This window comes from Pongo pygmaeus, chromosome 4 (assembly GCF_028885625.2).
Source record: "Pongo pygmaeus isolate AG05252 chromosome 4, NHGRI_mPonPyg2-v2.0_pri, whole genome shotgun sequence".
Lineage (NCBI taxonomy): Eukaryota > Metazoa > Chordata > Mammalia > Primates > Hominidae > Pongo > Pongo pygmaeus.
This window is the reverse complement of record NC_072377.2, coordinates 139,846,167-139,990,345: the sequence shown is the minus strand read 5'-3', so window position 1 is coordinate 139,990,345 and position 144,179 is coordinate 139,846,167. Positions and strand designations below refer to the sequence as shown.

Below are 144,179 nucleotides of genomic sequence, written 5' to 3'. Positions count from 1 at the left end.
GGGCTAACTTTCTGGCTCATGGATGGCAACTTCTCACTGCGGTTTCACAGGCTGGAAGGACTAGCCAGCTGCCTGTGGTCTCCTTTATAAGGGCACTAATCTAATCACCTTCTAAGGGCTCGACCTCCTATCAACAATACCATCACTTTGAGGGTTAAGATTTCAACATATGAACTTTGGGGGGGACACAAACATTCAAACCACAGCACTTACCTTGCACCATATATTATCTCAAAATGCATTAAAGACCTAAAACCATAAAACTCTTAGAAGAAAACACAGAGGGAAAGCTTCATGATATTATATTTAGTAATAATTTCCTGGCTAAAAATGACACCAAAAGCACAGGCAAAAAAAGTTAAAAATAGATAAATAGAACTTTATCCAAATTAAAAACTTTTGTGTGTCAAAGGACACAATCAACATAGTGAAAAGGTAAGTGATGGAATAGGAGAAAATATTCATAATTCACATATCTGATAAAGGGTTAATATTCAAAATATCTAAAGAACTCCTCCAACTCAAAAACAATAACAAAATAGCCTAATTAGAAAATAGGTAAAGGACTTGAATAGATATTTCTCCAAAGAAGATATGCAATTGCCAGCAAGCATATGAAAAGATGTTCAATATCACTAATCATTAGGGAAATGCAAATCTAAACCACAATCAGATATCACCTTATACCCATTAGTATACCGTCCAAAAAATAAAAACAGAAAATAGCAAGTGTTGATGAGGGTATCAAGAAGTCGGAACCCTTGTGCATTGTTGGTGGGGCTATAAAATGCTGCAGCCACTAAGGAAAACAATTTTTTTTCAAGACAGTGTTTCACTTTGTCACCCAGGCTGGAGTGCAGTGGCATGATCTCGGCTAACTGCAGTCTCAACTCCTGGGCTCAAGTGATCCTCCTGCCTTAGCCCCTTCCAAGTAGCTGGGACTGCAGGCACATGCTACCATGCCCGGCAAATTTTTATATATTTTTTTTTTTGTAGAGGGGGTTTCACCATGTTGCCCAGGCTAGTCTCAAACTCCTGAGCTTAAGCGATCTGCCCATCTTGGCCTCCCAAAGTCCTCAAAAAAATTAATGATAGAATTACCATATGATCCAGTAATTCCACTTGTGGATATATACCCAAAAGAACTGAAAGCAGGGACTCAAACTCAAACAGATATTTGTATACCCATGTGCATAACATTATTCATGATAACCAAAAAGTGGAAGCAACCCAAGTGTCCATTAATGGATGAAAGGATAAGCAAAACGTGGTCCATACCTACAATGGAATATTATTCAGCCTTGAAAAGAAATGAAATTCTGATACATGCTACAATACGGGTGACTCTTAACGATGTTCTGCTCAGTGAAATAAACCAGTCACAAAAGGAAAAATACTGTATGATTCCAATTATATTTTACATATATAAAGTCTGTTACATATTTTCTCCTATTCCATAGGTGGGTGTCTTTTCACTCTGTTGATTGTGTCCTTGGAGGCAAAAGTTTTTAATTTTGATAGAGTCCTAGTCATCTGTTTTTAACTTTTGTTGCCTGAGGTATCTAGAGGAGTCAAACTCATAGAAAGCAGAATGGTAGTCACCGGAAGTAGGGGGAGTGGGAAGTTGTTTAATGGGTATGAAAAACTTCTGGAGATTGTACAACAATGCAAATGTACTTAATACCACTAAACTGCACACTTAAACATTGTTAAAACGGTAAATTTTATATTATGTATATTTTACCGTAATTGAAACAAAAAGGTACTATATGCAGAGAGACAGTGGTTTCTTCTCCTCCTGCTTTCAGATCTATACCCAGTACTTACAGGCACTGGAACCACCTAACTCTCCACACAAAGGGTTTGCTTGCATGATATGTTAGAAATCTGCCTTTGAAGACACACACTAATTCCAGAATATGCCTTATTCCTAAATTTTAGTAAAATGCATTTATGCCACGCTTCACCTTACTTAATTAAAAATGAAAAGCCCATGTTCAATGTGTGTTATGTTGTATTGAGACCATCTTTCCTGGCCGGCTGCATCCTTTAAATAAACCCAAGCTGCTTCTTCAATCCAAGTTTTTGACTGAAAAAGAAAAAAGCTCTTTGCAAATCCTTTTTGACCAAGGGAAAGTGAACCCCTTTCAAAGTGTTTAATGGAGATGTTGGCTATAGTGCAAGGGAGGTTGTGCAGGCACAATTATCCTCATTCTATAGTTGAGAAAACGAGACCCGGAGAGGTAAAGCCACTTGCCACCAAGTATGTTCCATGGAGGAGGCGGAGCTGGGCTCCCTATGAGGGCTCCCTTCCTGCCCTCTGGCCCCTCTGCTGATCTGGATGCTGTGGGTGAAGGTGGAGGAAACCGCCCACAGGGCAGGGTGGTGGGATTCCTCCCCCTCTCCCAAGTCCCTGCTCCTCAGGCAGCCTGAGGGTCTCCTCTTTAGCTCAGTAGACAAAAGGAGGTATGAGCTCATTGCTGGGCTAAAGGGCACCAGTTTCCTGTGGCCTGACTTCCCCAATCCAAGGTAAAAGCCAAGCATTCCTGTGAGAATTCTCAGGCATCCCCTCCCCAGGCCTACCCCAGGCATTAGTCACGGCTCCAGTCATTATTGGATTTGGCATTTATTAATAGTGAAATTGACATGGATTAGCAATTTGGCCCTCTTCCCTGAGGGCCTGGTTGGAGCAGGGTGCGGCGTTCTGTCCCGATGGTCACAGTGACAACAGCTCCATCCACATGCTGAGAGCCTCCCATGCACCAGGTCAGCCGGGGCTGAGCCTTGCGGTTCATTTCCCCACTGGGTCCCTCTCTCTGGGGAGGATGTGACAGGTAGTGGCTGTGCATCCTCGCTCTGCAGGCACGCAATCTGCATCCTTGGGCGGGTCGCTTCACCTCTCTGAGCCTTCTGTCCCGGCGCCCGTGACTGCGATGGCTGCTTCCTCTGCCTCTGCTCTGACTCCTACTTTTAGCTCCATGCTCATTATGAGTGGGAGGGGGATTGGGTGTGGATTCACCTGGGGTCCATTCAGGGCATTTTGAGTCAGAGAAAGGAGGACCCCCCTCCCTCCTCCAGCGCCGCCTCCTGCCATGGCTTCCCCAACCTTTCAAACTATCCTCCCTCTTGGGCCCCAAGAGAGGATCAGTGGGTTTAGGGATACTGCCACCTGGTGGCCACAGGCCATCGGGACTCAGCGGGCAGCCACGTTAGCTTGCTAGGGCTGGAACCAGGTGTCACTGAGTGAGCACACATTTTGAGAAGGCCAGGCAGCTGGACTCCAGAGACACCCTACCTTTGAGGCCTGAAAGCTTCATGGTTAAGCCCAAGAGTCTCAGAGACTGTGTTCAAATCCTGGCTCCGAAACTTCCCAGAAGGATGACCCTGAGCAAATCAACTACCTGCTCTGAGCCCCAGCTTCCTCATTTGTGAGATGGAGAGCCTTCCTGGACGTCAAGGATACAGGTCCCAGCAATTACTTGGAGACTTCCTTTTACTTTATTATAATCTAAAATGGAATTTATAGGAAACTCATGCACATTAGGAATTCAACTCTAAAGCCATGCTTATTTTAAGCAAAAACTGGAGCTGTCTGAAAACTTAGGTTTTGTGTATGCTGTTGTTAAGTCTCCTCTGACAGCCCGTGTCCCCAGGGTGCATTTTTGCTCTACCGTCAAGGGTTCTACTAAGAGCAGTTCTCACTTATCAATTCTCACCGCGTGCTTGGTACTTTCCACATATCTCATTGAGTCCTCACAACAACAGCAATTTGTCCCCACTTTACAGAGCAGAAAACTGAGGTGCAGAAAGGCTGCATAACTTGCTTGAGTTGTTACACGTCAGAGCCAAGCCTCAGACCTGAGTCCATCTGGCTGCAGAAGCCTCACTGGTCTAATGTTGGAGAAAGCCCTGGAGGTGGGAGTTTCAGGGGATATCTGGGGAGGCAATTGTTCTGTCCCTGAGCCCTCCCTGAGCACATGATGGGGGACATTTGCTGACTGATGTAATATGCCCCAGGATCCCAACACCAGATGCCCAACACGCAACCAGAGGCTGTCTTAGCTAAGGGGGCCAGGCTGAGTGAAACCGGCAGTTCCCCAGCTCTCACCCTTCGGGGTCTCACTCTCCCTTCGTGAGACTTCCAGCTCCTATCTGCCTCCGGAAAGCCAACAACCAGCACTGTGTATGCATACTCCTTCCCACAAACCTGGGGCATTCCTCCTGGCTTCTGAAAGATGCAGACTGGGCAGGACTTCTCCTTGCCAGGGAATTCCCTGGTTGTTTCAGTTCTCTTTCTTGTTGGAAACTGCTGTGACCCAAGTTATTAAGGACACAGGCACCGTGAACACATGTCCTCTGCCCAGTCACCCTCCCACGCCAGGGCTGTGAGCATGGACATAGCCCTCCCCTCATGACTCAACGATTGCAACAGAAGGCAGTGGGAGGAAAACAGGCCCAGGGAAGAGATAGGACTTGCCTGAGGTCACATATCTAGAGACGACAAAGCTCCCTACCAGGCTTCTGCCCACTACCTTACTCTGCTGGTGGGCAGAAATAACTGGGGATCACTGAGGTGTTGCCCAGACTGGAGCCCCAAAGATGAGGCCCTTGCCCAGGGTTTAGGGACACTCAGCAGGCCAGGTGGTCTTTGGACCAGGGAGACTGATGAGAGGAAAGGCCCTGGAGCATGGCCAGCCACCTTCGCACATAGGCTGTAGGCTCAGCCCCATCTATGTGCCTTTGCAGCCCTTGAAATGCCTTGGAGTAGCCATTTGGGTTTTTGGTCATTCATCTGTCTATCACTGCACTGAGTAGCGGTGTGGTGCTGGCAAGAGGCCTGGGATCAAGTCTAGCTGCCTAGCCTACACGTGGCTTCTCTCCCACCTTGGAGCGGCCTTTCGGGTTTTTGGTCATTCTAGCTACCTTGCCTGCACTTGGCTTCTCTCCTGCACAGAGCAAGCAGCAGGTCTGGCATGCTCTTAGAACTACTTCTTTAGGTTACTACTGCCTTCCATAGGTTTCTAGAGAAGGAGTCATAGCAAGTCCCCAAAAATGGTCAGGAGAGGATTTTCTCAGTGATCTGAGCTTTGCTCCCCACCCTTCCCCAATACCAGGAAGAGCCAGGGTACAGGAGATGGGGGAAGGATACAAGAAAAGGCAATTGGAGAGATGCAAAGACCATGATGGGGACTTCACTGAGCTTCAGTCACCTGTCTTGCTTGGTCTGCTACCAAAGATCTTGTGGTTCTGGGGGCTAGCCCTGCCCCTCACTGCCCTCCCCCAAGATCCCCCACCTCTCTGCTTGACTTGCTATTGAGGGACCAGGAGCCACACTTGTTTCCAGACCCATATGACTGGCCCCAAGTATGACCCAGAGGGAGTATGTGGCACAGCTATCAAGCTATCTGGACCATGGAGGTGTACTGTGGCTAGGCCTGGGGACTGGGAGTCAGCTCACCTAAGTCCTCACCCAGCTTTGCTACAGATTTACTGTGTAACCTTGGCTGGTCACTTCCCTTCACTGAGCTTCCAGGTCAGTTATTTGAGCATCTGGCCCTGAGGATCTCAGGGTGGTCAGAAAAGGCCCAGGAGTAACCAGTGAGGCCTCCAGAGTAGCAGCCCATCCCCTGGAGAAGAGCAGACTCAGAGACCCTTAGAGGAAACAGCCTCCAAGGCCACCATGCTGAAGGGTCCCAAGTGCCTCAGCCTAGAAGAAGGCAGGAGGTAAGCTACTGGAATGGGTCAGTATCTGTCCAGGAAGAGCCAGTGCTGGAGCCCTTCTTGTCCCCTTCAATTTTACCCAACGCAGGTGCAGGCCTGGTCTGGGGCTGTCCTCATCCTCCCTACTTGGATGTCCTCCCTATTCCACTGTGCCTTTCCAAGGCTTCTCAGCCTTCATTGTCATTGATAATGTATTACTCCACTTCCCATCTATTAGCTTGTCACTAAAACATTATTATTCTTTTACTGATTATCCTAGAGATTATATCATGCACCTTTGACTTATTAATGTCTACCTTAAATTGTAGTTTTATTGTGTCCTGGACAATGCAAGGACCTTGGAAAACTATAATTACATTTTTACCCCTCCCACTTTTGATGTTATTGTTGTCATGTACTTTAATTATACATATATTCTAAATACATTTTAAAATGTCATCATCCTATTAGCAAACTAACACTGGAACAGAAAACCAAATACTACATGTTCTCACTTATAAGTGGGAGCTAAATGATGAGAACTCACGAACACGAAGAAGGAAACGACAGACACTGGGGTCTTCTTGAGGGTAGAGGGTGGGAGGAAGGAGAGGAGCAGAAAAGATTACTATTGGGTACTAGGCTTAATACCTGGGTGATGAAATAATCTGTAAAACAAACCCCCATGACGTAAGTTTACATATGTAACAAACCTTCACATGTACCCCTGAAACTAAAATAAGTTTCAAAAATAAAATGCCATTATTATTGTTTTTCATATGGTTAATATTCACTTTGATTGATAAGAATATATCCATTTCCATTGCTCTTCATTTTCTTCTGCATTTCTATGCTTTCATTTGGGAATACTTTTCTTCTGCCTGAAGAACACTAGAATTTACTTTAGAGTAGGTGTACTGTTGACAAATTCTTCAGTTTTTGTGTGAAAATGACTTTATGTCATCTTTATTTTTGAAGGATTCTTTATCTGGGCATGGAATTCTAGGTTGGCAGTTACTTTAGAGCAAAATGTCTTCAACAAACTAGGAATAAATGAAAACATCCTCAATTTGAAAAAGAACATTTGCAAAAATCCTGCAGTTAACATCATACTTACTGATAAGAAACCAGAAATTTTCCCACTAAGATCAGGAGCAAGACAAGGACGTTTCCTCTCATTATTCTTTTTCAACATCGTTTAACCAAAAAGTTTTAACCAATGAAATAAGATTAAAAAGGAAAAAAAGGTATACATATTGGGAAGGAAGAAAAAAACTGTCTTTATTTGCAGATGATGTAATTGTCCATGTAGAAAATCCAAAGGAATTGACAAAAAAGCTCCTGGAACTAGTAAGTGATTAAAGGACGATTGCAGGATACAAGATTAATACACAAAATCAATTACTTTCCTATATGCCAGCAATGAACAGGTGGAATTTGACATAAAAAACACAATGCCATTTCCATTAATATTCAAAAAAGAAATATTTCTGTATAAATCTAACAAAACATGTACAAGATCTATATGAGGAAACCCATGAAACTATGATGAAAGAAATCAAGGAACTGAATAAATAGAGAGATATCCCATGTTCATGAATAGGAAGATTCAATATTATCAGGATGTCAGTTCTTCCCTCCTTTATTGATAGATTTGATGCAGTCTCATCAAAATCCCAGCGAGTTATTTTGTGGCTATTAACAAACCGATTCTAACATTTATATGGAGAGACAACTCAAAAGAGCCAAGACAAAATTGAAAGAGAAGAACAGAATTGAAGGACTGGCAGTACCCAACTTCGACTTACTACAAAGCTGCAGCAATCAATACAGTAAGGTATTGGTGAAAAAATAGACAAATAGATCAATGATACAAAGTAGAGAGCCCAGAAATAAACCCACATGAGTACAGTCAACCAATCTTTGACAAAGGAGTAAAGAGAAAACACTGAAGGAAAAAAAAAAAATGGTCATTTCAGAAAATGGTGCTGAGACAACTGAACATCTATAAGCAAAAAAAAAAAAAAAAACTAGACACAAACCTTACACATGTCATAAAAATTAAAATGTACGTATAGAACTATAAAACTCCTAGGAGATAATGCAGGTAACTTGAACACACTGGTGGACTATGAAATGCTGGGCTATGTGAAGGGTTAGCACCTTCACATTTAGCCACTTCCAGGGCAGCCAGAGCCCGCAGTGCTGGACAAGCGACCATCTTCACCCCTTCCAAACTACATGCAAATAGGCAGAGCTCGGGCGATGGGGAGTGGGCATGAGAGACCACCTTCTCACTGTTCTGCAGGAGAGACCATGTTCTATGAGTGGCCATTTACTGCCCTCTCCATCCTCCCCATCCCCAGGCCCTGCCCTCTCCTGAGACCCTCAGGGAAGTGCCATGTTGCCTACAGTTTCCTTGGCCAACCTCTATCCAGCCAGAACGCTCTCCTCATTCTCCCACACTCAGGGGGCTCTCCTGTCCCGTAGCCCTCTGTCCCAAAAGGCTCTTTTTTTCTAACATGGCTGGACCGCTTTGACCCCATCCTACTGGCAGGTGGAGAGGAACTTTGCAGATACCCTGGGTGCAGGTCCTAAGGTCCCTGGGGGTGGGGTAGGAGAGGCTGGCAGAACTGAAACCCAGGAAGGCACGCCATCTATCTCAGAAGGGGCCCCACGCTGGAGTTTCTCAAACTCTCAGCAGCGGAATTGCACTTCTGCAATGAAAAATTGCACTTCTATTTTCTTTCCTAAAGGGAAAAAGGAAGAATGCAACAAAACTGAAGTGTGTTCTGTCATGTTCCTGAACCGCAGCCATAAGAGCCCTCCCCAGCCCTACCCAAACCAGCCTACTCCCTCTCAAGAGCTCACAGCTGCAGGACTAGAGCCAGATGTGCCCTGGAAATAAGGTAAGTAGAAGCCAGAGGGGCTTGAACCCATGGAGAGAAGGGAGGGCCTGGTGGGGCTGGGAGGAAGGCTCCCCCGAGACACACACTCTGGAGTGTCTTCCTCCTGCCCCATCCTACAGGCTGGATTTGTAGGGCTGGGTTTCTGTTTTCCCGGAACACCTGGGATCCAAAAGACACAGGACAGCCTGTCATAGACGGGCTCCTCTTTGGTGGGAGATTTCTGTTAGCTCTGGATGGAGCAGAGAGTAAGGCCACACAGCAACAGTGAATCTTTCTTCCTGAGGGATTCTTTCAGGGTCTCTGTGCCATGATATTAGTTTCTGGGAGTGAACTCTTGAGTTTCCAGCCAGGCCTGACAGCATGGGTTGCCCAGCCCACCTGTCCTGGGCTCAGCCTATAACCCATAACTCAAGAAAAGGCTTTTTGGCTGGGCGTGGTGGCTCATGCCTATAATCCCAGCACTTTGGAAGGCCGAGGCAGGCGGATCACCTGAGGTCAGGAGTTCGAGACCAGCCTGGCCAACGTGGTGAAACCCCGTCTCTACTGAAAATACAAAAATTAGCTGGGCATGGTGGTGGGCACCTGTAATCCCAGCTGCTGGGGAGGCTGAGGCAGGAGAATCCCTTGAACCTGGAAGACGGAGGCTACCATGAGCCAAGATCACGCCACTACACTCCGGCCTGGGTGACAGTACGAGACTCCATCTCAAAAAAAAAAGAAAAAGAAAAAAAAGAAAGGTTTTCTGCAGACTATGACCAGATGGGGTGTGGGCAGAGGCATACGTGTGTCTGTGCCTTAGGGGAAAGGGGGTGCCCTGAGGCCTCTGATAGTGAAAGGGTGCCCTCACTATGAGACTGAAAGGTCCCAGGCATTAACCTACTGCGTCTAAAAGGCAGGAGGGGCAGCAGGTTCAAGACCTGGAGGGACATTGAGTTCAAGCCACCTGCAATAGGCTCGCGGTCCCACGGCCTTTGAGACATGATCCCATTTGTGGTCTCTCTGGGTGATTTCACCGTGTGTGTGTGGGCTTCTCATTTAGCCACTTGGCAAATGTGCCCCTGGATATTTATGGTGGCCAGGCCCTATTTGTATGGGGCAGTGGGACATGGGGCAGCAAGAACCACAGCCCAGACCATACCCAGCCCTTGGGAGGCCTCAGGGGCAGGAAGAGAGGAGCTCAGGGAAGACAGGACAAGGGCCCACAGAACTTGGGCATGAAATGCAAAGATGGAATGAATGGAGAGTAAAGTTGGCCAGGTGTCCTGGGGGATTCTCCCTGTTGTGGGAGTCAGAAGGCAGCGAAAGGTCACCTTCCCCAGAGAAGGGAGCTTCACAGGAGAGGTAACACTTGAACAGGGCCTTGAACCGTGGGCAATATTTGGACACAGAGTTTGGGATGGAAGATGCATTCTTAGGAAAGAAATAATGTGAGCAAAAGCCTGGTACCCAGAGAATGTATAATTAGTTATTCAAATCCACTCAACCCTTGGTTCCTGAAGATGATGGCAGGTCCTGGGCCACAGGGCGCTGGTGGACATAGCAGAGTTTGTGTTCCTCAAACCCATGCAGGAATAAAGCCGGCCATTGTGAGTGGCCTTCCAGCAAGTGCCCATAGTAACCACTCGGAATATGCTAGCTGTTTACTCTTCACCAGGGTTTCTAGGCAGACTTTCTGGTGGCCAGGACTAGGCTAAGCATCCCCCTTCTGTGTCCTTCCACACATCCTGGTGCTAGAAACACCTCTCTCCTCCACCAGTGGGTGCTCCCAAGAGTCAGGGCTCAGTTCGTTGTTGAATCTGCTTCTCCCCAGCAGCTGGTTCCCTGCTCGGCTCAAAGGAGGACTCAGCAAGGGTTTGTTGTGTGACTGTCAGATACAAGGAAGATGTAGCCAGTCTGTCTACCCTTTCCTTTCCAAGAAGCAGGGCCAAATTGTCTCCAAATAACCAAAAGATTACCAAATCCCCACCCTGCAAGCCAGCATGCCTTATCCCTTGCATAGACAAGGACAGATATACCTATACTACAGAAATCCAAAAGTCAGAGAGAGTGGGTGGCATGTTCTATTCAGAGTATGGGAGAGACTAAGCTCATGACCTTCCACACCAATTCCAGCCTTGGCTCCATCCTGGCTTGGGCGGAGTGATTGTACGAACAGGCACAGGGCCCCTGAGGTGGGCAAGTGTGTCTGGGCTCAGGGAGCCACAGAGGTCTCTGACTGAAGCTGAGCCTGTGTGTCCGTGTTCCATCTTCCCAGGCCTTCTTCCATGGAGAAGCCCCTCACCGTCCTGCGAGTGAGCCTGTACCATCCCACTCTGGGCCCATCTGCCTTTGCCAATGTCCCACCACGGCTGCAGCATGATACCAGCCCTCTGCTGCTCGGACGGGGGCAGGACGCCCACCTCCAGATGCAGCTCCCTCGCCTCTCCCGCCATCACCTGTCCCTGGAGCCCTACCTGGAGAAAGGCAGTGCCCTGCTGGCCTTCTGCCTCAAGGCCCTGAGCCGCAAGGGCTGCGTGTGGGTCAATGGGCTGACGCTGAGGTACCTGGAGCAGGTCCCCCTGAGCACCGTCAACAGGGTCTCCTTCTCAGGCATCCAGATGCTGGTTCGTGTAGAAGAAGGCACATCCTTGGAGGCTTTTGTCTGCTATTTCCATGTCAGCCCTTCACCCCTGATTTACAGATCTGAGGCTGAGGAAACTGACGAATGGGAAGGCATCTCCCAGGAGCAGCCTCCCCCCGGTTCAGAGCAGCAGACTCCAGGTTGCCTGGGGTTTCTCCACGGCCCTTCCCAGACTTGGGACAGCCCTCTCCAGCCAAGACCTGGAGGAGGAACAGAAATACAGCTCCAGAGGGAACCCCCGGACAGTGCACTCTGCTAGCCCTGCCACTAGAGCAAGCCTTTGCTAAATGAAACAGGATTTGAAATATTTGAGCTGAATCATGCAAGGTTGACCAGCAAAACCCGCTGGCTGCCTTGCTCATAATGAACCAATTCTGCAAACACTGAACAAACAGCCCGGAGTGGAGAAGCACACTCTGTGGCCAGAGCTATGCAAAGTAATGGGAACATCATATACTTTTAGAGGCCCTGAGGGGTTCTGGGGAGCCTCTTTCAGCATTTCCACACATTTCTCCCTCTTGTCTGACTAGGAGTTACTTTATGTGGTTCATTTTGTGTGCTGCTTAGGAGCAGGAGTTTGAGGTTGCACCAGGAATGCGTGGACACATGTAACAATTACATTTGTGGTAGCTTGGGGTTACCTTCAGCTTTCAAATACCCACAGGTACGCGGGGCTTAGGAAAGCCTGAGTTTAATAAACTGCAAGTATTTCATTAAGCTGGCACACCCAATAGGATTCCCTGATCCCCAGATGGGCCACATGCACGCCACGCTGTCATGCAGACGTGGGGGTGGGAAATATAGACGAGGTGTAAGAGGAAATTGGAAAGGTGGGACTCACATTTCTGGAAAGGATGCAGGCAGGACTCAGGGTTTCCTGAGGATGGGAGCTGGCAGCTGGGAGCTGGGCCTGTCTGGAAATTCATTGTCCCCATTATCATCCTCATCCTCACACTCCGCATTCTCTGTCACTTCTGGATCAAGGCCTTGGCTGACTTGAGGGCAAGGTCTTCAGGGAATGAGGGGATGGGGTGGGGGGTTGTGTAAGAACTCAGCCCAGCAGTTATTTCGCTCAGGGTGAGTCACACACCAATGGGGTTGGGGGTGTTCCTTCCAAATAAGGGACTCGTTAGGAGCCAGGTGCACCAAGGGTGGGAGGATTTTCTCGGTGAACAAGGGGAGCAGCCACTTGCCACACCACGCTGAGAAGGGGAGAGTGTGATTTAGAAACAACGTTCACTAGTATGATGCAGGGAGGGATATACATGGTCACCATGATCCCAGACCCCACTCTCCAGGGAATCTGAGGCACCGAGGGCACGGCCCTGTTCCCCTGGCTGACTCGAATCCCTGGGTCTGTAGCTGTCAACAATTTCTGTTTTCTGCCCAAAAGGATGATCATTTTGCACCCAGGGCAAGCTACAAGGAAGTTCAACTTCACTCACAGGCCCTGAGCATCTTCTCCATGAGGAAAACAGAGGTGGGCAAGACCCAGGCTTGCCCTGGTGTGGGAAGCTTCCTCTCCAATAAGGAAGAAGCAAAAACACTCAGATCACAGCCACAAGGCAGGGAGAGCAGGGCTGCTAGGAAGGGGCTGTCTGATGCTGTGAACGACCCCTTGGGACCCCCAAAACAGTTCCTCATTCATTCAGCAAACCTTCACCAAGCACCCACCTTGTGCCAGATCTGTGTAAAGCCACGGAACTGAACCAGAAGTGAATAAGGCAAACTCCCTCAGGGAGTTTATGTTGCGCTCAGGAAAGTCAAGCATTCAGGAGTGCATTACTTATTTGATCACTACTGTGATTAGTGCTGTAGTTATTGTATTTTTCTCTCTCCTCCAGCTGGGCTCACATTCTCTTCTTAAGTGGCCTTGCCTGTTGAGTGCCTACCATGTGCTTAGCACTCTGCTAGGTGCTGTGTGTATTAACTGCACTTTACAGATGAGGAAACTGAGACTTGGAAAGGTTACATATCTTGCCCAACATCACACCATCAGTAGCTCTGTGATGTGGGCAAGTGACTTAGTCTGCTCTTGCCTCTATTCCTCCCTCTGGAAAATGGGTAAGATAATAGTACTACCTGCTAGAGTTATGACGGTCTTAGAAGGTGGCACCTATAAAGCACTCAGTCAGTGCCCGGCACACACTTAATAAGGGTTAGCTGCTATCATGAGACCTGAGAGAGGATGGCTCACCATCCACACGGAGCTAAGGAAGACTCACATCCCAGTAAGCTGGCTCCAGAACCCAAGGGCTTACCTGTGCTCTGTGGTTCCCTAACAAGGGATTTAGTTGTAGCCATGGACCTGGTAGGCAACAGGGAGGGGATTTTAATCTGTTCCTTGCATCAGAAGGTCCAATAGGCAGGGTTGGTATAATGGGAGATGCCCTGGTAGGGCTGGCAAGGAGAAGAAGCCACATATATTTTGGTCTGATGAAAAGCAGCAGTGATCTGTCACCGACCAAAATGGTTCCCCAACTATGCATCACGGAGCAGCAACCCACATACAGAACTCAAGAAGCCACGACCTGGAGACTGTACCTGGACACCAAAGACTGGAGAGAGGAGCTGGTGGGGAAACCCGAGTCCCCAGGGTGCCACTCCCCAGCTCCACCAGAGAACTTTGGGAATGAGCTGCTGCCCCTGAGTGCCCCTCTCCAGGGCCTCAGTCAGGATCTCTCCCCTCCAGGGAGGAACAAACCCTTGCCAGCTGGGGTCCTGCGAGAGGGGGCAGTTCAATTCCTCCACAGGGAACTCTGCAACTCCAATCTTTGGAGTGAAGCATCTGCGAGGCCCTCAGGGACTCAGGATGAACTGCATAGCAGCTGAAGGAAGACAGGCCAGACCAGGCGGGAGGGAGCCAGGAAACATCTGGTTTGTAGTTTCAGACTCTACCCGTTCACAGTTCACACAGTCTCCCCGGGAAACTCACACCTTGCCCTGTACCAAGTTTTTAAGGCAGTTAAGCTCTGCCCATCCGAGACTTCATTTTTCTTGAGAAGAAAATCACTGAAATCATCAGATCCATGGCACCCACCCTCACTTTCTCCTAACAGCTGGAACTGTCAGGCTGGCTTCAGGGCCTGGTCTTCGCACTTGATATCACTATCCCTCACCTGCTCAGACAGCCGGAGCAGGCAGGTGAGTTCCTCCCAACAACCTCCACTGCATTCTCTCAGCTCCCACCGCAGGGCAGCCCACGTGCCTGAGTGAACATGTGTGCATGTGCACACACACAAGTATGCACAGACGTACACTAAACACGAACATACAGTGCACATGAACACTGCTCCAAGCTAGGGCCCTCTGGTCAGACTGCTGCCTGGGTTAGAATTCTTGTCCCCCCACCCCCCGCCACTTACTATAGTTCTGTGATCCTGGACAAGTGACTGAATCTCCCTGTGCCACCGTTTCTTCTTGTAGAAAATGGGAAAGATCACAGTACTTACCTCCTTAGAGTCATTGTGAAGGTCAGTTTGAGGCATCACACATTTAAGTCACCCAGACATGAGGGTCAACAGGGTTAGCTATCACTGTCCAGTTTGGTGGGAGGAACTGAATGCATGTAGGCACATGGACCCAGTCTACACTCAGGCACAAAAGGAGCTACATTGGTTACATTCAGGCATACCCCAGAGCACTACAATTCTCTGAGACATTGTCTGGAAATCTAGAAATCATCTCCTTGCCCTTTAAGGTATTTTAACCCTCACATTCCTCTGCTTTTCCAAGAATGTGAATCTTCCCAAGCTGTCCGTGAGAGACACGGGCTCCCCTCGAGGGAGACTTGCAAATGCTCCATAAACAGCCACAGTGTGGGGCTCTGCCATGAGGAAGTCACAGCAGACACGCTAGACAGCATAGTCCTGGCTGCAGCCTGGAGGAAGGGAGGCCAGTGGTGGAGCACTCACTCCGTGCCTGTCTGCCCGGTGAGACCTCAAGTTCCTTGCAGACAAAGGCCACGGGTTGTTGGCTCTTGTGTTCCCGGTGGCCTTCGCAGAGCTGAACAGAGGACAGATGCACAGACAGTGGGGGCTCTGGTGGTCAAGGCAGCAGTCCCCTTGGATGCTAAACTCTGAGCCAGGCCCCTCAGGCCCGGCACAGGCAGGGCGAGGCCCATAGTGGTGGGAAGCCAGCTGGCCAGCTGGGGTGAGAAGGCCGCAAAGCCAAGGGCAGACAGGAAGTGGAGGTGAATGTCTCTGCCTCTATAGGCCTCAGCAGGGACAGCACAGACCCTCTGGCTGGGGCAACGCAGACCCTCTGGCTGGGGCAGCACACACCCTCTAGCTGGGGCAGCGCAGACCCTCTAGCTGGGGCAGAACAAGGCTGGTGCTTCCTTCTAGTCCTTGAGCCTCTGTAGCTCAAACTCAAGCAGAACCCTGGGGTTTTGGGATTCTGTGTGGTGACTGCTGAGGAAGGTTTATGGATTTGACAGGGTGCATGTCACAGAGAGACAGTTCTCAGTCAGCACTTCCTGTCCCCTGCAGAGGCTCACAGGGGACAGCCCCTGCCAAGGAGACCCTGGAGGGGCTCTGAGGATAGCAATCAGAGGTTGGGCTGGCTGGACTGAGCCTGAGCCTGTTGCCCACCAAGTCTCCGTAGGCTCTAGTCTGACCCCTCTCTCCACCCCTGGGCTATGCAGGCCCCCAACGGGTCCACTAGCAACACTCGCCTCACTGTGCCAAAACTCCATCCACACAGGAAAGGACTGAGAAAGCGATGCTTAACCCAAAGGAGTGAGTTTCATAGGATGGGTGGCTTTAACAGTTTCACAGCAGGACACTGAGGGAATATTTCCCTATCCCTTCGAATGGACAGTCACTACAGAAACGTGTAGAGCAAGACTTTGTCAAGGGGCTGTTTCCAGGTCTCCCGGGGTCTAAATAGCAGAGCTGGGATGGGAACTGAGAACCGATTCTTTCCACAACCGCCCACTGAGCAGCAAGGCTGCAGCCAGCAAAGAGGTGTGCGGAGGCAAGCAAGCTCTATGTGGTGGGAACAGCACATCGCCACCTCCACCACCCCTGCAGTGGGCTGCCAGCTGGACCACCTGCCTTCCACTGTATCTACTGTGTGAACTTCTCCAGCTCTACTCTGTTTTCTCTTCCTCAGCATGCACCCCGTGACACATAGTGGTGGCTGATGTCGCCACACTACCATGAGGTCAACAGGTCCTCCCTCCAGCTTCCCTCATGGTGGCAGCCTCACCTGCATTGCAGCCATTCGCCAGACACCGCACCAGACCCTCAAAGCCCATCCAAGACTGTGGGAGGAGTAAACAACCCAGCCCAGTTAAGAGGAGATGCCGAATTTAATGAACCCTATTTGAATTGCAGGGCTGTGATTCCTCTTACCTTTAACGTGAACTCACAGGCGGATTAAAGTGAAATAGAACCTACCATTTGAGTTACATTCTCAGCTGATTGGAAACATGCATTGCCTCCCCATGACCGGGCCGTGAGAAGGGAAGTTATTATCTTTCTTTAGAGTTTGTAAACTCTTTATGGCTGAGGCAGCTTTAATCCTGCTGGGGAAAAAAAAAGGATCTGGGAATCAATTGCTCCTATTTACCTTTGTTTTCCAATCACATGCTCCAGCGGGAATAAAACATCCTAAGTGAGGGGATGTGGGGAGCCAGGTGATCCCTGACAGAAGAGTTTGATTATTTTCTTCTCTAGGCATGTGAATTGAAGGAGCTTTAGAGTTCCATTTGGCAAGGGGGCTCGTTTCACAAAAATGTGTACCCCAGCAAGGATATCAGCACTCCTGGGCCATTACTGGTTCCTCTGCCTTTTCTTTCCAGAGGAAATGCCCTCCATTCCCCAACCGTACGCACTTCTTTAAGGGGTGCTTGCAGCAAAGGGCCCAGCTCCAGGCATTTGGCCAGGAAGGAGTCCAAGTACAGGCAGATTTGAATCCAAATCAAATCAGTCCAGGAATGAGGAGAAAACCTGTGGAGACTGGGGCTGTGGAGGAGGCTCTAGGCTCTCTTTCCCCCTCTCCTGTTTCTCTGACCCTCCCTGTGTGTTACCTGACAACACAGTTCACATGCAGCAGGTCCCAAGCAAGGCCGGCAGGAGGGCCCAGGCTCCGAGCCAAGCACTCTAACTGCTGGAAGGGGGCCTGGCTGGGATGTCTGCCTTGCTTTCCTTTAAAGATGTGGAGGCAGGGGGTAGAGGTGGGAGTTTTCAGAATAAGGCAGAGGCATAGGCCTTCGGAGCGAGAGCACAGCCAGGCAGCCAGACACGAGGTTTCCATAATTGCTTCTCTGAGGGATCAGGGGCTGTCATGATGTCATTTGCTCAGAGGGCTTGCTACAGATGGGCTGGGAACATGGACCCTATTAAGTCACCTTGTTTAGGGGGAGGCCTATCATTCGGGATCCAGTCAGAAATACAAAAGCCAGTCTAAGTATGCAAAAAATGTAATTCAGGGAATTGGGTATGGAATCACTGAGAAGCCAAATAGGTAATGCAATTCAGAGATTAACAGAGATTGCTCCCACTGCTGGCTCCAGGCTGGAGGGCAACTGAGAGGGGGTGTTACTGGAGTCACAGTGGGGAATGTCCAGCCCAGGGCTAGAATACCATGGAGGCCCCCTATGGTAGCTGGGACCTAGAGGGAGACGAGCCACAGAGGAGAGGCAGCTGCTGCCAGCAGCTGATGAGGTGACTCCACTTGACAGGCTGACAGAGGAAGGAATATGTTGGCTTCTCCCCTTCTTCGGCCCCCCCAAACCCCATTGGCTGAAGCCAGCTAGAGGTGATCTGACTGGCAAGCCTGAGAAATGCAGCCTACAGGGGTCAACTTTCCCGCAGTACAGAGCAGGGGATGAAAGAGAGAGCCACGGACCTGAGGACAAACAGCCAAATGGCCAGCACAGAGACCGTGGCCATGTCAATGCCCCTCAGCCTCGCCTGGGGCCCTGGGGTGGCCACCAAGTCGGGACAGCAGGAAGGAGAGGCCACACTGCAGAGGACTCCACCCTGCAGGGACCCCTGAGGGGCAAACAAAGATCCCCACCATCATTGTCACCCCAACCTATGTGACCTTCAGCATCTGCAAGGAGGGAGGAAGGAGGGCAAGTACCACAGAGTGAAGCACAGAGAAGACCCAGGCACAGCCTGGCTGGGCCCACACAAAACTCACCCAGATGCCCTGCTTTGAACACCAGCTCCCGAGACAGGCAGAGGGCAGGGCAGAGACACCTGTCCTCAGGAAACCAACAGGCCCAAATCCCACTGCCTTCCACTTACAGAATCTGGAAACTTCCTTCCTCCCCCAAGCCACTTTTTCCTCACCTGTACAACGGGGATACTATGAGTACCTACCTCACCTCTGTGAAGATGAAAAACACAACATGAGTGTGCCAGGTGCAGGGCTGGGCCCATTTCACATGCCAGTTGGCTGGAACCTCCCACTGGCAGGCGGAGTCCGGCATGTGGCAGAAGCCGTCTTAGACGCGTCTGTGGATGAGCAGCCACCTACACACAGTGGGTCCTCAGTCAGGGCTCTCTTGATAGGAGAGAAAGTTGAGAGGAAGAATTTGGGTGGGATGAAAGCAGACCACTAGGGTCAAAGCTCCAAGAAGAACCTCAGTCAAACCACAATACAGCTCCTGACAAAAAGGGGAAAATATATTTTACATAAATAAGTGCTCTGAGTGAGAAGAGGAAGGGTCAGTGGTCTTGCTCAGTGAATGGAACCACGGTATCCAGGGGACCCTGAGCCCAGAAGCCCATGGCAAATTCCAGCAGGGCCATGCAGGGCCCCACACCCCATCCCTCTGCTACCTGCCAACAGGGTTTCCTGTTTCCAGATGGGCCTCGTCTCCTTGGTGCGACACGACCACCCAGCCCTTCACCACTCAGAAATACACGCACAAGGTCCAGAGCTCCCAAACTTGGAGAGCTGACCCGGGAGTATTAGAAGCAGGCAGGCTGAAAGCTTGATGTTAGAGGCTTCCAGATCCAGCACTGGGCCTCATTACTGGGGAACACATGGTCGTCCCCTGTGGACACTCTCGGAGGCCAAGGCAGGAAGCTAATCCTCGGGAGTCTCTGTCTTTCAGTTTTACGTTCCTCTTCCCATGGGCCTACAGGGTCTGTGGTTGCAGTGCCGAATTCAAGTCAAAACATCAGAAAGCCTCATGCGGTCTGACTTCTCCTTCCCCTCTCCATTCCCCAACACACACACACACATGCACGCATACACACACATACACACCCCCCTGCATACACATATCCATCCATCCATACACACATGTGTACACACAAACACACACATGCATACACACACACCTGCATGCACACACACACGTATACGCACATGCATACATACACGCGCGCACACACACACACACACACACACACACATACACACACACACGTATACGCACATGCATACATACACGCGCACACACACACACACACACACACACATACACACACACCCTACTCTGGGCTCTGTCAAGCACCCCGGGTAAAGTGTTGGTTAGAAAACCACATGATAATTATGAGCTGTGAGTTTTGCTCCACAGTTAAAGAAAGGGAAAATACTTCCACTTGAGATTCTCAGCCCGCTTTACACACCAGAGTGAATATTTTGGCTCAGCTCAGGGGAAAACAGAAGCAGAGAAGCGACCGCACTAGAGGAATGGTAGGGGAGTATGCTGGGAAGGTCAGAGTGTTCTGGATAAAGGGATGCATGCCATAAGAGCTGGCCACAAGTTCCTGAGAAAGCTGGAACAGCTAAGTCTGACGAAGAAAGCACTGGATTGAAAGGAAGACATTCAGCATGGCCGAGCGATTCTGAGAAAGTCACCAGGAGCTCTGCACCCTTCATTTTGCCAATCTCTACAGTCAGAATTATGCTGGCAAATGTTTAGTAGCTCTCTGAGTGGCGGAGGAGCTCTGATTGTAGTGTTAGCTGATGTCCATGATGTAAATTGTCTTACCACAGTCAGTTTCAAGGTATCAAAATGACATCACTGAATGTGGAATTGGAAAGAGACGCACAGTAAGCCCACCATCATGTGGCATTCCCACCACACAGATACAATCAGTGTAAATAGCCCCAAGGCCATAGATATAGTAAGGTATAGTAAAATAATTAGGAAGCAGTGAGTTTTTATTTATTTATTCACTTTGTATTTAATATCATTTCACCATAAGTTCATATAATTGTTAATAACTTAGTTACATTAAAAATTCAACAGTTTAGTGAGTGATTAAATATAATTTAATCATTTAACAATCAGCTTTTATGAAACAGTGTGAGACAGCTCCAGCGCACCACTGCATGGAAAAAGTTCCAGACCCTCATGCTCAAGTGCTGGCTGGAAAAACAAGTTAATGCCTTGGAAATAAACATGGTACCTAAGCAGAAGCCCTGGAAAGGCCGGAGTTACCATTCTAAGAAACATGTATAATATTTTGCTATTTAAAAGTGAATTCATTTATATTTATCATACTGGATATTTAAAATAACCTTGAGGATGTTAAACCATTCCATGGTATAGATGAGGAAACAGGATCAGAGAGGGAAAGGGAGCCCAAGCCCACTCAGCTGGCATTTGATTTACTCTAAACCCCTCTCTTGTCTCCACCCCTCCCTTCGTGGCCTTGGTGAGGGGCAGCCCACACCAGCACACAAGCTCTGACTGCACACCACTGTCAAAGCTCACCTTACAGGCGTCACCAGACACGGTTCACAACTGGAGTGCCTGTGCCAGGCCTGGACTCGGCCCTCTGGCTTTAAGGGAATATTAAGTAAGAGGTCACACTCACTTCTTTCCTAGGACTTCTGTCACAGAGCTCAGAGGCAGTGACATTCAGAGGCTGCCTTCCTTCCAAGATTGGAGGAAAACACAGCTCTCTGAGCCCCACCCCTTTCTCTGCCCTCCGGGACGCAGGATGTTGGTGTCTCTGCTAAACTGATCAGAAGGCAGCAGAGGGGCTTTAAACTCAATTCTCTGAGCTGTAGCCAAACCCCAAGGCCTCCTGGACACCGAGAGCTGGACAGTGCCTGGCTGGCCACCCAGGCTGTGTGCGGCCCCAGCAGCCCCTTGGAGAGCCCCAGACAGGCCACCACCCCGCCCCCCAACATGGAGCAGCCAGCACTGGATTCCAGGACCTCTGCTTGGGGCTCAGATCCCAGACCCCCAAACTCACATGTGGCTGGAAACCAGCCCCCACAAAGTCCTCCCGTGCAAAGTGAGCCCTTCTCCCACCTCCTACCTTCCCCCAGCTTGGCTACTTCCCCTCTAGCTTCTGGGTAGGAGACACTCTATTGCCCAGGCCACACCCCCTCAATCCTTTGTCATTTCAAATTTTCTGGCATGTAGGTTTGGTATACTTGGCTCTTTTAAACATCACGCTTTATGGCCCTTTGCAGTGTAATTTTGTTCCTGTCCTGCCATTCAATTTGAATTAAATATCAAACAGATGTGAGTCATTTTTTTTGCTCTTTTTAAAGAAAAAGTTTAATATTAGAGAGCATGCCCTCCTATAAGATCAGGAAAGCCATTTGGAGAAATAAGCCCCTTCAAATTAAAAAAGAATCACATTGATTAACGTTAAGATGCTTTCAAGTGATACATTTCGAAGTGCTAAGGGAAGGTGTTTCCAGCAAGCTATAAAGCAGCCCGTAGAAAGAAGGGGAAGATATACGGCCCAAGGCTGATGGGGAAATTGGAGCTCTGAGAAGGGGCAACCCCACCTGGGAGGAAGCTCTGAGCTTGGAGATGAGGTTCACAGATGATGTTGGGGGAGGCCATCTTCCCTGAAGGCCTTAAGCGGGCCCCTGTGCTCTGCAGCCTGTGTGGTCAGGCCGGGAAGGGAAGCAGGAAGGAGCTCCGTTTTGCTCAGAGAGCTGGCCTGGCCTGAGTGCCCATTCCTCTTCCTCACATGTGTGTGCTAGCTTGGCCTGTCTCCCTCAGCCAGCTGTCCCCGGTGATTTTGTACGTCTGGACATGCTGATTGGCTTAATCCACTCATTCCTGCTGCAGTCTCTCGGGTAGTGCAGCCTTTGGCTTTTTGTGGGTCTTGGACGCCTCAGAAAATGATAGCTATGGCTTCTCTTTGCACATAAGAACACACGCAACTTGCATCCAACCTCAGGAGCCCATGGTTTCCTGGTGTAGATGCTCCCTCTTCCCCCAGCCCAAGAGAGCCAGAGCGTAGAGCATTCCATTACCAGGACACTCAGTGCACAGGGCCAAGGCCTTCCTCTCACAGAGAACGGGAACCTATGTTTACTGAGCACCACATGCCTAGCACTGTGTAGGGGCTTTTGCATGAGCCAGAGTTGCTGGTCGGTCTCCAAACTGCTCTCCCTTCTTGGCAACATGCATACCTGGAACTCAGTGTTATTGGACCTGCTGCCGTTCATGGCTACAAACCAGGGCTGCTCCAGTGCCACCTCAGGCTAAAGTATTTCCATGTGGTCCTTTGACTCACTGCACCTAAAGGCAGCTCTCCAACGACAGCCGGCTCACTACAAATGGCATTTCCACGTGGCAGGGCAAGGAGCCAGAAGGCATCTGATTCCAGCTGGTCTTGAACATCCTGGACCCTGGGACAAGGCTCTGCATACCCAAGGTTTGCCTCTGGGATGACGTGCAAGTGCCCAGAGACCATGGGGAGCATCAGACCCCACTGATGAGAAACAGAACCAACACTTCCTAGAATTCCTCAGACAAAAGAGAAGTTGAGTGGAGGGATTTAGAGCAAAGAAAAGCCTAGACTTTGGACTCAGACAGCCAAAGTCTGGATCCCAGCTCTACCACTTACTGGCTCTGTGACCTTAGGCAAGAGCTCAACCTCTCCCAGCCTCAGTTTCTTCTTTCTGTGAAACAGGAGTATCACAGGTCTTATAGGGTGTCTGGGAGGATAAAATGGGGTGCCTGTGAAGGACTCTGCACCATGCTTGACAGACATTAAGGCCTCAATGTTTGGAAATTATCTTTTTGCCCCCTTCCCTCCAAGGTGACAAGCCTCCTATCTGATGGCACTTGCTGGGGGACTGGGGTACTGGGAAGTGAGTCAGAGCATGCTCGGTCCGTTAAGGAACCATACCGATGGCCACAAGGGGAGCTGCAAATGCAAAAGGAGTGTGCGTTACTGTCTCATAATTCCTGTTTCAGGGGAGGGAAGAGGGGGGAGGGGAGAGGGGAAGAAAGCAGCAGAAATATCTGCAAGTGGTTTTAGAAGAGGAATTGAAATTCACAAGCCACTACTGCCATTCCAACAGTTATTTTCATCCACGGCAATTTGGTCAGAATGTACCGAGATTCATCCTGAGAGCCTTGGGTGTGGGGGCTGTGGTGGGTGCAGCACAGAAATGGTGAGGCCCGGCTTCTGCCCTCCAGGGACCCAGGACCACATCCAGATTCCAGAAGGACTCTGAGCTCAACCTGACAAAGCCTGGTCTGGCCAGAAGGGGTTTCTGAGTGGGGCAGGGATGAAGTCGTATCTTGAAGGATGGGCCATCTGCTGAGAGAGAAGGACAGCCCCTGGCTATGCCTTGCTGCCCACTGGGCAGGGGCCCAGGGACAAGGTAGCCTGCTCTCTTGAGTTCTCCATTTAGCCCCCTCCACCTCCCAGCTCACATAGCCCCACACGACAGGCATTTATTTGTGTTTCACTAAGAACAAGAGGTCCTTTCTAAAGGGGCTGCTCGCTGCCCAGCCTGGGAACTCGTAACAGCAATGAAAACACATTTCTCTTACTCTGCAGCTAACAGGGTCAGCAGAGTGTCACTCAGAGTCCTGAGGATGTGGGTGAGGCTCCACTCCCAGCCCCTTCTCAGGAGCCCAGGTCTCTCTCCAGGTGACAGGGGCAGGGGGAGACATAAGGCCCTAGGCTGTTAAAAGGGGCTGACTATGATGGTGGCTTAGCCCCATAGCCTCCAAGATCCCCAGGATGCCCAGTCTGAGTCCAGAACATCGTGTGGTGGCCACACGCATTCTGATGACTCTGTTTCCATGTTCCCTACGGGGCAAAAGCTCAGCCACAGGCTTTTCTCCAGCCTTTGGGACCACATACGTTCTGTCCTGGACTGATGACATGGCGTCTCCTCCTAGTAGGAACTTGATAACTTAGATACATTCATATCTGTCTCTGCTCTTATTTAATTTTCATGTTTTAATATGCATTTAACTATGTGAATAACTGAAATATATTTAAATAAACGTTTACTTACATGTCCCTCCAATCTTCCTCAGGGTACACACTTTCTCACAGTTGTAATCAGGCTACACAGCCTCATTTTCCTCAATTATTTCTTGGAATTTCATATGGCTCCATCCTTGTCATATTGAGCTTATTGGTTACACATTATTGTGTCACAATACACCTTAGTCTATAACTAACCAATGAGCATTTTAACTGGTTAAAATGTTTTTGCAATGGTTAATGTAATACTTCAAAGTATTCATAAAATACTTTTTCTTTGGAACAATTCCCTTGAGAATGTTCCCAGGGGCTGCATGCTCTGTGGATCCTCTATGTGCCTGATGTTTTGCAAACTATCTCATTAATCCATGTGCTGATCCAGCAGAGTTTGTTCCTATGATGCCCATTTTATAGATGGGAAAACCGAGGTGGGTAGGGTGGGAGTGGACATTTGCCCAGAGCCAGCCAGCATGTCTCCATGAGCCATTTCTTGGAATGCCCCTCCCTCCAGGTACACTCTAAGTGTAACGGGAGCCCCGAGTGCCTTTACCCAGGGCAGTGAATGACAATGGTGGGATGCTTCTGTGGCAGTGAAAAGCTGGTATGGAATGAAGAAAGCTGCTCCTTCAGCCTCTGAAACCACTGCTACAGATGGCCATCTTGAGCCAAGCCCGGGGCTGCCCTCCCCGACCCCTCCAGAGACCCTTTAAGTAAAGGAGGAGGTGGTTTTTGGATCTCTAAGCCCCTCTGAAGATGTGAAAATGGGGGCAGGTCAGCCACATGAAGCGCCAGCTACAATGTGTAAACACACCTCGGGGCGATGCTAATCTCCAGGTCAGGCCCTGGTGCCACCAGCCACCCACTGCAGACACAGAGGCTGGGGTGGCTCTGGCCAAGGGCGCTGTGTGATCTCGTGTCCATGGCAGAATGTCACTGGGTTCCCAGGGCCAGGCAGCGGACCACTGGTTGGCACCTCTGTCTGCCCTGCAACGGTGTGAGTGCCCTGTCCAGCCTTCCCTAGATGCAAAGCTGCCACAGTTGCCAAGCCAGAGAGGGGCCCGGGGGCTCATGCAGGCATCTCAGCCCCTGGTTGTGCCCCTGGGTGAGGTGCACGGGGCTAATCAGAAACACCTGTGTACATGGAATTTCCTGCCCCAGTTCAGCCTTCATTTCCTCTGCCAGTAAAAACCCAAGACGTGCAAAGGTGAAAGAAACCAGCCAGTCAATCACCCAGACGACGGCCACCAGGGCCGCAGAGACAGGACTTTCTAAATTAAATTTTAATTCCCACCCGATGGCCCGGCTGAGACAGCCATGATTCAAACCGTGCAACTGGCTGCCTTGGCCAGGCAGACCTTCACCCAGGTCCTTGCAGGAATTAACCCCAACCCCTGGCCAGCGGACGGTGCTGTCTGCCTTGGCCATCGGGTTGTAGAATGAGACCCCAAGAATGAAAGGGACCCCCTTTCCCTTCAACTTCATTGTGCAGCTGCAAGGGTTGCCCAGCTGATTAGCTGCTCACTACTTCAGACTGTTTGAATTATTAGGTGCTGGAGAGATCAGAGCCTGCCAGTGACTCGGGGACATTTAGCGAGACAACATCAAAGCCAGGGGCTGCCCAGGTCCAAAGTGTAGGATAACGGTCAGAGCCCGAGGGTCTGGGCTCTGTCCTGGCCCAGCAGGTTTAGGTGAGGAGAGAGTCATAAAAATGCCTCCGTTTTTCCAGAACATTTTTCCAGAGATTCCTGCAGTCTCAGGGAGGAGGGGCTTGGAGTGAGAAGAAGAGAAGTATTGAGCTGCCGACTTTATGGTCAAACAAACTGCAGCATCTTCTGGGAGAATGACTTACCTGACCACACAGCTGGCTGGGAGCAGCTTGCCAGGCTGAGCCCATCACCGGAGACTGAGTCATGACCCCCATCTCTCAACCTCAGCCAGACATGGGAGGGGCAGGGAGGTGGCCTTTAGAGGCAAATATCCAGGGCTAAGAACTTGGGCTTGGGGGTCATGGAGTCCTGGACGCAAAGCTCAGCTTGTGTCCTTCTGCAGGCTAACTTTCCCCAGTCTCAGCCTCGTGGTCCACAAAATGGAAAATAACTGTAGCCCCCCCTAGCCCTAACCCTCATAGGGTTGCTGCAGGGAGAACAAGGGCAGGGGGTGCTTTACGCTGAGGAATGTGATGAGCCAGGGGCCAGATGGGGTGACCTTTGAGAGAGAGCTTCTGCTTCTCTGCCCGTAGCCTATCAGCGACAGTCACCACGGGAGCAGGAAGAGATGGCCCTCCCTTCAGGAGGATCTGAACCCCTGCTGGACACCACTTCCTGTCAGCTTTGTGTCCGGCACCACCATGGTGAGACACATATGTCCCCCTCTCCATCCTATCTGATTGGCCTCATTGTCAAGGGGCCCAAACACATATCACTAGCGATGGTGGGCAAGCTGGCAGGGTCAGGAGGACTGGCACAAATCCTCCTTAGTTTTGGAGAAGCAACTGCACAAAAGAATGTTTGGGATCTTCAGGGCAGCAGATGGGGCTGGAGGCCATGGGCCAACTTCCCAGCAGAAGGACTGTGTAGCGCTCCCCAGGAAGCAAAAAGTGTCCCGGGGTTTCAAATCTGTCTTCTTTTAAAAATAGCTTTATGATTTTTAAATGATCCATACTCGTGCTCTACTGCAACTACATACAGTAATAACATTGCTCAACAATGTTGAGCAAAGCGAGCCAGACACAAATGAGTTCACACTGTGTGATTCCATTTATATGAAGCTTAAAAATAGGCAAACAGAATCTCTGGTGTTTAAATCAGGAAATGGGTCAGCTCTGGGGGGTGGTGACTGGAAGTTGACACTGGAGGTAAGAGCGCCTGTGATGTTGTTCCCTGATCTTGGTGCTGGCTACATGGGTATGACCACATAGTGAAATCCCCTGAGCCACACACTTATGACTTGTGCACTTTTCTGTATGTCTGTTATATCCAATAATAAATTTCCTTAAAATAAATGGTAAGGCTCATAGCAACATTGTATGTACAAATAAATAAATATGAAACATTGGGCCAGGCACAGTGGCTCATGCCTGTAATCTCAGAGCTTTGGGAGGCTGACACAGGACGCTTGCTTGAGGCCAGAAGTTCAAGATCCGCCTGGTTTTAAAAATTGCAAAAAAAAAAAAAAAAAATGCATAAAATAAATAGAAAACATTGATCCTTATTGAAAAAATGTTTTTTACAATAGAAAATTGGAAACATGTCATTTATCCTACCATCCAGCTTAATTCTTGTAATGTTTTATTATATTTCCTTCCCACCTCTTTCCATGTACTGTGTATGTATATTTGGTACTTTTAGTATTATTCTTATATGTAAAATTATAGGTCTAACTTTTTTCTTTGTGTTATATTGTGAAGATTTTTGTACACATCTTTAATGACTTCTAAAAACTATCCTGATGAGTATACTATGCCACCACATGAACACATCATGCTTCAACTTGGTGGTTCTCAACCGGAGTGGATTTTGCCTCTCCCCAGAGGACATTTCACAATGTCTGGCTTGGGGAGAGGATACTACCAGCATCCAGCAGGTAGAGGCCAGGGAAGGGCTGTGTCTTGTTCACTTCCATTTCCCAAGGGGCTGGTCCAGACCTGGCACCTGGTCGGGGTTCAGTAAAAATCAGTGGGATGAAAGTGACCCTCCCTCTTTCCTCCATTGCTTGTGAAGATGACCTGTACTTACATTTGAGTTTCTAAGCCAGGTTCTTTTCTGTCTTTTTCCCTGGATGGGACATATTAGAATAGTTTTTGAAAATGTGTCTAAGGGACTCAGGGTGAAAGTGCAAACCAATCTCAAAGAATACCTGAGTTGCCAGGCAACAAGAAGACACCGGCACACATTCTCAAAGATGAGCCCAGAAGATATTTCGTAATTGCCCAAGACAGTCTCATTATTTCAGTCTAGTAATTATTACTAGACATTATTATAGTCTAGTAATTTGCTTACTTACATGCAAGGAAAGACTTATTCAAAGTATACAATATATTGTGCCGATTACTAGGAGTAGAATACTGGAAGAGAGATCATATACCACTGATGGAAGAAGTACAAACCTGACCCTGGCACTGGGAATATTAGGGAGAGAGACCCATCTGTCTCTCATCATTAAGGCACGACCATCTTCAACAAAAAGCCAGAACCCAGAGTCACCTCCTGCCTCTGGCCTTTGCTGGACCCAGCAGAGGAGGCTGGCTGGAGAAATGCAGGGCAGAGAAGGAACCAGGACAGGGCTCTAAGGCCGCCCTAGAGATGGGTAGATGGCACCGCAGGGCCCCAGATCTCAGGGCCACAGGGTTGATTTTAGAGTCACTGCTAGTCCTTTGACCCCAAGACTGCCATAATCAGACTCAGCCTGGATAAACTAATGTGCCCATCCAGACTCTCGCACTCACTGGGGCTCAGTGAGCCCCTGGACCCTGCATGGAGTGGCACACCTTCCTCCTCGCAATGTGGAAAGTGCTCTGCTTTCAGAACAAGCTCTGAAAAGTAGCATGAACTGTTTTGTTTTCTCGTTTTGTGCAAGAAAGCCAGTTGGCATACCCTATTTGTATTTCTAAAGTGGCCATGGATTACCTACATCAGAGGCACTTCGGATGCTTGTTAACAAGGTACATACTGGGGCCCCACACTGGACTTCCTGACTCAACCAATCTGGGAGCAAGTGCCAGGAATCAGAATCTCGATAAGCTCTTCAGGCAATTCTTTTTAAAAAAAATTGTGGAGATATATACACACACACACACACAATATACACATGTACATATATACATACACACATATATACATAAACATATATATAAAACATAAAACATGTCATTTTAACCATTTTAAATATTCAAGTCAGTGTAATTACAATTCACATTGTTGCACAAACATCTTCACTGTTTTCAACATTTTGTGTGTGTGTGTGTCTGTGTGACAAAGTTTCACTCTGTTGCTCAGGCTGGAGCGGAGTGGCGCGATCTAGGCTCACTGCCACCTCTGCCTCCCAGGTTCAAGTGATTCTCCTGCCTCAGCCTCCCGAGTAGCTAGGATTACAGGTGCCCACCACCATGCCTGGCTAATTTTTGTATTTTTAGTAGAGACAGAGTTTCACCATGTTGGCCAGGCTGGTCTCGAACTCCTTACCTCAGGTGATCTGCCTGCCTCAGCCTGCCAAAGTGTTGGGATTACAAGTATGAGCCACCACGCTGGGCCGGTTTCCAGCATTATCACCCCAAACAGAAACCCTATCCCCATTAAGTAATACCTTAATGTTTTCCCCTTCCCCCAGCCCTTGTAACCTCTAATCTACCTTCTGTCTCCGTGAATTTACTTAGCCTACATATTCATCTAAGTGGAATCATATCATATGTGTCCTTTTGTCTCTGGCTTAGTTCACTCAGCATAATGTTTTCAAAGTTCATCCATGTTGTATCATGTATCAGAACTTCATTCTTTTTTATGGCTGAATAATATTTCATTGTATATATGCACGCTACATTTTGTTTATCCATTTATCCATCTATGGACACTTGGGATGTTTCCACCCTTTGGTTATTATGGATAATGCTGCTATGAGCATTAGTGTTCAAATATCTACTTGAGTCCCTGCCTTCCTTTTTGTGTTTGTGTGTATACCTAGAAGTGAAATTGCGAGGTCATATAGTAACTGTATGTTTCACTTTTTGAGGAACTGCCATACTGTTTTCTACAGTAGCTGAACCATTTTCTATTTCTACCCACAATGCATGAGGGTTCCAGTTCTTCACATCCTCACCAATGCCCATTATTTTCCTTTTTTTTTTTTCTGCCTAATGTGCATAGCTTTGGGATGTGGGAGGAAACCCGAGTGCCCAGAGAAAACCCACACAGGTATGTGGATAATGTGCCAACTGCACACAGACAGTGGCCCCAGGCTGGAATTGATTGTTTTTTTTTCTCATCAATCTTATAACGAAGCAACATTGGATGAATGGACATTATGGGAGGACCCACTGTATAGCCATCTCAGTAGGTGCGAAGTGGAATCTCACTGTGGTTTTCTTCAGATCATTCTCACACACGCCAAAGTTGGAGAACTCTGTCGTCAATAAAACAGAACACTCAGCAGAGAGACAGGGACCCAGGGTAAAGAGAAGGGGATTTTTGCCACTTTTCAAAGAGTTCATTTTTTTAAAAAACAAACGCTGGTTGCTAATGCTAAGTTCAGTGGCCCATCAAGAGCATTCCATAGTCCTGAAGTGAATTTGAAGAGTTTGGGGGCTGCAAAGACTGGATTTAGAGTTGCAAGGCTGCAGGCAGGCTTGTGTGAGCAGGGCAGCGGGCCAGCGCGGGTGACAATGGTGCTGTGGAAGCCCATGGGCAGGGCTGCACTCTCATTAAGCTTTCGCTGGTGAAAGGGATTGAGTCTGAGCATCTCTCCAGGGTCTAATAATTTTATGAGTCGGCTTTGTGGGATAACTTTGCTTTTTTGGAAGCACTGTAATAAGAATGCACAATAGGAAAAGTGCCAACTGGGTTTTTAATAAAGTCATCTGAGGCAGGGGTGGAAGAACAACTTTGCTGCCTTCCCACCAACACAATTTGTGCAACAGGACTCAGAGGGGAAGATACCAGGCTTCGGGCCCATCTTGACAGACACTAAATAGAGGGATTTTCTTGTATTCCAGGACCCTGGTCCAGGCTGAGTAATAAATCTCTCTGGAAGCGGGGTATGCCTCCTCATAACCCTGTATCAGCTGCCCATTAGTCATGGGGGTTCTGAGGGTCTGGGAAGCGTTGCGTGATACCCAGAGCTGACCCCTGAGCCCCTATAGAGGCTGCTCTCTTCCAAATCCCAAATCCTGCCAGAAGAAACACTCATTGCTTTAGGTGTAATTGTGCTTATTTGGCTACACTGGGACAATTAGCAAAGCAGAGTTCTGTGGGTAAGAGCACTCTCAATGGGACTTGTAAGAGCCACAGCCAAGAGATCAAATAACCCCCTTGCTCTCTGTGCAGCAGGCCTGGACTCCATCAGAAGGACACGCCCAGCCAGCCATGATGTAACTTTGCTGCGGACAGCCAGCGGGGCAGTGAAGCAAGCAATAAAGACACCTAATCTCTTAAGGCAACATGAATTGTTGGCGAGAACACAAGGGGAAAGCAACGTTAGCTGAGGATCATTTTCTTCTTGTTGTAGATGCCTGCTGACTGCTTGGAAAAACCAAAGTGGGAAAAAATCCTGCTAACTCTGGTGGGCAGCAAGATGCAATTTACAGGACTGGTTCTGTACCCAGTTAGTCTTCTTGTAATGATTAGTGACTTCCATTGACTGAGCGCTTCTTCTGCAACAGGTATTTTACATTTAATAGCTTGCCTAATCCTCATGATCCTGAAAAATTAGCAGTATTATCACCCTGTGTCGGTCAAGTTCAGTGTAAGAAACAGAAGCCACTCTAAGTATTTCAAGCAAAAGGGGATATTCTTAGAGGGAATCAAATGTTTATAAGATTGTGGTTAGGGCTGGAAGCACGTGCAGGGGGGTGACAATGAGCAGTTGGATATGTGGACACATCACACAGCTGAGCTATCAGGAACCTGCTGTAGCTGCCACCAAAGCTACTGTCACGACTACTTCTCCCACCCTTGAAGCTGGTGACCATCTTCCTTGGCTGCCTCCAAACTCACCACAACCAAGTTTACCAGCAACCTCAGAGGGAGGAAGAAGGTGTCCCTCAGTTCTGCCTTATAGACCTCTCACAAGAACCATGACTAGTGGAATTTATTTCCAGCCAGAGCCCTAGCTGCAAGGGAGTCTGGAAAGCTTTCCAGGCTGCCCAAGGAAGGAGAGTAGAAGTGAGAATTAGAAGGCCTTGCAGCCCCATTTTTCATTTGAGTCCAGAGAGATTAAGTCATTGCTCAGGATCATCCAGGTGGTAGTGGAGCCATTACTTGAGCCCAAGTTTGTAGGACTCTGAAGCCTGATCTTCTCATTACTTTCCAGAGAATTTAGGAGAAAGAGCATTCTACATGTTCTAAGCATTCCTTTTAATTATAATTATATTGGATGGTCATTATTTGATCTGATTAAATTCCCAGTGGATTACTCTGAATTTTAGAGATAATGACTTGACTAGGGCAATTGTGACAAATGAATTGTTCCAGTCTGAGGGGAGAGGGGGTAAAGAGGCTGAGAGAAAATAAATGGGTCTAGTCTGGATTTAGCTGCAGAGCAAACCTGTTTTCCCCTAGATCCCCATTCCAGGCTCCAGGTTCTGGAGCCCCAGCCATGGGCAGCCTGGGGAGCTTTACAGCGTCATTGTTGAAGGACAAGCATGGGAGAGCAACACTCACAGTTTAGTCTTACTGGCATTTAGGTGTCATGGATTAGGGCATTTCATCCACACAACAACTATGAAGGAGGCAACTATCTCCGTTGAATTTCATATATAAGGAGATTGCGTCTCAGAGAGGTAGAATGACTTGTCCACTGTCACACAGACCATCTGTGGTAAAGCCAGAGTTGGAACCTGAGTCTGTTTCAGTCCATATTCTGAAATTCTTAGCCCTTGGTCATGTCTATACCTCCCTGACCTTACAAGTTCTGGCAGCCTCTCAGAGCACACAAAAACCTGGACTAGTCCAAAAAGGCTGACCACCAGTTGGGTGGAAACTGTTTGTGGCAGAGCCATGGGCACTGACTCCCCTGACTCCAGTCTGGAGAACTCAATGGAGTGGGCTCCAGCAGGCCCGGGAACCACCTGAGGCTAGGCCATCTCTCTCTACCAGTGATTGCTTCCAGATCCATCATGCAGTTCCCCACTGCACCTCGTCCTGTGAGACCTGGGGCAAGTCCTGAAACCACATTGCTCCAGCTTGAGAAACCTTAATGGCTTGTTAGTCCAACCTTCCCATTGCACAGATGGAGAAGCAGAGACTCTAAGAAGGTACCCTGCCAAAGATAATTCCCATGGCGGGGATCGGGAAGGGCATAACCCAGACCTCTTCATCCTCTCTTCAACTTTGGTGCTAACATTTTTAAAAAGAGGCATTATAGCCCAAAATAATGGGGCAGCAACTGAGCACCCCTTGAATTCCTCTGATCACCGAGAACTCCTCCACCTGCGCTTCCTTGCTGGCAGCTTTGGAGACAGTGGTAATGTTCCATTTCTCGACCTGGATGAGAGTTACTTGGCTATACTGACCGGTGAAAGTTCATTGGGCTGGACACTTATTTTTTTTTTGTATTTTTCTGTATTATTTCATGCTTCAATTTAAAAAAAATCTTACTTAAAAATAATGTTGGCTGTACCTTCCCCAGGACCAGAAAAATATTCCCATATTTTAATTGAAAGGTATCTTCCTCTAATCTCAAGAGGCTGAAAAACTGTATCCAGTGCTGCTGTCAACTCCAGAATTAAGTAGACTTGGAGATGAAAAGGCCAAGAAGGTTCAAGGGCTCTGACAGAAGCTGAGACATTCCTTTTACTTTACTTCACGAGGCAGAAATGCACCCACACAAATGATACCTGTGGCAGAGACTTGATAGTTGTTTACAAACTACATCTTCCTCCTAGACAACCAGCTAGACTACAATTCCCAGCCTCCCCTTCAGGTAGGCACAGCCATAAGGCTGAATTCTGGCCAATAGAATGCCCAAAGTGGGCAGACGTGATGGATGCAAATTCCAAGTCTGGCCCATAAACACTCCCTTGTACAACCCCTGATTGCCTTTTTCAATCTACTGAGTAAATAGAAAATTCTCTGAAGCCTTAAGGAGAGTGGAGCCATTAGCTAGGAGGAGCTTGCGTCCCTGTGACATCACATGGGGGAGAGCAACATAGGAGAGTTACCTGACCAGGAAGACCTATGATGGGTCACTGCATGAGCAAGACATAAACTTTATTATGCAAAGCATCGAAATGCATAACTTATTTGTGGCAGCAGTTGGCCTACTCTGAATAATACGAGAGCCATTCTAAAATTAGGCAAATAATCTTCTCAACCTAAAGTCAGCCCCAAAGTATTTTTCAAAATCTGAGAAGCTACAGTGGCCTCTTGCCTGTTACCTATTGACTCATAAATCAGAAACAGTTTTAGCAAGGGCAATTCACCTGTTTCCCAGGTCATTAGGGCAGCAGATCAATGGAGAAAGATTCATTCTTATAAAATGTGAGATTTGGTGTCCTTTTTTTTTTTTTTTTTTTTCTTTTTTTTTTTTTTTTTTAATTTATGAAGTATTTATTGATCATTCTTGGGTGTTTCTCGGAGAGGGGGATATGGGAGGGTCATAGGATAATAGTGGAGAGAAGGTCAGGAGATAAACACATGAATAAAGGTCTCTGGTTTTCCTAGGCAGAGGACCCTGCGGCCTTCTGCAGTGTTTGTGCCCCTGGGTACTTGAGATTAGGGAGTGGTGATGACTCTTAAAGAGCATGCTGCCTTCAAGCATCTGTTTAACAAAGCACATCTTGCACCGCCCTTAATCCATTTAACCCTGAGTTGACACAGCATATGTTTCAGAGAGCATGGGGCTGGGGGAAAGGCTATAGATCAACAGCATCCCAAGGCAGAAGAATTTCTCCTAGTCAGAACAAAATGGAGTCTCCTATGCCCACCTCTTTCTACACAGACACAGCAACAATCTGATCTCTCCTTCCTTTCCCCACACTTCCCCCCCTTCTCTTCAACAAAACCGCCATCGTCCTCATGGCCCGCTCCCGATGGTCGCTGTCTCTTCGGAGCTGTTGGGTACACCTCCCAGACAGGGCAGCCGGGCAGAGGCGCTCCTCACCTCCCAGACAGGGCGGCCGGGCAGAGGCGCTCCTCGCTTCCCAGACGGGGCCGCCCAGGCAGAGGCGCTCCTCACTTCCCAGACGGGGCCGCCCAGGCAGAGGCGCTCCTCACTTCCCAGACGGGGCCGCCCAGGCAGAGGCGCTCCTCACTTCCTCCCATACCGGGTGGCAGCCGGGCAGAGGCGCTCCTCACTTCCCAGACGGGGTGGCCGGGCAGAGACGCTCCTCACTTCCTCCCAGACGGGGTGGCGGCCAGGCAGAGGGGCTCCTCACCTCCCAGACAGGGCGGCCGGGCAGAGGCGCTCCTCACTTCCCAGACTGGGCGGCCGGGCAGACGCGCTCCTCACTTCCCAGACTGGGCGGCCGGGCAGAGGCGCTCCTCACCTCCTAGACGGGGTGGCCAGGCAGAGGCGCTCCTCACTTCCCAGACGGTGTGGCGGCTGGGCAGAGGCGCTCCTCCCTTCCCAGATGGGGCAGCCAGGCAAAGGCGCTCCTCACTTCCTCCCAGACGGGGTGGCGGCCAGGCAGAGGCGCTCCTCACTTCCCAGAGGGGGCGGCCGGGCAGAGGTGCTCCTCACTTCCTCTCAGACGGGGTGACGGCCGGGCAGAGGCACTCCTCACCTCCCAGACGGGGCGGCCGGGCAGAGGCGCTCCTCATCTCCCAGACGGGGCAGCCGGGCAGAGGCGCTCCTCATTTCCTCCCAGACGGGGTGGCAGCCGGGCAGAGGCGCTCCACACATCCCAGACGATGGGCGGCCAGGCAGAGGCGCTCCTCACTTCCCAGATAGGGCGGCCGGGCAGAGGGGCTCCTCACATCCCAGACGATGGGCGGCCAGGCAGAGATGCTCCTCACTACCTAGACGGGGTGGCGGCGGGGCAGAGGCTGTAATCTTAGCACTTTAAGAGGCCAAGGCAGGAGGCTGGTAGGTGGAGGTTGCAGCGAGCCGAGATCACACCACTGCACTCCAGCCTGAGCACCATTGAGCATTGAGTTAGCGAGACTCCGTCTGCAATCCCAGCACCTCGGGAGGCCGAGGCAGGCAGATCACTCGAGGCCAGGAGCTGGAGACCAGCCCGGTCAACACGGTGAAACCCCGTCTCCACCAAAAATACAAAAACCATTCAGGCGTGGCGGCGCGCGCCTGCAATCCCAGGCACTCGGCAGGCCGAGGCAGGAGAGTCACAGGAGCCCGAGGCAGGGAGGTTGCAGCGAGCCGAGATCATGGCAGTACAGTCCAGCTTCGATAACAGCGGGAGACCGAAAAAAGAAGGAGAGGGAGACCGAAGAAAGGGGAGGGAGAGGGAGAGGGAGAGGGAGAGGGAGAGGGAGAGGGAGAGGGAGAGGGAGAGGGAGAGGGAGAGGAAGACGGTGTCCTTTTTTAAAAACTATTGTTCTGTCTCCTCCCTTGTTGACAAAGAGCATGTAATAGCAACGTTCTGGACCCCTTTAATACAGGGGCTAACAGTTCTGTACCACCAGAGGGCGATACTATGTAATAGCTGATGCACATAATACCTGAATCCTTATGACAGTGAGAAATGGAGTCAACATTTATAGAAAGGGGCCAGAGGCAGACACTAGAATTGTGGACAGGTTCCTGGACAATAGGATGGGAGACAGCATGGAAAGCTCCTTTCACACCTACCCCCCAGCTTCCACCTCCTTTGCAATTGTCCTCACAACTAACTATGCCCATATTTTTCGAACACATAAAAATTCTCCAGCTGAAAGACCTGCTTGCATAAGGCAAGGAAAAAATGTGCTCAAGCTACCTCCTACCAAAACATCCAAACACGTAGAGCTGTTAGAAAATGAAGACACTGAGAAAAAACAGAAAGAAGAAGACAGGCACACAAGGGGATAGGCCCCATTTTGTTCTCTGTTGGGTCTGGGGCCTGTAAGAGTCTACAAGAAAACAGCAGTTTCTCCAGCATTACCCTGTGGTTTCCTGTTAAAACCAAGGTTTGAGAGTTCTGCTTCCTAGAATGGGGAGCTAGCTTTTTTCCAGGCCAAGCCTTTAGCTGAAAATAACTAGAAAAGGACAAAAATATGTCATTTAATCTGTGTGATGGCATTGAAGAGCAATGACAGACCTGCACAAGCAAGATCTAGGGGAGAAGGAAGCCCAATTTTCTTTTCTTTCTTTCTTTCCTTCTTTCTTTCTTTCTTTTTTTTTTTTTAAGACAGAGTTTCACTCTTGTTGCCCAGGCTGGAGTGCAATGGCGTAATCTCAGCTCACTGCAACCTCCACCGCCCAGGTTCAAGTGACTCTCCTGCCTCAGCCTCCTGAGTAGTTGGGATTACAGGTGCCCACCACCATGCCCTGCTAATTTTTTTATTTTTAGTAGAGATGGGGTTTCACATGTTGGCCAGGCTGGTCTCAAACTCCTGGCCTCGGCCTCCCAAAGTACTGAGATTACAGGTGTGAGCCACCACGCCCAGCCAAGGAAGTCCAATTTTCAGCAGTCTTTCTCCTTGGGATATTTGCCAATTCAAACTTTTTGGTTGAAAAGCTGTTCAGAAAGGTCCAGCTGAGAAGCTGAGAAGAACTTTTGGCCATCTCTCACCAGGGTGCAGGTACAAAAATTAGAGTTCAAGATTTGCCAATCAGGAGAGGCTATGATAAGCAGCTCAGGTTTTCAGCTGGGATCTCGAATATCTACAGCACAGGAATAAGAGAATCTTGGCCCAGGTTTCCTAGAATGCAGAGCCCAAAGAAAAAGCTTGCATGCTTCCTAGGAAATACAATTGCAGGGAAGCTGGAGTGTGGAAGAAAGGTGAGTGAAGCAGAGTAGGATGAACATATATAAGGAAGTGGATCACTGAGCTTTACAACAAGCACAGCTGACTGCTCCATTTCATGGGAAATGCTATGTGTCTCTGAACTGTCCTTCCAAGGGTATGTATGTTGAGAATTTTCCTGCCAGTGCCTTGCATCTCTTGTCCCCTAGAGTAAAAGTTCACTCCATAGAGGATTAACTCCTACATTTCCATATTATACGCCAATCCCTTTAGCAGTCCCAAGACAGACATATCCCACACCCTTTATATCTGGGTGTAAACGCTGCAGGGGAAGCCAGAGACACTTCACAGCAGACTCATGTGTTAGAATAATGCTGACTTGAATGCCTTTTACAGAGTCAGTAACCCTTGTGTTGGCCAGGGCTGAACAGGTGACCAATAGCCCTAAAGACAGGTGAAACTCATAGGATCTGAGAAAGAATGTAAGAGGCATTTGATACAACGAGTGGACCAGAACTAGACCAACTGTAGCCAAATCTAGCTTCCAATATTAAATCATTTCAATCTCTGATTGGATTATGGAGATCTGCCCCTGGAAAGGCAAGACTAAGATAAAGTCCAGTGAGGGACTCCCTCTGGGTGCAAAATGCAACGGGGCTCAAAAAAAACTTAATACTTGTCATAAATAATCTATAATTGCAATGTTTTAAAAATCAAAATTCTCTCCCCCTCCCCCTCCCCCTCCCCCTCTCCCTCTTCTTCGGTCTCCCTCTCCTTCTTTTTTCGGTCTCCCTCTGTTGCTGAAGCTTGACTGTACTGCCATGATCTCGGCTCACTGCAACCTCCCTGCCTCGGGCTCCTGTGATTCTCCTGCCTCGGCCTGCCGAGTGCCTGGGATTGCAGGCGCTCGCCGCCACGCCTGACTGGTTTTTGTGTTTTTGGTGAAGACGGGGTTTCGCCGTGTTGACCGGGCTGGTCTCCAGCTCCTGGCCTGGAGTGATCTGCCCACCTCGGCCTCCCGAGGTGCTGGGATTGCAGACGGAGTCTCGCTCACTCAATGCTCAATGTTGCTCAGGCTAGAGTGCAGTGGCGTGATCTCGGCTCGCTACAACCTCCACCTCCCAGCTGCCTGCCTTGGTCTCCTAAAGTGCTAAGATTACAGCCTCTGCCCCGCCGCCACCCCGTCTAGGAAGTGAGGAACGTCTCTGCCTGGCCACCCATCGTCTGGGATGTGAGGAGCCCCTCTGCCCGGCTGCCCTGTCTGGGAAGTGAGGAGCGCCTCTGCCCAGTCGCCCCGTCTGGGAAGTGAGGAGTGCCTCTGCCCGGTCGCCCCGTCTGGGAAGTGAGGAGCGCCTCTGCCCGGCCGCCCCGTCTGGGAGATGAGGAGCGCCTCTGCCTGGCCGCCACCCCGTCTGGGAGGAAATGAGGAGCGCCTCTGCCCGGCCGCCCCAACTGGGAGGTAAGGACTGTCTCTGCCCGGCCGCCCCATCTGGGAAGTGAGGAGCGCCTCTGCCCGGCTGCCCCATCTGGCAAGTGAGGAGCGCCTCTGCCTGGCCGCCACCCTGTCTGGGAGGAAGTGAGGAGCGCCTCTGCCCGGCCGCCCCAACTGGGAGGTAAGGACTGTCTCTGCCCGGCCGCCCCATCTGGGAAGTGAGGAGCGCCTCTGCCCGGCTGCCCCATCTGGCAAGTGAGGAGCGCCTCTGCCTGGCCGCCACCCTGTCTGGGAGGAAGTGAGGAGCGCCTCTGCCAGGCCGCCCCATCTGGGAAGTGAGGAGCGCCTCTGCCTGGCCGCCCATGATCTGGGAGGTGAGGAGCGCCTCTGCCCGGCCGCCGAGTCTGGGAAGTAAGGAGCGCCTCTGCCTGGCCACCCCGTCTGGGAAGTGAGGAGCGCCTCTGCCCGGCAGCCCTGTCTGGGAGGTGAGGAGCGCCTCTGCCTGGCTGCCACCCCGTCTGGGAGGAAGTGAGGAGCGCCTCTGCCCGGCCGCCCCGTCTGGGAGCCATGATTGTGAGGCCTCCCCAACCATGTGGAGCTGTGAGTTCATTAAATCTCTTTCCTTTGTAAGTTACCCAGTCTTGGGTATGTCTTTAGCGGCATGAGAAGAGACTAATCCAATGACCATTTGGAAGAAGATGGTGATCAGGAGGAAGGGGCTCTTGGATCTAAATAGCAGTGTACAGATCCTGCCTGTCCCCTGTTGTCCCTCTCTTCATTTGTCTGGGCCCTTGCAGGAGACTTTCCCCAAGATTCAGCTCCTGGCTCTCTGCTGTCTGTGTACATCCTCTCCCTCAGTGAGCTAATCCCCTCTCACATTCTCAGCTATTACTGTGTGAATGACTCTTGGGACCCACCTCTGACCTTGATCCTGAACCTCAACTTCTGAACCTGAATAGTCTATATATTAAATATTAAAAGCTTAATCAGTTAGAAATACTAACAATCACTAAAATTGTTATATGTCCTTTCAGTTTTTTCCTATGCATGTTTTATGGGGCTTTTTGAGTTTAAACTAAGTCATGAAAAGCAGAGATCTAGGAGCCAAAATAAAATTTGTCAAAATCCAAAACAAAGCAGATTGTCAAGTAATTTAAAATTTGAAGGATGACTCCATAGGATTATTACTGATGTTCTTAGGTCTACCAGTTCTCCCTCCCATGAACTGCCTCATTCTTTATGACACAAGAAATATCAAGTGGTGCAGGTGGTAAAGATTTGGTGAATTTGGCTGGGCACAGTGGCTCATGCCTATAATCCCAGCACTTTGGGAGGCTGAGGTGGACAGATCACCTGAGGTCAGGAGTTGGAGACCAGCCTGGCCAACATAGGCGAAACACCGTCTCTACTAAAAATATAAAAATTAGCCAGGCGTGGTGGTGCACGCCTGTAATCCCAGCTACTTGGGAAGCTGAGGCACAAGAATTACTTGAACCCAGGAGGTGGAGATTGCAGTGAGCCGAGATTGTGCCACTGCACTCTGGCCTGGGTGACAGAGCAAGACTCCATCTCAAAAACAAAACAAAACAAAAAACAGAAACAAAGATTTGGTGAATTTGTGAATTTCAGCATGTTTGTGCTAAGTAATGGCTAAGTGAGTTCTTTCCCTCTCTCTGTGCAGGAGTGTGCATGTGTGTGAAATTTGTTTTATGTTCATTTGGAGCCACCAGGACAATGGTATTTCTATCTACTATGATATAAATTGATATTATGGGTAATTGATCCTTAAATTCAGCACTTCAGTGAATGCATGGTAATAAAACTGAAATCGTTCCCCCCCAAAAAAAAATCAAAATTAATGCAAAATATTTATGACAAAGAAATATCAAAATGTTTGGAAAATAGTGTTTTGATTGGAAACTGCAAGATTAATGACAAAAGGAACTGTGCAGAAATAAGAAACTTTACTTAGTGAAGCTGTTCCTCACTGGGATATAGGTTAACAATTCTGAACCTGCTGCACATATATGATGGGACTGAACAAATGAGTAAATGAAACGGAGAGAGGTGGTGGAAGCCAGGTTCCCCACTGTTAGAGATAGAGGTTGCAGAGAAGCCAGTGGGGAAGGCTGGAATGAAGCATGTGGTTTTAGATTAGTGCAGACAGCAGTATGAACTCATGAGTAGCTTAAAATAGATACAGATGGAGAGAGACAGAAATAATTGCAGACATGTATGTATATAAATATATATGTGGGTTATTACATATGTACATATACTTCCTAGCTCTGTCTACTGAGAGGGCCTAGGAGCAATGATGTTCTAGCAACAGTGAGGATACCCAGTGCCCTAATCTTGGTTTCTGGTAAAAGCACGCAGGGATCTTTGGAGAAATGGCTGATTCTAAGGCTGGGCCTGAAGCTCATCTTGTAGTATCAGAAAATAAGGAAGTGCTCAAAAAAAACAAAACCATAGGGACATGACTCAAGAGCCAACCCACAAGAGCTCTCAAGAGCTAAATCTGGAACAATTTCAGCAACATGAAATTATAGTATTGGATTATAGCCCCAAGTGTAAAATACATATCCATGAAGCCATACTGATACAAATTATTGAATAAATAAATCAAGGAATTCCAAATAATTTCTGTAGCTACTCCCTGCTCCAGGAGGTGGACTTCACTCTCCTCTCCACTTTCAAATGTAAGGCATGCTCATTGAGTTGCTTCCTAAAAGTAGAGTACAAAGAGGCGGAAAACACTCACTTTATGGAGGAGAAACCTCAGCAGCACTATCTCAGCCCAGGGATAATCAGTGATGAGTCATGTTAATGGCATGTACCCTTGATATGATGTGATAAGACTAGCACTTCACCTCTGGTCTTCTTCCCCCAACCATGAGAAAAACATCAGATAAACCCAAACTGAGGGCATTCTACAAAACACCAGTACTCCTCAAAGCTCCCAATGTCTGAGAATTTGGAGAAACAAAGAAAGTCTGAGATTGTCACAGACCAAAGAAGGCTAAGGAGACACAAAGGCTGAATATGATATGGCAGAAAAAGAGCATTAGGGAAAACTACTGAAATCCAAAGAAAGTATGGAGGTTAGTTAAGAGTTATGCACCAATGCTGTTTTCTTAGTTGTTACAAATGTACCATAATAATGTAAATTTTTAACCATGGGGGAAGTTGGGTCCAATATACATGGAACTCTCTGTACTATCTTTTCAACTTTTCTGTAAGTTTAAAACTATTTAAAATAAAACTTTGATTTAAAAATAAGATAAACAGGTAAGTCCAAATAAATTTTCACTGTTGAAAACATCAATAGTAATGTCTTGGGGGGATTATAAATATATGTTTGATATTATTTATAATTAAATCATATTATAACAAATAACATATTTATTATGATTTAATATTTAAATCATATGATTTATATATTAAATCATATGATTTTATATATTAAATCATAATAAATATGTTGTTATATGATTTATATATTAAATCATAATAAATATGTTATTTGTTATAATATGATTTAATTATAAATTAATTACATTATTTACATATTAAATCTTAATAAATATAAGCATATACAATTATGCATATAATTCAAATATGCAACAATAATAGCACAAAAAGGGAATAAATGGTGCTAGGATGTTCTAAAATCCTTGCATTGTCTGGAAAATTATAAAAATATTCATTTATATTAGATTTTAATAAATCAAAAATGCATACTGTAATCTCTAGGTTCATCACCAGTAGAATGTAACTAATGACTAATAAAGAAGAAAGCTATAATAATATAATATAAAAATAATACAAAAAGGAGTAAGAAAGGAAATTGAGCTTAAAAGACATGAAACAAGTAGAAAATAAAGAGTAAGTTATAATGCTGAAACCCAAATACATTATAAAATTAAGCATAAATGAAGAAAGTGCTCAAAATAAAAGTGTAATTAGATTAGATACAATAGCACTGACAACCAAAACCTGCTTTAAATATACACTTAAATGTAAGTGTACAGAATTACTTAAAAATAACTGGGTAAAAAAACATTTAATTCAAACATTAATTTTTAAAAGGTTGAGGTAGCTAAGGGGACTTTAAAACAAAGCATTACTAGAGATAAAAAGGAGTAATGTATGCTTAAAGAATCAATCTACCACAAATATACAGCAATTCCCAACTTGTATGCACTTCACAGGTTCAAAATATAAAGAGCAAAATTCACAAAACTAAAAGGAAAAGACAAATCTACAAGTAAATGGGCGAAGATTTAAATACATTTCTCTCAGTAATTGATAAAACAAGCAGAAAATAATAAGCAAGGATTTAGAAGATTTGAACAATATGATTAAGAAATTGGTCTAATCAACATATATAGAGTATGACCTCCCAGCAGTGAAAGAATAAATGTACATTCTTTTTAACTGCACGTGAAAATTTGCCAATATTGAACATACATTAAGCCACAAAGCAAATTTCAACAGATTTCAAAAAACTGAAATCACACAGAAGATATTCTCTACCCACAGTGGCATTAAGCTAGAAATAAATAACAAAGTTACTAGAAAATCCTCAAATATTTGGAAATTAAGCAATATACTTCTAAGTAAATCATGGGTCAAAGAAGAAATCACAGTGGAAAGAAGAAACTAACTGAATAACAATAAAAAAAAAATACTAAAACCTGTGGGATACAGTAAACCCAGACTTAGAGAGAAATGTATACCCTAGGATTCATATAAGGGAAAAGAGGAATGAGCATCTATCCCTATGAAGTTAAAATTATAACAGCAAATTAAACTTAAAGAGTTCCACTTTTTAAATTTCGAAGCAGATAGTGGAAAGCCAACGCTCCTGTTAAAATGCCCTAGAAAAATCAGACAACTTATAAAAATTACGTATTCAAAAGTATCAGAATTACAGAGATGATGGATCAGAGGAAGTAAAATTCCACTGAAAGGAGAACCTTTCAGGGTCAAGCTGAAGATATCTATCCTTGGGGTATTCGCAGATCCTGGGCACAGGCCACAGATTGAGAATCTGGGGTGGGACCTGTCACAGGGGTCTCCTAGGTGCAGAGTTTTAGAAAGTCACATGAGACTAGAATCATACAGTTGGAGACTTGAGGGGCTTCAGACACATGGTGGGTTTCCTTTCCAAGACCTTAGCTGAAATCTCAGACTTTACAGGTCAGGAGGCTAAACAATTAATCCAAAATCTTGGAAAGCTGAGAATTTTCTACAGTCTTAATATGCTTGGTAGATAAAAATCTGCCTGGGGAGTGAGCAATGAGGAGCCCTAGGAATGATAATAATTGACACTGACTATCTCCCACTCCCTTTCCTAGCAACTGGGCATACCTGGAGGCCAAGAATCCAGTCTTGGCACCTGGCAGAAGGCTGCTGCCGTAGAACTGAGAAACCAGCCTGAGGTAGTTGGAGAGCCTCAACTCCATTGTTTTCCTTTTCAGAATGACTGCAAAATTCTGAAAGTGCTCAAGGTAGGAGGCTAAAAATTTAAGCCAAAAACCTCTGAAAAGCAGAGTGAAAAGTTCCCATAGTCTTTAGGGATGAGAAAAAAAAAATGACACATCCATGTCTCAATTCTGGAGAGCCACAACCTTGAACAGGGACAAACCAGAAGTAAAGTGTCCCTTGAACAGGGACAAACCAGAACTTAATTTGTGCCATAAGTATAACTGAGTGGTATAATGGGTAAATTGTAGTAAATGTTATTAGTGACCTGATCAGATTCCTTTGGGCCATATCATTGTAGTACACAGTGACCTGACTTACAGCAGTTTGATAGCTTTGTTCTGGATGCTGAAGCCCACTCTACACATGCACACAGAAGAGCCAGAGAATCAATGTCTCCTGGGAGCAGCCTTCAATCAGTGACTAATGAGAGTTAATTAGTAAATATCTCCACACCTTCATCTGTCAGATGGGAAAACTCTTAGCATGTATTCTACATGGATGCTCAGCATTCCCAAGGAAGAGAAAACTCCAGTTACTTACAGTGAGAACTTGCTTGATAATGAATCCTTAGTTGACTGTATTTGCTCTCCCGTCTCACTTCTCCATTCCATTACCAGTGTTTTCTGGGATCATATTTTACATGAACAATTTGTTCTCAAATTCAAAATCAGGGTCCACTTCTAAAGGAACCCAAAGTAAGAAAGCAGAATACAGGATCAATAAACTTGAAGACAGATTAATAGAAAATATCCAAGCTGAATCACAGACAGAAAAAGAATGGGGATGGGGGAGATGGGGGAACCAGGACCAAGTGTAAGCAACCTAAAGAATACAGCCCAAAAGCTTAACTTGTGTAACTGAAATCAACAAAAGAGGAGAGAAAGAATGAGGCAGAAGCACTAACAGAAAAAAATTATGGCTAATTATTTTACAAGCCTTAGGAAAGGCATCAAACCACAGACTCAAGAAACCTAGCAAAACTCAAACAAGATAAATGCAAAGAAAACCACACCTAAGCACATTACCATAAAACCACTGAAAATGAAGACTAAGAGAAATCATGAAAGTAGATATAGAAAATGGACACACCATCTTAAAAAAATCTCAGTAAGATGGAGAGAGAAATTGTTACCAGAAATGAAAACCCAAAACCAATGAAATAATGCTTATTTGAAGTGCTAAAAGAAGCCAGGCATGTTGGCATGTACCTGTAGTTTCAGCTACTTGGGAGGCTGAGGCAGAAGTATGGCTTGCTTGGTCAACATAGCAAGACCCCATCTCAAAAAAAAAAATGAAGTTTTAAAATAAAATAATTGTCAACCAAGAATACTGCATTCAGTGAAAATATTCTTGAAAAATAAATATGAGGAGTTCTGGCTTCTGGTCAGACTAACCCTTTTGCAGATAACAACCTTTTAAACTCAGACAGATTTTAAAACATAATTATTTGAGGGTATTGAAAATTAAATAAACCAGACAGAAATTAGATGTAATCCCACCCTTGAAAAATGAACTGTAACAGATGAATAGTAAATTTAGAAGACTCAAAGAAAAAAAGCAACAGCTGGAATCTTGAAATAAGTAAACAGAGATTCCAGTTGCTGTCCAGCATAAAAGAGAAACAGTTTGAAAAGTTAACTTAAAGGACTCAGAGTTAACTGTTTCCTAGAATAAAAATTATTCAGAGAAACATAACAGAATTCAGAATCTACAAAACACTACTCATGTTGTTCACTATTCAATCAAAAATAGACAGAACTGTGAAGAAACATACAACTATGACCTACACTGAAGAAGAATATCAGTTTATGGAAACTCAGATGTTGCAAATAATAAAGTCTTTAAATAATGATCATAAATAAATGTAAGTATTTAAAGAAGATGATGAACACATTAATGGAGAATCTCAATAGAGAAAAAAATTGTTTTAAGCCAAATGAATATTTTGGATCTGGATAGTACAACAACTAAAATGAAAAAATTCACCGGAAGAGCTTGGCAGCAGATTGGAAATGACAGAAATGAGAGTCATTGAAATTCAAGACACAGCAAGAGAGGTTATCCAATCTAAAGAAAAGAGAGATGAAAGAATGAAGAAAATGAACAGAAATTCAGAGACATTGTGGCCAAATATCAAGTGGTTTGCTGATTTAACACACATATGACATGCAATTGGATTCCCAGAAGGAGAGGACACTTTTATTGCTTGTATTAAAAAAAGGAAAAAGAACTTAAAATAAGAGATCTAAGTCTTTACCTTAGAAAACTCAGAAAAAAGACAAAGCAAATAAAACCCAAAGTATGTAGAAACGAGACAATAAAGATAAGAACAAAAGATCAGTGGAATTGAAAACAATGGGTAGAGAAAATTAACAAAGCCAAAAGTGGTATCTTTGAAAAAAAAATCTACAAAATTGATAAATCTTTAGCAAGACAAATGAAGAAAAAAGAGGAGAAAGCACAATTACCAATACCAGGAATGAAAGAGGTAATATTACTATAGTTCTTACTCAAAGGGGAAAAAAAGAGAATGTTATTCTCTATTTTTTTTAAATAATAATGTTATTCTTATTCGAAGGCAAAAAAAGAATATTATGAATAACTTTATGCAAACAAATTTGATAAGTTAGATGAAATTAAGATATATTTTTAAAAACACCCTGTACTCAAACTTCCATAGAGACAAAAAATAGAACGGTAGTTGTCAAGGGCTTGGGGGGAGAAGCGAGTGGGGAGTTATTGTTTAATGGGTTCAAAGTTTCAATTTGGGAAAATTAAAAAGTTCTGGCAATAAGATGGTGGTGATGGTTGCACAACAATGTAAACGTCTTAGGCCACTAAAATTTTCACTTAAAATTATTAAAATAGTAAATTTAATGTTGTGCTTATTTTTCTACAGCTTAAAAAATGACTTAAGAAACTGACACAAGACAAAATTTAAAATCTTACTACTCTAAATCTGTCAAAGAAATTGAATTTCTTATCAAACCCCTCTATAAACACACACATCTCTCTAGAATGAGATGATTTCACTGGCGAATTCTATCAAACATTTAAGGAAGACTTAATGCAAATCCCACATAAACCCTTTCAGAAAATAGAGAAAAAAGAAACACTTTCCAACTCATAAGACCAGAATAATTTTGATAACAAAACCAAACCAAAATATTATCAAAAAATAAAATACTATTATAAATCAACATCTCTCATAATAATTGATATGGAAAAAAACCCTCAACATGATATTGGTAAATCAAATCCAGCAACATATAAAATGGGTAGTATATCATGGCAAAGTAAGATTTCTTCCAGGAATATAAGGTTGATTTCACATTTAACAATCAGTTAATAAATTCCACCATACTAACAGAATAAAGGAGTAAAATCATATGATGATAGCAATGCAGAAAAAGCATATGACAAATTTCATTGCCATTATAACAATTCTCAGAAAATTTGAAAGAGAAGGGAATTTCCTCCATTTGCTAAAGAACATCTACATAAAACCTACAGCTAACATAATACTAAACATTTTCTGTCTATTATGAAAAGGCAAAACTGGCTTCTATCACCAGTTTTATTCAATGTTATGTTAGAGGACCTAGTCAGTGAATTAAGACAAGCAAAAGAAATAAATTGTATTCACACTAGAAAGAAAGAAGTAAAACTGCTTCTATTCTCAGACAATATTTTTTAACCTAGAAAAATCTAAGAAATGAACACCAACAATAAAATCCCTAAATATGATAAATACATTTAGCAAAGTTTTAGTATAAAAGGTTAACATATAATATTCAATAGTATTTCTACATATTAGAAACAAATAATTACAAAAATGAAAATCAATTGCATTAAAATAGCACCAAAAACTTAAAATGCATAGAAATACACTTAACAAAAGCTGTGCAAAATCTTTACTCTGAAAACTGCAAAACACTGCACCAAGAAATAAAAGACCTAAATAATATGGTAGATGGATATTCCATGTTCTTAGATTGGCCAATTCAATTTTGTTAAGTTACTAAGTCTCCTTAAATTAGTCTATAGATTCAACACAATCTTAGTCATAATAGTGGGCTATTTAAAAAAATAAAAATTAATGGCTGACTTTTAAATGTATATGAAATGCAAAGGACCTAAAATAACCAAAATAATCCAGAAAAGATGAACAAAACTGAAGGACTTGTATTATTTAACTTCAAGATTTAGTAAAAAGTTATAGCAATCAAGAAAGTTTAGTGTTAGTACAAGGATAGACAAAAAGAGCAATAGAACTGAATAGAGAGCCTAGAAGTAGAATGGCATTTATATAGTTAATTTGTTTTCAATAAAGGTGTCACATCAAGCCAATGGGAAAAGAGAAGTCATTCGATCAAATGGCACTGAAGCAACTGTATATCCATCTGAAATAAAATGAAGCTTGACTTCCTAACCTCACACTTTATACACGATTTAATTTAAGATGGATCATAGACCAAAATGTAAAAGCTAAAAGTGTAAATACATATAAAAATCTATCACCTGGGGCTAGGCAAAGATTTCTTGGATAAAACCAGAGAGATATAATCAGAAAGAAATTTATTGATGAAAATCGAATTTATCAAAACTAAAATCTTATGTTTATTAAAAGATACCGGCTATATCATTCAGGACATAGAAATGGGCAAGGACTTCATGACTAAAACACCAAAAGCAATGGCAACAGAAGCCAAAATAGACAAATGGGATCTAATTAAACTAAAGAGCTTCTGCACAGCAAAAGAAACTGCCATCAGAGTGAACAGGCAACATACAGAATGGGAGAAAATTTTTGCAATCTACCCATCTGCCAAAGGGCTAATATCCAGAATCGACAAAGAACTCAAACAAATTTACAAGAAAAAAATCAAACAATCCCATCAAAAAGTAGGCAAAGGATATGAACAGACACTTCTCAAAAGAAGACATTTATGCAGCCAACAGACACATGAAAAAATGCTCATCGTCGCTGGTCATCAGAGAGATGCAAATCAAAACCACAATGAGATATCATCTCACACCAGTTAGAATGGCGATCATTAAAAAGTCAGGAAACAACAGGTGCTGGAGAGGATGTGGAGAAATAGGAATGCTTTTACACTGTTGGTGAGAGTGTAAACTAGTTCAACCATTGTGGAAGACAGTGTGGCAATTCCTCAAGGATCTAGAACTAGAAATACCATTTGACCCAGCGATCCCATTACTGGGTATATACGCAAAGGATTATAAATCATGCTACTATAAAGACACATGCACACATATGTTTATTGTGGCACTATTCACAGTAGCAAAGACTTGGAACCAACCCAAATGTCCATCAATGATAGACTGGATTAAGAAAATGTGGCACATATACACCATGGAATACTATGCAGCCATAAAAAAGGATGAGTTCATGTCCTTTGTAGGGACATGGATGAAGCTGGAAACCATCATTCTGAGCAAACTATCGCCAGGACAGAAAACCAAACACCGGATGTTCTCACTCATAGGTGGGAATTGAGCAATGAGAACACTTGGACACAGGGTGCGGAACATCACACACCAGGGCCTGTTTTGGGGTGGGGGGGATGGGAGAGGGATAGCATTAGGAGAAATACCTAATGTAAATGATGAGTTACATTGTTACATATGTATACATGGCACATGTATACATATGTAACAAACCTGCATATTGTGCATGTGTACCCTAGAACTTAAAGCATAATTAAAAAAAAAAAGAAAAGAAATAGGCAAACCACAGACTGGAAGAAATTATTTGCAAGATACATAACAGAGAAAGCACTTGTATACAGAATGCATAAAAACTCCCACAACTATATAATATAAATGACAAAAAAGTCATAAAAATGAGCAAAAAACCTGACAGATACTTCACAAAAGACAGTATTCAAATAGCTGATAAGCCCATGAAAAAGTGTGCAATATTATAGAGCATCAGGAAAGTGGCAAGGATGTGGAGTGACCCAAACTCTTATGTTGTTAGTAGGAACATTAAATAGTACAACCATTTTGAGAAAACTCTTTGGCAATTTTTCTTTTTTAAATTAATTTTTAATTTTAATTTCTTAACTTAAATAACCTTAAAGGTACAAATGGTTTTTGTATAAACAAAATGGATGTATAAACAAAATATACAAATGGACGAATTGTATAGTGGTGAAGTCTGGGATTTTAGTGCACCTTTCACCTGAGTAGTGTACATTGTACCTAACAAGCAATTTTTCATCTCTCACCCCCACTCCCAACCTCCCTGCTTCTGAGTCTTCAATGTTCATTATTCCATCTGTATGCCTTTAGTAATTTCTTATTAAGTTAAATATGCATTTATACTTTGACCCAGCAATTCCAATTCAGCCATTTATACAAGAGATGTAACAACATATGTCCGCAAACCAACTGGTACAAGAACGTTCATCTCATCTTTATTCACAATAATAAAAAATTTGGAAAAAAAAACCAAAAAACCAATATTCGTCAACAGGAGAATGGATAAACAAATCATGGTATATTTATACAATGTAATACTACTCAAGAATAAAAAGAAATGAATTATTAATATACACAGCAACATGGATTGACCTCCTAAACATTATGCTGGACAAAACCAACTGAGCGCAAAAGAAACATACTGTATAATTCCATATATTTGAAGTTCTAAAACAGGCAAAACCAATCTGAGGTGAAAAACATTAAAACAGTAATTGCCTCTGGGCATGGGGATTAACTGACAAGGTACTCAAGGGAACTTTTTGAGGTAACAAAAATGTTCTGTATCACGACACAGGAGGCATTAAGTGGTGCATCCATTTGTCAAAAGTATACAGCTGAAATGTCTGCACTTTCATGTATGTACATTCTACCTTAAAATAAAAGAACTGCTAAAAGTCATCATCATCAACATCATCAAGTGGAGGAGCTGTTGGAGTATAGAGATGCAAGAATTGCATAATTTGAGAATTGTTGTAGCTAGGAGATGAATACATGTGAGTTAGTTATGTTCTCCTCATTTTGTATAAGCTTAAATTTTTCCATAATAAATTTCTTGTTAACAAAAGTGAAATAAAGAAGTTTCAGACAAACAAAAACTAGGAGAATTATTTGCCTGCAAGCCTTTATTTAAGGAAACACTAATGGTAAATTTTCCAGGAAAAAGAAAAATGATTCACATAAAGGCATGCATACACAAGGGGGAATAAAGAGCACTAAAAGGTATAAATATGTGGATAAACATAAATTTATACAATTGTACAATATAGTCCTAAGTAATGTCTTATGGAATTTAAAATATATGTAGATTTAGGATTCATGAAAACAATGCAAAAGTTGGGAGAATAATGAAGTTAAAATATTTCTGAATACTTATTGTAAATATTCTGAAGTGTTGAAATTACTATTTTTTTGGTAACTGTTAAGGATGCAACTTGTAATATCTAAGGCAACTCCTATAAGAATAGTAACATATTGTAAAACAACAAATTAATCAAAAGAACTGGAATATTAAAAACATTTTATTAATCCAAAAGAAAACAAGAAATGAGAAAAAGGAATATAAAACAGGTGGGTTGGCTGGGTTTGGTGGCTCACGCCTGTAATCCCAGCACTTTGGGAGGCCGAGGCAAGCAGATCACCTAAGGTCAGGAGTTTGAGACCAGCCTGCCCAACGTGGTGAAACCCTGTCTCTACTAAAAATGCAAAATTAGCCGGGTGTGGTGGCACATGCCTGTAATCCCAGCTACTCAGGAGGCTGAGGCAGGAGAATCACTTGAACATGGAAGGTGAAAGTTGCAGTGAGCCGAGATCGTGCCATTGCACTCCAGTCTGGGCAACAAGAGCGAAACTCTGTCTCTAAATAAATAAATAATAAATAAATAAATAACAAATAAAATAAAACAGCTGGGCCAATTAAAAATCAAATGGTAAGATGGCGATATTAATCCAACTGCAAGAGACAAACTTTAAATATGAGGAAACAAAAAGTTTTAAAACAAATGATTGGAAAAATAGACCATACAAACCCTAAAAGAAAGCTGATATAACAATACCGACATCAGACCAAATCAATTTCAAGAAACATTATCAAAACTAAAAAAGGAAAATTTCATAATGATAAGAAGATCAATTCACTAGGAATATGCCACACACATATATTACATATAGCAGTATATAATTAATAATATGATTTCAGTATATATAAAACCAAAACTGACAGAACCCAGTATATAATTAATAATATGATTTCAGTATATATAAAATCAAAACTGACAGAACCCAGTGTAAAATATGGTTTCAATATATATTAAAGCAAAACTGACAGAACCCAAAGAGAAATAGACAAGCCTACAGTCATAATGGAAGACTTTAACACACTATTCTCAAAACCTGATAGAATAACTAGACAAAAAAAGTCAGTAAGGGCATTCAAAGTTTGAAAAACACAATTTAAAAAAGCTAGAGCTAACTGACATATATAAATCATTGCAGCCAACAATGATAGAATTTACATTATTTTCAAGTGCACATAAAATTTGTGACAAAATAGGTCCATGAGTTGAAGCAAAAAGAGGCTCAACAATATTCCAGTGTTTACAAGCATCCATAGTATAATCTCTGAGTACAACTGAATTAAGCTAGACGTAAATAGCAAAATCCACAGGTCTAAAAATCAAACATATACTTCAAAAATAATATAGAGTTTAAAGAAGAAATTACAGCTGAACGAGAAAATATTATGAACTTAATAATAATGAAGATGCTATGTATCAAAACTTACAGAATACAACAAAATCAGATAAAAATTTATAATTCTAACTACATATATTAGAAAGTGAAAAAGATGAATTACCTAAGCTTGTATCTTAATAAGATGTAAAAAGAATAGTGTGTTAAATCCGATGAAAGTAGAAAGAAGGAAAGAGAAGCTGAAATTTAATTAAGTAGAAAAACTTTAATAGAGAAATTAAATAAAGCCAAAAGTAGATTCTTTGAAAAACTGATAAACCCTTAGAAATATCAATTGAGACAAAAGAGAGAAATCCCAGGTTATCAGTACCAGTAACGACAAGGAAGACAGCACTACAAATGCTGTATTAAAAGGATAAGGGAGTATGTGAACAATTTTACTTCAAGCCAGAGAGCCCCCAACAGAAATTGAATAAGCCAACATCTTGATCTTGCATTTCCCAGTCTCCAGAAGTGTGAGAAATAAATTTCTGTTGTTTAAGCCACCTAGTTTATGTTTTGTTATGATGGTCCAGGCAAGCTAAGACAAGTAGAGAGTCTAGAAACAAATCCACTGTCACTTGATCGATGACACTATGGTGCAGTGGGGAAAGTATAATTATTCATTAACTGGTGCTGGAAAAATTAGAAAAAATGATATCTTGTATCATATTTTTGTATTCCAGATGGATTGCAAAGTGTGAAAGATACGTTTTTCTGCTTTCTTCTTAAAATGTTTTTTTAATTGAGCTATAACTTATATACGGTAAAGTACACAAGTCTTAAAAAATTGATGACAGTTTTCGTATACCCAAAAAGATCCTTCATGATCCCTTTCAGTTACCCCCCACAAAAATCACTATTATGACTGTCAAAATAAGTAAGTTTTGCCTGTTTTTTTCATTGAGATCTAGAGGGTCTCTGTGTCTTACCCTTGAAAGACTGTGGGAAATTCATTTCAGCTCTTTGAAAATGTTGAGTTTAATTTTGTATCCTCATGCTCCATACAACTGCAAAATCTGACAAATGTAGTGAAGTCTTTTTAGACTGGGTGGGTTTTTGAGACAGGATCTCTTCCGCTAGCAGGACTTTGTCTCTTGAGCACCAAACTACAGGAAATTGTATTTTGCCTGTTAGAAACACTCTGCCGGACTTCTCAGCCTCCTACACACAAGCCTCAGAACTTACCAAGTGTTCTATGGGAAATGCAAACATGTTTGGGGGCTCTGCAAGCCTCCAATCTGTCATATGAATCCTGTGCAGCCACCAAAAGCGTTGCTGGGTTCTATTCCTCAATACAGTCTCTCCGCGTGAGTTAGATCCAAACTTCAGTCTGAGCCTATTATCGGAAAAGGCCCCTAGGGAAGGAAGCTGCTAGTAATCATCAGTTCACCCCCTTTGCAATTTAAATTCATATTGTACTTGTTGCTTCCAGAGCCCTTTGATGCCTTTTTTTTAAAGTACACAACTTTTTACACAGTAAAAATGTCACAGTAAAATGTTGTCACAGTAAAAATGTTGGGTTGCCATGACCTACTTATCTTACTCAAAGGTTGATGACTGATAGAGGGTAGGCAAAGATTTCTTAAACAGCACACAAAATGTGTTAATCATAAAAAAACTAATAAATTGGATGGACTACATTAAATCTAGAAATTTCTATTTATCAAAAAACAATTAACTGATAAAAGAACCAAAGAATACCTAAATAAATGGGGAGATATACTGTGTCCATGGATCAGAAGACCCAACATAGTAAAGATGTCCATTTCTCCAAAACTGATCTATAGGTTTAATGAAATTTCTATCAAAATCCCAAGGGTTTTTTGTAGATATAGACAAGCTTATTTTAAAAGTTATATAGAAACTCATAGGTTCTAAAATAGCTAAGACAATCTTGACAAAAAAAGAACAAAGCAGAAGTAACCATTCTCCTGGTATTAAGGCCTAATATATAGCTCCAGTAATGAACACATGGACTGATATTGGCAGAGGGACAGACACATGGGCCAATGGAACAGAACAGAGAACTCAGAAATAGACCCACAGCAATATGCCTAACTCATTTTTGACAAAGGTGCAAAACTGATGCAATGGAGGAAGAATAGCTTTTCGGCAAATGGTACTCAAGCAAATAGACATACACAGGAGAAAATAAAATACAAAAGAAAAAATCTTGCTCTAAGCCTCACACTTTATACAGAAAGTAATTTCAAATGGATTCTGAACTTAAATGTAAAACATATGGCCGAGTGCAGTGGCTTATGCCTGTAATCCAAGCACTTTAGGATGCCGAGGCAGGTGTATCACTTGAGGCCAGGAGTTTGAAACCCACCTGGCCAACATGGAGAAACCCCTGTCTCTACAAAAAATACAAAAAAAATTAGCTGGGTGTGGTGACACGCACCTGTAGTCCCAACTACATAGGAGGTTGAGGCACAAGAATCACTTGAACCCGGGAGGCAGAGGTTGCAGTGAGTGGAGATCATGCCACTGCACTCCAGCCTGGGCTACAGATGAAGACCCTGTCTCAAAATAAATAAATAAATAAATAAATAAATAAATAAATAAAAAAGAAAAAGAAAACGGAGAAAAATCTCTGGCTAAGCAAATAATTCTTACTATGACTGAAAGAATAATCCATAAAAGGAAAAACTGATAAATTGGACCTCATCAAAAATAGAGACACTAGAACAATAAAACATTATTTAACAACAAAAAAAGAGTGAATTACTGCTACATAGAACAACATGAATGAAACTCAAAGATAACAGGTTAAGCAAAAGAAGCCAGACACACACGAGTACATATTGCATGACTGCATTTATGGAAAGTTCAAAACAGGCAAAACGAATGTGTGGTGTTAAACGTCAGGATAATGTCTATTTTAGGGGCTGGAAACTGAAAGAGGGTACAGAGGAGGAGATCCTAGGATGCTGATAATATTCTGTCTCTTGATCTAGGTGCTATTTACACAGGTATATTCACCTTGTGAAAAACTCATGGAGCTACACACGCTTAGAATTTGTGCACTTTTCTGCATGTGTATTATACTTCAATAAAAAGTTTTAAAAATTAACCCCTCCAAAGTAGAAAGAAATAGGTAATAAATAAAATAATAGAATTGATGAATTAAGAAACAAGCACAATAAAGATGATCAACAAAGTTGGTTCTTTGAACAGACTCACAAAGTGGATAAACCATGGCAAAACCGATCAAGAAAAAAATAGAAAAGACACAAAAAATGTATTAGAAATTAAAAAAAGAAAGATCTATAACAACAGACCAATGAACGTGAAAAAAGAATTATGTAATATTATTAGTAATTTAATGTCATTAAATTTGAAAATTCAGTTGAAATGAACGAATTCCTAGAAAAACACAATTAACCAAAATTTACACAAGAATAGATCATTTGAATAGTAGATGTGCTTATTGCTACAGGGATGTCTTTCATTCTTGGCCCTTTCAGCAGACAGAGCTAGGAAATGCATGCATGTATATACACATATACATACACATACACATACATATGTATGTATATACATGTGCACATATACACATATATGTTTATATATACTGATTTTAAAAATCATGAGTTCACAGCATTACTTCTGATTCCAGTACATCCCTATGTGGTACTTTCTTGCCTTCCTCCGTTCCGTGGTTGTATGTCTCTTCTTCCACAGGGAGAAATCTGGCTCTCGATAACATCAGCAAATTTACTCATTTGCTAAAGCCTATAATACATCCAAAATTATTTTAGAATGGATTTCCCCATGCCACTACAAAAAACAAACTCAAAAAAAAAAAAATACCTCAGGATGTGTTTGTAATTCCTCCCTGTCCCTCTTCCCTACCATGGACTGAGAGTATCAAATACTGTGGTCATAAATTTCTTGGATTATTTCTTTTTCTCCCTTTTAGTGGGATTATGATATTCATTTGAAACACAATTAGATTCATTGTTTTTTTTTTTTTTTTGAGACGGAGTCTTGCTCTGTCGCCCAGGCTGGAGTGCAGTGGCGCAATCTCGGCTCACTGCAACCTCCGCCTCCCGGGTTCATGCCATTCTCCTGCCTCAGCCTCCCTAGCAGCTGGGACTACAGGCACCCACCACCACGCCCAGCTAATTTTTTGTATTTTTAGTAGACACGGGGTTTCACTGTGTTAGCCAGGATGGTCTCGATCTCCTGACCTCATGATCCACCCACCTCGGCCTCCCAAAGTCCTGGGATTACAGGCGTGAGCCACCACGCCCAGCCAATTCATTGGTTTTAATTTGCTTTATGTTTTAGGAATTTTCTCCCTGCTCCTTTTTATAGGTGTCATTTTAGTTTTTTAATATGTAGAACATTAACACATTTCTAAAAGTCAAAAGTATACAAAAAAGTATACTCAGATAAGTGTCACTTTCTTCCTTATTCTTTCTGCCCCTCACTCCTTATAGGTAACTATTGTCATTGTTTTGTAGTTTATCCTTCCTGTGTTTCTAGTTGTATTTGTAAGCAGATATAGGTATGTTTTCTTAATTTCCCTTTTTTCTTACACAAAATGTAGCATACCTCATTTGCACTTTGCTTTTTTCACTTAACAATATCTTTTGGAATTTACTTCATATCAGTTTACAGAGATCTTCGCCGTTCTTTTTTACAGCATATAGTATTCATTTTATGTATTATATCATAGTTTATTCAACTAATTTCCTATGCTTGTACATTTAAGTAGCTGCCAATATTTTGTAATTACCAATAATGAGGCAATGAATAAACTTGTACATATGTATTTTTGTATCATTGGTGATGTATCTTCAGGATAAGTTCTAAAAGCATAATTACTTGGTTAAGGGTAAATGCAGAGATAACTTTTATTAAATATTGTCAAATTTCCCTCCATAGAGTTGAAGCAGTTCGTATTCCTACCAGTCATGTATTAGAGAGAGAGCCTGTTTCCTACAGCTTTGCCAATATAGTTTCAAGCTTTTGAACTTTTGCCAATCTGCTAAGTAAGAAATGGTTTCTATGTGTGGTTCTGTTTGCACTCCTTTTATGAATTAAGTTGAATATCTTTCCATATTTTAAGTACCATTTTTATATCTCTTCCTATTAGTTGTTCATATCTTCTGGATATCTTTCAATAAGATATTAATTAATTTTCAGAAGTTTTTTTGTTTTTGTTTTTGTTTTTTGAGACAGGGCCTGGCTCTGTTGCCCAGACTGGAGTGCAGTGGCATGATCTCAGCTCACTGCAGCCTCAGCCTCCCTGGCTCAAGCATCCTCCCATCCCAGCCTTCCAAGTAGCTGGGACTACAGGCACATGCCACCACACCCAGTTAATTTTTGTATTTTTTGTAGAGATGGGGTTTCACCATGTTGCCCAGGCTGATCTTGAAATCCTGGGCTCAAGCTATCTGTCCATGCTATCTGCCCTCCCAAAGTGCTGAGATTACAGGCATAAGCCACTCTGTCTGGCCAGAAGATATTAGGGAGTGCTATGAACTAAATTCTGTCTCCCCCAGATTCATATGTTCAAGCTCTAACCTGCAATGTGATGGTAATTGGAGATGGAGCCTTTAGGAGGTAACTAAGTTTAAATGAGATCATAAGGATGGAGCCCTAATCCAACACAATTAGTGTCTTTATAAGAAGTGACATCAAAGAGTGCTCTCTTTCTAGCCCCCCAATAAACCCCCACACACCCATGGAAAAAAACGCTATGTGAGGACAAAGCAGTTGTCCACAAGTCAGGAAGAAAGGAAGAAAGCCCTTTCCAGAAACCAAACACTGGTGGAACATTGATCTTGGACTTTCAAGCCTCCATAACTGTGAGAAAATTAATTCCTATTGTTTAAGCCACTCAATCTATGGTATTTTGTTATGGCAGCCCAAGAAGACTAAGGCAAGGACAATAGTTCTTATCTGTGCTATATTTTGCCAATGTTTTCTTCCAGTTTGTCATTTGACTTTTTAATGGTGTTTTTCTTTCCATCAAAAGTTTTGCTTTTTTTTTTGTTTTTGAGACAGTCTCGCTCTGTCGCCTAGGCTGGAGAGCAGTGGCGCGATCTCGGCTCACTGCAAGCTCCACCTCCTGGGTTCACGCCATTCTCCCGCCTCAGCCTCCCAAGTATCTGGGACTACAGGCGCCCGCCACCACGCCCGGCTAATTTTTTGTATTTTTTAGTAGAGATGGGGTTTCACCATGTTAGCCAGGATGGTCTCGATCTCCTGACCTCATGATCTGCCCACCTCGGCCTCCCAAAGTGCTGGGATTACAGGTGTGAGCCACCGCACCCGGACATTTTGCTTTTTTTTTAAGGAAGGAATATTACAGTACTCTTTCCAGATAATTGTGAATATTGTTCTCTGATTCTATACCAAAACTCAACAAGTGGTCAGCTCTTAAAGGTTAGTAGTTATGTAGAATTTGAAAACATCACTAACTTTTCGTACTCTGTGACATTAAATCCATCGGTTTGTCTTGCACTTTGAATGGATATTTTTACCTATGCATAATTTTGTGACATCTTACATGGGTCATTTGAAAAATATTGGCTAACTAACTTATGCAGATCTTCCAAATGTTGACTGATTTTAAAATACAACATCAAAAAGTCATATTAGTTAATACTATCACCAGTCTCATCAGAAAAGTATTGGGAAGCTGTCAAGTTCATGGTAGCAGATACAAGCTTTTACATTTTAAAAAATTTGTTTCATTAAGGACATTCTTAATTCTTAAGTGGAACTAACACTCTCTTTCTGTGGGGGGGTGTGTGCGTGTGTGTGTGTGTGTGTGTGTGTGTGTGATGAGGTGAAAATTCTATGACTGCTAGTACAGTTTGGGTCCACTGCCTTGACTCATGCTAAGGCTCCAGCAGTTTACCCACCAATGCTTTTGTGTCATCAGTGCAAATGTCAACACAGTGAAAAAGGCAAGTAAGGCTTTCATATTATTATGAAAATAGTTTTGGTCACAGATCACTTGAAAGGGTCTCAGGGACCCCATAGTGGTCTGCAGAGCACACTTCCACTGCTCTACAGGTATCCTAAATCCTTCAACCTGTATTTTCAATTCAGTTCTAACCTCAGGGGAAAAAATATTTAAATTCAGAGATGCCTCCAGGCATGAAAAGAGGTAATACAGCCCTCTTCCTTCCTACAAACACTCTAGGATGGTTTCCCATGGCCCCTTTGTTGTTCCTCATTAAGGGAACTATTCACCAGTACTTATCTTAAAGAAGGGCATTAACTGCCTCAGCTTCCAGAGTAGGTGCAGTTACAGGCCCGCATACCACGCCCAGCTAATTTTTGTATTTTTAGTAGAGATGGGGGTACACCCTGTTAGCCAGGCTGGTCTCAAACTCCTGACCTCAAGGGATTTGCCCACCTTGGCCTGACACAGTGCTGGGGTAATAGGCGTGGGCCACTGCACCTGGCCAATCTTTTAAAATATTCATAATGTCTTTATAATAGAGTTGGAAACAGCCTGAAAGAAGAAAAAATAAGGAGTTGGTTAAATTAACGATGGCCAAGCTTGTGGATGTTGTGAAGCAGTGGTTCTCAAAATGTAGTCTGCAGACCCCCGAAGGTCATTGAGATCCTTCCTGGAGGTACAAAAAGTCACAACTATTTTCATGTTAACATTAAGACATTATTTGACTTTTCCCTGTGTTGATCTTTGCACAAATGGTGCAAGAACAATAGTGGATAAAACTGCTGGTGACTTACCACAAATCAGCAATGGCATCATCCCGTACTCATCATCATTTTATTATTTATTATCAAGCACTCACAGCCAAAAAAATAGAGAGCCAGTTTAACTTAAGTATGTCCTGATGAAACAGTAAAAAGCATTAATTTTATTAAATCTGACTCTTTGGAACACATTTTAAAATATTCCACGTGACAAAATGGGAAGTATGCATACAGCATTTCTACTAGGATGGTCACCTTGAGGAGAAGCACATGTGCAATTGAGCTGTGAGTTAAACTAGCTGCTTTTCTCATGGAACGCTAGTTTTTCTTGAAACAAGGACTGACAGCAGGGCTGTGTTACACTTTCATGGCCCTAGGCACTTTTACCTTCATGAGTCCCTTCTTCTATAAAACAATAGAAAAAAAATATTTTACAACTGTGTTTATGGAAAGACAAATATATTAACATTATACATTAAAATATTTTCTTCAACATAAAAGAACTAACTTCCATTTTCTTCTGATTTTAAAAGAAATTAAGACATTGTCGTGGGCCCATAAAGTCCTGGGGGCCTGAGTACTGTTTCTAATGGAGAAGCTACACCTGACAGACAAACTATGGGTATTCAGAATTGTGTGTATGTAGGGCTGAATACTCCACGAGGCACAGTTTTAATATACAATATTAATGTATTTGTCTTTATACCAGTGCAGTTGTCTTTTTAGTGGAGGAAGGGGCCCATGGAGGCAAAAATGCCTATGGCCCATGAAAGTCATAATGTGGTCCTTTGTTTGTGGTAGACATTTTCTTGAAAATGAACGAAATGAACCTGTCACTTCTAGGAAAATCACTGTGACATTATGTTGTCAGTGATAAACTTGAGCTTTCAAGCAGAAATTACAATTTTGGGAAACTCGTATCTGCCACCATGAGCTTGACAACTTCCCAATACTCGAAAACCTTCAGATGAGATCAGTGGTGCTATTAATAGATGTGATTTTCTAATATTGTACAGTGAAATGTGTTTACATTTGCAAGATCCGTATAAATCAGTGAACTGATATTTCCCAAATGACCAATGTATGATTTTTACCAAATCATGCATAGCTAAAGGACCCAGTCAAGATATAAAATAGGCCAATGGATTTTAATGTATTAACTGAGTTCAAAAGTTTATTGATTTTTTTTTCAGGTTCTACATTGCACTTAACCTTTAAGAAATGACTCCTTCTTGCATTTTGGTGTGGTATGATAAAAGAATATCTGTAATTGTCTGAAAAGGCGATTAAAATCCTCTATTCTTTCCCATATACATATCTACGTAAGGCTGAATTTTCTTCACATACTTCAAACAAAACAACATATAGTGACCAACTGAATGCAGGAGGAGGCATGAAACCAGCTATCTTGTATTACACCAGACGTTCAAGAGCCATACAAAACTGTAAAACAATGCCACTCTTCCCACTAATTATTTTTGTTTGGAAAATATAATTATTTTCCTAAAATACATTATTTATGTAATATAATTTCTTTCCATGTTAACATTTTTAAAATAAATTAATAAATATTTACTTTTTCTCAGTTTTTATTTCTAATAAAGCAAATATTGATAGATGTAACCTATAAAACAAAAGCTCTTCAGGGTTCTCCATAATTTTTAAGAGGGTCAAGGGAAACCCAAACAGTTCCAGTAATGTTATTGTAGAACAACTATCCAGTAAAATGCTCATAAAGAACCATTAAGTTTAAAATGCGGGTGACAATCACTAAATACAGTAGAAACTCTGTATGTTTAATATTAAGTGGATTTAGATAAAAAGGCTGGAATGGGAGCAGCCCGTTCTCTCCTAGCAATGAATGTAGAGTGAGTTTTATTTTTTGAGCATTTTTATTGTTCATGTTTTCAGAATGAGCATAGCTTTATTTTGTCATTGGAAAAAAATAAAAAACCTTTAACAGAAGAAGAAGCAATAGCAGCAGCAGCAGCTGCTGCTACACCTCTCTGAGCCAGATTGGGGAGGAGACAGGTCACTGAAGTGGAAGAACAGGACACACAAAGCGCAGGAGGAGAGAGGGGAGAGAAGGTGGAGGCTTCTGGAGAAAGATGAGGTCAGAGCTGCTGCATTGAACAGCTCCAGAGGACAAAGGTCCTAGTGTGTTCTATGAGAATGGCACGCTGTGGAGGGGCATGGAGAGGGGGCCGCCCCAAGATCAGCTCTTGGAGGAGTGTAGACTTTAATTTCACCTGGTGGTCCCCACAGAACGGAGAGTCCTTGCCCAAAGACACAGAGAAGGATGGAACAACAAGGTGGTGTGTGGGGGAGGGTCTCTGCACCTTTCCTTACATCTTTTCTTTGGGAAATCCTCATACATCCGTAATGCTTTGTTTTGGGACCAGAAGCATCATAAGTATCATCATTTTTCCAGCTTCATCTCCTGTTACTTTCCACTTCACCCATTCTACTCCAAACTCACACTCGCTCTGTGTTGACTATTTTGGACACACTCCTACCCCTAGCCTTTGCACTTGCTATTCCTCATGCTCGGCGCAGTTCTTCCCCAGACATCCACACGGCTTTTTCCCTCAATTTCTTCAGGCTTTAAATGTTACTTTCTCATAGAGGCCTTCTCTTGTATTTGAGCCTCATTCTTATCTCACACTTCCTATTCACCTTCTCCGCCTTATTTTTCTCCACCGCATGGAGACCCTCTGACACATTCTCCCGTTTGTCTTTCTTTCCCCCACGAGACTGCAAACTCCAGGAGGGCAGAGATTTCTGCCTGTTCTCTTGGCTGTTTCATATCCAGCACCCAAATCGATGCATGACACAAAATACGTTCTCAGTACTTAATCGAATTAACGAATGCATGAATGGCAGGTATTGGACATTGTTTTGCAAACTCTTAAAGTAAGGTGTAAAGCATCCCGGTGAGGTGGAGGTTACTGCCGCTGCGATTCCCGCGCAGCCTGAGGACTGGGGGTGGGGGTGGGGGTCTCTAATTACCTCCATAATCCCCAGTAGCGGCACTTTAAACTTCACATCAACCCTGAGGGATGTGTATTATTATCCAAATTTAGTTCACAGCTGGATGGAGAAGTGGCTTCTGGCTCCACACTTTGGAGGGAGGGGAGTAGAGGGCAGGCCCCCATTTAAGTAGCCGGGATGGGGCACCAATGCCTTCAGGTGGTAAACCAATTTAGGAAGACGTGGCGGGCTTTGTGGCGGCCCCTCCTCTTTCGGCCTGTCCGCAGTTTTTAAAAAACGTGTGTGATGATAAGGAATCACTGTCTACATTAGTAATTCCCAACTTGGTTCCGAAAGTGAACTTTTGCTGAAGCGAAGTAGCTAACCGCTTCCATGTGTAAGGCAGGTTCCAGACTTCGGGGTGAGGAGGATTAACTGAAGGACCCCAGGGGAACCGGGTGCGCAGTAATTGATCTTGGGGCAGAGCAGGGCTCTGGGGTGGCCTGTATCTAAAGACAGCGGGGTCTCTGAGGCGGGGCGGGGGGGAGTTGGCATTGACTGGGGAGGGAAGAGCGATCGCTGGTAACAGCCATTGTGCCTTCCCACTGGGTTAGTGGGAAGGTTCCTAAGGATGCCGTGGCGGCGACAGTCCCGTGCTCAGAGCCAGGCACACAGTAGGCGTTCACTCGAGACGCAGAGTCTGGGACGCGCCCTGAAGAAGCTCCTCTCCCGGCGCCTGGTTCTTCCCAAGGACTGGGCACTGGGCGTCCCCGGGGTCATGGGTCAGACCTCGCGTCCGGGGTGCGGGCTGGTGCCTGGGCGCAGAGCGGCCGGCGTCAGCGGGTAGGGCGCGGGCCCGGGGTCAAGGCCGGGGCGCCGGGCGGCGCGGGCGCGGAGGCCGGACGCTCGGGGCCGCGAAGGGATGTGACGAGCGGCGCGCTGTGCATTGTGGGAAGCCGGCCGCGAGGACTGGTTCCAGTTCACTCGGCAGCGGCGCCGGGCGGAGGGGGAGAGCGCGGGCCGCGCGGGCGGGAAGCGAAGAGGCGGGCGGGCCAGCGAGGAGCGCGGAGAGAAAAGGCGGGAGCGGCCAGGAGGGCTCAGGCCGAGACACCTTGCAGCTGCCGCCGCCGCCACCGAGCCGCCGCGTAAGTGCCGCGCGGGCCCCCTTGCCGCACTCCCTGTCCCCGCCGCTCGGGTCCGGCCGCGGGTGCCCGGGAGCGGCCCGGCCTGGGGCGCACCGGTGCGGTGCTTAGCTGGGCTCGGGCAGCCGGGTTCGGTGTGGACCACGCCGGGTCCTCGCGCGTGCACTACGTCCTCCCAGGCCTTGTCGGGCCGCGCGGGATTCCCTTTGGTTTTGTTCAAAAAAGAAACCCGGAAACCAACTTCTCTTCGAAACGCATCCCCCTGCCCGCGCCTGGGCGCTTTTGTGGGAAAAAGGCGGTGCTGGCGCCTACCCTGGCGACCCTTCCTGGGGCGGGCTCACGGGCCAGGCCCGAGGCCGCAGGAGGCCCCGCGGCGCTGGCTGAGCAGCATGGGCCTGGGCACCCGGGAGCTGCAGTGAGCAGAGTTGTACTTTGGTGAGGCGCCCGCCGGCCCGCGAGTTGCCGGCCCCGGCACAATAAGTCGGGCCCGAGCCCCGGGGGGCCGAGGTGTAGGCGTCTGGCTCGCTATCTGCAGGGAGGGGAAGGCGGGGGCTACTCGCGGAACTGAAGCCGGGCTGGAGCGGGGGACCGGGTCGGGGAGTGGTTCAAGGATGGGCTGGAGAGGGGCCACGGGAACCCCCGCTGCTCCCGATTGTCGCGGTATCAGCCTTTTGTTTGCTTTGTGGTAGGAAGGGTTTGCTTTTTTTTAAAGGTAACTCCGGAAGGCTGTAGGCTTCCCCGGGTGGAGAAGGCCAGCAGGAAAGAGCCTCGCTGGGGGTGGGGTGGAGTGGGGAGGTGAGTGCGCAGGATGCTGCCGGCAGTGTCACCTGACAACAGGTGTGCGACATGGCGCTCCCTACCCCCACTCCTGCAGGGGCCACAGATCACTCAAGGAGCTGGTCAGTACATTGCTTGAAAGGTTCTTTTAGACAAGATGTTAGGGGAAATGTTTCTGAGTTTCAAAGTGAGAGACTTCTGTACAAACAACTGGGACAAACCTTGAATTCAACAATTACAATGACTATAAAGGCCTTGTAAGATTTTAATGACCCAGTAAATGGCACAGGCACATAAGAATAGACAATTAGAGGGGGCACTCCTGCTAGCTTCCCTCTTTTCTTCCACCTTTGTGGTTTGAGGTTTTACCGTTAAAGTAGGGGGTGAGGGGAGTGTTTTGTTCCAAAGCTCCCTGCTCCAGGGAGTCGGGCATTTTTTAACGGTCTTAGGTTTGAATGGGAGACTCGAGTTGTAAATTAGGTGGAATTCACCTACTGCAGGCCACCTTTAGGCTACAAGCCTGTTGTCAGAGGTGTTAACCTGAAATGGACACCTCTTGCCTGCAACTGGAATTAATACCCATTGTACAAATTTAACTAGAGTTGGGCAGCAGCATCTCAGTCTTGCACAAGAGACTGATGAGGATGAGTATGTTTTTAAACTTATTTTTTCTTAAACACAACAACAAAACTCTTGAAAGACTTCAAATTCTTCCCCCTTCTAGTTTTACAAGGAGAGAGAAATCTTTCCAGTCTGTTCTTTGGTTTTGATCTGTTACCATTGTTAATGCTGATCCCTAAATAAGGCATTAAGAGGGTTGTGTAAATGAAAATTGTTTGAGGCAGGCCTTTAGAAGGAGGCATAATTTAACTCACATTTTATTAAACTTTAAGAATTGTCTGGAACTTCACATGTGACATTCTAATATACAACCACGCCACTGGTTTAGTTTTTACCAAATGGGCCAGTGTCAGGGAGTGGCACATCTCCATCTGATGTTTCTTCTGGTCCCTGAGAGAGGCGAACTTGAGGAGCACCTCGCATTCCTTCCCCATTGAGAGGCTCAGAGTGCATGTGTTCTGGGACCTGCCTTCAGAGCTAATGTGGCCCCAAGTCACCTAAAGGAGATTTATTTAAATAAAAGCATAAACTGAAAACCTCAAGCCAGAGAACCCAACAAGACTCTACATGTGCTGTTCATCAGAATTGCAACAGCCTCTGATTCTTATTTGCGTGTCCCCAAGGATTTGTGACAGGCTTTTCAGAGCCCCATTCCTAGAACATGGGCTGGGAAGGGGCAGGAGTGAGTGGGGCCCAGATCTCTGTGGGTCCTTCCCATATTCTGTAGGTTTAGAGGTCTTTTGGGCCTTGCCTCAGCGCTTACAAGTGAGCCTGAGTGAGTCAACTCTTCATTCCAAAGAGTTGTATAGCTTGTTTGCTTGGACCAAACCTGTCAGGTCAATGTCTCAGAGTCTCTCCATAAAGATTTCCTGAGAATCAGCTCCTGTTCAGGCACTGGGGACACAGCCGTGATTAAGAAATGCCTAGCCCCTACCCTGGGGGAGCTGACTTTGGGAGAAGGCAGCCAAGTAGCTGTTGTAAAATCAGTGCAGAAGGCCCCACGTAGCCCCCCAGCAGGGACAGTAACCTAGCCAGGAGTGAGCCCTTATCTGGCTTGGAAAGGTCAAGTAGGAGATGGCTGGGCAAAGGAGGGCAGATGGGGACAAGTGTTTGAGGCCTGGGGAACCCCATGTGTGCATCTTAGAAGAAAAGAACAGAGGTCATGTGGGGAACTGCCAGAGGCTCCGGATTGCTGAGTCCTGGTACGGAGTCAGGTGAGGCTTCAGGGAGGGACAAACAGGACAAATCACAAAGGATTCTGGTCAGACCCACACTTTATCCTAGAGCAACTGAAGATTTCTGAGCAGGAGAGAGACAGAATCAGGTGTTCTTTTTATTCTTATTGGGAACACGTCTACTCAGCAAATAATGAGTGGATTCTACATGCTAAGCCTCATCAGAGTCCTGTACTCTGAAGCCCACACTTTAACTTTTCTCTAAATAGCCTTCTGTTAGACTGGTTATCTTAAGAGTTTGGCACAACCTTTAAAAGAGAGAGGAGTATGTAGGAAAGTTTTTTTGTAAAGCAGGCGGGCAGTAACTTGCTGTTAAAATGTAGCAAGCTGCACAGTTCCTTCAGTGCATCTCGGGAAGCACATCACCTAATAGGTTTGCAGAGGTGAAATTTCAGTCCCAGACTAGCTTCCCCAAAACTTTCTTGCTTGTGGTGAATGACATTTGTGTTTGTGTTTTGTTTCTTCCTGCCACTGAAAACATAACAGGAGTAAGACACATCTGCTGGAACAAAATGCATGGTTTATGATTTATTTACTATCTCAGTTGGTCTGTCTCTTCTGTTTGCAATCCCCTAGTTCACTGAGAGTGGACTGTAGGTTCTTTAATCATCTGGCTCACTTTTTGATATGGTGTTTTATGAATGGAGCGAGATATTTTTCCTGATTGGCTAGAATACTAGAACAGGTCTCTGATCCAAGCCAATCAGAGTGCAGCTTGTGAACCCCAGCTCTGTGAGCAATGGTTGTCTGGTATATCCACATGCCTCAGGGGACATGACAGCAGGTGACACCGTTAATCATTTGGTGTGATAGGAGTAAACGGAAGAGGGAAGAGAATGCCGTAAACAGGATTAGTGTCCCGTCCTTCAGAATTAAGTGTCTCAGGTTGGCCTTTGTGATTGGAGTTGATGGGAAGGTGACAAATGCATGTGGATATGCAGGCATTTATCCAGCTGCCAGAATGGATGGGGTGGTTCTTCCTCATCAGCAGTTATTTGAGCACTGATAGCTCAGACTCCTCTATCCTCAGGGGCTGGAGATAGGGCTCTTTGACTAGCAACTCCCTAGCAGTTCTAATCAATATTGCACGGGATCAATAGGCATGTATTCATTGCTTAGATAATAAAATACTTCATGATTGACTATTCCAGTGGTTTCATGAGTGCCCTGATTGTTTAAGGGGTTTCTGTGCTGTAGCTTTAACAGGAGTCAATCTCTTACAGATGTGAGGAAGGTTAAGTATTTTCCTGCAGTCTATGGTACTGAGCCAGAGGCAGGAGGAGAGGTCACTGGAACCATAGAACTGTCACAGAGTCATAAGGCCTCTGTGTGGCTTATGCCCAGCTATCAGGGCAATTGGAGTGTTCCTTTCCTGAGAATCCCCAAGGTAGCTCTACAAGCTCCCTGAATTTTGAGTGTCGGGGCTCCTATAGGGATTTTGCCAGGTGTATGTACATGAATGTCCAAGAGAAGGTCTTTGATTGGTGTCCCACTAGCCATAGCTCCCAGTCCCTGTGGGCTTTGGAAATGCTGCCCTCTCCTTTCTCCCTATCCACTGTCAGTGCCAACTAATCAGCTACCTTGTAGCTGGCATTTGCGTGTCTACCGGGTGCCAGGCAGGGTGGTGGGTGCTTGGAGATACGGTGGTGAGTAGAGCAAATTGGTTTGTTTCATCAAGACAGACAGGTAAATAGGCAATGATGATACCATGCACTGAGTGCTAAGAATGGGATAGCTGGTTTCAGAATTTATATGTAAATGGGATCTAGAGTGACTGGCAATCATGATGGAAGGAAGGGCTGGAAACTGTATTTGCAGAGTACTGTATACAAGACTAAGAAAAATAATTGAGTATGTTAAAGAATAGGGGCAGGCTGAGGGAGATTGTGAGGCACGTTTAGCTGGGCCCTGGGTCTGCAGCTGACACATCCATTGAGGGAACTGGGAGGGAGAGATTCATCCTGGTGGATCTCTGGTTGTTGCAAATAGAGAGATGTGTTGGAGGTCAACAGGGCCTGTGTACAAGGTTGGAGTCTGGACATGCAGCTGCCCCAAACTAGACTGTGACTGACAGAAGGCATGGCCATGGCAGGAATGCAGAAGAGGGAGCACATTGATGGATCATTGCCAGAGAAGGTATTGGGACCAGTAGGCAGGATTACTCCAGACAAAGGGCTAGAGAGATGTCCAGACTGAGCGTGCTGGGTGTGCTGAAGGTGCCAGTGGGAATGAAGGTTGTTTGCAGTGCAGGGAGCAGCCTGTTAGGATGCCTGCTGGGAAGGGATAGGAGGGTGTGGCAGGGCCTCCATGGCACTTTGGTTCCTTGCCCCTACTGCCCCTCCTAGTAGTACACAGCTTGTTGTTCTCATGTCCACCTTATTCATGGGGTCTACATAGCCAGCCTTCTGATTAGTCCTGTGCTAAAAGAACAGACTGCGTTGCTCCAGTCGCATCTTGATTGCTGAGGAGCCTGTGGTCAGACTCTCTTGCTTCTCACTGTAGCCTGACTCATCTCTCCGTCCAGCTCCTCTACAAAAGTTTGTCTTTGGGTAAGCTTTGAGGTTTTATAAACAAGGTTAATGTTTATTGTGATTGATTTATAATTGGAGGAGTTGCAGAAATAAAGACCACTGAGATCCCTTCAAGATCAATCACAGAACCTTCATTTTCTAGGCTGATAACAGCCAAAAGGGCAGTCAAGCTAATGTGCAATGATGAACAGACACAGTCGCCTGAGGACCTATCATTGTTTTCAAAGCATGCGGAGCCATGAGTGAAGCCTCCTGGTTTACTGAAGGAAGGAAGAACACATCTTTGTCAGTTTGACCAGACCGTATAGCTGTTCTCTCGTGACCAGCTTCACTGCCCTGCAGAGATGATGAGTGCTTAGGAAGCTGCTTTGTCTATGATGTAGGGCTGTCTGTTTCTCAAACAATGCTGGATGCAGAACATGGGTCAAACAGGGCCCAACGGGTTTTGGCTGGTAACTCATCCTGGGGTTAGGGTCAGTGTTCAGATTGGTTTGTCATGTGACAGAGACTGGCTGTTTCCTCCTTTCTTCTGAGTAAATAGCCAGAGTACATTTCCCAACCTCTCTTGCAATTAGTTGTGGGCACGTGACTAAGTTCTAGTTGATGGATCATGGTCAGAAGTGATGTGCCCCATTCGCAGGCCTGGCCCCTTAAAACCCTCATAGGTTATTATCCATGGTCTTTTTCTTTCCATGGCAACCCTGGGAATCAGGCATTGAAGATATGAGGGTCACAAGATGGGAGGCATCTGGATCCATGAATCACTATGTGAAGAAGAAACACCAGCCAGTCACGGAAACCCATTTTGGATTTTTCGGGAGTGAGAAATAAGTTGTAGAGACTTATCTGTTACAGCAGCTAGCAGTATCTTCAGTGCAAATGTCCAAGATCTGTTCTGCAAGAGAATGGCCTTTTTTCATCTTATACACATTGTTGTTTTTGTTAACTACTGAGATATTGCCTAGTGAGTGAGTATCAGGCCCTTACATGGATGCTTTGATTCACTTCTGCCACCAACCCTTTGAGGCCCTTACTAGCATCATCTCCACTTGAAAGATAAGAAAATAGGTTCAGAGGGGTTAAATCACTTCCTCAAAAATGCACAGCCAGTAAGTGGCAGAGCCATGGTTATAACCAAGTCAGTCTGGCTTTGGACTTCTAGTTTTTAATCATAATGCTCAATTGCCATTGGCCTCACAGTCACTCTCCCCCTTGTCATGGGTGCCTGACTGGAGCCACCCACACCTGCATAAACCTCTGAAGAGCAGGATGGACCTGGCACATTCATGGGTTTATCTGGAGACTGCACAACTATGAGCTGGTTTTCAAAAGGGTGTTTTGAAAACCACCACACATTGCTGGATGTCATAAGGCTTCATGGCTTAGTCAGAATTCTTTCATAGCTGTGGCTGCAGCTTGGGGAACTATAGTTAGAAATGCAGGAAGAACATGGGGAGGGGTAAAGTACAGAATCTCTGCAAGACAACCCCATTGGTGGGCAGACAGACTTGAGGCCGCTTTATTGGACAGGAGCCTGACTCAGAATGAGAAGTGAAGATGTTCTTCTGCCGGCAGGGTGGCACTGGAGGAGCTGTGATATTTCAGACCTTTCTTGGGATGAGTTGACTACAGTGCCTCACATCGAATGGCTTGCAGTTCAGTCAAGTCGGAGAGGCATGTGCTGGGATATATATACTATGGGAACATGGAGCAGTGGGCAATTCCAGGCTGTGGTCATGTCCACAAAGCCTCCATGGCAGAGGGAGGCTGTGAGTGTCAGTTCAGCAAGTTGACAAGAGGACAAAGGGCATTCCAGGCAGGAGAACTGTGTGTTCAGAGACATCCTTAACACAGTGTGACAGGCTCAAGAAGTCAGGGGTGGCCTGAGGCATGTGAGCCAGGGCTGGGGTGACAGGAAGCAGTGCCACCAAAAGTAGCTGAAGGATGCTGTTTGTGGCTAGCTCAGAAGCTCAGGCTGACGGGGAATCATCAGAGTAGGCAGAGCTGCTTCTGGTGTCCATGGATGAAGACTGGTGCAGTTGAGAATAGGTCAGAAGTAAAGAGGCTGAACCAACGCAGGGAGGGTGATGAGAAGAGGCCTGAGAGGTTCTGCAGGCGGTTCAGCAGAGCTTGGCTAATGCTTGGGTGCTGTGGGGTGGACAGAGAAGTCTGGGCCAGGTTCACTGCTGTTTGGCTAGTTTGGTGCATGACATTGCCACTGATGAGGCTGAGAGACCCGGAGGAGTTCAAGGCACCCATGGGACTTGTAAGTGGGCCCTTGCCATCAGCCGTCAGAACAGAGCTCTGAGGCTCAGCAGCCAGGTGTTGCACTGGCATAGAGACCTGGGAGTCACTGGCATGTTGATGTGAAGACTCAGCTAGAGTCAGAGGAGGGAAAGACAAGGAGCACCACTTTTAAGGAGTCAGTGTGTCTAGGACCTGCCAGGTCTCTGAGTGCTAATGGCTGCTTTCTGGAGGAGAGCACTGTCCAGTTCCCACATAGGCAGCCCCAGACATGCCCAGCAGGTCAGCTAGGAAACAAAGCTGAAGTCTGTGCTCTAGTAGGAAAGGGCTGAGCTGCTGTTAATCATCACTGACCACAGGTCTCCCCTGCTGAAAGGGGGAGACATTCCGATTTAAAAGCTCTTAGTCCAAAGGTATCAGGTTGTTGGTCTGTGAAACACATTTGTAGTAAAGCAAAAGACTGCTAGGAAACCCAATGACAGCCTTGCCTGAAAACACAGGCACACATACATATATACATATCATTTCCTGCTCAGAGTGAGCACAGACACCTTTTTGCAGGGAATGTTTTAAAATGGAGTTCATCGCAGCAAGGAAGGGATCCAACTAATTGTTTTGGAAAAACCCAGACCCTTCTGGGTCTCTCTAGCCCTCAGTGAGCAGTTAAGACTGGGTGCTCCTTGATAGGGCGCTCATGACAGAGGCCTTTTCTCTTCTAACATCACTCCATAGCCAGGGCCTCTGCCATCTTACCTCTGTTGGGCCTGTCTACACAGTAGCCCCAGAGTGTCCAGAATTCTGTCTTCTGTCCTCACAGCCATCTCTGTCAGGCAGATGATTTGAGATGCACCTGGGATTAGAGAGGTGTTAAGTGTGGACTGTGGCATGTCCTGACAATGTCCCTAGTATAGGTTGAGCATCAGAGTAACAGGGACTCCTATCCCTGTGGCCTCCAGTGGTCACAGCATTGACTGCTGGTGCTGGAAGGCCCCAAACACCATGGAGCCTGACGTCAGTTTTATCAGTACATGGGAGACCTGCCCAATTGGTTCAGTGAGCAAACATGTTCATAGGGAAGACTTTAGGGGGCCCCAGAACAGGCCAAGGCCCCTCATATCCCCTCTCCCAGCACCCTGCACTGGCCCTTTGAAGCATGCATTACATTTATCTTTTAAATGACTAGGGGGTTATTTATTGTCTTTTTCCCCACCAGTTCCACAGGGACCACATCTGCCCAACATAGTACCTGAAGTAAATGCATAAATGAACAGGATGCTCCAAGTAAACATTCGAGACCTTGGATGGTGCTACAGTAGGAATACAGTTAGGGGCACCCCTCCACCCACCTGCAGTCTGATGGGAGAATGGGCACATGTGCATCAATGCTGTGGTGTGCAGCACATGGGGCCCTGAGGATGAAACAGCCAGATCCCAACATTTGGGAGGGCTGGCAGAAGGCAGAGGCAAGTGTGAGAGATAATGGAGGTCCCAGTCAAAGGGAACAGCCACTGCCCAGGCAGGGAGAAAAGAAGTGGAAGGGTATTTGGGGGGAACTTTGTGTGGCTCCCTGTGTACTAGTTTAGACCACAGGTGGCCCAAGGCAAAGCTGGACAGGTGTGCCAGGCCTAGATTTCTAGGGCATTATATGGCAGGCCAAGAGTCATGGTTCTATCATGAGAATTGCGGCAGCCACAGAAAGCTTTCAGGCCAGGGCCGGGGCATGTTCAGATGTGTGTGTACCCACATTGCCCCACCCGTGGAGTAGAGGGTGGATTAGAGGAGAGGGGGCTCTGGTAGGGAGATCTTTTCAGGAGACATTTGTGACCACTTGATTAAAATAGTGATAACCAGGATCCTATCACTGGAGGTGGAGAGAAAGAGCCCCACAAGAGGTGCAGAGGAGGGTTTTCCTCTGGACTGGGTGACTGGATGGGGATTGGGAGCAAGGAAGGAAAAACACCTCTCTCTCTCTTAAGATTGGCCCATCCGGTGGACTAGAAGTGCTCAGAGGGCCCCTTACTGCAACCTGACTATACACTGTACTGACTCCTGTAAGCTGTTCTTGCCTCTCAGAGATAAAGAATCTAAGATAGAGACACTGCTTTCATCAGAGAATCTAGGTATCTGCCTTTACATCATCTTTTTAGGGGAAGGTGTCATAGCTTTTTTTCTTTTATGAAGCCTTCGGTAAGTTTATCAGCCTCAGTCTCAAGTGTATGAAAATGCAATTATTAAACAAGTGTATAGAATGTGGCCAAGAAATCCCATTTCCTTTTTCATCATGTGGCATAATGGCAAGACACTTAAGAGCAGTCATTGTCAGTGTAACATTTAAATGGAAGTGGCCAATAAAATCGATGTCATGGTATAAATTGTGCAAAGCCAAGCCTTTCTTTTCAGGGATCAAACTGCTCCAGCGTAGTGCATCACCTGGACCCGGAGGGCCCCGCAGCTACAGACAGTGGCATCTGCAGGCAGGCCCGGCGCCTTCCAGGGGACTAGAGTGTACCTGGAAAGGGGACATGTGCTGTCCCCAGCCACGCTGACCGGTGTGCCTCTTGCCTTCACAGTGTGCTCACTGATCCGCCGCCAGGGCCACCGCCATGTCGAGCCGCGGCGGGAAGAAGAAGTCCACCAAGACTTCCCGGTCTGCCAAAGCAGGAGTCATCTTTCCTGTGGGGCGGATGCTGCGGTACATCAAGAAAGGCCACCCCAAGTACAGGATTGGAGTGGGGGCACCAGTGTACATGGCCGCTGTCCTGGAATACCTGACAGGTGAGTGTACCTCAGTCAACCCAGACACCACTGGCTTAGCTGCAGAAGTTCTTATAGTTCTCCAAAGACCACTTTTGTTTCTTTTATTTTGAAACAGCTCAAACCTACAGAAAAGTTACAAGAAGAGTACAAGGAACATTTTCACCTAGATTCTCTAGTTGTTAATGTCTTGCCTCATCTGCCTTATCTCCCCTCATTGTGTGTGTGCATGCAGGCATATATGTAGATATTTCTGTATTTATTTTTGGCTGTTACATAGTCCATTTTGAAATTTCCTCAGCTGTCCCAATAATGTACTTTATAATTTTGTTTGGTTTTCTTTCCTGATCCAGGATCCATTTCAGGATCATATATTGCATTTGACTGCCAGTTTGTTAGTCCTATTTAATTTTGAACAGTTTGCCAGCTTTTAAAAAATCTTCCATGACATTGATACTTTTGAAGAGTCCAGGCTAGTTGTTTGGCAGAATGTCCTCCAATCTGGGTTGGTTTCAGGATTAGATTCAGGGTGAGCATTTTCTTAGGAGAATGGCATCAGAGATGCTGCATCCTTCTCTGTGCATCACGTCAAGAGGCACCTGATGTGGTTTGTCCCGTCACTGGAGATGTTCTGCTTGCTCATTCAGTTAAGGTTGTATCTGTTGGATTTTTGCACATCCTGTACAGTGGTATTTCACCCAGTGGCTTCAGCAACCCTTGATGATCTTACCTGAATTTGTTATTACAGTGGTGGTTATACAATAGTGGGTTATTTTTTCATTTCTTGGTGGTTATAAAATAGTGATTTTAAAAATTTCTTTTATTTCTGCATCTCTTAGTTGGCATTCTTTTGTAATAAAACCTTTCCCTGTGCCCTTCCTCTTTTTTTTTTTTTTTTTTTTTTTTTTTAGTATTTATTGATCATTCTTGGGTGTTTCTCGGAGAGGGGATATGGGAGGGTCATAGGATAATAGTGGAGAGAAGGTCAGGAGATAAACACATGAACAAAGGTCTCTGGTTTTCCTAGGCAGAGGTCCCTGCGGCCTTCTGCAGTGTTTGTGTCCCTGGGTACTTGAGATTAGGGAGTAGTGATGACTCTTAAAGAGCATGCTGCCTTCAAGCATCTGTTTAACAAAGCACATCTTGCACTGCCCTTAATCCATTTAACCCCGAGTTGACACAGCGCATGTTTCAGAGAGCACGGGGCTGGGGGCAAGGCCATAGATCAACAGCATCCCAAGGCAGAAGAATTTCTCCTAGTCAGAACAAAATGGAGTCTGCTATGCCCACCCCTTTCTACACAGACACAGCAACAATCTGATCTCTCCTTCCTTTCCCCACACTTTCCCCCCTTCTTTTCAACAAAACCGCCATCGTCCTCATGGCCCGCTCCCGATGGTCGCTGTCTCTTCGGAGCTGTTGGGTACACCTCCCAGACAGGGCGGCCGGGCAGAGGCGCTCCTCACTTCCCAGAGGGGGCGGCCGGGCAGAGGCGCTCCTCACTTCCCAGAGGGGGCGGCCGGGCAGAGGCGCTCCTCACTTCCCAGACGGGGTGGCGGCCAGGCAGAGCCGCTCCTCACCTCCCAGACAGGGCGGCCGGGCAGAGGTGCTCCTCACTTCCCACACTGGGCGGCCGGGCAGAGGCGCTCCTCACCTCCCAGACGGGGTGGCCAGGCAGAGGCGCTCCTCACTTCCCAGACGGTGTGGCGGCTGGGCAGAGGCGCTCCTCACTTCCCAGATGGGGCAGCCAGGCAGAGGCGCTCCTCACTTCCTCCCAGACGGGGTGGCGGCCAGGCAGAGGCGCTCCTCACCTCCCAGACGGGGCGGCCGGGCAGAGGTGCTCCTCACTTCCTCCCAGACGGGGTGGCAGCCGGGCAGAGGCACTCCTCACCTCCCAGACGGGGCGGCCAGGCAGAGGCGCTCCTCACTTCCCAGACGGGGTGGCCGGGCAGAGGCGCTCCTCACTTCCCAGATGGGGCAGCCGGGCAGAGGCGCTCCTCACTTCCTCCCAGACGGGGTGGCGGCCAGGCAGAGGCGCTCCTCACCTCCCAGACGGGGCGGCCGGGCAGAGGTGCTCCTCATCTCCCAGACGGGGCGGCCGGGCAGAGGCGCTCCTCACTTCCCAGACAGGGCGGCCGGGCAGAGGCGCTCCTCACTTCCCAGACGGGGCGGCCGGGCAGAGGTGCTCCTCACTTCCCAGATGGGGCGGCCGGGCAGAGGTGCTCCTCATCTCCCAGACGGGGCAGCCGGGCAGAGGTGCTCCTCACTTCCTCCCAGACGGGGTGGCGGCCGGGCAGAGGCACTCCTCACCTCCCAGACGGGGCGGCCGGGCAGAGGCGCTCCTCACTTCCCAGACGATGGGCGGCCGGGCAGAGACGTTCCTCACTTCCTATACGGGATGGCGGCCGGGCAGAGGGGCTCCTCACATCCCAGACGATGGGCGGCCAGGCAGAGACGCTCCTCACTTCCTAGACGGGGTGGCGGCAGGGCAGAGGCTGTAATCTTAGCAGTTTAAGAGGCCAAGGCAGGAGGCTGGTAGGTGGAGGTTGTAGCGAGCCGAGATCACGCCACTGCACTCCAGGCTGAGCACCATTGAGCATTGAGTGAGCAAAACTCCGTCTGCAATCCCAGCACCTCGGGAGGCCGAGGCAGGCAGATCACTCGAGGCCAGGAGCTGGAGACCAGCCCGGTCAACACGGCGAAACCTTGTCTCCACCAAAAACACAAAAACCATTCAGGCGTGGCGGCGCGCGCCTGCAATCCCAGGCACCCGGCAGGCCAAGGCAAGAGAGTTACAGGAGCCCGAGGCAGGGAGGTTGTAGCGAGCCGAGATCACGGCAGCACAGTCCAGCTTCGGCAACAGAGGGAGACCGAAGAAAGGGGAGAGGGAGAGGGAGAGGAGGGAGAGGAGGGAGAGGAGGGAGAGGGAGAGAAGGGAGAGGGAGAGGGAGAGGGAGAGGAGAGGGAGAGGGAGAGGGAGAGGAGGGAGAGGAGGGAGAGGGAGAGGAGGGAGAGGGAGAGGAGGGAGAGGGAGAGGAGGGAGAGGAGGGAGAGGGAGAGGAGGGAGAGGGAGAGGGAAAGGAGGGAGAGGGAGAGGAGGGAGAGGGAGAGGAGGGAGAGGGAGAGGGAAAGGAGGGAGAGGGAGAGGAGGGAGAGGGAGAGGGAAAGGAGGGAGAGGGAGAGGGAAAGGAGGGAGAGGGAGAGGGAAAGGAGGGAGAGGGAGAGGGAAAGGAGGGAGAGGGAGAGGAGGGGGAGGGAGAGGGAGAGGGAGAGGAGGGAGAGGGAGAGGAGGGAGAGGGAGAGGAGGGAGAGGGAGAGGGAGAGGAGCTATATCTCTTTTTTTTTTTTAAGTATCAATGTTGGTTTACAGATTTTTTAAAATTTAGTAAGTTATATTCATTTCATTACTCACTTTAATGGTCACATCACCTCAAATTTGATTTTCAACCTGGTTCTGATATCCTTTTGCCATGTCTCCATCAATTTCTGTACATTTCCTTGCCTTCTAACACAATAAGATATTCCAACCTTACCCTGGACTTCCGTTTCCCCAGTCTGGGACTCAGCCTTCTCTCCAAGGGGTCCTTGGTCCTGTTCACAGATACAATCTTATTTGTGGTTTCACAGCAATTGTGCAAGGCCAGCTGGGAAAGGAGGGAGACTAACCCCATTTTTAGTGATGAGAAAGCCAGGCCTCAAAGCATAAAGGACTTGTCTGGGGTTGTATACAGCCTGCAAGGGGTTGAGAAGGGACCCAAATCCTGCTGTCCTGTCGTAATGCTTTTACTGTATATTGCCTGAGACATGATCAGGTGGGTCTGATCACGAAAGAGTACTCTGATTCTTGCAGCCACCTCTGCTACAGCCAGAAAGGGGCAACTCAGTAAGACAGGGTACCTCTCCCAAAGCAATACAACCAGGCAGCAGAAGAGCTGGGTTGCTTCCTGCACTCCCTGCTCTCTCAGTAAGGCAAGGCCAAGGGTTTCCCCATAGCAAACACAGTCATCAGGAAGGTAAAGTTTTCGTGTTCTGTTGAAAGCATGTCGGCATGAAAAGTAATAGTGTTAGATTTAAGTATTTGTACATATTTTGGGACTTCTGACTTTCTGCTTAGCAAAGACTCTTACAGGTGGCAGGCCTGGTAATGTGAACTAAGCATGATTCTTCTGTGTTGATGAGGAAACAAGCCCAGAACTTAGGTGACACACCCAGGAAAGCTATGTATGGCATTGGCAGTCAGCCAGGGAGACTGGGAGAAGTTGCTAGATAGGAAACAGAAGACATTTTAGTTCTTGCCTAGTTAGTGTACATGCTGTGTGACCTAGAGGGAGCCACCTAACTTCCCTGGACCCCAATTTCCTTACAACTCAAATGGAGTCAACTGTCCCTACTCCAACTCCAGGCTGTTGTGAAGGCCAAAGGGGCTGTGCGCATAATGGGAAAGCTAATGTGCTACACAAACCCAGGTAGCCCCTGGCTCCCGAGTGCCATGATGCCCATTCCTGGGGTGTTCACAGACACCATCATTAGGTCAAGTACAACTTCAGTGTCATTTCTTCCATCTAGCTTTCTCTTCTTTTTTGAAGGGCATGAACAGGGAATACCATTGCTTTGTCATATCTCAGGCAACTACTACCGGTGCTGCACAGAAATCTGTGTTTTCCTGGTCTGGGCATAGCTGGTTCTGAATCTGAGCCCAGTGCTCCTGAGGTGGATGTCAGCAGTCCATTCCCATGGGGGCTAGAGACCTTGACTCAGTGGCTCACACATCCATCATCCCTATCCCCAGCTATTGTGGGTGTGTAGGAGAGGTCACAGCGGGGCATAGGACTGGCCAGGACAGCCCATCACTATCACTGGAAAAGTAGCTCAGAGCAGATCCTTACTCTGGAATCAGCCACATCAGCTCTTGTATATTAAATAATAATATGTATTTTTAAATTTTATGAAGACCTTCCAGCAGGGCTATAGTTGGCTGAATCTGAAGCATTTCCTCTGCCTGCATGCGGCACTGAGTCATTGGCATGACCATGCCTGCCCCTAACATGGAACCAGGCCCAACTGACCTTAGGAGGATGTCCTGAGCAGTTAGTGCATGCCCAGTCACTGCTGTGGTTACTTATGTCCTGTTTTGTGATGGGAGAGGAGCCAGACTCTGGGGCCATGTCTAGTAAGAATGCTGCTCTGTTCCACTCCTTAGAACGGTGCCACACAACCACACTGACTATCCTCAGAAGGTGACCAACCCTTAGCCGATTGGGCGGGGATGTGGAAGCATGTGGATGTTAGACATTCTGGGTATCCACCCACTTAGAACTTTGTTTTTTGGCCCTTGAGTGAGAAGGAAGTGTGTCCAGGCCCTCTTTCTGTTCTCCTCTTCACTTTTGTTTCCCTAAAGGCCTTTTCTCATTCACTCCACATGCTGTCTGCCAGGCACCGTGCTAGGCTCTGTGTGAGAGTGCAGGAGTGATCAGGGCAGAGTGGCCTCTGCTTCCTAGAGCTCACACTCTTGTCTGGAAAAGACAGCCAGCCAACCTAGATAAGTTTAGAGACTGAAAGTGTTGCAAGGAGTGAAAGCAGGCCAAACGAGGGTCCAGGCTGCTTGGGGGCTTGGAGATGAGCTGGCCAGGAAAGGCTTTTCTGAGGAGGAGAAATCAGCTGAGCCCTGGAGAGGTGCCAGCCAGCCCCACAAGAACTGGGAGAGGGGCTCTGCCAACCACTTATCTGTCTTGATGCACCTGCTGGGTGCCAGGCCAGCCCCTTCCCAGAACATGGGGAAGCTACAGAGAGAGGGAGAAACTGGAGTACCAGCCTTCAAGCAGCTTAGGGTGTGGTCAAGGATGTGACCCCGACATTGTGTTCCAACACTAGGCAGACATCTGAGGGAAGTCCCACCCACTCAAGCTCTCCTTGCTGAGAGCTGTGAGGTCCCTTGCACAGCTACACACCAACCCATCCCCACCCCCAAAGGGCTTCCTGTCCAGAAACAGGTATAGGCAAGAGAAAGGCTGTGGTGATGCAGGACCACCCGTGCTGCAAGGGGGGAAACAGGACCACAAGTGGGTGTCAGGAAATGCTTTCTGGAGAATGCTTGTTAACCAGTTGCCAGAGCTGGCCCTGCTTGTTTAGGTGTCACTGAAGTTCCTAAGAAGGGATTGTTTTCTTCTTTGCATGGCCCAGACTCTTACGAGTGGCATGTAGTCAAGCCCAACACCTGGCATGACAATTGCAGGCATGGTGATGGGATGTGCCACATGGAGGCCCATTTGAAGTAGCTGGGCCAGGCCCTCTGCCTTCCAAAGGCCCCTGTGGGAGAGATGGGAGGGGTCTGGATGCCCAGGGATTGCTAAGAGGACTGCTGAGCTGCAGTGCCAACCTAGGACTAGGTGCTTCTGAAGCAGGGAACTGGCATCTCCTTGGTGACCAACTCTGGGGACCACTTGGGGTCCACTGTGTTCTAGAGCTGGGTGGTTTAGAGTCTAGGCATTGGTGCCAGAGTTGCCACTTCTTACTTGTGGCTTAGGCAAGTCACTCACATCTCCATGCTATGGTTTTATACTCTGTGAAATGAGGATCACAGTAACTGTCTCATCAGGTTCTTATGAGGCTGATGTGAGAGCATGCATGTGAAGTCCTCATTCCATGCCTGGACATTGTAAGTGCCTAGATGTTAACTATTAACATTAGGGTTAAAGTATGAGAGAGGAAGGGAGTCTCCAGTAATCTTATTCCTTTTCCTGTCTCTTGTCAATGACCAGAGCCTTCACACTCCTCCAACAGGCACCCAGCATCCTCTGATAGCAGATGCCCCAATTTGAAGCTGCCTGTGGGTACTTGGCCAATCCTTGTGCAGTTTATGGAGCCAGCTCCTGACCTGGGGAAGAAGCAGGGCCCCATGAGTGATCTTTATCCACTTTACAGATTGGATGAGGCCCAGCCGTTGGGCTTGACTATATCCTGAAATAAAACCCCAAGGAAAAGGGATGGTTGTTAGAAATACATCTTGCCATCTGGTTTTGGCTAACAAAGTGATTGTCCTCATCCCAAGTTTCAGCTTGTTTGACTTCCAGTCTCTAACTCAGGTCAGATGTTGCATATCCCTTTGGTGGTAGTCATAGGGCCACAACCCATCCCTGCCTCCATCTCCTAGAAGTGGGTAGAGAGAGCCTGTTCCTGTCAGCAGCACATCCTGTTACACTGATACTCATTTCAGCCAGCATCCGTCTCACTTGGCATTTCTGATGTGGGAAGGAATCCTACAAGCTTGGAAGATTGAGGTAGGCAGAGCCTGCAGTTGGTTCTGTCACTTACCTTGAAAATAAGTCTCAAATCTCTTTACCACCTTCCTGTCCGGGACACTCAAATGTGTCCTGGACTCAGACAGCTAAAAATAGAGCAGGAAGAAGAGGACAGTCAGGCTTGGCTCTTTGATGCTCCAAGGCTCTAGGAGCTCCCACATCCTTGCTTGTTTGCATGAGTGCACCTCCCTTAGACTAACTGACGCTTCAGGCCAGAATGCAGCTAATGCTTGCTAATACCTTCTTGAACACTCATGCTGCACTGGGGCTTATGCCACAGCATTTGCTGTGTTCTGCAAAGCCCTTCCCTCACCCTGTTTTCCTAAAATTAAAACACACACACACACACCACACCACATCACACAGGAAAGGGATGATTAAGAATTTTAAGGAGCCAGGGGGTTACAGCTAGAGAAAAAACACTGAAGTTGAAACTCCAGTGGGTACTCACAGTGTGCAGACTATATTTAAGTGCATGTTCCCTTTTCTGGTTATGTGAGTAATTTGTTTGAAAATTAAGAAACTACAACTCATTCATAATCCCACTACCCAGATTTAGCAGCTGACACTTAATGCCTTTTGTGTATGTGTAAAAGACAGACCTTAGTCTAAATATTTGTTGTTATTAACATACGCTATTGATGACCTTCATTGACGGCCAGTCACAGAAACATCACAGTGCATACTCTTACAAAGCAAATTGTGAAGTACTTTAGGAGGTGCTCCCCACATAATCTAAGTTGCCAATCTTCCTTCAGTCTCCCTGGGGAATAGATGATTCCATGGTGGATAAACATTCACTGAGCATTTGTAAAAGAATCAGTTCAACACTATGTGCCTTTGACATTTCCCTGATGATGTGGTATTATATGGCCAGCAAGTTAACAGACCCAAGTGGGTCAGGCCTCAGGGTTTGAGACTAGAGCCTGGAAGCCACCAGGAGCTGGAATTCCACCAGTACTTCTCTATCTTACCCAAGACGTGAAGGTGCAGCATAGCTTGATAACATGCTTCTCCCAGGGCATGTGAATCCAGCTGTAGAGCTCAAAAACAGTTTTTATCTGGTTCTTCATGGTCCTTCTAAAGAGTCCATGAAATTGTTCAGGAGAGTGTAAACATGATCTGGGCCTATTTTGTGAAGCAATGGGCCCATTTTCCTCTGCTCTCCCAAGGCCAGCGGTCAGACTATAATACTTGGATCTGAGAGGGGAAAGACCTCATTGCTTCTTCATGCAAATATTTTCTTCCATTCTATGGCTTGTCTTCTCATTCCCCTAACAATGTCCTTTACAGAGTAGAAATGCTTGATTTTCATAAAGACCAGCTTAGTAATTATTTATGGTATAGATTGTACCCTTGGTGTTGTGTCCAGGAAGTTACTGCCAAACCCGAAGTCATCTAGATTTTCTCCTATGTTATCTTCTAGGATTTTTATAGGTTTGCATTCTACATTTAGGTCTATGATCCATTTTGAGTTAATTTTTGTAAAGCTTGTAAAGCCTGTGTCTAGACTTGGCTTTTTTGCATGTGGATGTCTAGTTGTTCTAGCACCATTTGTTGAAAATCTCATTGCTATCTTGAAGATAAGCCATGGTGCCTGGAAATCTTCAAAAGTCAAAGGAGTCTCACTGCTGTCTCATGATATCACTTTGAAGGGCAAAATGCAACTGTTATTTCTACCATCAGGGTCTGCAGATGGGTAGACAAGTTCCATGTGAAGGGTTCTGCTTTTGCTTGGGCCAACGGACAAGCACACACCACCACAAAACCTGTTTCTGGTAGACAAGTTCCATATGAAGAGTTCTGCTTTTGCTTAGGCCAACGGACAAGCACACAGCACCACAAAACCTGTTTCTGGAATCAGGCAAGGAAAAAGGTGTGACCAAAACTAAGTGTGCCTTCTTTTCATCTAGACCTTCCATTTGGGATCTATTTACTTCTTATTGAAGTACATCCTTTAGAATTTTATTTAGTGAGGGTCTTTTGGTGATAAGTGTCCTCCACTTCTGTTTTTGAACATGTCTGTCACATCTATAAAGTTTTCAGCCATCATTTCTTCAAACAGTTTATACTAGTCACTTCTTATGGAACACAAATTAAACATACGTTAGTATTTTACTCTCTTTTCTGTATCTGTTAATCTCAATCATGTTTTTAATTCATGTCTTTCTGGACTACTTTCTGGATAATTACTTTTCATCTGTCTTCTAGAACTATCTCCATGTTTACTCTTTCTCCAGCTGTATCTAATCTGCTGTATTAAACAGATTCAGTCACTGAATTTTAAATTTCAGTCATATTTTCATTTATAGAAGTTCTATTTCATTCTTTTTTGAATCTGCTTGGCCTTTTTGTTTTGTTTTGTTTTTGAAATAGGATCTCACTCTGTTGCCCAGGCTGGAGTGCACTGGCATGATCATGGCTCACTGCAGCCTCCAGCTTCTGGGCTCAAGTGAGCCTCCCACCTCAGCCTCCTGAGTAGCTGAGACTATAGGTGCATGCCACTGTGCCTGGCTAATGCTTGGCCATTCTTTATCATCTTTTTTTCTCTTCATTTTAAGTTTTATTTAAATATATTTCACATGATTATTTTATATTCATAATTTAAATAATTCTAATATGTGGAGTCTTTGCATCTATTTCTGCTGGAAGCCTACCTGCTTCCAAAACTATAAAGACTTTTCTTCATGCTTTTGCTCAATATTTTTATATTTTTTCACATTTATACTTTGACCTATTTGGAATTTACCATGTTATATGGTAGGAGACAGAGATCAAGTTAATTTTATTTCACATGGTTATCCAGTTATCCAAACACAATTGAATATTTCATCTTTTTCCTGGTGATCTGAGATGCCACCTTTATCAGACATGAAATTTCTAGATACAATTAGGGCTATTTCTGGACTTCTATTTTCTGCTTTATCTGTTTGTCTTGTTGTATACTTATTTCCCATATCCAGTAGGTCTTTGTCGTTTTACTTTTGTTGAACCTCTTTTCTCTAATAAGTAATAACACCAATGGTAAAATTCACATGCTGTCAAAGGATATACAGTGAGACATGCATTGCCCTTCCGGCTCTTTTGCATTTCCAGTTCTCTTCCCAGGAGATAATCCATGTTACTAGTTCTTATATATGTTATATATCTTTTAAAAGATAATCTTTTCCCTTTTTATTTAAAAATAAATCTAGAAAATAAAATGCAAAAATACAGGAAACCAAAGGATAATGGGCACATCTAGTATGCACAGGCTGTCTTATTTATATTTGGGCCAAGATCTTGGGAGAATATGAGGATCTTTGATCTCCTTTAATCCCTCAACACCCCTAGACCCCTCAGCTAACCTCAAGGCTGACATGGGACTGTGAGTTGAGGCCTCTCTGGATCCTGGGCCCAGCCTGGGGCTGCGTTCCCTGGGATGATAGCTTTATAGTTCATGCTGCCTGCTACGGAACCCAAGTGTGTGTTCTAAAACATGAAACTAGGCCTGAGCCTTGGAGAACCTTCCTTCACTGCCATCCTTAATCACCACTGACCACTGTAGTGCTTGGTTCACTTGTTTAGTAATTCATTTGGAATGATTGATTTGTGAAAGAGTTAGGTGCAAAGTCCCAAGCGGGGTGCTGGGGTCAAAAGAATCATGGTTGATTTCCACAGATTTGTAGGGTACCTATGACGTGCCTCACATCAGAGCCACATTAGTGATCCCAGGCCTTCCCCACCCCTCCCTCACCTTTGTATACAGCTCCCAGCACAAAGCCAGATATTCCGCAGCTACATGGTAAATAGTTTTTTATTGAAGGCTAAGAAGACCAGTTAGAGGAATGATGAGTTTCAGGGGAAGGGAGTATTGGTAATGTCAGATGCTACCAGGAAATTGATGAGGATGAAAATTAAACTAGACCCCTGGATTTTTAAATGAAGCATGATTAGGATTAACACGGGGGCAGAGTGGGCCACACCTGTATGAGGGGAGGTACGCAGCAGGGCAGCTGTTGCTGGCAAACAGGAGGATGTTAGAAATGTAGCAAGGGCTGATCCTCATGTCTGCCAAAAAAAGCCACGGAGGAGGTCTCGGCAATATCTTGAAAAGCAGAGGAAGTCAGGAGCTGCCCAGCTGATTAGAGATAGCAATGTCCCAGGAGTGGGACCCAGCATCCCAGGTGTCCTCCGTGGATGACCATCAGGACGGGCTTCTAAAAGAGCTATTAACACTTTGTCACTGAAAGGAGAAGGAAGTAGGTAAGAATTCCACAAATGTCTTCTCTCCCACTGTCTTCCTGTTAAAATATCAGCAACCAATAGAACATATTTACAGTGTTTTTGCTTGCTTTCTCCTGCCTGACGGCTTCTATGTCTAGTCAAGTCAACCCAGAGTAAAATCTCCTGAAAGCAAAGAGCCACTCCTCAGAGCTATAAATAAACTCTAGCAAGAAGACAAACCCAAAGGGTATTAATCATAGTCAGCCTCCCTCTGTCTCTTCCCACCACCCTCTTCCAGTTCTGGTTGCCAAGAAGATGACATAAAACCTCTTTGGGTTTGCCAGGCTGCTCCACTCAGCCTAACGCTCTGACCCTGGATCCCTCCCTTTCTTCCTCCTCTTCCCACCCCACCTGCTTCCTTTTTAGGCAAGTGCATCTTCCATTTAGTGGCTAGAACGTGTGGGTTCCCTGGCACCCAGTGCTGGGCTCTTTAGAGGCCAATAGTAGCGCCTGGTGCTGAGATATCCTCTCACGGGGTTGACATCACCCCATTTGCCTCCAGGGGACACTCTGGGATTTTATAGAAGGCACGTTCCCTGCAGAGCTGTGGGAGCCATGTGAAAACAAACCCAAGGCCTCTGGAAATGGCTAATGTGTTGGTTTCCCTTGCCATCGATATTCTGATTGATGCTCCTTGTGGTAACTGGTAGCTGAGGTAGTCTTTGGTTCACATTTATGTTGCCTCTATAAATCTGAGTATTGACTGCTAAAAGTCAATATCTGCTGTTCATTCAGAAAATGAGGGTACTTAACTTGAGTAGCATTGTTTTTCTTGCCCTTTCACTCCCACCCCAGGCCCTGGCAGTCTCTAATTCATATTCTAACTGTGGCTTGTAATACTAGTTTTAGGGACTTGGAGGGAAGTGCTCTGAATTCGAGGTAAAGGTGGAACAGTTAAGTTCCAAAACATCTGCCGTATGTTGAACAGTTACTGTGTGCTAGGCACTGATTAAATGCTTTACATTTGGTAACTCATTGAATCCTCAAACCACCTAGCTTTCTTAAGGAACAAATTGAGGCTCAGAGTTTAAGTAACTTCGCCAAAGTCACACAGCACAGAAACCTTAGCAGTCAGAGGAATTGGACCCCAGAGCACTTCATCCACTTGGCATTTCCTTTGTCTTGAAGCAGCCACCGGACACCTCAGGAAGACTGGTAAATGTCTGGTCCCCAGGGCTGGCTCGATGAAGACACAGCCTGAGGGGACAGACTCTGCAACAGTCATGGGTGATTGCCAGAGACATTCCTGTGGCCTGGTATGGGCAGGGAGGACAGGGGTCCTGCAAGATAGGCCTTGAAGGATAGGCAGCCCTGGACAGGGATGAGGAAAGTCTAGAGCACACAGGCAGGAGGTGGGTGTGAGCACAGGAGGGGCGAAGTTCCCTGGAGTGACATGTGCTGGCCCGCAGGGAAGGGGCGGTCTGGTGCATGTTAGAGCTGCTGCTGTAGCAGTGGCAGAGCAAGCGAGGTACTGGGCAGAGAGCTGCCCTGAGGAGCCACAGCAGGCCTCGGAGAGGGCAGTACCCGGTCAGGTATGGGGAGCTTGTGTCACTCAGTGGCACTGAGGAGGGCTGGAGAGTGGGAAGCTTTTTGGCCAATGTCCTTTCATTGTCCCCTTAGCGAAGAGGAGGTGGAATCCTAGGTGTTGGAGCTTAGGCAAATCCTTAGACAAGCGGCCCTCAGCGTCGGGAATCCACACGGGCAGACAGCACAGAGGCCAGGCTGGTAAAGACCCCAGGAGCTACAGTCCCCTCTCAGGGGCCTCCCTTTCTATGACACACTCACACTGCTCTAAAAACAGCCATGAAAAAAGAACCTAGAAAGTCTTCACATGCTCAGAACTGTTTTTTGGGAGAAGCAGGATTAAGCAGGCTGGGACAGAGTGTCTGAGGGTAAGGGGGCTTGTGATCTGTGGTACCAAAGGCCAGCTGGGGCAGCCGATAGCAGAAGTGCCTGCAGCTTCTCATCTATCCAGTGTTATAATTATTTTCATTTTGAAAGGAAAATATGCAAAAGATAAATTCAAACAGCACAAAAGGGAGTAGAGCAAAACGTCTCCCTCTGACCAAGTCCCTGATTCTGCTCCCAATGGGCAAAGCTGCTCCCCTGTCTTGATGAACATGTGTAGCCTGATCGCAGACGTCGCCTCCTCCCCCAACACAGTGCAGCCCACGAAACTCACTGTTCTACTCCTCGCTCTTTCCCTTTGAGTCCATCTGGGAAATGGTACCATGACAGGGCTCCTTAAATGAGTTTCCTCTTTACATTATACTCTTCAAATCATTTCATTTCAGCAGACATCGCTGATTGTTCACCCCTTCCTGAGATGAATTAATAACAAATGGCTGTGGTTTTCCCTATCAAAACAAACATACATATTAACCATTTCCTTGTAACTTAATTGAGAGTCCTTGACAGCAAGTGATTGGTGGGTCAGAGGTCCTGCCCAGCTGCCAGCCAGGCCTTGGAGTAGAACGGGTTTCTCAGGGCCTCCCCAGGAATCTTCTCCTTCCCAGGGCCTTGACTTCTACTGCCTGAGCCGCTGGCTCTGCACGCTCTGCTGGGGTCAGACAAAAGCCCCAGACCTCATTCCAAGGTAGAGATGCTTGTTGGGGCGCCCTGGGTGCTGTGTTCCATCAAGGCAGGTCTGGCAGCACCGAGGTTAATCAAGTTCAAGTGCATTTTTCAAACATATGTTAACTGTTAAGCATAACAGCAAAGAGTAAACTATTGGCAGAGGAAACACCAGGTTTTCTGTTGCTTTTTTCCTCCTTTTGGCACAAATTCACCCATCGAAATCATCCAGTTATAGATAGAGGAAATCGAGGCAAAGGAAGTTCAGTTTTCTCCTGGTAATCAAGGTTGTCACACTTTTTTAACAGTGCAGTTCTAGCCTCAACAATAGTAGCTTGAATTTACTGAGTATACTAAGCATTTTACTTGGTAACTCATTAATCTCATAAGCCTAGAGGTAACCTCAGGTATCACTCCCCCGTATAGAATAGGAAACTGAGGCTTAGATGCACTTGGCCACATCTTACAGATAATTGCAGGAGCTGGGATCCAAACCCCAACGGTCTGTCAGCAGACCCCGGGCTCTCACCACAGTGCCATTTGCGGTTGCTGCCCTCCCCTGCAGACAGAGCGGGTAGCTGAAACAGCACCAGAGGTGAGGAAGGCAGAGGAAAACTTCCTGACAAGGAAGATATTCGGGCACTGAGTTGGGTTGGTGGGTTAGATTAAGGTAATGTTTGCTAAGAATTATAGCTCCCTTGTGTTATTATGTATAATGTAAACTTATTTATTTTTTACTTTGAAATAGGGCTGAAAGTTCCAGTCAGTGGAACTTAGTTTACAGATTCCCAAATTAAGCTGCATTTCCATCTTATTGGGAGACTTTGTGGGAAGGCAGAAGACTGGACCAAATGCTGTCTCTGAGATCCCTGGCTCCTCCTGGATTTTTCGGAGGAGTCTGCAGTGGGCTTAGCAACAGTAGATGAGTTTGTGTCAGACTCGGAACCATGTTTGGAATACTACTTTCAATCACTGCTGTAGGTTTTATTTTCTCTGTGGAATTCTGGTTCCTTTGAGGCCCCTGGGACAAGCAGATAGAGAGCTTTGCTGTGGCCCAGAGCTCCGAGCTGATGGCTCGGCAGGCTTCAGACCCTGCCACTCACCTCCTGAAAAGGTGGGATGGGGGCAGTGGATTCTGGGATGCGGCTGCAAACACTCAGAGCCACCAAGGGAATTGGAGGAGGTTATGGTGTAGTCAGAATGCAGGAAGCTCTTAGCAATCACCTTCCGATTGGGGTTGATTGGGTTAAGGCCTTCTGGAATGGTGTAAAACAGTTCTGAACTCAAAGGACTGCTGATGGAAGGATGATGAATCGAAAGAAATACAATAAACAGATTCCTTGTCATGTTGTTGGCTTTGTAGCAAACATGTTTTCTCCTTGGGATTACGTGAACATTTGCTTTTCTTTGATTTCTGGTTGTTATTTTCAGTATTTCTTTTGTTAAATGAGCTCTGTTTTACAGAGCTTCAAACAGCTCTATTAAAGCCCCTGACTCTTTCCTATTGCAAGGGCTGTGTTTAGAGTTTGGCTCAGCCTCAGCACATCACCTGTTAGCTGTTAGGAGTCTAATTCTGCAAACCATGACTTCATCTTGCTGAAGGAAGATAGACAAAATGCTTCAATACAACAGATACCTTTTAGTTCAAGACATTTGGAAAAAAGAAAAAGGACCCTAAGCCTTTCGTCTCTGGGTAAACTTGGAAAGTAGACCTGTCAAAGGTATTCATGTTCAGATGGCTGGTCTGTAGTCAAAAAGCTGCCAAACCATGCTGTTATCCAAGGATGTGGGAGTTTTGACAAGCGGCCTTAAAACAGTCATGTTCAATGAAGCTGGGGAACGTTTGGCCCAGGGTGTCCCTGCAAGACTTGCAGCTCTGAGGATAGGGAATATGGTTGCATCATCTAGGCCACTACAGATGATGGTGCCAGCCACTCACTAGTTGCCAGAGACTGGCCCTGGCCAGGAGTGAGAACCAGAGGCTTATGTGTTTTGAAAAACAAAAATCTTAGAAGAGCTAATGAGCTGGCCAGTTTGCTCACCATTCAACTTGTTCCCTTTGCACCATTTATAATTGGGAACTTTACCACACTTACAGTCCTCTTCAGAGCAGACCCTAAGCACCTTGGGCCCCAAATCAGTCTAGTATTGGTCATTGGTAACAAAACTTAGAGTGTCACCAACTGAGAAGACTTGGCTTGATGGGGTGGAGAACCTGGTAAGGGGTTCTATTTCTTCTCCTAATTGTTCTTTTCCCAGTTTCTTCCTGTGGTTTCTTATGGACTTCATTTATTTTGGTTACAGCCTCCAGGCTGTGGCTCCTGAAAATTCCCTTCAAGGGAGAATCCAAGGGCTGAGCTCTGGAAACTCTGGAGAAAAGGATTTTTGTGTCCATAGATCTGGTGTTTTCCTGGTTATCTTTCTCAGAATCGCTTTTCTTTTAGACCAGCCACAGACAAAACATTTAGACACTCACAAAACCTTCTAAAACATGAAATAAATTGAGTGCAAGAACCCACCCTCCCCCTTGTAGGAAGGCATCGGCTCCATTCAGGTTGAGGCAGAGGCTGAAGTTGGCTCTGTTCTAGCCTAGGAGAAAGCCCTCCTTGCTGGTGGGAATGTGAGGGCCATCCCAGTGTGCATGGGGGGCAGGCAGGCATTGCTGTACAGCCCTGAGCCTGGGGCCTCCATGACTTTGCCCTCCATATTATTGCAAAGCAGAGGATCACTTACAGGGAAGAAAACTACATCAGGACATCTCCTTTGGTGACGTGTGCCCTGTCCCAATTCCTCAGCAGTCAGTCACCCTCTTCCCCCACCCTCCCACCCCCTCGAATAGGAACATGCCCTGGAGAGCAGATGGGAACCGTTCCATCTTGTTAAGTTGCTGGCATTTTGCACCTCTACTCTCTCTGCAGCAGACAACTCTTTCTTAGCCAGGAAAGCCCTTTACGATGGCTTTTTCTAAACCTGGACTAAGGATGAGAGGGTGGGTATTACTGATGGTTGACAGGGGATGAGTGTGTACTCTGAGTTACTGCTTTTGTTAAGTCGGGCACCCTCCGTCTTCCCTGGCCATGGTGAAATGCCCCGGCCCTCTGTTGCTGCAGCACAGGAGAGGGGTGGGACACTGAACATACTTCTCATAAAAAGTGTGATTCTGAGGTGCTCTGTCTTGTGTATCCCTTAACAATGGGGTTACTATGGTAACTCTCCATCTGAAAAAAATGCAAGAGTAAACAGAAGATAAAGCTCTTGCTTAACTAGCTGGAAGGTGAATCTGTGCCCCTCTTTGTTATCCCTACTTGACACAGATCCCTCCTCCCTACCCACAGGGCTGAGGGCCCACCCTATGGCGGTAGGAGTATGGAGAGGCAGTAATTTTGGCTTGCGCAGATCAAAAATGAGCTGGGGTTTTGCAAAAAGGAAGAGTCTTGGATTCTGGGGCTCCTTGGTAAAGGAGCAACAGAATGACATCCCTGCCCAGCTCTTTCCAAGGAGCTGAGATGCTCCTCCTTCTGCCCCTCCTTATCCACCTTGCTACTCACTGTCACTTACAGGTTGGTCCAGTGTGGCATCCCTGATTCCCAGTTGAATAGCAAAACATGAGCACGGTCCTTCAAGTTTCTCTAATGGAGAAACTGAGGCTACTGAACTTTTCAGTCACAAAGTAAGAGCATAAAGGAGTAAAGCTTGCAAAGCCAGGGATAATGTCCTCTAGCTCCTGGAGAATCCATTTTCAGGTTTCTCGACCCTATGTGCTTACTTCTGGGCTACTCTATTGCTTTCTTTTCTTCTTTACATACTACCTGCCCTCACCCAAGTCAGGGGCCCAACCACACTCTTCAGGTCTTTTTATCCATCATTCTCATTTTTCCTGCACACAAAAAAAGTGAAGGCAGCACTGCAGAAAATAAAGACCACATCCCTCCCCTCCTCCCCGACCACCAACGGCCACTGAGCCTTCTCTCAGGGAGGGCCTTCCTCCAACGTTTTGGGCAGGAAGAGGAAACAGACCACCTCCACTTTCCTGAGAAACTGTACCTTCAAACGATTTTCTTGCCAAAGGGTTGGGCTTAGGACTTAGCAAAACAGGTCACCACTGTGGGCATTCTCCTTCTCCCTCCCTTCCTCTCTGTTAATGAGGGGTCAGATAAAGCATTCTTGGCACATTATGGTCAGAAGATGTAATCCATCTGCCTCCTCCTGTATATTCTGGCTCTGCAGATACCGATGGCCCAAAACTTCGCTGTGGCCTCCAAAAGGGGAAGGTTGAGGAAGGGAGGGGAAGGTTGAGGAAGGGAGGGGAAGCCAGCAAAGTGGGCTACAGCTCAGTGGTGCTTGATAAGCCTCTCAGGCCTTCCTGCCGTGAGGATTCTGCCCAGGGCCCATCGTGGCTGACTCTCCTTCCTGTTCCATTGCTCCCAGGCTCTGTGTTCTTGTTGGGCTTAGACTCTTGGTTTGGCATCCTCTTGGGCCATGGGCAGGACAGTGGCATTACGGATGTGCTCTCCCATCCATGAACACAGGAGAATGAAGGCAAAGCTGGGCTGGCCAGGCAGGCGCTTCTGCATTCACAGTACCCAGGGCCCAAGGTCACATAGGCATCACAGGCACCTTTTTGGCTTAGCCAAGGTGGACCCATCACTGCTGGGCATTGGGACACTACCACGATCAATGATAGGGAAGCTTCAGTGAAAATGCTGGGTGGCCATCTCCCTCCTCCACTGGTAAACTAAACTGTGCTGACACTGGTACAGGGAAGGGAATAGCTTTGTGGAGACTGATGGGTGAAAGTGGGAAATGTGAGCCCCTCCACCAGATCCCATGTAAGCACTGGCTATCTTGCCTTCCACCCTGCCTTAGTTTTGTGGCTCTCACATGTATAAGGCCCAGGTAAGGGACCCTGTGGCATTCTTTATCACTCTCTGTATCACTGGCATGTGTAGCCCTGCAGGCCTGGGAACACTGAGAAGACAGGGGCCTCCTGGTGCCTTGGGTCCCTCCTGCCAAGCACAGAGTTGTGTGTCATCAGTATGGTGATTACCGAGCAAAGGAATTCCTGCCTTGGATTTAGGGGGAAACCTGCTATTTCAAGTGTGTCTGATCTCCTCCCGCCCCTGCCCCCAAAGCTAATATGAGAGTTTCCTTGAGTAGCCAAGCAATTTTTCAGCTTTACACACATATAGCAGGTTTTTTGCATTGGGTGGAGCTGTTAGTACCTCTTAAAAATGTATGCCCTGTGTCATACCGTAAATTTTTAACACATGATTTTTATGCAGCTAGAATTTTGTTCCTAGTTATTTCATAATGATTCTGAGTGCTGATGTTGCTGGAGAAATCTAGTGTTTACAACATAACTAAATATTAGAAATTCTTTAGTACCAGGAGGAGGTCAGACTTGAGTTGGGCCCAGAAGGGTAGCCTAGAATGACATCCCAGTATGGGCAGAATTGCAGAAGTGGAGAATATAAGATCCATTCTGGGTCTATCCGTATGCCTCACTAAGAAAACAAGGAGACAGTGATGAGGTTGACAGGTTACCAAGAGAACAGTAATGCCAAGGAGAAAACCAGGTTTTGCCAAAGGGTACTTCCTAATTCCCGCCATCTTTGGTGCTGTGGAAAACCTGTCTTGTCTTATGAGACTGTGCCCAGATGGCAGGTAAATCAACTCTAACTTAGTACTAACTATGGGTTATGTTCATAGCCCTTTTAGTTTTTATTTTCTCGCATCCATTTTATTTTGAAAAACTTCAAACATACAGAATGTCAAGAATACACTTATTTCATCACCTTACATACTTATTTCCTTGTGTTAAGAACTTTTAAAATCTATTATTTTAGCAATTTTTAAATATACATGATTGTTAACTATAGTTACTATTCTGCACAATAGATCATTAAAGCTACTTCTGCCTAACTGACACTTTATGTCCTTTGACCAACATTCACCCCGACCCCACCCCCAGTCCCTGATTCCACATAGAAATGAGTTCATGCTATATTTGTCCTTCTGTGCCTGGTTTATTTCACTTAGCATAATGTCCTCCATGTTTATCCATGTTGTTGCAAATGACAGAATTTCCTTGAAAGAGGAATGTTCTTATAATCATGTACCTAGATTTAACAACTGTTAACATTTTGCCATATTTGCTTTATTCCTTAGAGCTTTTTCAGAATGGAGGGCAAGTTGTAGGCATCAAGATGCTTCACCCCTAAATACATCAGCATGTATCTCCTAAGAACAAGGATGCTCCCTACAGAATGGCAATACCATTATTACACTTAAGAAAATTAATAATCCCCTGTGTCTGATACCCAGTCCACATTCAGAGCTCTTCAGTTGTCTCCAAAATGACTTTCCTAGCTTTTATTAAAAGAATCAGAATTTCATCAAGGAGTGACACATTATATTTGGCTGTTACATCTTTTTCGCCTTTTTGAATCTACAACAACCCCCCCTACACACACACACTTTAAAAAATGTATTTATGACATTGACTTTGTAAAGAATTCAGTCACATCCTTCCAGTTTTGCATCCAGATGTGCAGGCATTCAGCATTGATGTAATCAACAAAGATTTAACAGGCCTTCTCAATAGCAAGCCATCCTGTCCTTGAAACCCTATAAGCAGGCATGGTATACTCTCAGGGACCACACTGAGGACTTTGGGTTTGGCCCTGGTGACATCTGCAGTGCTAACTGCAAGCACCCTTTCTGGGAAATGGGAGCTGGAACTGGTGGATTCAGATCTCAGCCCTCCCACTCACTCACCGAGTGACCTTCAGCTGGTCCCTTCTCCCTCAGCTTCAGTTCCTTCATCTCCCAAAAAAGGGCATTGGACCTGGGGCTTCCTAGGTCCCACTCAGCTTTGCCATTCAGCACCTCTGTGACTCTGCCCACAGCTTTTCACCTCAGGGTAGCTGCTTCCTGAAGCAGCTGCCTCTGCCCATTCCTGGCACTGTGAATGTGGGGATCGGGGCGGGGACACATGGTCGTCTAACATGACCATACACTCATCTCTGCTCCCCACAGCGGAGATTCTGGAGCTGGCTGGCAATGCAGCGAGAGACAACAAGAAGGGACGGGTCACACCCCGGCACATCCTGCTGGCTGTGGCCAATGATGAAGAGCTGAATCAGGTATGGGCCTCTCCCATCTCCCACTGATGTTTGAGCAGGTGGTCATACTGCCCAAGAAACATAGCTGAGAGGCTTTGGTGTTGGCTGGTTATGAAAGGTGTGGACTGCCTTTTGGATTAATTAGCAGCTTCCCTGCCTCCCATGGCAGTTTTTCCCCAAGGCCTTATTGGGAGTGTTGGGGGAAGCAGGATAAAACAAGGTATTTGGCTCTCCCGAAAGGAGAGAGATGACCTAAATTCCATTTGAGTGAGGGACTCTAGGGACTGGATCCCTGAGCAGTGAGCCTGAGTCCTGGCAGCATCCTCATGGAGGATGCCATGGAGGAAGGAGCTGCACCAACCCAAAGCAAGACTGTCCTGGGCAGGGCTGGCTTCTTGAAGGTTAGAAGCAGGGTATCTGGCTCACCATCTGCTATTCTGGTTTTCCTGAAAGCTGCTAAAAGGAGTCACCATAGCCAGTGGGGGTGTGTTACCCAACATCCACCCCGAGTTGCTAGCGAAGAAGCGGGGATCCAAAGGAAAGTTGGAAGCCATCATCACACCACCCCCAGCCAAAAAGGCCAAGTCTCCATCCCAGAAGAAGCCTGTGTCTAAAAAAGCAGGAGGCAAGAAAGGGGCCCGGAAATCCAAGGTATGTGATTTGGCCAGAATGTATGAAGTGGGTTAGGATGGGGTACAGATAAACAGGGTTACCATGGCGCCCCCCTCATTCCCCCTGTGGGCTCATCCCACTGATGGGAGAATAAAGGAGGAACATGTAGGAGCTGATTACACTCCAGAGGGGCTAGTCCAACACAAGTAGCCAGAGTCAGGAGACCCTCCCAGAGTCTGGACCCAGTTGAAGGACAGAACCCCTGTGGGCAAGGGGGATGGATGGTGGGCTTTCAGGGATAGCGTCAAGCTGGAAGTACTCCCAAGCTGGCCCTTCCAGGGAGATGCACACACCTGTGGGAAGGGGGCTTCCCTGTGCTAGGGGACAGCCACTGTTTAGTCCTGTGGCCAGCTACCTGCATGCCCTGATGCTCAGTTGCAGAACTCTCGTGTTGCCATGGCTGCATGTCTTCCATCAGGGTGCTCTAGACAGTTCACTCTAGAATGGTTGCCTCAGTCAAGGAGGAAAATGGATGTATTACTCAGGTGCTTCTTCCTGGGCCTAACTTGGATTGGCTGGGTCCTAGGTGCTGGAAACCCTCTCATTAGTGTTATCTAATGTCATCTTGGGTGGAAAGGCCAGCAGACTCCAGGTCATGATCCTCAGTGTGGAGGAGCACCCTCCGGAGGTCCAGGCCTGTGATTGCTGTGCTTACCTGTCTGAGCATGAGCTGGAGACTACAAGGCAACTGGGATACATTTTCTTTGTTCCTTCTTTGCCCAGTCCTACTTGTCAGCAGTTGTCACAGCCTCCAGAGCCAACAAACAATGGACAGTGCCACCAAAGCTTGGTCTCTAAGAAAATGGAATCTTGAGGCTGCCCTGCTCTGAGGTACCCCTTAAGGAGTCCTCCTTCTGGCCTCCAGCCAGATCAGGAGGAAATTACCCATGGCAGAAGGTGACCTCTGTATTTTGCAAGACCCTCAATAAGAAGTCCCTGGAAATGCCCTGTGGAATCTAATGATGCAGTGTCAGGAAGTTCTTCCTACGTGAGCCCAAATCCTCTCACCTGAGTGAGACAGTGAGGACACCTTCCCAGGACAGGCTCAAGGAGCTGTGACCAGGTGAACAGAGCTCCTCCTGTCCTGTCAGCATGTCCTCTCCTTTGAGCCTGCCTGTGCCTCAGGCAGACTGGCTTTGACCCGCATGCAGGGACATCTTCTGTGACCCCCAACCTTCTTGCATCCACACTGTTTGTGGAGCTTTCTTTAGTTGAGGTGGAAGAGGCTGTATTTCTTTGCATGCACAAAATCTAAATTCCTGTTGCCAACATGCCACCCACCCTTAGGCCCAGAATCACTCCCAGCTCTTTGAGAGATAAACCCAATATTGAGCAGTGTCCTGTAAGTTATTTCCAGACAATTGCATTCCACCTAGCTCACAAGTCCTGGAAGAGGCTTGAGGCCAGGCAGGGATTTCACAGAATGCTCCACTGCTCATTCCTGCTAACTATAGAATTAGCAGATTGGAAAGTTTCTTTTTCCCTTTCAACATATGCAGTTGGGAGGAGGGTGGGGAAGGGAAGGCAGGAAGAAAGTGCTTGTGCAACCCTTTTTAAATGTTAAAAAGGCAACGAAGATATTGAATCTATCATCTTTTGATTATGAGCCCCAGAGACCTGGCTGCCCACAGAGCAGGGCCCTTGGTGCTGAGGACCAGCAGGGGCAGGACCACGTCCTCAGCTTAGCCTTTGCGCTGGCTGTGTCCTGAGCCATCACCCTCCTTCATGCGTTCACTGTTGATACTTGAGTGGGTCTCTCAGATGCCAGTGTCTGCTGGCAAACCTGGGCTGAATCTTGTTCCCGTTACTCTAGTCTTCCCCTAGTTTTTGTTCTATGACTTTCTGAACTTTCCAATTTAGTAAACACTAGGAATTCATCTTACTTTTTGGACTTGAAGTATTTGGAGTGGGGGTGTCTTTAGCTCCTAGTAGCTATATTTGGAACTTAGTGTTTCTAATAACCATATGCCAATAATCACTTGACCACTCAACTTTTCCCTTGATTACAAAAGCAGGAAGCCTGTTATGGTGGTCTGTTTTTCTTCCACACAATAAAACACATTGTCTGCTTACTGTACCAGTATTTGGCTAACATTAAACCCTGGGGGAAGCTGAAATTGGAACCATGAACAGCTAATTTTCAAAACATTTGTTTAATGTAAATTGTGGTGTCAGCTCCCAGAAACAGCAGAAAACCCTGCATCTCTAGGTTTAAGTGGAACGTTCTGAAAATAACCTTTCCAGGGACATGCAGAGAAAGCCTTAGTAACATGCTAAAGCACTTGTAGTGAGAGTTGGTATTTCTCAGGTGTCAACACTTGAATTCCAAATCATAATTTTTCCCACAATTCTACATAATTTGGAGGTTTTGAAAATCTCCAATTGTGACAGCTGAGTCAGCTGTAGTGGAAATGGTTGGAGAAGGCAACAAACTGCACCAGGGGCTGGGTGTCCAGAGCCTGGCTGTACACGAGGGCTCCTCTCTACTTGGGTGGCTTCAGGCAAGTCTGTTCCCTCTCTATGCCTCAATTTACCTCCACCTATAAAATGATCAGGTCCATTCCAGCCTTACAATTCAGTAACCATATGCATATTACATAATGTTTTTGATTAGGGCATATGTATGAGTTTGGACAAAAGAGTATGCAGTAAAAAAAAATTTGCTCCCACTGTAGTCCCTCACCCTACTTCTCCCCAGGACACACTCAGTGAGTTTTTATGTCTCCTTTCAGAAAGTCTATGCATATAAAAGCATATAGAGATGTAAGTCCCTCCCCATCCTACTTGCTCTTTTTTTTTTTTTTTTTTTTTTAAATATCGTATGAGCCCCCTATTTTAGCAGTGTGGCATAGTGATTAAGGGTGCAGGCTCTGGGGTTAGCCATTTCCTAGCTGCATGATCTTGGCAGGTTGCAGAACATCTCTGGTGTTCAGTTTCCTCGTCTTTAAAAAGGAGATGTAACACAAGGTGGTTGTGAGGCTTAACAGAATTCATGGAAGTGCATAGAACCATGTCTGGCACCTGTGTTCACTGCCCCTGTCATATTCTGGGCAGTCCTTCCATGTCTCTGCATGTAGAGCTGCTTTAGTGTTGCATGGGATGACTGGTCACTTATGTGATATATAAAAACAGTGTAGCCAGCTGAATTAGTCCATTCTTATGCTGCTGTGAAGAAAGGCCCAAGACTGAGCAATTTATAAAGAAAAGCCGTTTAATTGAGTCACAGTTCCACATGGCTGGGAAAGCCTCAGGAAACTTAGAATCGTGGCAAAAGACACCTCTTCACAGGACAGCAGGAAAGACAGGAGCAAGCAGTGGAAATGCCAGACACTCATAAAACCATCCAATTTCATGAGAACTCATTCACTGTCGTGGGAACAGCACGGGGGAAGCCACCCACCATGATCCAGTTACCTCCACCTGGTCTCACCCTTGACACATGGGGATTATGGGGATTACAATTGGAGGTGAGATTTGGGTGGGGGGCACAGAGCCAAACCATATCATCACCCTTCTACAAGTGGACTTTCAGATTGTTCTAGCGTTCATTCTGACAAACAGTAACTGTCATTGTTTGTGGATCTCTGTCCTCATATGCAAGTAAATGTATAGGATAAAGTCCTCAAAGTGAACTTACTGAGGTAGAGTGAGTATATTTTTAGCTTTGGCTATTAGTCACTTTTAGGGCATTTTAACTACATTAATCTCAAAAACCACCTCATCTTTTTAACATTTAATACTGAGGTTTAAAAAAATGAATATTCATTAGACCAATTTGTATCTAGTCTGTATGCACTAGTTACTATTCTCAGTAGTGAAGATGTGGCAGAGAACAAAGTCCCTGCCTTCCCTCGGTGTTCAGGGAGGAGGTGCAGATTCATTACAGAAGGCAGGAGTGAGAAGCTGCTATGACAAAAATAAAGTGGCGTGATGGCAGAGCCAGTATTATTTTACATAGGCAGTGAGGTGAGGTTACTCTCATGATACTGGAGCAGAGCCCCAGCAGAGTAAGGTATTTGGCCATTCAAGTGACTGGGGGCAGAGAGCTCCTGGCAGAGGAATGGCAAGTAGGCCTGAGGTGGGAGCATGCCTGGCCCCTCTTAAGAGAACGTGATAGGACTTGCCTGTGGACTCCCTAACATTTTTGTAACATGGATACTTTTGGCAGTGAGGAAAGCCTGGGGACCCTTACTCGAGATAAAGATTCCAAATGCATAAAATAAATACCTAAAATTCAAAGGAAACTATGCCTAATTTCGTCCCTCAGGTTAAGATCCATCAGATGTACACTAAGAATCATAGGATAACTTTCAGGGGATCTCTAAGAAGCCAGTTTTTGCCAAACTTTTGGATAAATAATGATCTCACCAGGGATTTTTTCAAACACAAACCATCAACAAACCTCACCCTATCCCCATGTGAAAACTACCCTCCTAGATCATAAATATAGGCTTGCTCCTTACCACCTGGCAAAAGCCCAAGGTGATTTTAGTAGAGTGCCTCTTTCTCTTGTTGAGGAATAAATATTTAAACTGCAAATTGAGTGATTAATGTTCTGGTAAGGGAAGCCAGAGAAAGGAGTTGGTTCGTTTGAGAAGCTACTATTAGAAAAATTTGCTGGCCTTCTATTGAAATTTTAGGCTGTTCAAACATTAGAATAAGAGACTAAACATAGGTAAACGTGGGGTGATGATTTTACATAAGTCTTTCTGGATGCTCAGTTCTACAGGTTCTTAAATGTCTCCCAGCTGACTCTGACCTAACAGGTTTTCTGCTGCTCAGAGCAAAGCTGAGCGAGTGTCCAATACGTGGAAATTTATGGGTTTGTAGGACAATATAAAATTATAACAGTCTTTTTGGAGCTGACAGAATTGCTTGCTAACTTTTATTTCCCCCAAACTGAGATATGAAAATAATCTACCACTTAGTAGATTCCATTTCATAGAAGAAAGGGCATTTTTTTTAAATTATACTTTAAGTTCTAGGGTACATGTGCACAATGTGCAGGTGTGTTACATAGGTATACATGTGCCATGTTGGTTTGCTGCACCCATTAACTCATCATTTACATTAGATATTTCTCCTAATGCTATCCCTCCCCCAGCCCCACACCCCCCGACAGGCCCTGGTATGTGATGTTCCCCGCCCTGTGTCCAAGTGTCCTCATTATTCAATTCACACCTATGAGTGAGAACATGCGGTGTTTGGTTTTCTGTCCTTGTGATAGTTTGCTGAGAATGATGGTTTTCAGCTTCATCCATGTCCCTACAAAGGCCATCTGACAAAGGGCTAATATCCAGAATCTGCAAAGAACTTAAATTTACAAGAAAAAATCAACCCCATCAAAAAGCGGGCAAAGGATATGAACAGACACTTCTCAAATGAACACATTTATGCAGCCAACAGACACATGAAAAAATGCTCATCATCACTGGTCATCAGAGAAATGCAAATCAAAACCACAATGAGACACCATCTCACACCAGTTAGAATGGCGATCATTAAAAAGTCAGGAAACAACAGGTGCTGGAGAGGATGTGGAAAAATAGGAATGCTTTTATACTGTTGATGAGAGTGTAAACTAGTTCAACCATTGTGGAAGACAGTGTGGCAATTCCTCAAGGATCTAGAACTAGAAATACCATTTGACCCAGCGATCCCATTACTGGGTATATATGCAAAGGATTATAAATCATGCTACTATAAAGACACATGCACACATATGTTTATTGCAGCACTATTCACAATAGCAGACTTGGAACCAACCCAAATGTCCATCAGTGATAGACTGGATTAAGAAAATATGGCACATATACACCATGGAATACTATGCAGCCATAAGAAAGGGCATTTTAATACCAAAACATTAGGAAGAGACATGATTTCAGACAATAGGCTTTATGAAAAACTTGGGCACAGTTGCTATGATTTGAATGCGTTAACATCTCACAAGCAACTGTGCCGACCTTAAGCACCTGCCCTGTTGTCCTGTTGGGTGGGAACCTTGAAGGGAAAAGGCAGAAGTTCTTTGCCAAGTGGGTGGGCTATATAGGACCAGGAAGTGATGGCTTGTCTCTGGAGTGCTATACTACTATCTAAGGCCAGTTGTTTAATCAGGAACTCTCCAGTCTTAGTCTCATTTTCTTTCTTTCTTTCTTTTTTTTTTTTTTTTTTTTTTTTTTTTTGTATTTTTGGTAGCAGTGGGGTTTTGCTGTGTTGCCCAGGCTGGCATCCTCCTGCCTTGGCCCCCCAAAGTGTTGGGATTACAGGCATGAGCCACCACTCCCAGACCCAGTCTTATTTTCCAAATAAGGAATCTAAGGCTTAGGGAAAGGGAGCAGTTTTCCCAAGGTCATGCTGTTAGGGGAGCCAGGACCCAAATACAGAACTTCAGAGTTCAAACTTCAGAGTACTATCACTTTTATATCCTGTGACCATTTTTAACAGTTGGAAAATTTACATTATTTTTTCCTTATTTCTCTTTTGCATGCCCCACAAACTTTCATCTTAATGTCACACATTTCTATTCTATTTTTTAGTTCTGCAACAAAAATAATGTATATAAATTTCAATTTTGAAAAAGTCTTTTTTGACTTTTATAAAAGCGTTAAATAGTAGATTCTACAAGCTTGGATAGTTAGCACATTTATTAATAGTATACAATTGATCAAACTGACAAATGCATTACAAATTCTAATAACTGTTAAGGAAAAGGTAAAATTTTATTGGAAAAGCATCTTTTAATGGGCTGGGTGGATTTTTTTTTCCCCCTAACTAGTTCAAGTATCCTCAGATGAATATTACTTATTGTTGAAATGAAACAGGGCTCAGCATCCTATTTTTATGTATTTCTAGGTATGAATGTCTGGAAAATCTTGTTCACTAAAAAAAATTGAAATGGAAAGGGTTTTGTGATAGCAACATCATTCAGTCCTCTGAACTCTTTGATATATGCCAGCAATACATAGTGTAATCTCATCAATTTGTTTTAATAAACGTTTTATTTTAGAATAGTGTTAGATTTACATAGCGTTACAAAGATAGTACAGAGAGTTCTTGAATATTCCTCACCCAGTTTCCGCACTGTTAACATCTCACATAACCGTGGTACACATGGTCACAACGAGGAAATCAACACTGGTCCATTACTGTTAACTTCACCAGTCTATTTTCTGAAGATCTATCAGCTATTAACTCAAGTAGGTATTGCTTCAGTTTTGTTGAAAGCACAGGATTAAGAAAGTCTGTTACGCAGCCTTTCCTGTTCTTGGCTGCTGAAAAGTATATCAAAAATGGCTTCACTAAGATTTACCATATAATTGTTGATTATACCTGTTTCTCTTTCACTCATCAAATGTTAAACACTCAATAGGAAAATCAAAATAGTGATAATTTGTAATGTATATTTGCCAGTACTATATTTCTTGATAAAATGCTTTTTATTTATAGCATAACCTTGGAACTTCAGATTTAGCTCACTAAATTTAGGAAAAATGTTTGCCATATAACCTAATTGCTAAAGCAGCCCTTATTGTTAAAAGCCATTAGCAAAATTAGACCTTACTTTTCATTGTAAGTAAAAAATGTTAATATGCTCATGTTAATGTATTTGAATCCTAAATAGGCAAATGGATAGGACACAGGCCTTGCCCAGAGTTTATTCAGATTTATCCTTCAGGAAGGCATGGCCATCTGTAATATTTCTCACCCCTTCTTTCTGGATTTCCTCCTACTAGACCCTCCCTCAGGAGTGAAGTACTTTTTATTAATAATTTGGGGAAGGGAAAGGTGAGGTGTCTAAATGAAAACCAATGTTGTTCTCACTATCCTTACTCTACAATTTATTTGAATGCAGAAAATCTCCAAATTAGCCAAAGTATCCATTTCTAATACAGGCTTTGTCCTTAATAGAAATATGCCAAAAACATGCATCCCTACTCCCACAGTGGTGTGCCATATTAATATTTACTCTGGGAAGTGGGAGGAAGGTAGTTATGAAAGGAACTCTGGCGTGGAACCTTGACCACAGGTGTAGATCCTTCTTAGGGCAGATCAGTTGTAGGAAAATGTTAGGAAGTAGAGGATCCGAAAGTTGGTTTCTTAAACTCTCCATGTCATGTACCTCTCTCAGAAGATCCTTGGGAACTCCAGGGCATACATATTTCAGTCTTAATAATGCTGAGGAAGAAGCTGAAGACCAAGCCAAGAACCATGGGTCAAGGGGTCCCCAGGGAGACAGATGGTTCACCACAGCCACCACATGCTTCCTTCTCTAACACTGGCTTTAATGAAGGAGGGTGGAAGCGAGTCTGACCTTCTGGAGTCAGGAAGGTTAGAGGGTTATAGTCCTTAGTCTGCTTTTTGAGAATTAGTGACCTAGAACAGTTTTTCTTCTTAAGCTTGAATAGTATTACAGACATCTAGAAAGGAAAGACACTTAAAGATCCTTAATTAAGAGACATTTACTTGGTCTGAATTTATGAAAATGGTTCTATTCTAAATGATCACTGTAAAGTGAAGTTTTACCTTTAAGTGACTGGTTTTTTTTAAGATCATAAAGTGATTAAAATATAACTTAACACACGCCATAGAACTCTTGTACCTCAAAATGAGTCTGAGCTCCCCCTTGGAGAAATGCTGAGAACTGGTTGTGGTTTAGTTTCCTGTTTCCCCTTGGGTGTTATGGGTGAGGCTTGGGAGCTGCTTCTCTGTTAGGATGCCTGTGTCCATGTGGCCCACATTCTGACCCTTCCGTCTGTGCAAGAAGAAGCAGGGTGAAGTCAGTAAGGCAGCCAGCGCCGACAGCACGACCGAGGGCACACCTGCCGACGGCTTCACAGTCCTCTCCACCAAGAGCCTCTTCCTTGGCCAGAAGGTAGGCAGATGCGCGGCCTCAGTCTACTCGAGGGCCCCAAGGGACAGATGGGCACAGGCCACCTCCACTGGAAGGCTGGGGGGGTCCCGGGGGCCACTCCCAGCCTCGTGGGTAGACAGAGTGGGCTGTGAGCTTTGGGAGTGGCCTCAGGGAGGGCTAAGTGCTGGGGAGGCCACAATGCTGAGGGAGGACCCTGGCAGCTGGGGAAGGGAGACAGTAGTAAAAAAGAAGAGGGCAGGAGGCTCCTGTGGGAGATGGGGACCCTTGGTTAGTCTGGAGGAGGAGCTGCTTCTGTGGGATAAACTGGTCATCAGATAGCACCAGCCAGGGAACTAGGCAGAAGTCAAGCCTTGGTGGTGGAAGGTGAACAACCTAGCCGGCAGCCTGCTTGTCCTGGGGGGCACTAACGGTAGAGCCTCAGGTCTGATTCAGGGCTCTACAGGGGATTGTTTTCAGACTGTACTGATGGGTGCACTGGGTTTCTTCACTGAACCACCAGATGACTCTTCCAGCTAATCGTTTGTTTGTTTTAACCATGGGCAATATATTTTCAGCCGCCCCAGTGATGCAACTTTGCCAGGACGCCATGGTTTTGTAAAAGACAATTCACTTTTATTGAAAATAAAAATGATGCAAAGGCTTTTAAGACCTGAGAATGAGAGTTAACTAATATTTCTTTATTGACACCAAAAAAGGGGTGGGAAGAAAGAATTAAACCCTTCTTAATTTTTTAATCCTATACTTAAAAAATTAAAGGAATGAATTTGACCTTCCAAGTTAATCTGTGTTTAGTTTGAATGTGGTAACAAACTTGGATCTGAAGCTGCATCATTTTTAAACCCTCACTGTCAATTTCTTTTGCATCACAGTGACACGGTTCCCTCGCTCACGTCATTGCAAGTTCTCCTCCTACCCCTTTCCCTCGTTCTGTCACTAATTGCACTCTCTCTCATGATGCAATTCCTGTGGTGGACTCTGTTCCAGAAAATAACCATTACTGTTTACATTTTTAACCATTCTTTGTATTTTGTATGCATTTTTCAAAAGAAAAAGTAGCACTAGTTGTCATCTTAAGGTCTGGGGATTTGAAAGTTTTTGTTTAAAATACTTTTTGTTCCTTTAAAAATTTCGACTCAGCAGTGAAGACAACTGCCTGGGTCTACTTTCACCCCTGTAACTTATTCCTTGGGTAATGTATTGAAAGTTAACGTGACCCATCCACATTACTTCCGTTTGAAATACAGGGCAGTTCAGCCCCTGGGGTCACCTTCTCCCTCTTTTCCCCACTCTGCCCTTAGGCACTCCCACCCTGGCCTCTCCCCTCCCTGTGTTCTTGCTACCTCCTGCCAGCCACTCCAAAGGCAGCCTCAGATCAGAATTCCTCATACCTCCCTTGCTGGATGAACTAAAATATTTCCAAAGTAGCAGCAAATATGGCTGTAAAAATGTCCATGCAAAATGCAGATGCCCTTCTTGTTGCTGTGATCTTCTGAAAGAAATGGGATCACAGCCTCCTCTGGGCTCTGTTTGTGAGCCCTGGAGGGGAGGGGGCAAAGGCCACAGACATCTTGCTAGCTTCTCCCAAGAGCCAGGAACATGTCAGCTCTCAGCAACTCAACTCTTCCTTTTCAGATACACCTGCTCTCAGGGCCAGGCATCACACGAATAAAAATAAAGTACAGCAGAGTAAAATTTTGGCTAATAATGACTGTTCCCTACTCAGAGTTGGTAGGGTGAGGATATAAAAAGCCATAGAAAAGTATCGATAGTCTATAATAAATTACAAACATATCATTTGATGTTATTTTAAAAAATGGAGAATGAAAGCAGTGAGCTTAGCTTAACAGTGAAATTAATGTGCTTATCTTAACTTGTGGAAGGAAAATTTGAAAGGAATGGTTAAGCTGCAACCCAGTATAAAATGGTCAGCCATAAGAGGGGCTGAATGTAGACCCAGACAGACCACCTAGCCTTCTTTCCCATATCACCGCCTTTTCAGTGGTGAAAACAAAACACCAGGCTACCAAGAAACTGCCCGTCCTGTTTAATGTGCTTGCGACTTTATGACCCAAGATTCACATATCCAGGAAGAGGTGCCCAAAAATCTAGTGCTGCAGACACTGTTTAGCAGAATAAACTCCATGTTTACAAAATAAAGCAGCATCTTAAGTCAGCCTAAGCACCAGTGTTAGAAACTAGGGTTCCAACTGCCCTTTCTGGAATCCTACACCCCTGCAGCATGAGATGGAGTGAGCGTTGATACATTAGAGCATTATTTTGAAGCATTACTTTCTGGCTTTTTATTGGCTATTACTGTCAGATGAAAATCATGGCATATAGTGTAAAAAAGGCAAATCATGAAACTAACACAGTTTTTACAAAAGCACATTTAAAATGTTATAGACATTAATTTTGACTTGGATTTTAGGAAATGTTTCAAAAGGGGTACTTTAGAATGGTGACTATATGGTACCCTGTGTCCTATGAATCTCATTTTTCTATCTGTGACATTGAAACCAGTGCTTGAAGATTGCAAGCAAGCTGGGGTGGAGAAAGGTGATATTGTGCATGCTACAGCCCTGTAAGGCATGGTTGCTCAGCTACTCAGGAAGCATGGCCCAGGCTTAGGAGCCTGACCATTGATGTTAATGATGTATTTCACATACTGAAGTCTCAGGAGTCATCATAGCCATTACTCCCTGATTTTGCCCAGTATTCACACATATTGTTGAATTGTTTTAAAAAAGAAATCAGTGCTGTGAATCTGAGTCAACTAAATGCTTTTGCTTTGTGTTCAGCCAAGATTTGCAGCCTTTTTTCAGAGGTTTTAAAATTTTCAGAAAAAACATTTCTAATGTGTCTAATGTGTCAGTGGTAGTAAATGATTTAAGTTTTCTTGGTAGAGTCAGTATTATTTGAAGGAGTTGGGAAGGCATTCTGAGGCTGTGATGAGTCTCCTTACCTCCCAAATGATCAAGATGGCAACCCCAGCTCGCAGTCCATTCAAGGCAGGCATAACGTACCATGGGTTTTCTCCCTTTGATCCACATACCCTTCTCCTGGGGGCTGGAAGAACTGTGAGGAGAAAGGGAGCTCTTGAAGTTGAAGCATCAGTGAGGGAGAAAAACCATTCACCCCTTTCCCCCACTATGGCTGAGGACTGGCTTCTGAGACAGTTTAGGAAACTGACAAAGCCATGAAGGAATGGCTCAGCTATCGGCCATCTGGACATCCAGCCGTATCTATCCATGTCCTTATCTTTGTGGGGCTCTTCCTAGCTGGACACACTAGATTCTGCTGCCAGGCCCAAGGCCTCTGGAGAAATCCAGGTTGGGCATGCATGCATGCATGCAGGGAGAGCCAGACAGCACAGCTGTGAAGGCAGGAGCCAGCCCTGGAGTGTGCCCCAGGGAAGACACAGCTCTCAGGAGGAGACTGGAAAGGGTCCTATGGAAGACATTGCCCTTCCCATTAAACTCGTTGAAGTGAACTTTGGGGACAGGAAAATAACTGCATTTTAGGTGGTCAGCCAGGCTTCCTTCCTTGTCTGTTATGAGAAAATGAGAGACACCAGAATCTGACAGTTACAGGCTAGATTTAACATACTACTCAGGCACTATTTTAACAGTCACTTTCATTAACTAAAATTGGGTTTCTAATCATATTTTTTTAAAAGAACCAAGAAGGAATGTACTATTTCCTGTAGCCAAGTAGGTCAGGTCAGGCAGTCTGCATGTCCATCCAGACACTCCTTCCCTGTCGTCATCGACAGACCGCCTCCTACCCTGCCCTAAATGGTGGGGGCCAGCCTCCCATCCAGGCGAGGACAGCTTGGCTCTGAGCTGCCTCAGATACAAGCCAGGCCCAGGGCTCAATTTCTGAGCTCTGACATTTCCATTAACCATGCCTTAAAGGAAAGCAGGCAGGGGCAGTCATTTTATCTGAGTTATATCTGAGGATGTTTGATGTTCAGTTGTAACTCTACATGCCCAGGGGAACCCCAGCACTGGCTTAGGCACTGTGCATCACTCAGGGTTAGGGGGCCACACCCACTCTTGCCTTCAAAGAGATTATACTCTGATGAGCATATACCATGAGTAAAGAACAAGGGTTTCCACGGACATCCTCACCACAGGGAAGACTCGGGTACTGCTTGTATCAGAAGCTGGCCCAGCAGAGCCAGTGAGGTTAGGATCATCGGATCCCAGTGCTGGAAGGGATCTTGAAGGTCCCTTGGCTACGACCCTGTCTGCCAACTGCGCAGCCACGCAGGACCCCCTCCTGCTCTATAACTGGCAGTGCCCTATGGTTACTTTCCTCAGTGGCTAACCGTCTTCATAGCTGCTTTAAATTCCTCATGCTGTGGTTTAAAACTTAGTTTTCCATCTTTCCTGACGATGGTACAAAGAAGCAGTCACCTTATTCAAATTCTGAAACTATTAATGATCCTTATTCCTCCCAGAAAATAAGACTAATTTTGGGAATTTTTACAGTTCCCAGAAATCTGATTTCCTAACCCACAAGGACCACTTCTCTGCCATGTACTTCAGATGGACACACACCCCTCTGGCTGATAAACCCCACTGGATCTGACCCTGGCTGGTGGGAGGGGACCCTGGGGCCTCCTAGGACTGGACCTCTGTCTTGGCTTTATCTCGCTTATTCATTTGTGACTGGACAGTGGGAGCCTGTCAAGACACATGTGTACCTGGTCCATCTGCACGCTATGCTCATGGGCTTTCTTCTGTATAGTGGAGCTACTGTCTTCGTTCATGATCATCTCACTGTTGGCTTCTGCCCACTGGCCCACCTGCCAAGCTGATTACCCATTTGTCCTTCCAAAGTACTTGAATTAATTTGTCTTCTCCCCTTCCCATTCTCTTCCCCTGATGCACACATCCCAAGCACACACTTTCTAGTCAAGATTGTTTAAAAATACATATTTGTACACATTTTATAGCAACAAAACTTTTGTGGCTCAGCCGCATACCCTGAGGACTTCTGCTGAGCCCCAGTGCATAGCAGAGCATAGTTGGAAAATCACAACTCTAGCCTCATCCACAGATGTGAAGAGTGAAACAGCACTTGGTTGGCAGGAAATCCTCAATGCTGAGTAGTAGTGGCTCCCTGAGGTACTGTAGTCTGCACTTCCAAGAGTGGGGATGCCTGTGGTCAGAAGGGAAGGTAGTGAGTCCAAAGGAAGCTGGGAATTCTCCATGAGCTTGAGTTCTGTTCACAACTGCTCCCTTCCTTCAGCAAATCCAAGTTTCCCCCAGAGAATCCCATTCCCCTAGACAGAGCAGGTGGTTCTCCCCAGAAGAGAGTCAGATACAGGCCACTGAGGGGGTCTTCCTGGCTAGCTGAAGCAGAGCCCGCCAAAATAGCTACTTTTCCAATGAAGCTTTTCTGAATATAACACCAGAAGCATCTATACAATTGGAAAAAATTGTGTGAATTTTAAGGATTGAACATGTATTGTTTTAAACATAGGAATTTATAGATGCCTTAAAAGCATACACATCCACATTACACTGAGTAGATCGAGTCTTTTTCTCCTTTGCCTGCCTTCCTCACCAACCTCCTGCCTCTTCACACTGTGTGGCGTGTGTTTTGGTGGTGTGTGGTGGGGAGTATTGGCTTGAGTTTTTATAAATAGCATTTGCTTGGAGCCAAATGCAGAACTAAATAATAGAGTAAAATCCTTTGCCTTGTTCTAAATCCTGAGAGTTCACTTGCCTTACCCTAAGGCCCCCCACTCTGTGCCCGCCCACACCCCTCCTCCCCGGTGGCAGCAGTCAGGCCGCAGCCCCCAGGCTGTCTCTTTTCTGTGCCTCTGTCCTGGTGCCAGGGCTCTGAGCTGCTGAGAGCTTCGCTTTGTGAGATCACCCCCATGGCTTCCTTCAGCTTCAAGGGTGTGGGTGGCCTCTAAATCACTCTATAGTGCGAGGAGCAATAACCCAGAAAGTCCATATGACTAATACTTGGTCCTCTTCTCTGAGTCTTTAACCAAAAATGAAGTCCACTGCCCTGGCCAGAATTCTTCCTTGGCTGTTTGACAAAACTTAATTCCACAACTGTTTCCTCCCAGAGGATGACTCTTAGTGTAAGCACATCCCTCTTTGAGAATCTGACTGTTTCTGGGACTCAAAAATGGGGGTTTATATTTCCGATGCTTCTGGAGTGCCAGGTTGTTTGGTTTTGTTTTCAACAAAATGTTTGGCCCTAGAAATGCAGCAACTTGCCCTGTTGCCAGGAGCTTCCTTGCCAAGTGTCTTGTGCACAGCCCTCTCCTGGGTGAGCTCCTGGACAAAGCTCCATGCCCTGGTAAACCCTGCAGACTGCAGCCACTATTCTGGCCTAGGTCATAGTCTTGAGCACCAGCTCTGCTAGGGCTACTCAGGCATTGCACTTGTCTGCAGGTGTTAGGAATTTATGTTACGGAAGAGTGAGCAATGTCGTTGTGAGAGCATGTGCAAGAGCAAGCTTTCCTGCAGGTGCTTGTACCTAAAGAAAAGCAAGGGGAATAGCAGGACCCGGGACAGCAGTCCTAGGCCCATTAATTCCCCTTGCCCCTCTGACAGAATTTCGAACTCAGGATTCTTCGAATACTCAGATGCCAGGGTTGCCATTGTAACAGAGTAACAGTGGCTGGGGGACACCCATTCAGTGGCTCTTCAGAAAGAACAAATTCACTGGGTGGATATAACACTTAAGGAAAATGCTCAATAAGCCACCCATTGAGTCTCAGAGCAACCTGACCAACAAGGTGAAAACCATTTAAAAGACACATTGTCTTGCTGGAGAACCTTCCTCCCCTGGGTTTCACCAGGGAACTTCAGCATTACATGACTAATGGGCACGTAAATTAGATGTTACTAAGCAACAGACTATTCTCACTTCTTGCCACCCTGAGCAGGGCAGGGAGGCCAGCCAGCAGTCACAGTGATGGGGACAGCCTTAAAGGCCCATAGTCACTTGGAAGACAATGGCAGAGCCCTTAGAGGTTTGCCCAAGCCAGGTAGGATGTTAGCACCAGCCTAGCACTCAAGGATGAGGACAGTCACATCCACCAGCCCCCAACCCTCAGCAATGAGTACTCATTCTAGGTCCTGATAGCTGCCTTACTTTGGCCCCCAGATCACAAGTCCCTTTAAAGGAAAGCTGATCTCCTCGTCCACTGTAGCTTGTGCTTTCTTTTGTCCAAGGTGCCACCCACAGGCTCTGAACATTCATCCTAGTTTGCTTGCTCCCGCATCCCGAGCAGCATTTGAGTCTTATGTTTGAAATGGGTTCATTTGAGCCAGCAACTCCCTGCTTCCCTTTTGTGCCTCGTGCACTTGGAGTGTCCACTGTCCTTTACCTGTATCCCAAGGCTCCTTCTCTGAGACTTCCCAGCTCTCCTGTTATTTCCCACCTCATGCTTTTCTTTGCAGCTGAACCTTATTCACAGTGAAATCAGTAATTTAGCCGGCTTTGAGGTGGAGGCCATAATCAATCCTACCAATGCTGACATTGACCTTAAAGATGACCTAGGTAATTGGGGACGGGGTTCGGCACCACCAGCTGTCAGATGAAAAGTTATGGAACCCAGAATTTAGGCATTTCATCTTCCCAGACTTTACAGTGGTCAAGCCAAATTTCCAAATCCAAGATTGATATTTGAGTGTAGACACTGAATATCAACTTACTCCAGGCCATTCCAAGTGTAAACGGTCTGTTTCATTAAGTGTGATTGGCTACTCTCTCCTCAATTGCAAATATATTGCCATCTGAATTCTCTTCCATAATGATCAAACTGACTGCTGGTTACTTGGGGGGGGATTTTTAAACGTGTTGGTTTTTGTTTGTTTTTTTTTGTTTTTACTTTAGAACTGAAAAATCTCAGGTAACTACAAAATGATAGTTTCTCCATTTAAACCGTAATTAGAAATGACAAAGCTTGAAAGAGAAGACAAGCCACATCAGTATGCTATTAAGCTGTCTTTAGTCCACAATTTACTACCATCACTTCAACTTTTTTTTAGAACTGAAAACAGTATATGACTGAATGCCACCTTCATGACTTATTTGGCTAGAGGATGGTATTAAACAGAAGGGCAATATCTCCAAGTGAGTTCTTATGGAGGAAAACTGCCCCAGAGCCATGGTGTCTCCCTGTTCAAGATGGCAGATGGTTCAGGGCAGGCTGAGAGGTGCCCCTCAAGTGTCCTGCCTCTATGGCTTTATCTTTGCATATGTGGCACTGTCAGCTCAATGGCACGACAGGGCTGCTCTGCTGCTCTTCGATGTAGAGGCTTGCCAGGGGAAATAGGCACACAGATGCAGCCTCCTTCCTAACCCTCAACTGCAATCTATTTTGTATCCCTTGAGCCCTCAGCTTTTGCTGTTTTTGTCAGATAGCAGACTTCCTTACTGGGAGATACACTCATTCCATGAGCCCAGGCCTGACCCACACAAACTGGGTGCAACAGTGGGCTGAAAACATGAGGACTGGACTCAAGAGTGTCCAGCTTGAACTTGTTTTCCAACTGCCTTACACAGATACTTAAAAAAAAAAAAGGCCACAAGCTAGAAAAAGCAAGGATTCTATCCAAAGCACATTTTATACTAAAATACAAAGGCCAGGTGCAGTGGCTCACACCTGTAACTCCAGCGTTTTGGGAGGCTGAGGCAGGAGGATTGAGTGAGGCCAGGAGTTGGAGACCAACCTGGGCAAGATAGTGAGACCTCATCTCTACAAAAAATAAAAAACTTAGCTGGGCTTGGTGACACGTGCCTGTAGTCTCAGCTACTCAGGAGGCTGAGGCAGGAGGATTGCTTGAGCCCAGGAGTTCGAAGCTGCAGTGAGCTATGATTGTGCCACCGCACTCCAGCCTAGGCAACAGCAAGATCCTGTTTAAAAAAAAAAAAAAAAAAAAAAAAAAAAAATTAAACCATAAAAATAAGATAGGCTAGAGTAAGAGATGGGCCTGGAAAAATATTGATAGAGATCGGCCCATATGTTGAGGGGAAAAAATAAAGGCAATCCTCTACATATATCAATACTGTTTTCTGGGTTTTCAAGAGAAATCCCTTGAAGTTAGACAAAATGGTAAATGTCACAAGAATAAAAATCAAAGCCTGCGAGTTGACTGCTGCAGACAGAATGGAGAAACTTGTTGTTTTGGTTGGCCTGATGGTCCACTTTTTTTTTTTTTTTAAACAGATGCCATGTTTTAGTAGCCTTCTCAGTGGGATGCCAGCTTTATAGGCTTTTGCGAAGTGAAACGGGGCATTCATTTTATTTCTTTTAACCTTTGGAAATGATCTCATGTGTGTGTTTCTCTTTTTTTGGACTTGTCATTCAAATGTTTAATTTAAACATGTCACATTTGATATTCCTCCTCCTCCTGTCCTCACCCCCATCCACATGTGCGCACACTGCGTGGACTGATTGCCCCTTGGGCTCATATGTTGGAATCGACCAGGTAGGCCAGCCCTGCCATTGGGGCGTTAGTAAATGTGCCTGTGCGTGGGTCTCGGTCCAACACAGTTGATATACATTTGTTTACCTGTTATAGTTGCAAGTTGTACAGGCTGACATTGCCTCGATCGACAGTGATGCTGTCGTTCACCCGACAAACACTGACTTCTACATCGGTGGTGAAGTAGGTAATGCCTAGCCGGGTGCTGCCGAGTGTGTGTGTGCATGGTCAGTCGGCCGCTGCAGACAGCTTGATCCTTTGACAGCTATGCAGGGCTGCATTCATTTCACACTTCCAGCTGTCCTGACCCTGTCTCCTGTCCCTGGGTTGTGAACCTGAGTAATAAAGCTAGCCGTCAGCCAGGATGTCATGCATCCTGGCTGATGCAGCTCACGAATGGACATTTCTGGTTTGAAAACTGGTTCAGCAGAATCATTTCTTCACCTGCCCCACAAGGCACAGCTTTGTTGGAGACTGGGTTCACAGATGATTTCAGCTGCAGGAACAATACAGTCACATGGACCTAGTGACATCCAAGACCACCTCCGTGCACTCTGAAGAGCAGACAGACACATATGCCTGTGCACAGGTCACCACCCCCACCCCCCTGACCCCCGCCAATCTGTCTCCATGTCAGAAGCACACTTGTTCCTGAAAATGGCCTTAAAGCCTCAGGTGCACAAGGAGGACCCTTTCCAAATGCTTGCCCACACTTAGGGTTCTCAGACTTCAGGTGCGTGAAAATCACCTCAGTCTGACATGGTATCCTTAGACCACTCATGAGAAACATCATCCTAGACCCAGAAAGCACCTTCCTTTCCCCTGGGAGCTGATAAGGCATTGTTGGTTGATTCCTGGTGTGCTAAATAGCTGAGGGTGGCCAAGACAGAGGGCACTTGAGATGCCATATCCTGAGGCTGCAGATTCCTGGCAGGAGTATCAAATAGTGTCCTGCTTTAAGAACACACTGAGGGGCCTGAGGAGGAGGCACCCATGTGTGATAGAAAAAAGCACAGCTTTGGAGCTAGGTGGAAGGAACTGGAATCCTACTGTCACCATTTACTGATCATGGGGCCTGGTCAAGTCACTTAACTCCTCAGTGCTTCAGGTTCCCTATCTATTAAGGAATGGTAATGATGGGAATTACATTAAATGTAAGCAAAGCACCTTGTTTTGTAAAGCCTGGCTCATGATTGGTGCCTGCTGTAAGGTATCACTCATGTGTAAATATAATTTTTATAGTAAATGTGCTGGTCCTGAGAGCAGCCCTGTGAGTGTGGATTCAAATACCAGCTTCCAAAGAGAATGGTTACATTTCCAGTCAGCAGACAGTGAAGTCATCTGGAAGGATGAGGAGATCAGGATTTTCACAAGGGTCCTGGATGCTAGATGTGCAGTAGCTCACAATCTCTGGCTGCCTGGCTCTGCTTGGCATCACTAACAAAGACTGCTGTTCAGTCTTCCCCAGCCACTGCAATTTGGACTAATCACTCTCCTGGGCATTTTGGATTTTGGACATGGATGGAAAGACAAACTGGTTGGAAAGTCAGAATTTGCCAAGTCTGCCAGGCCAAAATGAAATCGGGCTGTAAGCAGTTAAACTCCCCTTTCACAAGACTTTGGAGGAGTTAAAGAGCTCCAAAGTCAGGCAGCTTAAGGGAAAGATGCTTCCTTTTTAAACCAAATGAAAATTTGATAGAAGGGAAGTACTTATTTAGAGAAAAATAAATGAACAGCTAAGGGCTTGTCTTTGTCATAGCTGGGAGTAACTAAGGCCTGGGTTCATCCTGCCATTCAGGACATTTGGTGAATGGGAATTATGAAACTTTCTAGGCAAAAGTATCTTACGCAGGTCCAGGGAGAGGAGAAAGTTGGCCTGCCTGCTGCAGCCTGAGGAAGGCCGTGCCCAGCAGGATTAGCCATGCCAGGAGGCAGAGTTGCAGCTTTGAGATAGGGCTGAAGCCTTGGGGAAGTAACAGGCAGACCCAGCTGTGCCACCCAGAAGAGCCCAGTCCTTCCTGAATTGTGACTGGAATGGGTCGCTTTGGAATAAGGATGGTGCTAATGCTTTTCCTCTGACATGTTCGCCTACAACCCATTGATAGGCACAGGGTGGGGAATTATTAGCTTCCAAGCCACAGGAGCAATCTGGGCCCAGGACCCTGGCACACATCACTCACCGACACTGTCACACCTGCAGAAATCCTCAGCAGGTTCAGACACCCCAACTGGCCAAGGCAGAAAGACTGCCAGGTCAGAACCCAGTCTTCCAAAGCCCCTCAGGGCTTTTCTGCCCAGCGGACCAGTCCAAACCAGTACTGACCCCAGATATCTTTTACAATCCCAATGATAAACCAGATTCCTACATGGCCTCAATTGGTTCCAGCTCCCACTTTGATGTGTGAGAGGAGAAAAGAGGAAGCTAGTAATCACTCCATTTCTCATATTTGGTGTGAAGTCCTGAGACTGCTGGAAGAAGGAATCCGAGTGCAGGAATGCTTAGCCCCAGTGATTAACTTTTACCCATCAAAAGTTCTTTCTAACAGTGAAATAGACCACAGGCCTAGCCTGACATTTGTCCAAGCCTAAATTTTCGCTTAGGCTGTTTTGAACACTGATACTTATGCCTGCTTTCTAAGCATGAAATAATGTCCTTGTTCTCATGGGAGTAACACGTTTATGCTTGGGGGCAAATAAGCCAATTGCTTTATGATTAACCCTGAAGTTAAGCCTAAAAAGCAAGAGTCTTACAATAAGAGTGTTGACAATATGGTTGAAAATGGGCCTGTTTCTTGTTAAAAAGTACACGTGTGTCTACATGAACATGTGCATACATATGTGTGTGTAGGAGTCAAGTCCTGACTGGGTTGATTGCCTGCAATCTAGGGTTCAGTTTTTAAGTTTGGGAAATGCATTTAAGTGTATTTTAACTTGGAAATTTCACTTTTAATTAAAGCAATATTTATAAGTAAAAATTTTAAACACTCTTCCTAAGATAAAACACCTTTAATTATAAATCAGCCCATTTTCTTAAATATTTTAGAAAGGAGTTGGTAATCATGATAAAGTAAAAACATTATTTTACCTTTCAGATTTCTCAGTTCTCACCAAAGAGTTAATTTGATAAAGACTGAGAACGCATACTAGTCCAGCCTCCAGCATTTTTGTTGCCCTGCCTCAAGCTGGAGAATGGGTTTAAGAGTGAAGGCTAGACTGGGCCCCAGGGGCAGCAGTGTGTGGAATCCAGCTGGTTCCGGCTCCAGATTCCTTTTTCTCAGCTGCAGGGATAGTTTAGGTGAACCTGTACTGGGGTCTCACTCGCCTGGGTTGCATCCACTTTGTGGTGGTGGAGTTGGGCTCTAAGCCCCCGGCCTGCTTCCTCCAGTGCATGGCCCGTTCAGCTCCCACCTCTGATGCTGACTTTACTAGAAACATGCAGCAGCAACAGGTGTGACATTCTCACTCTGCCATTTAAAGCCTGTGCTGCTTTCCAGGACAGGTAAAGGCAGGAGGGCAGTCTGAGATCATGAAGAGTAACACAAAATCCCACCTCAAGGATGCTAAGTTTGTACCACCCTCTCTCGGACACAGCTGAGAGCTCCCCTGGGCTATGGCTGCTGGTCATGTTCATCTGCACACCCCAGGTTTCCTACAGCGGGTAGGTACAGGCCCAGTCCTAGCCATTAGCCCTGGTTCTTATTTGGGACAAACCCCAAGCTGTTTACTCTTCTTTCCAGACACCTCCTGGGGTTAGTTTACCCCTGCAGAACAAACATTCAAAGGAGGCAAGTTTCACTAAGATAATTAACCCTAGTCATCGCAGGGTGACTCCAAAGAGAATTTGGGCTGGTGCATTCCGATGCACCTTGACCGTCCCATACCAGAATTGTGCCAGGTGCACCTGGAATTTTCCAAGACAAATGTGAATCTTAAGGGGAGTATTTTGTCCTCTTGTGAGGAAAAGTACTTTAAAATGTGCAAAACTGAGGAATCAGAGCTTAAGGAAGACTCAGACCCCATTTTGGCCAAACTTGAAAGGCTGATCTTGTTGCTAACTTTGATTGCGACTTGCTATCCCACATGAGCCTCAACCAAGAGTTCTCATAGGTGTTGGTGATCTTGTTTGGGAACTTGGTTTTCACAGCAGGAATTGATTACTTAGCAGGTGCCCTAATTGAAGAAAACACATTGCTCCCAATCTCCATTGGCTTTTATAAAATATCTGGTCCTGAGCAGTTAGACATCCTCCTTTCCAAGCTTTTTATAGAATACAGATTAATCTTTAAGCTCTGCTTCTGATGTTGCCCTTCTTTACTGAAAACAATTCTGAATCATTAGTGTAATTAAGACAATACCGTCTGAGGCCATTTTTATTTTGTATTTGCATATGACACCAAAGCTGCAAAACAGGAACTAAGCATGGTAATAATGCTGGTCCAAAGGTGGCCAAGTATGAACACTTCCTTCTAGGCCTGCTGCCAGGAGGAGAGCTGGCTTATTGATGGGAGCATTGTATGCTGCTGAAACCTCCTTACTTGGGGGTTCTCCCCAGAGACAGAGAAGAAAACCTAAGGCAGGCATTAGTCTTGGAAACCAGTACCAGCTGGTATCTCATGCCAATGAAAAGCATCCAGGACAAGCATGTTTGCAAAAAACAAGCATGTCCTGTCTCTTTCACATCTTTGGCACATCCATGATCACCCTGAGTCAGACCCAAATAAGGGGCAGCAGAGACAGCCAGGTGAAGCAGCAATGTGAGGGTAGTAACTGGTGATGACAAAGCCCTTCTCAATTTCACTTTACTAACTTAGCCAAGGCTTAGTTCCTGTTTTGCAGCCTGATGGAAATCTGATAGATCATTTGAAGTATGTAATCACCTGACATGCTAAGTGTCTGTGTGTGCCAGAGACACAGAATGGCAACCTGACCCCACCCTGTCCTTGTCTAGGAAACACGCTGGAGAAGAAAGGTGGCAAGGAGTTTGTGGAAGCTGTCCTGGAACTCCGGAAAAAGAACGGGCCCTTGGAAGTAGCTGGAGGTGAGGTGGGAAAGCCACCGTGCTTATCTGGTTGTGGCACATGCAGTATTAGGAAAGCCATTTTGTGAGAGGGCTTAGAATTCAAAGGTGCGTGGCAGTTCAGCCGCATCTTCAAGACGGAGGCCAAGGACAGCCTGTAGCTTTACATCTTAGAGTTTCATCACATGCAGGTTGTCTGGGAAAATCACCTTTGCATTTTTTTTATTACTTAAAATAGCTCCTATATGTTTGATGTCTAGATCACAAATTTTAAGAAATTATAGGAGCTGAGTTTGGTACATCTAAGAGCTGAGAGTGAGTGATACTGAGCCATCTGCAAAACTGCTGGTGAGAGATGCAAATTAGAAATCTTCAGCCATCTGTGTTTGTAAGTGGAAACATATAAATACACATTTCTCATTTGCCAATTACACCTTCCCTGGTGTAAGGGGAAGAAAACAACTTGGCATCTGATGTGGGGAGAATTATTGCTAAGACCCGGAGGCAGGGTACTTCTTACTGCTTCAGGCCTGAATTTAGGTGGTCATTTGGGGTGTGCAGGACAGAGCACCTCCTAAGGACCTGAGAGTCCAGTCAGTCAGTGGGGAGGCCCAGCTCCCCCACCAACTGTATGAGGACAGATCACCCACTTCCTCACTTGGGGCTCTGGTTTTCTCTTCTTACTACCCGATTCCAGTGCCTATCCTGTCTTTCAAATCCTCTGTTTAAAAAATGAATCTTAAGCTCTCTCGGAGGGTCCACCAGGCCTTGCCCCTCTATTCCCAGAGACAAATGACACCCCTTCCAGGCTAGTCTCAGGATCCAGTAGGATTCCCTTTGCTGATCTGTGCCTTTGACCTCTGCTCTGCCACTTCTGTTTTACCTGCAAGGGGCATGACATACAGGGCACTAAATTATAAAGTTCTCCCAGGCAGTTCCACCAAAGTCCCACATTTATACAAGGGAAGGCATACACAGTTTTAACTGCCTAGCCTGGGGCAGCTGGCCTTTCCCCAGGCCCTTTAAAACACCTGTTTGACCAGCCTGTGGGTTCTTTCCCATCGGGGTTCCAGCTTGAGTCCTGCTGGTAGCCCTTGGCACAAGGCCTGGTAGGCAGCTTGGTGCTGCCATGTACCAAACTCTGCTGGGGAAACCTCAGCCACAGCAGGTGCAAACCCATTAGGTATAGCATGGTTCAAGATATTTTTGCTTGTTTCAATAACATTTTTGTTCTTGATTTTAAGGGCTACTTTAGAAACTGTTTTAAAATATTTTTGAAAGTATAAAGAGGTGAATAAAACATACTCTTGTTCCACTGTGCAAAGATAGTCACTGTTAATGTTTCTTTCCAGTCGTTTTCTATGCATAGTTTAGCCGTGACTTCTCATGGGGACAAACCCACTGGTTTAATTCAACCCCCCAATGTCAGGTTTTTATAGGTCAGCCCAGAGTTCTCAAGCCCAGTCATAAAGCAGAGTTAGGACTCAAATTCACACCCTGTGACTGAGCTGTTTCTACTGTACCATGAGACACTACCCACAAATCACTCCTTCTCCAGTATCTACGACGTGACCATAACAAACCATACCCCTTGGACAGATATTCCTAAAAAAAAAAAAAAAAAAAGTTTCAGAAATACCCGACCAAATACAAAAAGTTTGGATGTTTTCCTTTAGCAGTGGTGTGGAGACTCTAGTGTGCTCTTGTATAGAAGCGTAGCATGCAGCTAAACCCAGTGCCCTGGAAACCTTCTTTGCAGAGCATCTGTGGACAGGGATTCTGGAACATGCTCTGGGAGACATGGTACTTTGCAGTTTGTGGCAGACCCCAGGCCTGTGTCCTTAGATCTGGCAAGGGAAAGGCAAGTCTTTGGTGGAGATGTATAGCTAGAAAGGGACCCGTCTTCTAGGAAAAGAAAAACACAGTTCCTTAAAAACTAATCTAATTCTGCCACAAATAAACAGGATCCGTTATTCACACAGTGAGGCCATCCTCAGCAGGGAGAAGACAATGGCAGAGTGGAGATGCTGGTCAGGTTGCTTAGCAGATCATTTAAAGCAGTTGCTTTCCTAGTAGCTTTGTCCTGAATTGGGTCTGGGAGATTTAGAGAATACATCATAGTAGAGACAAATACATCATATTGGTGTGCAAGTTGATAATTAGCACACCAATCGACTTGAAGAAGAAGGGTTGGAAACCCAAAACAATTATTTTGAGGCTGCAAATGTTCTGACACGTTGAGTTGAGTTTGCGTTCAGTTGAGTTTGATGGGTAAGGCTCTGCCTCTGGGAGAACCGTGTATGCTTTCTGAGAGTGGAGAGAGGCTTACTACAAACTTGGTCAAAATTCCTGGTGGTGACACATCATAATGCCAACTTTCCAAGGGTGTGGCTTGGCTCCAGCTCACGTTGGAATCACAACGCAGCAGACAGCTGTGGAACTCCTCAGACTCAGGCCATTGGAGGGCCCAGGAAGATACACCGTGGCAGGGGAGTGGGTCTGTGTTTGGCATCTTGTGCTTTGCAGTGAACCAGAGCTCACTGTTTCTGTTTCATCCTCGCACCACTAGCTGCTGTCAGCGCAGGCCACGGCCTGCCTGCCAAGTTTGTGATCCACTGTAATAGTCCAGTCTGGGGTGCAGACAAGTGTGAAGAACTTCTGGAAAAGACAGTGAAAAACTGCTTGGCCCTGGCTGATGATAAGAAGCTGAAATCCATTGCATTTCCATCCATCGGCAGTGGCAGGTAGGGGCACATGCTTGTTACATATCAGTCATGGGTGTGTCTCTCTGCGCACACATGGCCCATAATTGTGGTGCTCTCACTCTGTGCAAGGCCCGTGGAGGCTGCCTTAACCAAGGAGACCAGAAGCACAACATAGGGAAGAATGCAGACATTAAATGATGGTGAGGGACAATTAGAGAGACTCAAATCCCAAGGATGATATAAAACTTCAGTTTTGATAGCAAATGTCATCACAGAAGGGGACCCCAGTGTGTACTGGGACCACAGAAATGGCACCTCAGAGAGTAAGTTTTGAAGGGCACGGTAACTTGGGTGGAGAAGATCTGGAGGTGTGAATACAGGGATACAAATGAACAGCTTGGCTGTCTCAGAATAAGTCTATAGCTGTGTTATGGTCTGTCCCCCAAACCATAGTATTCTTTGGATAAAGCCCTCTGCCCCTTTCCTTTCTACTCACAAGCATATTTCACCTCCTGAGAACCTGCATCTCTACCTGACTCACTGTCTTACTGCCCTAGGGTAACCCTGCTGGCCTGCTAATGAGGTAATGGGACCTGGTGGAATGGAATGGGGAATTACGTGAGATTTAAACAGGGCTGGGCCCTACTCCACTTCCTGTCCCGGAAAATCCCCAAGGTCTTCACGAGCAACACAGTTACCCCTAAGACATACACATACCCAGAGGACCACCACAGGAGAAGTCTAGTTTTTCGACAGCTGATGATGCAGTTAGGGCTCAGGGCAACCCCCACAATACCTACCTGGTTATACACCCGACACATGTCAGCAAATAACCTATCAGGTTCCTGCCTGTTGGAGCAGCACTGCACTCTGGCTTAGGGGTCAGGCCTGGAGTTGCGTCCTGGCTTGGCCACTAACCCGGTGAGTGATGACATGTAAATTAACCCCCATTCTGAGAAGTTGGCATAATAATCCCCCCATGCAGTATCTCAGGGTTGCTCTAGAAATTAAAGGAGCTCTTAGAAGGCAGAGTTCTTTCAGAAGTATGTCCCATGATGCAGACATGAGGACCTGTCAGGGCAGAGCCACCTCTGAGATTGTGTCCCACTGCCCGTTGCTAGGGTCCTCCCTACCAAGGGTCTAAGTCCAAGGCCTCTGGAAGGCTCGAGGTCTGCATTGGGCACTGAAGCAAAGAGAAACTGGCCTTTAGAGGCTGCAGCTATTAACAACTTGTGCCCAAGTGGAGCCATAACCTGGGGTTCTGTATTGGCAGGTGGCTTGCTTTGGACAGAGTACCTGCCACTGCTCCTGGGGCTTCCCATCCCAGCTTGTGAGACTTCTGGGGTCTCTGCCCATCAGCCCCTCCCAGCACCCAAGGAAGGCAGGGCTGTGCAGCACCAACTGCCTATGACCCTGCAGGCTGTCTCTTCCTTCTGGGCAAGCCTGAGCAACAGTCCTCAGAACCATGTCCTGAACTGATAGATAGCTGCTCTCTCCAAAGCACTTTCCTTCCAAACTTTCGAGAGGGTAGAGAGTAGATTTTGCCATTTTCCGCTTAGGCAGGCCTCGTGATTTTGCCTCCTGCATGCTGCCATCACTGAGGTCCCACACCTCAAGTACCGGTGGCAGAACTAGTACAGAGTGGGCTTCCTGTCACTTGACATTCTGCCTAGCAAAAGGCCTTGTCCGCAGACAGATGGGCACTGCCACCATTCCCCAGGGCTTTCTATGGCCAAGGCCATGTGTGACTGGCAGGACCCACCAGTACCAGGCTCTGGGGAAAGATCTCCGGTTGCGCCTGAACCTTCTCTGGAGCCTGTATCACTGCCCGCCACCCGCCGCCACCCCCACTTCTCCCAGTCAAGGGCAAAACAGCAGAATGAGCATTTCCCCAGCAACCCCTCACCAGTTGTTGAGCTATGGGCAGGCTTGCCTCCCCCTTCCCTGGCCTCGCATCTCTGGGCTGTCTGGTCCTGGGGTTCTGTGAGTGAGGCCCCTCAGCTCTCCTGTCCTGTGTGACCTTTGGTTAAATGAATCAGCCTCTGTGCCCTGCCTTATCAGCAAGTGAGGCTATAGGGACTGCCTGTCCTCACAAATGGTTCTGAGGCTCAGTTAATTAGTGCTTTGGATGCACTTTGATCTGCTCTGATGAAAGGTGCTTCCGAAGAGGGAGGCAATAGGAAACTTTATTGGAGGTAATAATTTCACACCCTTTCATATGGGTATTGGGAAATTTTTAATTGAAGCATAAAAGTAATTCTCATAAAAGAGCGTCTGTTATTACAAACTTATTTACATTTTTCATGGAGTAAAAAGTAGGAATAAAAATAATCAATTGAAAGCTTGAAGGGGGGGCAATGCTGAAGGCAGCACATGTGTACAGCTACCCAGGCCACATCTGCCAGGCAGACCTCACCCCATAGAGCTGTGTAAACAGCTGCCCTCTCTTTCATGAGTAAAAAAAAAATGGGATTACACCAGAGCCGGCCAGTAAATCACAGTGGGTTTTAGGAGGGGAAATAAAACAGCTTGTTTGTTGCATCCAGTGTCTCTGGCATGAAAGTAATGTTGGAATTAAAACAGTATAAAGGTAAGCATGTTGGGAAAGAGTCATTGGTAAAGGATCACTCTCTTAGCTGAGGCCCAGTGGCACAGCCTACATGGAAGATGACCATAACCACACCTGTGTGATGGCTCCCTCCAGCCTGTGAGGCCCTGGCATGTGGACATCCTGTCCTCAGCCATTCTGGTCACGATATTTATGGATACCCCCACTCCCTCAGCTCTGTTTCATATTAGGGGTGACCCCTCTCCAGAGGGGTAGTACATAGAGAATACTAGTTTGGGGCTTTGATTAAACTTTCCTTAGATTTATGAGCTTAAAAGGAAAAGCTGGTTTATTTTTTTCAAGCTACTATTTATGGGTATGTGTTGAGCCCCAGGTGCGGTGCTAAACCCTTTATCTGCATTATCTCACAGCAACCCTACAAGGTGAGCAGCATTATTCCTTTCAAGGGCAGAGAAACTGAAGCATAGAGGGGTTAAGTAACTCATCTGAGGTCACTCAACTTGTACTTGGTAGAGTGAGAATTTGATCAGAAGCCCTTCTCTTCAGAGCTGTTAGGCTCATGGAACCCCTGCCTCCCATCTCCATTGGTCCATTGGTCAGCCAGACCCCAGGTCCCACCTCCTTATCCCACCATAGGACTGCCCCCCTGCCTGCCTACTCTCTGTGCAGAAAACACTACCTGGGAACTCCCTGACCTGCCCAAGTATAGCCATCAGCCTCTTTCCCCTCCTAAGCATTGGCCTCAGAGGCAAGATAAAAGGACAGAAACTCAAGAGACCTTTGAATGGGGGAGAATTTTTCATTTACCCAAAGCCTGGGGGCCTGGAGTGAGAGGCCACTTTGGGGCTGCCCCATCCCCACTCTAGCTGCAGGGGGCACAGCTCAGGGGAGTGGTGGCCCCATCACCATCGCTTCTGAATGCTCTCCCTCCTGTATACCATTGCTCTCGGCTCAGGATCCTGATGACTTGGATCAAAGTGGCCTGTGGCTGGGGCAACTTCAAACAACCTGGCAATTACTGAAAAATGGTAAAGGCCTAAGAGCAGCCCACAACACAGTGCGAGGGGGACCTAATCTTAGCAGAAGAATGTCTATATCCTAAGTGACAGACAAAGAATACCAGAATCCACCTCTACTCCTCCCCAGCCATCAAGGGCAAGCTCGCAATCTGTCTGCTCCAGAAAAATCTCCCTGGACTCCCAGGATACAGCCTCTCCTGCTGTGACTCTCTGAGGTCCCTAATGAGCTCCTAGCCTGGATTTGCTGCATACCTGCCTGGCCCCAGCCCTGGAAGGTGAGCTCACTGAGAGCAGGGGTGCTTGGTGAAGTCCTACTCAAGGAGAGGGCTGAGAAGAGCTGGGATGTGGTCCTTGGTGGACCTAGAGTCCCTGCGTGTCCAGACAGGACCGTGGGACAAGCATCTAATGTGTACACCCCCCAGCCATTACTGAGGAGGCTGACCCAAGAGGGCATCTTGCACTGGCCCTGGGAAACTGAGGTCCAGGACTCTTGGGAAAGGCAAAGGGCATTACAGACACAACTGGAGTGAATTTAGGGAAAGCTCAGATGTCTCTTTAGTCTGCTTAAGGTCCTAGCCCTATGGTGTAGGAAACACTTGACTCCAGAGGAACTTAAGGAACATGCCATAAACACAACCCACAGGCCAGGTCAGGGGCTGAAGAAAGAGAGTGGAAACAACAAACAGTGCACTCATCTCCCATGTGGGGCTGATGGTGGCCGCAGTACTGGCAGCCTCATCATCACCACCATTGTCATCACTGCATAGACCCCTGAAACACCTAATTTCTAGTGGAGGAAATTAATGCTTAGAGAGGTTAACACCCTGGCCCAAAGCAGCTGGGATTCAAACCCAATTCTGACTCTAGAGTGGAAGCCCTGAGTCCCTCTTGCTCTGCAGCATCTGATCTGAAAGGTAGGCAGCACAGCTGTAGGATGGAGTGGCTGGCACAGAGGCCAGGCCAGGCAGGAATGGCTATTCAGAGGGGCCGTGGTTATGCAAGTAGCAAGTGAACCCAGCTGAGAAGCCAAAGATGCAACACCAGTGGGTATGACTGCTCCTGAAAGCAGTCAGTACTGCACTGGGGAGCCTCTGTGTAGCCCCTGCTGCTACATGCCCACGGTCACGGCCAGCAGATCTCTGGGGTCTGAGTACAACATAGTTATCACTGTGTAACTGCAAGGACAACAGCAGTCACCCAGTCACAGCTATCCCAGGGACGAGAGTGGAGGGGGCGGTTTTCTACTGCATGAACCTTTTAAAAGACCCTTCAAAGCCACCTACTTTATAGACAGCTCCTCTTAACTGAAGACTCTCTGCCATGCCCTGGTGCTTTGCATTTTCTTGTCCCAGACTCTGACTCCATTTCACAGGATGGGGAAACAAGGCACCGAAGTGGGACCACAACTCAAATCCTGTGTGACTCCGGGAAATCCTGAGCTCTTAACCACTCTGCTTCTCTACCCTGGAGGGAGTAGGGCTGTCAGGCCACCCATGCCTCAGAGGCAGACCTGGGTCTGACCTGCCCCAGCTGCTGCATGTGCCACCGCTGCCTCTGTCTGGAGGCTGCAGGGCTGTGTGTGGAGTACTCTTGCAGGGCATCCACCCACACATTCCATTTTGCTACAAGCATTCTAACTGGCAGCAAGACATTTTGAGGCCCACCAGAAAACGTTAGGGAAGCCGTTACCTCCACCATTCCTTCCTGGCAGCCTGTGCAGTCCAGAGCAGCCACAGTCCCATAGCAGGGTTTCTTCCTTGGGCTGTAGCTTCCTAGGACAGAGAGATGGATTTGTCAACAAAGGGTTGTCCTGGAAACAAATCCAGATTCATGTTCACCCACCAACAACCTTGAAATGCTTGCAAGGCCAGGGACATTCCGGTGGAACGGTCTGCTATTAACGGGACAGTAGGCAGGTGTGGGCACTGCAAGTCTAAAACATTTGATACTGACTTCTCTCCCCCACTTGCATATCCTCAACATCTGGGTCCACCCTCCCAGCTTGGATTATAAAGTCCATGCTGGCTATTTGTAGAACAGCAGTTCTCAAAAGCTGCTAGACCTGCCGAATCAAACTGTTGTGTTTTGACAAGCTCTCCAGAATTCTGACGCAGGCTAAAGCTTGAGAACTATTGATGTAAGAGGAATAGAAAAGAATATTTCCTCATTGAAAGTCACATACCCTTTTGTAAGGGTCCAAGGCAGAGGCAAGGAAAGCCCCAGGAGGGGTCTGTGTCAGAAAGCACTGGTCATAGGCAGGAGTGACTGGCACACTTTTGGTGTGTTCCAGGGAGACCCCTTGGGACCTCCCAGTCAGCATGGCATGGCATGGTATGGGCCAGGCTACACTGTGTCTGCATCATACCACATCTCACCCAGCTTGTGTGGGATGTAGCTAACCGTTGGAGACAGCTGCCTGGGCATGCAGCCCGGCTGCAGCTACAGAAGCTCTGCCCCAGGGCTAGATCAGCTAGGCAGACCATCAGGCCACCTGACAACTGCTGTTTCCAGTAGCTCCACAGGCCCTCAGCCCAGCCCAGCTCCCTGTGCACGTGTGAGGCTGAGACAGGCAGGAGGGCACCTCACTGTAGGGACCTTGGAGCTGGCAGAGCATGGTCTTGGGCTTCACATGCAAAATGCAACTTCTCACAGCTCCTCTCAGCACCCTGCAGCCCCTGTTGATCCAGGTCACATCCACAGACTGGGCTCTGCCTGCTCCAGAAGCCCTTGGCCCAAGTACAGGCTGCAACAGGACCAAGGAGCCCAGCCCACAATTGGAAGCAGCCTGAGCTGCTGGAAAGATGCCCCCCAAAAATGGAAGATTGAGTTTATCTCCTCAAGCAATTCCCAACGTGGCTCATTCCAGATAACCTGTCCTCTGTGCTCCTTGACTCCTGTGAATATAGTCAAGGCAGCTCTGCCTGGTGTGGGCCAAGATTTCAGATCTGCAAACAGCACTGGTGCCAGAGGAATGACCTGCCCGCTCTCAGCAGAGCCCTTTTCTTTCACTATACATGCCACCCTCCATCCTGGCCCACCTATTAGTCCAGAATCACCAGGGTCTCCGAGGAGGAAGCTGCGCAGGTCTAACACCACTCTCGTGGCCAGAGCGGCTCTGGAGCTCTGACCCCTCTCGTGGGAAGAGTTGTATGCACTGGCTGCTCTGTGGGTGTGCTCTGTGGCTGAGGAGCTGCCGCCTGTGTGTGAAGGAACCCTGGGTTGCCCCCCACTATTTGCCCACAGGCTCCTTCACATAGGCTGGGGGCACTCTTGCCCTCTAAGAGTGAACTCCACTCCTGAGGCATCCAGAAGCTCCTAAGTCTCCACAAGCCGGGTGAAGCCATGTGTGGTCAAAAGCAAGTCACAAGAGGGTTTCCCCTGTTGCTGTGAAATGCACTGTGCACTGTCAACAGTGGACCGCTGAGATGTTCCAGGGCCAAGCCAGGAGGTTCAGAGTGCACAGGCATGCAGTGAGTGAAGTTAGCAGTACTACAGTAGATACCCACCTTACACCTCTGGAAACTCCTCCACCTGGCAGCAGGTGCCTCATGTGAGGGAGAGCTCCAGCTGAAATAGGCGGGCTGGCCCAGCGCTTTGGACACCAACACGCCCACAGGTTCAGGCGGATCTGTGACTGTAGATCTGCCAATGAACAAAGAGCTACCCATGAGAGCTGGCCCCAGACTCATCCTCAGTATCCTTACCTGTAAAATGGGACCAGTAAGGGATGTGAATCCAGGGCCACTGGCTCCAAACCCAGGTTTTCACTAGACCAGGCAAGCTGCCCATCTCCTGGGTCCCCTGGGCTACCCACATGCCATGCTGACCAGGAGCAGCCTCAGGCACACCACAGCAGTGAGGGCCAGTCTTGCCAGTCCTGATTTCACATTTTTAAGTCCAGAGCACCTACCTCCAAAAATTGCCACATGACATTTATTTGAAGTGGAAATGTGTGTGGATTCAAACAGATTTGGCTTGGAAACTTGGATGATAGCCCTGAGTTGAAGAGCCCACAGCTCCCTGCGTTCTGGCCTCTGGGGTGGTACCGCTGGTGTGTGTTAGAGGGTGGATTCCGGATTCCTGGGCAGTGGCCCCTGGTGTGAAGGGGTAACTCTTCTGTGTGGGTGGATGGAGGTCAGTGCCTTCCCAGAGAACCTGCAGCCATCCCCTGAGGCTGACATCAAGAGCCTGGGCTATGGCTCAGGCACTGTGCTAGTCAAAGGGATGATGGAAAAAGAAAGTCAGGAGCTCACACTGTACTTCGGGGGCTTAATGCACACCACAAAACACTATTCTGTTTGCTGGCTGCTGCCTTCTCTAAAAGCACATAAGCACATCCTTCTGCAGGTGCCAGCTTTCTGCCCAGTTGTCTGTCCCCCATCCCATCTTCTGGGCACTGGGCTTTCCCACACTGGTATACAAGCAGACACGGGGCTCAACAGGCACCGACCCAACACAAGGCAAGCTGCAGCACAGAGGGAGGTGGCATGTAAGGTGGGGCAGGTCCTGCAGCCCCTGTGGCATCCCAGTTGCTGAGTGCTTGTCTTCTCTTCTCCAGGAACGGTTTTCCAAAGCAGACAGCAGCTCAGCTGATTCTGAAGGCCATCTCCAGTTACTTCGTGTCCACAATGTCCTCTTCCATCAAAACGGTGTACTTCGTGCTTTTTGACAGCGAGAGTATAGGCATCTATGTGCAGGAAATGGCCAAGCTGGACGCCAACTAGGCTGAGCAACGACAGAACCAACTGCACCATGTACCCCACCTCCAGTTTAAAAGAAAAAAAAAATCCCCTTCACTCCTACTGGGAGGTGGGACCCCTTTCATTTTCAGTTTTGCTCATCTAGGGAAAATAAGGCTTTGGTTTCCAGTTTAATTGTTTTTGACCTTCTAAAATGTTTTTATGTTAGCACTGATAGTTGGCATTACTGTTGTTAAGCACTGTGTTCCAGACCGTGTCTGACTTAGTGTAATCTAGGAGATTTTATAGTTTTATTTTAATGAAACCCTGATTGACGCACAGCAGTGGAGAGAACAGCGTCTTTTACCTGTCACTGAAGCCAGGAAGCCCCGTTTGTAACCGTGTGTTGTGGTGCTTTATCGTACACCCAGTGGCGTTCTTTTTACTCTAATGTTCTTTTTGTTTCCACCCTCAGAAGAATCATGAATTTGCAACAGACCTAATTTTTGGTTACTTTTTGTCTTATTGATGGATTTGAAAATGAAAGATTTAATAAGGCAAAGCAGAATCTGTTGTCCTTAATTATATTTGCAATTTGGAATTTGTGTGAGTTGATTTAGTAAAATGTTAAACTGTTGTTGTGACTGGTGTATTTCAGTTACTGTGCCCGTGAGTCACAGGTCTTAAGTCGGCTTCTGCAGTCACAGGATGTGGGGGCAGGGCAGTCCATCCCCCTCAACCCCCACCCTGTTCCCACAACTCCTCGGATGCTCCACAGTGTTCACTGCAACCTGGGTGGGTGTGGGCCATCTGCTGGCCCCAGTGGTTTGTAGAGAGAATTTTTATAAAGTCTCACCTTTTGGTTCTGTGTGACCCTTGGGCCAGGGTGTTATCCCCATTCCCCATTCCACAGATGAAGGAGGGAGTGTATCCAAAGCTGTGCAGGTGGCATGTGGCAGCCTCCAGACCCTGAGCCCAGCTCTCTCCTACCGTTGTCCCCTTCTGACAGTCTGTGGCTTAGGGCTGGGCCTGGCCACTTGCTGATGGAGCTGCTGGAGCCTCATTCCCTCTGCCGAGGCTGCTGGGTCTGTCATCCCTGCAGGATGGGATCCCTGGCAGAAGGGTGCCTGGAGCTTTCCAAGGACAAGCCGCCACAGCCAAGGCTCTTGGGATGTGCTGGCAGCTTTCACGTGCCTTCTCACTGCCAAGGCTGTTGAGTGATGTTGATTATCTAGGAAGACCTCAGCCAAGCCAGAGTAGCTAAAATACATGTTAGCAAAACATGGACACTTTTTGCTTCAAAGGGCACTTACACCTTAACCTAAATTTGCCTAAAATACACAGAAGACTCTTTCCATCTCTTGAAGGAAAGAAAGAGGAAAAAAGAAAAGAGAAAGAAAGAAAAGAAAGAAAGAAGCCTGTGTGTAAAGCAGACTTTAACCAGGAAGAAATATGCAGTACATATCATGGATGAATGTAAAGGATCATTTTTCCTTCCCAAACTGTGCCTAATACAAACTCCTCAAAACGGAAGGTCCTAGACCATCACACAACCAATCTTTTCCATGAAAGGCAAAGATTTCCAACTTAAACCTGAAAGATGATTTTTCAAAATTTTATCTGAACATAAGGAGTTATGTTACATTTGTTTTCCAAGATCTTTGCTGGGTCTAGATTATGTATTCCTATTTCTTGATTTGAAATGAGAGAGAACGGTGGGGGCAGGGGGGACTGCATTATCTTTTTAAGAAGCTGATCTTAAAATGATACCACTTCATAGTTAATACCAGCAAACTGCTTAGTCAAACCATACTATGCAGCTCTCCACCCAAGCGCATTGTTTGTGCAGGTAGGATCTGCAGTGTGGATGGAGGGTAATGGAAAATTGTGGCCACTGTTAGCTGGTCAGACTGATATTTACTGTATGTCAAGTACTGTGCTGAGTCCTTCATGGGTATCATTTCGTTTGGTCCTTGCAATAACCCTATAGGGCAGGTCCTATTATTAGATACATTTTATAGCCGGAGGTGATCACACTGCTGAAAAGTGACAACTAGATTCAAATGCAGAGTTTCTGACTACTGTGATATAGGGTCCCGGATGGCACGTGCTTATATCAGCAGTCAAAGAGAGTCCATTTGGCCTTGGAATTTCTAACTCGGAGACTGAAACACAGAGGGACTTGTAGATGGAACCAAGGTTTAAATGACTTAATTGGATGGGCTTAACTTTGGAGGAACACCATAGAAGCAAATGTGTTTTTCAAAGATTGTCCACTAGATGTCGCCAAAAGGATTGAGAACTAGAGAAAAGGGCTGCGATTTCTGCTCTCCTTGTAAGATTGCACAAAAGAATAAATTGCATTTATCGCTGTTTGCATGAATGATTTACCATAATCATCTAAATGTTTCTAAACTTTGAATAATCCAAAGTGCATCATGCCCTGTGATGTGGGCACACTGTAGAAATTCTTTTCAATGAAACTGAGGGAAATTGAGCCAACAAGTTGTCTGGGGTTCCCACCATTGCTAAGCCACTCAGTTCGTTTCTAAAACTGGGATCAAAAACTGTTCTCTGATGTCAGCCTCATGCTTGAAGGGGGGCAAAAGCTCATTACTTTTAAAAAATTGGTGCAACTGCAAGGAACGTCTTGAAATGCACACATGCCTCTATTCAAAAGACAAGTTTGCACTTAGTAAAACTTAACAGAAATGAAAGTATTTTGTGAGGGGGTAAAATCCTGCAGGTTCTAGAGAGGTTAAGTGTTGCATCCCAGCCCTTCTCTTCACTGTAAGCCTTCAGAGGCAGGCTTGCAGTGGGTGCCACTGACAGAACTGCCCTATCCACTGTCACTGTGCTGAGTCCCCCCAGCCTCCCCGAACTCAGAGCCATGCAACCCTGTGATCCAACAGCAGCGTTAGGCAGACAACACCCACTCCCATTCGTTTCTCAAGAACAATTCTTGCCCTCAACAGCTGGGCCCTGCCCTGAATAATCCAGACGATTTTCTCAGTGCTCCTCCATGGGCCCCTTTAAATGACATCTGAGATCTAATGCAATGCTGTGGCTCCAACTGGCACTGAACTGACAATAACAGCCACTGTATGTGTGTGTCCTCTACATACATCATTGACTTCTCATGGCAAACCTATGAGGTAGGTAGTACTATCTCTGTTTTACAGACGAGGAAACTATGACACAGAGAGGTGAAGTGTATCCCCTAAGGTCACACAGCCATGAATGGTGGAGGTGGGATTTGAACCAGCTCCCTGGAGCTGAATTCTCCTTTGCTATCCATCCAATATTTTCTTCTTCAGGTTATGCAGGGCTTCTTGCCTGCTCACTGAGAGGTCCTGTGTGGCTGGCCCTGGGAACATAAACAGAACTTGTTGGATGACAGATGAATAGGAATGTGCATTTAAAGCAATCCAGTGGTCAACAAGGACTTACTAAATGCTCTCTATGAAAGAGGCCTCAGATTAAGGGTTTCTTACAAAGGCAGGTAAGCAAGCATTGTCCAGCAAGCACTAACTCCGAGAAGTACCTGCTAAAAAGGCAGGGGCTCAGGGCAGGGAGTTTTGCTCACTGGCTGAGCAGGCTCAGGGAGGGCTTCTTGGAGCAGAAAACCTAGTGCTGGATTTGATAGGAAAGGTTGGAATCTCCCAGGTCAGGAGAGCAAAGCAATGGGTAACAGATGGCAAGCTGGCATACAGGCTGCTCTATCAGCCCCAGCTGGGGAGCTCCTGCACCCTCTCTGTGGAGAATCTCAGTCTTCACCCTCTTCCCACCTAGGACAGCCATTTCAGCCCTGGTCTCTGCTCGCTACATGCCATCCCCAGCATTTGGAGTTGTCTACCCATGGATTTGTCTGTGGCAGAATTCCCCCTCCCATTCAGGGTCAGGTGACTGTATTTGGTCACAACTACAGTCAGCCCTGCCAGAGGAACTGGCTTACACTAAGGCAAAAAAAGAAGAGGTGGGTGTCCCTTTCTCACCCACCATCCTGCCCCTCCCAGTCCCGGGGGTGGTCAGCCTTTCTCAGGAGGTGGGAGCCCTCACTGGGCCTGTCCACTCTGGGCCTGTCTACTTTGGGTCAGGCAAGCCTCTCAGTTCCTTATTTGTCACTCAGGCTGCCTCGTCCATCACCCCGAATGGTCCTGGAACAAGGGCTTGCTCAGTTTACTCATTAGCAACTACGATGTTTAATTTTTGCTGCCAGGCACTCCTGGCCGATGTTATCTTGGGAGCTGGCCTTGGTGCCGCCTTCCAGTGATCCACCTGAAGGCGATGGGGCGAGGAGGGAGTCCTGGGACCCACTCCTGGCTGAGAAGAAAGGGGAATGCTCAATGGCAGGGGCGAGGCCACCTTTTCTTCGCCTTTTCTTCCATTTATAACCTTGCCTGTTGTGTTTGCTTCTGGGGGCCCCCCATATCAAAACAATATCACATGAGCCTCCTGACAGGCAATAACACTGCTCATTAATCCCCGGCCCCCACCCTGCCCTCCATGCTCCTCCACAAAGGTGTGTAAATAGAGTGGCCTTTCCCTGACCCTGGAAACCAACCCAGCCTGGGCTGCCTTGTCAAACTCACAGAAGAGTGTCTTAGAAACACTCTCTCCATAGGAAGCACTTCCTCCTCACTCCCCTTCTCCCCACTAAGCGACCCCCACCCCCCCACACTCACCCATTCCCGTGGGTGCACACGCACACACAGATACATTCACGTGCACATAGCGAGGCCCCAGAGCCCTCTGTGTTAGCAGAGTATAGAAATGAAGAACATGCAGACAAACACCCTTTGAACTTGGGCAGAGAGCAGCCAGGATTCTGTCTCCCACAAAACACAGCTGACATTTCTCCTCGAGAGGCCCTCCTTGGCCTATTTTGCTCGTGAAGTTACCGGAACTGTCTGCAGATCTTCTGCTAATAACTCCCTTGGCTAACTTAGAACAGGGTGCCGGGACTCCCCAGCATCCACAGCAGAGGACAGCAGCCACTCACCACCACAGCCTGCACACACTCGGTGTCTGCATGAATGTGCCCTAGAGCACTCCTAGAAGGTCATGTACTCCGCGGCAAAGAAGCCCTCTGATGGCCCTGCTGGGCCAGAGGAGGAAAACGGTCCCAATGTCACAGGTTAAAGGTCACCGCCTTGGCTTCAGGTTTGTAACTGCTCCTTGAGGAAAGTAAAAAGCTCAAAATCCCAGAAAGACACCCTCCAAATCTTATGTTCAAAGCCCTGAAGCCAGAGCAATGATCACTGAGTGATGATCACCAGCATGGCCCTAGAACACATGCAGGCAGGAGGTCAGATCTGCCTTGCTGGGGAGTCTCTTCCTGTCCTGAGCCCTGGGACAGGCACCCTGGATCCCCACATCAGGAGCCACACTGTCCCCCATTCCCATATACACCCTTCCCGTCCACCTGCCTGGCCTGCTAGGCCAGAGCCCATCTTCTTCTGACACAGGGTGATGGCACGTCCCCTGCTGACCACCACTGCTCACCCAGGTCGGGCCCCAGGCACGACCCTCTCAGCTCATCTCCCTGTGCACTCTGGCCAGACTGGCTGGGAAACCTGATATTTCTGTACCTTGAAACGACAAGGCTTCCTAAGCTTAAGAGAATAAATTAGAGTTGAGTTCAAGTAGGCTCAGCTGCGGCGGATGGGCAAATTGATTTGCTTCCCATCTGGGAGATTAAATTCCACTGCCCAGAAATGGCAGTGGGGTAATGAGCTGTCAGTCAAACGGTGCAGAGCCAGGGCTGCGCACGTAATTGAAAGCCAGCAGCTCCTCATTAGGTCCCATGGAGGTCCTGGCTGCAGATTCCCACCTCAAGGAGGCCGCTGGACCCGAGAGAGAATGCACTTGGCCCTGAGGCCACATCCTCCAGAGGGAAACGCCACCTTGGGCCAGTGCTGGGCTAACTTTAAGGAACTTTCACTGAGCTGCAGGTGCTTATGATATATTTCTCCGCAGTCACCAACAGCCCCTCCAGGATTTAATTATGGGCAAACCCACTGGAGATTCCACCCAAGGGGCATCTTTTTCCAGGGGGCCCTCTCCTGTCCTCCTATGTGTCCCTAGTCATCCCAGGTCGTCTCAAAGGGCAGCACCCCCAAAACCATCGCCACACCCCACTCAGCCCTTTACGCTACAAAACACCCACACTCACCCTGCCCATGTAATCCTACAACACCTGCAGATAGTGATGGCAGTGTCCCCATTTGATAGCTGAGGAATCTGAGGTGCATGGAAGTTTAGAAGCTGCCTTCTAACACCTTGGTAGGCCTGGGAATGGAGAAAGGAGGGTCCTCTTCAGCCTCCTCTCACACCATCCCCTCACATGCTCTCTACTTTACTTCCTCCCTAGGGCCACTCGTATCTCACCTTCAGGCCTTTGCATACACCAGTTCCCCACCAGAACACACTACAGCCTCCACTTATTTGTAATCCTACTCAACCCTGCAGGGCTCTGCTCTTAAACATCCCTTATGCTTCCTCCAGGAAGCCCTCCCTGACCATTCTGTCGGGGGGAGGTGCCCTCTCTCTCAGTGTACCCTGCACTCCTGCCAGCCACAGTGCTGTGCCTTCTGAACAGCTGTTATGTGGTTACGTGGCCATCTACCCCATCAGACGCTGAGCACCACTCATGCACACATTCCGTGAGCCCACTGGGCCAAGCTCTGTAATAGTCTCTGGGGACAAGCAAAGGAGACCCTGCCCTCCATGAAGGCAGAAGCCAGGGGCCGCACACCTGCTGCGCCCTCACTGCCTCACCCCAAGGGCACAGGGCAGGGCAGGGAAGGGCAGGGATTCTCTCTTGATGGCCCTATGAATCAACAACAGGACTCAAAGGCCAAGCAGCAGGCAGAGGGCCTGACTCAGAGAGAGGAGCATGGGAATAACATGCCCATGTGAAAGTCAGCCTGGGTGACAGCAGGGGGTAACCCATCATGCTGGACCTCTCGCTTCAAGCAGGTGCGTAGTGGCTTCAGAGTGGAGTCTGATGTTGGCACCAGGCCACAGCTCAGCCCCATCTTGCCACTGCTGGGGTCTCATGGCATCTAGTGCTTCTGCTCTTGCAGGCTCCTGACTTGAAAAGGGAGTGGACATGGGATCTTCCTGGATAGATGCCAAATCCAGTGTCAATCAACAGGGAAAACAGTGGGCAATGTCTGCAGGAGACGCCTGTGAATTACAGCAGCAGAGATCCCTGCCTGTGTGCCAGTTAGCGTGGGTGGGCAATAGGCTGAGGAGTCTGCGTGCATCATTTCATCAAATCCTCCTAAAAGCCCTGCCAAGGGAACATCACAGCCCTGCTTTCTAGGTAAAGGGAGCTTAGATCAGAGAGGTGAAGTGACTTGCCCAGGCCACACAGCAGGAACCTGGCAGAACCAGGACTCACAGCCAGGGACCAGCGACTCTGCGGTCAACTCTCTTTCATCCTGGTGTGCTGCCTCCCAAGGGCCTCAAAAAGGAGGAGAGGTTCGGATGAGCACTTTGTCCAAGACCACAGAGCTGGAGAGAGGAGGAGCCCGGGCATGCCCTGAGAGTCTGGGCTTCCTCCTGGGCCTCCTGGGTAAAAAGACAAGGGACCCCAGCAAAGCCCAAATGGACACAGAACGGGGCCCAAGTTCTGCTCCTCCCAGGCTGGGGTCCCGGCCCGGGCCTTCCAGTAATTAGCACGCCCTTGTTAAGACTCAGTCGCGCCATTCTCGGGCCAGGACTTGTTTTTGTTCCCATGCGGAGGCCCTCGCAGGAAGGCCAGGCGCACGTGCGCAGCCCTGTAAATCCAGCCGGCGTCGCTCATTACAAGGTTCCGCCTCACGGCTCCGCCTGCCCCAGCCCGCGCGGGCTTCTCTGGGACCGGCCTCCCTGCAGCCCGGCTCGGCTGCCCCGTGCCGCCCACAGCCTCAGACATGAGCTCATCCAGCACGACGCGTGTGAGGAAGTGGCGGGACGGCGCTCTCACAGCAAAGGGACAATGTGCCCATTAAGGCCTGTCAGCCTCCCTCCCGCCGACCCACCCGCCCTCTGAGCAGGACCACCCCACTCCGGGCCCTGGCCAGCCTCTGTGGACCGTACAGCTTGAAGCCAGTTTTGGGGGATGTGTCCCGGGTGTGGCCGTCCACCCAGTGAGTGCCACAAGAAGTCCAACAAGGCAGGGAGGACCTGCCTGGCGGGAGAACTGGGCTCGGCAACAGAAAGGCCCCAGACGGCCTTGCCTCCCTGCAGGCAGATTGGCCAACTCCCTGTGGGATCTCAGGCAGGTCGCTCCATCCCTCGGAGCCTCCATCCCCGCAGCTGTAACATGGGAAGCTACTCACAGCCCAGGCCACCCCACTGTCAAGGGCATTGCCAGGAAGAGATACAGGATACAGGGAGGCATCTCACCATCCAGGGAGCCCCGTAGAGGTGGCCTGGGTGGGGTATGGTGGTGGGGGGAGCCGGGAGGGAGCCAGGTGAGGGAAGCACTGGGCACCTGCACCGGTGACCTTGAGCCTCTGCGCTTGGCTCTCCTTCAGTAGGAAACCTGGCTGGTCCTTTACTCTGATATGAGGAGCTGGTTGGAGGCAGGAAGAGATAGGCCACCATCGCGTGCGCTCTGGGACAAGTCACCACCCCTCTTCAGGGCATGTTTTCTTCTGTAAAATTGAGTTGGCCACACAGCATCAGCCGGAAATGCTTAGTGGATGGGAACTGCGACTCTTACTTTGATTACCATGGAGGGTGGAAGCTGTGTAACTGCCACATCTGAAACCCAGGCTCTGGCTGCGGTCCGTGCTCCAGAGCAGCCAGCTCATGCCCGGGTGGCGATCACTACCACACCCCATCAGAGCCCATCTTTAACTGCATGTGGCCGAGGGTGATGGAGGCGTCGGCCAGCCCCTCCATGCAGCGGTGTCACAGCTCAGAGGGGAGGAGCTGGGCAACATCCACTTGGAAGGAACATTCTAGAATTGCACTGTCTAATACAGTAGACACTAGTCACGTGTATTTAAATTTAAACTAAATTTAAATACAATTAAAAATTCAGTTCCTCATTCACACTAGCTACATTTCAAATGCTTGGCAGCCACATGTGGTTAGTGGCTACCATGTTGGACAGCAATGATTATAGACCTCTCCAGCATTGCAGGGAATTGCACTGGTTAGCTCTGTTCTAGAACACTAAGCCATGGAGCCCTTCAGGGCGACACCCCATGTTTTCCATATCATTTGATTCAATGTATGGAGCAAAAGCCACAACCAAGGCATTTCCCCCAAGTAAATGGTTCTATGCTAGTAATAATGATGACAGTGATATTGTGATGCTAGAAACCATAACACCCATGGACTGAACATTTCTATGTCCCAGCAGAGTGCTGGGTGCCCGACATTCACATCACATTCAACTCCCTCCAAAAGACTTTATCATTAGTGACACATCTCTATCTTACAGACTCAGACAAGCTAAGGAACTCCAGCAAGGTGGTGTCGGGAAACCAGCTCTGACTTCAAAGCCAGCCTTCCTGTCAGGCACAGAACCTGTCTAACCTCTTCCTGTGTTTTGAATAAATGTGCACCCAGAGGGATGACTGTCCTTTTAAAAAGGCATCTGTGTTTCCCTTCCTGGCTTTCATTTAGCTTTGAACACCTCCTCCTCTCAGGAAAGCTCAGACTTGTTTGAACCTGGGCTAAAGGTCACTCAGGTGCTGGTGTGGAATTTCATGCCCTAGCCAGGCCTGCGAGGGGCCAATGGGGCTAGTCTGGTCCCACCAACCATCCCCAGTTTCCAGAGGGACTTGCTCACTGCCTGGCTTCAGCCACCTGAGGCCAGGTACCAGGTACCCTGGGGAGTGAGAGCTGATGGACTGAGGCCACAGCTGTACTTGCAAAACCCGTTCAGTGACACAGCCCCCTGCACGGATCAGGTCAGCAAAGCTGAGAGGGACGCAGATGTCAGGTGGATGTCCCGATGCATACGCACGTGCCTGTGAGCAGTGATGGCCCACATGCTCCTGCTCAAAGCTATGGTGTGGCACACATGAAGGCATGGAGAGCAGGACAGGGTGGCCATGGCCAGGCCCTTGGAGCAAGCCCTGCACCTGCATCCACTAGGCCACCCATTAGCTAGTGGGTGAATTAATGAGTGTTAGGCTCTGATCTCAACACCTGCTGGGGTCATGGGGTCACCTGGTCACCCTGCAGTAGCCTTCTGCAGAGCTCATCGCTCTGGGCCACAAAACGCCTATCCTGCCATCCCCAAACTCCTCTAACTATATCCTCGTGGCAACCCCAAGAGACTCGCATGCAGAGTAGGGACCACCCTCCAACTTGACAGATGTGGAAACCGAGGCCTAGTAAGCAAATGCCGTTTCCAAAGCCCATGATTGCCTCTCAGGGCTTGTCCATGAGGCTCATCACCTCTCCCTCAGCCGTCCTCTCCAGGGTGTGTCCCACAGGCGTGCACACTGTGGGCTCTATGGCTCCCAAGGCCAAACAAGTTCACCAGAGGGACAGCTCCAGGTGCCCTCCTCTCTGCCCCAGGCCTGCCATCCTCCCTCACCCCTGCAGGCCGCCCCAGGACCCAAGTCACCAGGGAGGATGATTGCTGAGCTCATCTGGCCCGACTACTGCACACAGGACATTTCTCCCACAGACACCTGCTTGTTTAGAAACCCCAAACGCCAGGCAGCCCGGCAGGCCCGGCCCAATATTCCCGGGCACGGGAACTCTCTCACGCTCACACCCCAGAGGGCCACATGGGCCAGTCAGCCTCCAGCAGGGACTCACCAGAAACAGCCTGGCAGCCTCAGAGCAGTCTTCAGATCCAGACCCCTCTGCCCACTGGCATGAGCCTGCCGCAGCTGTATCTTAAATAGGCTCACACCTCTGAGCTGAAGGCTGAGGGAAGCACTGCACCCTCCAAAGCCTGATCCTACGTTTGTCTCGCTGAAGCCCTAGGGCTCCAGTTTAAGAGACTTTTTATAGACTCCTATAAAGGAGAAAGTGAACTTTTAACATGTTTGCACTCCACTAAGTCAATATGCATAAAAGGGTCAGCAGCTGAGCTTCCGCTGCCCACTTGCAGTCCAGCAGGGCTGGAGGACACTGTCAGTGCCATCCAGCTCTGGTGGGCACCCGTGGCTGCTTCTCCTCGCCCATGGGCCTGGAGCATGGCCCCCCAATTCATAGGCCGTCTGTCCACTAGGGCCATGGGCGGGCACTAATGAAGCCAGAAAGCCCCTCCTTCAGCTGGGCTAATGGGTGGCTCCCGCCCTCGTTCAGCCAAGACGGCCCCCCAGATGCATGATTTTCATGGAAAGATTTAGAGGAGGGGAAACACGGAAGCTGTAAAGTTTTACTAGGAATTCTCAACCATCCTCCTTTGGCCCTGACATTCATGCTGCCCTTCATTTTTAAGAGAGCTTCCTATTTGCTTTGAACTTACCCCTTAAAGCTAAGCAACCCTGTGCCCGCCTCCAGGATCCAGGGTCCAGACTCAGGGCACCCCAGAGGGCATTCTCCTGCCAAGCATTGTCCTGGAACAGTCCCTAAGGACATCGTCTGCCCGCTTGCCACCCTGTCAAGGTCAAGGGAACCCAGATTTTATGACTGAGACCCAACACACGCTCCAGGATTGGGTTTGCATACATCTGCACACAGCTTTCTGTTCAGTCATTGGTACTGTGCTCAGTACCAATGTGCTATGTGCCAGGCACAAATGAGTGATGCTGACAGCAGCCTCCACCAATTGGGCACTTGGTGGGTATTAGCTCTGGTTCAGAAAGGAGACATCAGAGTCAGTTCCTGGGTTTTGAGTCCCAGCTCTGTCGCTTGCTACTATGACCTTGGATGTCACATCGCTTCTCTGAATCTATAACTTATCTATGCAATAGGAACAATAATTACCCCCCCCAACACACACACACACACAACCACCGTGAGACTGTTGCATAGATTAAATGGCACGGTATATGTGCCCAGCACATAGTAAATACTCAGTCAATGATCATGTGGAACTCTAACAAACCTGTGATTAAGAAATAGGAAATGCCATTATCCCTTTCTTGAGAATGAAGGAGTTGAGGTTTAGAAGGTTAAATGACTTACTGAAGGTCACACAGGGACAAAGAGACACAACTGAGCTTGGGTCCCAGTCCTCTCAGACTCTAAAGCCCACAACCTTAAATGCTGTCATGCAAAACACTCCAGGCTTGAGAAGCAATGCAGATCCCTCGATAAGTGAGAAAAATTCAGTGTCAATAAACTTACAATCATCAAATCTACAAAGTGATTATTTTAATTTCAGCGTCACAGTTCAGTGTTGGTTGCCTG

At 46.5% G+C, this 144,179-nt stretch overlaps 3 protein-coding genes across 6 annotated transcripts; all 3 read left to right on the top strand.

Moving 5' to 3' along the window:
• Positions 1-10,873: 10,873 nt before the first annotated feature.
• On the top strand, positions 10,874-11,488 carry TIFAB (TIFA inhibitor). The gene has a single exon (XM_054487143.1). It carries the CDS (start codon positions 10,874-10,876, stop codon positions 11,486-11,488), a length of 615 nt encoding a protein of 204 aa, XP_054343118.1.
• Positions 11,489-13,712: 2,224 nt separating this feature from the next.
• On the top strand, positions 13,713-14,445 carry DCANP1 (dendritic cell associated nuclear protein 1). Its single transcript, XM_054487206.1, is given in 2 exon segments — positions 13,713-13,810; positions 13,812-14,445. Coding segments are annotated over 2 exon segments (732 nt in total).
• Positions 14,446-65,232: 50,787 nt separating this feature from the next.
• LOC129036475 (core histone macro-H2A.1) lies at positions 65,233-132,492 on the top strand. Of its 4 annotated transcripts, none has more exons than XM_054487681.2 (9): positions 65,233-65,434; positions 75,410-75,614; positions 96,770-96,876; positions 97,309-97,506; positions 106,295-106,402; positions 115,963-116,053; positions 120,815-120,904; positions 123,453-123,627; positions 131,735-132,492. In XM_054487681.2, exons 2-9 carry the CDS (start codon positions 75,443-75,445, stop codon positions 131,898-131,900), a joined length of 1,107 nt encoding a protein of 368 aa, XP_054343656.1. In that variant the 5' UTR covers positions 65,233-65,434; positions 75,410-75,442; the 3' UTR covers positions 131,901-132,492. The 4 variants fall into 4 exon arrangements, with proteins under 4 accessions (XP_054343656.1, XP_054343655.1, XP_054343652.1 ...); XM_054487680.2 differs by having other exon boundaries at positions 65,236-65,434; positions 106,292-106,402; XM_054487677.2 differs by lacking the exon at positions 115,963-116,053 and adding an exon at positions 113,836-113,935 and having other exon boundaries at positions 65,236-65,434; positions 106,292-106,402.
• Positions 132,493-144,179: the final 11,687 nt, after the last annotated feature.

Excerpts from the sequence above, each read along its gene's own strand:
- LOC129036475 (XM_054487677.2), top strand. The coding sequence starts at position 75,443 with ATGTCGAGCCGCGGCGGGAAGAAGAAGTCCACCAAGACTTCCCGGTCT. Across the intron at positions 96,877-97,308 it reads ATGATGAAGAGCTGAATCAG|CTGCTAAAAGGAGTCACCAT; the intron begins GTATGGGCCTCT and ends TTTTCCTGAAAG. Across the intron at positions 120,905-123,452 it reads GCCCTTGGAAGTAGCTGGAG|CTGCTGTCAGCGCAGGCCAC; the intron begins GTGAGGTGGGAA and ends TCGCACCACTAG.
- TIFAB (XM_054487143.1), top strand. The coding sequence starts at position 10,874 with ATGGAGAAGCCCCTCACCGTCCTGCGAGTGAGCCTGTACCATCCCACT.